Genomic DNA, 103724 nt, shown 5'->3' with positions numbered 1-103724 from the left:
GAGAATTGAAATACGTACGAATTGAGAACCACCTTCCTTGAGATTTGGGGCGGCGCTTAAAAATAAAGATACTGTTTTAAAACGTCCTAGTATTTCATTATTTCCCCATTGACAAATACTTCCCTTATATTTTTGTGGCTATTCCCACTAGTTACCACCAAGTTTTTACCTGTCCTAACTACTGGGATTTCCCCCACATTGTTAATTACCACACCGGGGGTTGATACCTACTGGGATTAGTTTTCCCAGTAGTTACTACCAAAATATTATTGTGATGACCAAAACACTAAAATATATATTCCATTGCATGCTTTAATAAACACAGGTGTCAGTTAGTAAAAGACAAATACTTATGTAACTCCGTATAGACAGATAAAGTCTAAGAAAAAAACTTACCTCAAAACCATACAGAAAAAGGTACGGTGAGCTAGATGGCGATACACCTTTGGGGTAGGTACGCTCAGATAGATGGCGCTAATATTAATATTTGACATTTTAACACATATCAATATCATATCAAGCTGAGAATATTGTCAAAACGGAGGTCACCATGTGTCATTTGTCAAATTGTTTGAATGACACGCCCAGTCGATAAAGCAGGCAGATAAGCAGTATTGTGCAGTAGCTGATAAAGCGCTGAAAGCGCTTGTATAATTTAGTACAAAATAAAGCTAAGAGTTTTGAATGATTCACGGTTATTTTCATTAGACTTATATGCAACTGCGTCGAAATATCGGGAGCTCGACAAAAATCAAAAAGGTAATCACGGTCTATATAAGTCTAATGAAAATAAAGCTAGTTTTTACGCCTAAAACATACAGCAGAAACATCGCTGCAGAAAACTGTTAAATCTGACGATTGTGGACTGTCTGTCCTTTGCATATTGCATATTTGCATTGCACAAGGATGGCGGTAATGACCGAGGACGGTAGTGTCGGCTCAAGTGAAACGAGACCATTGAAGAAATTACAGCAATCTAATGGAAAGAAATCTAGTGCTAATGGCAAAATAAACAATCATGAAAATATATACTCGAAGTCTACTCAGCCCAGTAGTCACGAGGTGAGTAACTGCAATATTTTTCGTGTTTAACCTCGTGCTTGATCGTTTTAGGGAAACTTTTCCTAGTTACTGGGGCGGTGGGGTCCGAGAAGCATGGCAAGTGTGTGGGTCCTCGTGAATTGTAAATGTTACGAATTCTCGTGGCCGATGTCCCGAGCTGGAATGTGCCACTGCGACAGCCACTGGACCATGAAACATTCCATTAACTAGTAGTTTCAATTGAGATCAGTGTATTTTATTTTTATTTAATAGTTCAGATGACGGCAGATATGATGCATGTTCATCTGCTATATATAGAAGTGGTTTTTGTACAATGCTTGATGAAAACATATTACCTAGTTTAGTATAATGAATACTACAGAAACATTATACTGTGCATAATTATGATTTTTACTATGAATTTGTGATTATTTCCTAGTCACCTATTGAATCTGTAAAAGATTTCCATAGTTTTATTTCAGGTATACATGTATAATAACTATTGCGCTCACTGCACGGGTAGCATGGTCGCGCGATAGACGATAAAATATCAGGCCGTCCCTATCGCACTATTAGTAAGTGCGATAGGGACGGCCAGATGTTTTATCATTTATCGCGCGACCATAATTGCCTGCCTGGACACAATATTCATGTATCAAACTAGAGAGTATAAAACTATGCCAGACTTGAGATTGTGCTGTAAGTGTTTTCCTCTATTGTTAACAGTACTCTGATTATTATGACACTTGGCAAGAATGTAAGATATTCATACTTATATTATAAATGGGTAAGTATGTCTGTGTCTGTTTGTTTGTCCGTCTTTCACGGCAAAACAGAGTGACAAATTGACATGATTTTTTTAGTGGAGATAGTTGAAGGGATGGAGAGTGACATAGTTTACTTTTTGTCTCTTTCTAACCCCCTACTTCACTAAAATGAGTGGTGGAAGTTTGTATGAAGCATTCCACAATCTTCGAATCTAATGCGAGCAAAGCCGCAGGCAAAAGCTAGTAGGTGGTAATAATCCTATGTAAGAGAGGATCCCTTTTGAAGATAAGCTTAGCTTTGGATATTATCTGTTTAGTTATATATTTATCATTCCTGCTGTCGACTGTTGCTGGAAGTCAAAATATGTATATAAATGCTGACTATGACTGGTATGTGTAAGCAACAATGACTGACTGGGCTAGATATGTGTCTGTAATTTTTTTCCATACTTCAAAATAGGGTTCCATACCTCAAAATTCGAAAATGGAATTGTTATTTAAATGCATAGTAAAGACTGACCAGAAATACAATATGACTATTGTCAGGAGGGCGCTGTTATTCTGATGTATGCGCTGACAGTTCAGAATAGTATGAAGAATAATATAGTTGTAATGAAACTCCGCAACATGGCGCATAGTCATATTATTTTTGATCAGGCTTTATGAAACGAGTTGCGTTCAAAGATTTTTTTATATTTTGTATAAAACCAGTTGTGTTCCAAGAGCTTTTTGCCTTTCTAGGAAACTCATTGGGTGCAAAACAATAGTTAAGTTCAATTTTTTAGGTAGCTTTAGATGCCCGAAGGACAAGTAGTCTAGAAATACAGTGCACAGCTGACGTTTTATAGTGTACATACTTTTACGCAACAGATTGACCATTCTGTTCTGAATTATTTTTACAAACATTACCAACAGTCTTTCAAACTTGAATTAAAATTATACAACTTGTTTTTATTGATTTCTGTTAACTTTAGGGAGGATTCTTTGCAATTAATTTCTCTATAAAGGGGCTCCACACGGTTTTCATCGATTTTTGATAAGTTTTGATTTGAAACTCCTAAATTTACACTACCCTGGCCATCGGTTCTTCAATTTTATATCTATTCGTAACTGCCATATTTAAAAAAAAACTTATTTTTTAAGGGTCTCGCACACTGATTACCTAATTTATTATTGTATGAAGACGATCAAATTATTTATATTTAATTTAACAAATAGTAATATACCGGGTGGTTCCTGATAATGAACCTAACAACGTGTCGAATTTAACGGAAAACAAAAAGAAACACGGTATATATACACTTTCAAAATCTTCCAAATTCATGACTAATATTCTGTAAATTAATGAAATATTACAGTTAAACTCAAGTCTGCACATGCAGCAAAAATGTACTCTAACGTAATTGCCCCTTTATCCATAACTGTAATCAACTAAGTATGTACTTGAAATGCAGCCGCACACTCCATCGGCAGAGAACAATCGCGCCATAAAGTGCAGGTGCCAATGGCGGGTACTGTCTGGTCTGATTTATAGACAATGGTACCGGTACCAGTACTGTGGTGAATTTGTTTTGCAACAAATTATAATATTATAATTAAATTATAATAAGGCGTAGTTACCCTTCGGGTTGGAAGGTCAGATGGCAGTCGCTTTCATAAAACTAGTGCCTACGCCAAATCTTGGTAGTAGTTTCCAAAGCGGACCCCAGGCTCCCATGAGCCGTGGCGAATGCCGATGCCGGGATAACGCAAGGAGGATGATAATTGTGATAGCATCTCAATAAAAATCATTCTAGTAACTAATAACTAAACTGTGCATTTTTACTTACGTTTACTAAGTTAAATAACCAACTAAATATTCTAAACTAATCAAAGAACTAAATACCACTACAGACTCTACAGATTCTAGATAATTATTCACTATTACAAATCTGCTTTCTTTTATATTTCATAAAATGGTAGCACATGGTACGAACGGCAGTACGAAGTTCCCGCAACAGACATAAACTAACATGGCCCCATGCCTAGTCGTTTACGTGAAAGGGATAGCATATCACATTGTTAACTCGGTAAAGAGGGATGGACGCGCCTCGGCGCCGCTCAGCACAACCATATTGACCAGTATAAATGAACTCCGCGGACAATAAACAATATTCAACAAAATAATTAATTTGACTTAACTGTGGAATGTTGTTCCATCTTTTTTACATGTAGAAGTGTTAGAAGACTTGCCACACCACTTTATGCTGTAAGAGACCATTGTTTGCAACCAAAATTGATTATTTAAGATTTTTTCCCGAGCGGACACGGACACTGTTAGCGGGTCGTATACTTGGGCGCTACTGATCGGTGTCGCACGCGTTCAAACTTTTATAAACCTGATTTGTCGTATGCTTGGTGACCGCGAGTCGCCCTGTAAGGGCCATCTTGTTGTATTGATCTGTGGGTCTGATTGATGTGTACATTTTATTCTGTAATTGGGGCTCTTTCCGCTGTATACAGTCTGTACAAGTGATGTCTACAGCCTTGGTGTCAGATCCATGATACTATTTTTTTAAAGCATTTTTTTTTATTATGGACTGATCGGCGATTGACCCTAGTCACACCTGATGGGAAGTGAAGACAGAGTCTAAGATGGAGCTCACCGATTCAGTAATAGCCTACGACCTATTTACGACCCTAGTCTACAGCATGGCAAATTTTTTTTTTCCAAAGCAACACTGTGGGCCTATTTTTTAGTCTCACGCGTTCGAATTCAGAAAATTGTCACTGAAAATAATTAAATAGGCAAGTCACCGTTTTCAACCGGTATTTTAGTAACAAAATCCCGTATGCGAGATTCAGACGGTGGTGCCACTGGTATTGTCTACCCTTTTTTTTGCCAGGCTGTACTTACACAATAGTTAAGTTTCTCTGCTCTGTTAGGAGCTCCATACTGTAGCGCCACCTATTAAACTACTATCTACTATACCAGCGGTTCTCAAACTTATTTTCCCATGGAACCCTTTTAGAAAGTAAAACATCTGACGGAACCCTTAAATTATTTTTCCCCTCACTAGCTCGGAAACACGTGTTTTGTCCTTAAATACCATTTAAAAAGGGTAAAAACGCATTTTATCCACTAGTGGGTAAAGTAATTTGACCTTGAATAAAATCAAATTAACTGCTTTAAAATTGATAAAAGTAGGTGAATCTAGTAATAAAGATGATTTACCACCTGTGGAACTACTGCAAGCACTGATAAACGCATTTTTTGCGTTGTAGTTTCCTCGCTACAGTGAGGGGAAAAGTTTTGTGTTACACTTGAGTGCAAATGTATTTTACTTCTCGTGTGTTAAAAAACTCGCATGTTCAGGATTCTATTTGTATAACCCCCTTGTATAACAAATAACTATTTTTTTATTGCAATCTTTATTTTAATAAGCAACTAGATTCTAATGTGAGGTATTACATGAAACTGTTTTTTATTTTTTAACAATTGGTGAATATTTGGTTTTATGGAAGAGAGTTGAAGTTGCATATCAGGTACCCAAAATTCACACGTAGCCCCCAGAGAGGCTTTGCGGAGCCCTAGGGGTCCGCGGAGCACACTTTGAGAATGGCTGTACTATACTATCATAACTACCAGTATGATGCCTACAATTTTTTTTTTTCAAAGTTTGTATTGACGTGATACCATGATTTTCAAATAAAGAAATATGTCATTTGTTCTTATAAAAAATAAAAACACGGAAAATATGATAGTGGCCACTTTCAGGCTGCGAAACAGCTCCATCTAGTTTTATGCCGAAAAGGCCCATACATTTCAGGGTACGCTTTTTTGTGTGGGCTTTGTCAGTTCAGTATTAAATCGGTCTTAGTTATAGATAAAAAATAGACCATCTTTAGCTTCTTCTCTTAATACGAAATAATTGTAAGAAATAAGGAAAAGCCTAAAAAACGTTAATAGCTATTTTAGTTTCCAATCATACAGCGTTCAGAAATATATGGTGTGGCTCAATTTCTTCAATTAATTGATCACTAGATATTAGACGCCGCGTGGGCAATCTCGGCAGCCGCTGGAGCTATTCTGCATCTTATGCTATCGCTATAAGATTTAAAATTAGTCATATACTCTAGCTGAATACTGCCTATAGGCTAATGCCAATTAATTTATCTTTACAAGACTCACTTTGATTTGTCTGGGCCAGACAGTTACTTAGCAGTCATGATTAATATTGCTTCTTAGTTTTTATCCTATAGGTAGAAATTGTAGAATCAAAGCCCATTGGAAATTTTCTCTTATTTTATCAACCACCAGCCAGACTCGTTTGTACATCATTTAACGCCAGCAATTCACGTGGCTGTATTTGACAAATTTTAGTGATGCGTCTCTTTCTTTACACACAAAACAAAAGACATGCAATACCAGTATTGTTTTACCTATGTGCATAGCTGGGCAATTACTCGTTAATCCGTTAATTAACGAAGTTAACATTTCGATTAACGGATTATCTTTTAAGTTAACTTTAAAAAATGTTAACGGACTCGTTAACTTCCGTTACATTTGTCCGAGTCCGTTAATCTTTAGTCCAGTAGGGCAGGCGCTATCTGCGCGGCGAAAAACACGCTACTATAAAATGTGAATCGAAGTGAATTTCCTGACTAACACGCTCCCCTGAGATGTTTCAGTGAATTTATTCAAGCCGAAAGCCTAAAACAAGGGCGCGCAAATTCGCTGGCTGGCGTAGCTTTGTCTCAAACTAAATGAACTTCTGGTTTTCGCAGAAGAAGGCGCCACCCATACCGCCCCTGGACTGGAAGAAATTTGGCGACACGGAGGAGTCGTTCGAGCGCTGTTCACTCATCACTGCAGCCCTCACGCAGTTCAGCTTCTTTCTCATCATCTTCTTGAGCTACATAAACCAGTTGCTCTTCCCGCCCAAGGTCGCCACGGAGAGGAATAGAGAGGTATGTCAAGGTAGCACTAATAAGAGATGGGAAACTTATTACAGGATCACAATTATCTTTAGTTACTTTAGTTAGGCACATAAACCAGTTACTCTTTGGTCCAAAGTCGACGCCACAGATAAAATTAAAGAGGTGTATATGCTAACTGCACATAATTTTCTCCTTTGCTACACCTGTTTTTTATATATAGCTATACAGCTATTCTTCCCCAGTAAGAGTAGAGCTGTGTGAGCTGTGTCCAAACTGGAGCATATTAGACACTGAAAAAAATTTAGACTAATGTTCACACCTTATTGCAGCTGTTAAACTTGTATTTGAAACTTAAAATAGACACGACATTGAGGGTTTGATGAGTCAGCAGACCGTTATCAGTCAGCGAGCGATAACTCCAAAACATCAGACGAACGCAACTTACCTACTAACATGCCATAATCCCGTTGGTTCATGTCATCTGTGCATAATACCTACACGCATAATATGATGTATCAATCTTGTCGGAAATCGTTGACGCTAGAATCGGATCGAAACGAAGTCTGACTCTGATGCTCCAATACGGAAGAACGATAAAGAAAACTATAGCTGCGATAGCGATATTATAGTAAGCGTTTGTGCATTTGGCTACGCGTACCCAGAGGAAAGGTGCATTTTTTTCCATGTTACCTAATATTTTTTGCTTAAAAAGCTGTGGCATAGTTTTTCTTGTTAAGTACCCAATAATTAGGAACAAAAAGAATATTAATGATAATGGTATGGCTGTTTGAGCTGTAGGTAGTTATAGCTGAAAGATACGAGTTGTTGACAGGATTGCCGGGGTGTTGAAAGAATATGATAATGTCCTCGTAAACACGGCAGATTAGGCCACTCGTAAATGCAGCAATAATCGTTAACAGACATGGCTTAAATTATCTGGGATGACTTTTTTAACAAGACAATCCTTTTGGAATATCTACCTTAACATCAGAGTAGAAAGTTTACATTTTAGCGTTAGTTTATAAATTACGTCTAGGTATCTCAAATAATATCAAGTCTAATCGTGGAATATTGCCAGTTTATCTACCTTACAGTGTATTTTGTGACTGCCCGTGTTCTAGAAATATTGCGATAAAATGTAGTTTTCGTTGAATTGGCAAATTCCATCCAATATCCTCTTAGTTAGCAACAAAAGTTGAGCAAATCAGACATAGCCTGGCTTTTATCATAATTATGTACATATTTTCTGCTTTCTCAACTAGTATTATTTTACCGTTCATTAAAAAAAGTAAGTTGGTTGTGCACTAGTCCTTCCTATTACTAATATTTTTGTTTTTCGCACTAATTATTCGATATGTTCATTATTCTATCTGTTGGATTCTGTAGTATTTGTTAAGTGCAATTACTCCGACAGAAGTTATACATACTGGTAAAAGCTTAAGTTACCATCTTCGTCATTAACTGTTTGAGTTACCATCTTCGTCATTGAGCTGCCTCAGTAATTTAGTTCGTTCGAAGCCCCATTACCCAGTTTTCGTCGTTGCTGGAAAGTTTACATCTCTGGAGAATCTTATGGAAGTTATGGCTATTCTCAGCCATTGGGGGCTATGGCGTATGAATTTGCCACTAGAGGCGCTGTTGTCGCGTAAGGTCCAAAAACTACTAACTGCTACTGGTTTTGGCGGGCTTCGTGACATAAATTATAATTTATTTAATTTACCTGTTGAAAAGTGATCGCATATATGGATTATTTGTCGACGAATGTGAACGCTTTGAAAGCGGAATTAAGAAAAAGAGGCGCAAAAATATGATGGTAAGTTCTTTATAATTAATAATCTATTGATTTTATTTATTTATTTATAATTAATTAATGAGATTCAAAACTTTGTTTCGGTCCCGATCTTATAAGTCGCCTTTAACTTTGACAGCTATATCTCTGGTCTGGACCTTACTCAACAGAGGCGCCAACTGGTGAGCAAAAACACGATAGTCCCCATTTCGTAACACTATCGCAACAGTAGGTATTTCGGCGCATTGTAGTTGTATGTAGGTATGCCCGCGTATTTGTACTCCGGTAATTGATCTAAACAAGTGAAGTCCATTAGTTGCTGCTAACAACGCCTACCCTTGTCCCGCTTACACAATCGCTTGCGCGGCTGACAGGAGTAAACCACATTACAGTCGACTGCTATGAAAATTCTTCTCTTCGGTGAGTTTTCGGATGAGTCTTTCAGATATTAGTTCAGATGCGATGCCCATAAGGCTAGTTCAGATCGCATCTGAACCTTATGTTATCGGTGCCTTATTCTAGTCTTATAGGAATCTGAACTAGTGCATCCCTTTATTCCCTTTCCTTAAATACTAGGTATGTAGCTATAGGTACTATGTAGTAGTAAACCAGTTAAACCTACGGTCAGTTCAGGGTTACAAATAATGCGATAGGGACGGCCTGATGTTTTATCATATATCGCGCGACCATAATACTTGCCTGCCAGATTTGTCAAAGTATTTTGGTTTAAGCTGCGTCTGCTTAATCTAATCTGTGTAAGAATGTCAGAATTCATGATGTCTATTTAACGCATTTTGCCATTTCAGATTCGCGACGTTCAATTGATATGTTCACTCGCGGCCACCGGCATTTTTCACGGCATAGAATCGCGGAAGCCGCCCCCTAATCTAATAACCTAACCACAATGTAATTTTCTAATAACCTAACCACAATTTTTTTTTCTTTTTTGTAAAAAAAAACTAAATCTAAATCGGTTCATCCGTTCGGGAGCTACGATGCCACAGACCGGCACACACACACACAGACAGACAGACACGTCAAACGTATAACACCCCATCGTTTTGGCTTCGGGAGTTAAAAACTGCAAAAAATAATTAGGCGAACTCACTGGCACAGTATAATAAAGAGTGCTATCGTACAGTATGGCCACTCATGCTCCCCCTGAAAGTGCCGCCCATCCCCTCTCGGTTACCTCACAGTTACCGCCTGTCAAAAATGCGAACAGTCGACCTGTCATATTTCACTCATACAAGCATAGTATGCGTTTACCTACACGAGCTTAGACTGTGTGCTAGGAACGCGCCTCTTTCATATATGGATGGTGATAAGCAATAATGTGTCAACCCACAAAAACTAAAAAAATGAGATTTTAATGCCATGTTATAGCTGGATTTTTAAACTTCTATTTGCAAAAATGACCTTTTCATTTTGAAAATTTTTACTATCCCAAAAGTAAAAAAAACCGGCCAAGTGCGAGTCGGGCTCGCGCACAAAGGGTTCCGTAGCAGCAAATATAATAAACTTATTATGTCAATTTATACACCTGCCAAAATTACAGTTAAATCAACCTATCTCAAAAACTATAAGAGATACTTTGATCAAACCAAAAATCGTTGAAAGAGTTAATTAGCATGCATCACCTCTATTTTTTTTAGAATTTTATACCCCGTAGTTATAAAAATAGAGGGGGGGGGGACATACTTTTTACGACTTTGAGAGCTGATATCTCAAAAACCGTTCACTTTAAGAAAAATGTTTTTTAGAAAACTTTATATCATTTTAAAAGACCTTTCCATTGATACCCCACACGGGTATGTACATCGAAAAAAAAATTTTCACCCCTCAGTTACATGTATGGGGGGCCCCACCCCCAATTCTTTTTTTTACTATTTAGTGTCATAATTTTGTAGCGGTTCATACAACACATATTCCCATCAAATTTCATCACTGTAGTACTTATAGTTTCCGAGTAAATCGGCTGTGACAGACGGACAGACGGACAGACGGACAGACGGACAGACGGACATGACGAAACTATAAGGGTTCCGTTTTTGCCATTTTGGCTACGGAACCCTAAAAAATAGGTTAACACAAATCCTATATCGTGTGTTGCCTGTTTTGCATTAATGTGTCAAGAACCTTAACTTATTATAGTAATTGGCAGAAGACATATTTAAATTACAATAATGTGTTATGAGGGTTGACTCAACGATTTTTTTACACTTGACTCATTCTTGCAAAACGCAAAAAATGACATAGTTACCCACTATGAGACTTGAATGATTATTGCAAAATGATATTTTATTCGTTGTTTTATGCTACGACCCGTGTTATAAAACATAAGTCATTATTGTTAAATTATATTCGGGTCATAAATTGTTCGTTTTTGGTGTAAGTACCATGACACTATATTGTAAAATATAACTGTTCATATTAATTTATGTTTGAATAAGTTATGACTTAGTCCATTAGTATATTTTTGCACATGAATGGTAAATTCAGTACGAAATTGAACATTTTAAGTCATGAATATACATATTCGTTATTATAATTTGCAAACATTTTTTACAAGTACGTGTTTATATAAAAATCTAACTACTATTTTTTTATAATTACTAATTACATTAAGACGTGTTAATGTATGCATAAAAATATTGTTTGATTTTTGAATACTTACTGAATGGTAGTTTATTATTTTGTTAAAGATATTTTATGTTTTGTTCTTGTACAAGTCAAGTCATGAGTTATTCATAATTTAAATGACTTAGTCTATTTCTTAGCGTAAAAAAATTTGTTGTATATTTTAGATAAGTAGTTTGTTTTTTTTTAAAGATGATTATTTGGTTTTTGTAACGATTTTTTGTTGAAAAAGCACAGATAATTTAAATATGTGTCTAGAAATGATCATTACTCTAATAGTTAATTTATAGTATTTTATTCAACAGGCGTTTAAAGGAGGTCAAGAAATATGAGTGGCGTACTTTCCACGAGTATTTTGGAGTCAGTTAAACACCATTGCATACAATACTTTTACAACGACCATGCACTTAGTTTTTAATAGTTTTTTTAAATAATTCTCGCGAAATTCACACTGTTTCCTGTATTGCAAAGGTTTGCACTGTCAGCTCAGCTGCCCAAAGCCTTCCCGCGCACGCACGCAGTATCGTTAATGCAATGCGTTGCCATGATTACAGAACCAAACAATGCGTTTTCAGTTTTTCGATACGCACAATCCTGTAAATGACGAATAACAGTTCGGGAGTAGAAAAATCATTAAAAGGTTTGATTAATAAATAATGTATTGATTCCTACATGACGACCGGTCTGGCGCAGTCGGTAGTGACCCTGCCTGCTACGCCGCGGTCCCGGGTTCGAATCCCGGTAAGGGCATTTATTTGTGTGATGAGCACAGATATTTGTTCCTGAGTCATGGATGTTTTCTATGTATATAAGTATTTATATATTATATATATCGTTGTCTAAGTACCCACAACACAAGCCTTCTTGAGCTTACCGTGGGTCTCAGTCAATCTGTGTAAGAATGTCCTATAATATTTATTATTATTTTATTATTTATACCTAATAACATAAGTGACCATGACTGATATATTACTTAACACTTATAAAGTTAAAAATATGCATAGGTAGAGTATTTTACAATAACAATTTATGTGCTTTAACATGTTTATTTAAGACTCATAGATATTTTTAAACAATTAATATTTGATCGCCAGTGTCCGAGGTGTGTCATTGGTAAAAAACCTAGATATACCTATTTTGTTGCTGGTACAGTCAAGTGTAAAAATATGGGTGCGTACAACTTATCAAAAATATGTCCCATAGCACTTTATGTCGGCGGAATAAGGTCTCGGTACATATTTTTGAGCGGATAAAATCGATACGTATTTTTGCACTTGACTGTATACAAATTGCACAATGAAATTTTCTTTCTGTGCACTTATTTTGCTTGCTCTGAACGCACCTTATCCTCAAAATAACTAGGTATCATTCACGGCCTGCGACCTGCAACAGAAGAATTCTCATATCGATCTCATATTCATATGTGTGGGAATAGCCATACGGCCCATGGCTTTACTTTGTGTTTTTATTCAAGGGTAACGTTGCTGACTGAAGGTGGCAAATAATAGTATTTTAGGGTTCCGTACCAAAAAGGTACAAAAGGAACCCTTATGGCGACGCTCTGTCCGTCTGTCTGTCTGTCTGTCTGTCACATTTCTAAATATCTCGAGAACTACTTACGCTATCGACTTGAAATTTGGAATATTTATGGTGACCCTCTACAATCTGAAAGTATTTTTTTTTAATTTATTAATATTAATTATAGAAAATGGCCAAAATGAATGGGGGGCAAACTTTAAATGACAAGTTACTAGGTCAAGTGGGATATCGTTAGAAAGAGCTCAAACTGTATATATCAAAACTATTTTTTATAATTTTTTTGTTGTGGAAAAAAATCGTTTTATGAAGGAAAATCCCCCCCCCCCCCTTATCTCCGAAGTTTACCAATGAAAATTTATGAAATTTTTACCAAATATGGCTACTATAATAAATATTATAGGAAAAATAAAATCGTACACTTGAAAACTTTTTTTTTAATTTATAAGAAACTTTTCAGATTTTCATTTTGAATTTCACCACCCTTGCGGATGTATTGTACCTGTAATGTTTACAGAATAATAATAAAAGTACCTGCTTTCAAATAGAGGAAAAATGATTAAAATCGGTTCAGGCAATAAATAATTATCCCATAAAAATCATCTTCCATAGTTTACTCAATTTGCCGGTAGATGTCGTTGTACGTTGAGCGCTCATTTCCTACATCGCGTTTTTCCTGATACATTATAATGGGGTCGGGTCAAGATCAGGAGCGTCCTGACGACAATGTTGTAACGTAAACTATTGAATTCGAATTGTCTTGATTTTCTTTGGACGTTGTTTAGTAATAAAATTGTATGTTAAATATTACTTGTTATGTGGGAAATTGAGCCTTGAGTAAATCCCTCCCTTATATGAAGTAACATTTGATGATTCAACTATTGAAAGCTTGTACGGAACCCTCGGTGGGCGAGTCCGACTCGCACTTTTTATTTATTTATTATGATGCAGGAGGCAATCGAGGAGACAGGTCGCATGATGATAAGCAAAACACCAGAAGGGTGGAGGTGTGTTGCCGATATATTTCTAGGGTTCCGTACCAAAAAGGTACAAAAGGAACCCTTATGGTGCCGCTCTGTCCGTCTGTCTGTCTGTCTGTCTTTCAGTCTGACTGTCTGTCTGTCTGTCTGTCCGTCTGTCACATTACTTAATATCTCGAGAACTACTGCTATCGATATGAAATTTGGAATAGTTATGAACATTGTTGACCTCTACAAATTGAAAGTATAATTTTTTAAATTTATTTATATTAAGTACTTATAGAAAATGGCCAACATGAAAGGCCAAACTGTAAATGTCAAGTGACTAGGTCAAGTGGGGTATCGTTAGAAAGAGCTCAGACTGAACATATCAAAACTATTTTTAAAAAGTGCAAAGTTTTTTATTTGTAAGTATATGCCAAACTTTTTTTGTTGTGGAAAGAAATTGTCGCTCTCGTTAAATTCGAAAATTGCGGAATGATCCATACAAACTTTCACCCCCCATTTTGGGGAAGTGGGGGGTCAGAGAGAGACAAAAGTTAGCCTATGTCACTCCCCATCCCTTCAACTATCTGCACTTAAAAATCACGTCAATACACATCGCTCCGTTTTGCCGTGAAAGAAGGACAAACAAACAGACACACACACTTTCCCATTTATAATATTAGTATGGATAATATGAGCTATAGTTTGGTGAAGCTTAATTTTCTTGTAGCGGCTTTGTTATCGCGTTTTGTATTGCGTTCAGTAATATTTTTTTATGAACTATTTGTTTCGTTCGATTATTTTTATACGAAACAATAATGCCATGCTCAATAAAATACACAACTATTGCATGGCAGCGTCGATTGAGGACATCGAGGTTAAATAAAAACAACCGAGTAATATCTTTACTTCGATAAATATCTCTGAAAAACCGGTCTATCTATTCTATCGAAATACAAAAAAGAGCGATCAGTACAATTTAAAAATATAAAGTTTGTTTACATATGTCGCTCCCACACTGTCTTTTATAAATGTTATATCATATAACACGGTGTGACATGGACAGCGCGATGTCTATTGGGCAATTTGGGCATCTACTGTATAAGAAAGGAACCTCGACACGATAAGAAGAAGAAGAATATAAGATTTATAACTGCCCAGTGTGGGAGCACCACTACAGTTGTACAACTTGTACACTATAGACTATGGATACTTTTAAAGGTAGCGCTTTTTTAGCTACGTGAATAACAAGATATTCCAAATAGCTTGTAAGTTGTAACTATGCGTCTTGCTCGTAGTATCGTTTATTACTGCGAGCAAGGTGTACACGAAGTAAGTTACACACACGTTAGCGAATATGTCACAAAAATGTACGAGTACAAGTACCCATTAGTAGCCCAAGCGATACGATTACGATCGAGATCTCATGATTCTAAGTTATTTACTTTACCTGACTTGTAATGACTGGTGGTGCCGAGCTCTCTTTATAAATATTAACCCCCTTATTCATAAACGTACACTAAAGTTATCAAGCCCATAAAGTTCGTTTGTCCCTTTTTATCACACCAATACGTCGGAAAGGGACAAACGAACTTTATCGGCTTGATAACTTTAGTGAACGTTTATGAATAAGGGGGTAAGTACTTACTTACCTATCATAATTTTAAAACCATTCATTACAGGAAACGGCCATAAAGAATGCATATCGTTTTTACGTCTTCGTAGAGAGTTGTCTCTTTCTTGCTTATGTGACGTTATTTGTCTCTTTCCAAAGTTTGGCCGTTTACTGTACCTTTTTGAAGTGACGTGAACAATCTTCAAAACATGTAAAAGATGAAACATATCAAGAATACCTTTCCGATTAAGAACAATCAGTTTGACTCGTCTCGTCATTCACTAACTGTCCTGTCGTGACTCAGGTGCTTATCAGTACCGATAGTGATCGATCCACTGTACACAAATACTATAGTATATCGTTATCTAACGAGTGCACGTGAAGAAGGTAGGTACTTAAAGTTAATATTGATAGTGTTGTATCGCTGTACCTAATGACGACTGAAGCGACTGTCATTGCCCATTGGATACTTCTCTGTAGTACTGGTATATACTCGTAGTAGATGTCAGACCGTATCCACCTTTCGGCTTTGAGGGCTGTGGCAGGTCGCTCTCCGTCGACGACGTCAATCGTCGTCAACTTACTTGTAAGACTTAGAAATTGTTGATGGCCACCTCTTCGCTACCGACCGTTAAGGCCCATTTAGATGGTACGAGAACTCGCATACGAGGTTTATTACATTGCGGTATTTGATCGCTGTGCAAAATTGTATGTAACCTCAACAGCCCGCAATGTAACTAAAATCGCATGCGAGTTCGCACGCCGTCTAAATCAGGCTTTAGTCAACCCCACAAAGCTAATTTAAAATGGCCAAACAAAAACGAAGGGCATTTGAGCTGTAGAATAAAATTAACCGATAATGTTCCGAGCGCAAGCGCCAATCATAGACTCAACATCGATTAAATTGATCAATGAATTGTTCCAATCTTACAATGAATAGAATAGTTGTCGATAGGGTTACACACCCAAGTTTTATTCGTTATTAACTTCCATTTTAATACCACTAGGTCTGTAAGAGCAACAACGAACTCGGTTATTTCATGATAACACGGAATGAAGGAAAATAACAATGCGCTTAGCGCGACGAGATACGGTCATAGATTATCTGATTTAAAATAGGTGTACTTACTAGGTACGTTTATCGACATCGTATAGCACGACCACGCCTTTAAAAATATAAATAGGTAATAGGTTGTAGTTTTTCTAAATACAAATGAGGAGACTCGATGGCATTGTTTTTAATGCGCTAATATGTTGCCCACAACTGATATAATTCCATGAATAATACTGATAAACCAATTCTCGTTATAATATATCAATGAAAGGGGCAATACGGCAGTTTTTATGACTTACCTTATTTAAATACATTTTAAAGTTGTACACTATTTTAAGGTATAGGTAGAATTTGTAATCGATGTGCACGTAGCACGTACACTTTTTTGTAGCTTAAATAATTCGAGTATATGTACATGTTGAAAAAAATCCCATAGTTTATGTGAACTGTATTTGGCATCATTGATAATATTTTTTGTCATTATAAATCGTTAAGGAAGGTATATGCCGCGAGAAAGGATAAAAACTTTTTAACAAAAAATAAAACCGCCTTCAAAAATAAGCGCGTTACAAAACACGGAGAAACTAAAAAGCCAAAAATAATAAACCTTTCAATTCAGATTTCTTATCGTATTGCAATAAGCTAAACATCCAAATTATAAACAAATCAATTATTTTTGTAGTCGGTACCAGACCTGTTCGTCGCCTTGCTATTCCCTGTTTGCCCCACCCAACCATACACAGGCTGGTACCGACTCCAAAAATAATTGATTTGTTTATAATTTGGATGTTTAGCTTATTGCAATACGATAAGAAATCTGAATTGAAAGGTTTATTATTTTTGGCTTTTTAGTTTCTCCGTGTTTTGTAACGCGCTTATTTTTGAAGGCGGTTTTATTTTTTGTTAAAAAGTTTATTTATTTGTTGATTTTTAGTGGTTCCTAGTGATATTATATGTATCAGTCCGAATACATGTACAGTAGTGAAAGAATTATCCTTTAACTCCTAACCATTGAGGAGTTGACCTTCCATCATCAGCTCAGTTGATTTTTAGTGGTTCCTAGTGATATTATATGTATCAGTCCGAATACATGTACAGTAGTGAAAGAATTATCCTTAAACTCCTAACCATTGAGGAGTTGACCTTCCATCATCAGCTCAGCCACATAAAATTATTACCATCAGACGTAAATACTGGTGTACCTTTGAAAAATAGACTAAAAACATTACATGTGCCTATAACATTTGAAGAGTTCCCTCGATTTCTCCAGGATCCCATCATCAGACCCTGACTTGGTGCCAATGGGACCATCTCGGGGTTATACCGGTTCGATCAAAAAAAAAATTTTGAAAATCGGTCCACGATTCTCGGAGATATCGAGTAACATACATACAAAAAAAAAATAAAAAAAAAAAACATTCAGTCGAATTGAGAACCTCCTCCTTTTTTGAAGTCGGTTAAAAATGTAACGCCTCGCGAGAAAATTGCCACGCGAAACATCTTGGTCGGTGGACCGCGCTACAACCAGTAGTGCGGCAGACGCATAATATGTAGAATAAAGCCTACAAGATAAAGTCAGTAATGTGTCTTTTTGACAGGGCTACGCGCCACTATACAACCCTTTCGACCAGTTCTACTCGCGCTACGTGTACCGGCGGGTGCGACACTGCTTCAACCGCCCAGTTTGCTCCACGCCCGAAGCGGAGATCACGCTGAAAGAGCGCGCCACTGACGATTACAACTGGACATTTAGGTAACATCTCTCTCTCTCTGCCTTTTATGTACGGGCTACGTGTAGCTATACAACCTTTTCGACCAGTTCTACTCGCGCTACGTGTACCAGCGGGCGCGGCACTGCTTCAACCTCTCTGTCTCTGCCTTTTATGTGCGAGCTATACAACTGATCAGAAAGTTCTACTCGCGCTACGTGTACAGACGGCTACACTGCTACATAAGAGGGAGCCACTGTCGCCTACCACTGGACCTTCAGGTAACCTCTCCAATAGGCTAGTTTCCTACTAGTCAAATCAGCTTCTTTTTAAGAACTCTCAAAACGATTTGCTAATATGGAATTACGAGTACTATGAAATACTGAGGAGTGACGTCACGGTCAATTCATTTATGCATCTTTCTCTTTGACTTCTGAGTATTAAATAGAAATTATGTTTAAACATAACTACTGTTCATATGTTTCTTCTAATTATGTGGTGCTTATTTCGTGCACTGCATAAAATATGTTATTTTAAGTATAGGAAGCTAGCCTATTGCCTAGCTACACCCAATTTCATTTGGTGTCGGCACTCCTCGTCAAACGTGGTGTAAACAGATCTTCGAAGCATCCTCGTATTTTGTCCTCGTATCTTCGTGTTTATACTAAGGACCTTTCTAATCAAAATCATATGATCCTTCGATCCTCATACTATATTATCAGTATCACAAATGCTTTAACTCACATTTCAGGTTCACTGGCCGCGAGCTGAAATGCGTGAACCTAGGCTCGTACAACTACCTGGGGTACCGCGGCGGCAATGCAGACGTGGAAGCGGCCACTCGCCGCTACGGGATCTCGCTGAGCTCGTCCCGGGCGGAGCTGGGAACCTGCCCTCTACATTCTCAGCTCGAGTCTGAGCTGGCCGAGTTCCTCGGGGTCGAGGTACGTGGGATATTAGTGCCTCTGGAAGTATAGCATTAAGTAGCCTTGATATGCTTCTACTGCTTTTCTTAAAGCTTCCGGTTCATGGCGAGCAGACGCTGGAATAATATTCCGCCTCTCCTCAAGTAACAACAATTTTGTGTTTATGATATAAGTTTCAAAGCCAAACATTTGTCAAGCTGGGAATGTTAAGGACAGCCGCAATTTTCCCGTCAGGTGGCATACAATAGGTACTCTTTATTGCACATCTTATATCAGAAAAAGATAGATACCGTAAGGTTACACAGCAGGAAGGAGAACATGCCCGCATATACATAGTTCATCGAAAAATTTTCTTGTTGCTTGTTTTTAAGACGATACAGGAGGGGTCAATTCTCCATACAAACTCTCTCGACTATTTCCTTCCTGGTTTTTGGCGATAGAGCAATGATTTTTTTCAACACAGATTATTATTATTTTTATCTGTGTCGGACCGTTTTGATTTTTTTGATATTTTTATTTTTGAAGACGCTAGAGCCAATGAAAAATTTCCAAAAACGGTTTATTTTCATTATGGCGCAAAAAAAGGTGTGATACTCAAGATTGGTAATAATTAGCCAAAAAAACTAAACGGTCCGACACAGACTATTCCATTGTTATTCAGATTCTCAAATTTCGTTCCTATTGATTATTAGCCAGAATTATTACCTTTTCATATTTTTCCTTACAAAAAACTTCCATTGTTATTCAGAAAGGAGGAAACAGTCGAGAGCGGAACCTCGATTTTAAAGATTTTTTCGCTATATCTTTTAACTGAGTTGTTCTTAATTGACAATTTTTTTTCGTTACTTCCATTTTAGCATTTTCGCTCCTGTATCGTCTTCACGTCTCCAAATCTTTGTTTTCAGGCAGCAGTGGTGGTAGGCATGGGTTTCGCCACCAACTCTCTCATGCTGCCGGGCTTACTGTCTCCCGGCGCGCTAGTCCTCAGTGACGAGAACAACCACGCGAGTCTCATATTGGGGCTGAGACTGGCTGGCGTCACTGTGAGGGTGTTCCGACACAATGACATGAGGCATCTTGAACAGTTAGCGAGGAAAGCGAGAGCGGAGGGGAAGTGGGAGAAGATTGTTATTGTAAGTGTTTTCTTTGATGATACCGTGATACTACAGAGAGATAAGAAGTATAAGAACAATTACACGATTTTTGTATTAATATTAAGGTTGACAGCAGTTGGCCATTTGCTAGCGGACACCGAAGTCCTGATTCTTTGTCTTATTAGTGTCTAGACTTCGGAGCCAATGCCAATATTCACATTAAACATTGCCTGCTTTATGTACCTAAATACGTGGTAGTCAAAAAGATCTGTTTAGGAACCATTATTAATGTAAAGTTATTATTCCAGGTAGTAGAAGGCGTGTACAGTATGGAGGGCTCCGTAGCAGCGCTGCCAGCCGTGATAGCTCTAAAGAAACGTCTCGGCCTGCAGCTGTACCTCGACGAGGCACACAGTATAGGAGCCACCGGCGCTCGCGGCCGCGGCGCTACTGACGCGTGCGGCGTTGATCCTAAAGACGTTGATGTGCTTATGGGGACGTTTACGAAGAGCTTTAGGGCTGCGGGAGGATATATCGCGGGTAAGTAACTATTTATAATCCATACTAATATTATAAATGGGAAAGTGTTTGTGTCTGTTTGTTTGTCCGTCATTCACGGCAAAACGGAGCAACGAATTGGCGTATTTTTTTTAAGTGGAGATAGTTGAAGGGATGGAGAGGGACATAGGCTACTTTTTGTCTCTTTCTAACGCGAGCGAAGCCGTGGGAAAAAGCTAGTAATTATAATATACTAGTGTGCACAAAATGATGGCAGGACAATACAATACAATCCTTTATTGATAAAATAAAATTGTACACGTCAGACCAGATGTGTCATGTGCACAAAGCGAATACCCACTAAACACACCGATGTTTCTTACATGCCATTTGGATAGATGTTGTCCTGAGATCGCGTATTTTCTGCCTCAGAGCATCTCTCTTAGATTACAAACCTAAACTTGTATATTTTTAACATATTCACTACCAGACCAAAATGGCGCACTATGTCAGAAACCTGTCGTAATTTATCACCGCCCGCTTGTTTTTCTTTTTTTTTCCTAGCCTATAATTATGTCCCACTGCTGGGCAAAAGCCTCCCCTTCTTCCGCCACCCATCACAATTTGCCGCCTGCTCCGGCCAGTCGCTGCAAAATGCGTCGAGGTCATCCCGCCATCTTTTCTTTGGCCTACCTCTAATCCCCGGCTAATCGGTGGTGTCCAGTCGGTAGCCAATTTGGCCTACCAATTTTGTATGGCGAGAAATCGCCCAGCGGGTTCTCCGGCATCTGAGCAAAGTTCACGAGTAGGTACCCACCAGGCAGATTATTGGTTGCGGAAGTGTTAATAACTAGTCCGGTTCTAATGAACCCACGACGACTGGTCTGGCCTAGTGGTTAGTGACCCTGCTTGCAAAGCAGCGATCCCGGGTTGGAATCCTGGTAAGAGCATTTATTTGTGTGATGACCAGAGATATTTGTTCCTGAGTCATAGATGTTTTCTATGTATACACCGTGTTTCACTTAACACTAAAAAGTATTTGTATATTATATATATCGTTGTCTGAGTACGCACAACACAAGCCTTTTTTTTTCATAATTTAAGGAGCTTAGTCGCTGAGCAATTATGGCTCTCCATACGTCCGCGAACATCTACAGTAGCAATAAAATTAGTTAACATACATACATTCTTTGTAAATCTTATATAGTAATTTAGCTTGCTTTGACTCAGGATTGGCCAGCACAAGATTGCAGTATCCAGTGTAAAAAGTTCCACGGCGATGAGAACATAAGCCTTCTTGAGCTTACCGTGGACTGGAGACTCAGTCAATCTGTTTAAGATCGTCCTATAATATTTATTTAATTATTTAATATTTATTATTTGTGTATTCTTTCCATATCTCGGGACCATGGGGTCCCGGACCTTCGGGAGGCGTACGTGGGGCCGAAGCCAATAGCGCAGAGGCCCTTTCGAACAATTTAATCTAAAAGCAAGGGATATTATTTAACTAACCTCCGTGTCCTCATTCCCAGGTTCCCGGCAGCTGGTGAACTGGGTGCGCTTGCACGGGCACGCGCATGCGTACGCGCACAGCATGGCGCCGCCCGTCGTCGCGCAGGTGCTCAGCGCGCTGCGCGACCTGCGCGCGCCGCCCGGCCAGGCCAGGGTGGCCGCGCTCAGCGACAACACCAAATACTTCCGGGAACGGTCAGTATCGCTGTGACTTTACTATATTGTTACTAGCACAGTATGGCGCTAGCGCAGGTGCTCAGCGCGCTGCGCGACCTGCGCGCGCCGCCCGGCCAGGCCAGGGTGGCCGCGCTCAGCGACAACACCAAATACTTCCGGGAACGGTCAGTATCGCTGTGACTTTACTATATTGTTACTAGCACAGTATGGCGCTAGCGCAGGTGCTCAGCGCGCTGCGCGACCTGCGCGCGCCGCCCGGCCAGGCCAGGGTGGCCGCGCTCAGCGACAACACCAAATACTTCCGGGAACGGTCAGTATCGCTGTGACTTTACTATATTGTTACTAGCACAGTATGGCGCTAGCGCAGGTGCTCAGCGCGCTGCGCGACCTGCGCGCGCCGCCCGGCCAGGCCAGGGTGGCCGCGCTCAGCGACAACACCAAATACTTCCGGGAACGGTCAGTATCGCTGTGACTTTACTATATTGTTACTAGCACAGTATGGCGCTAGCGCAGGTGCTCAGCGCGCTGCGCGACCTGCGCGCGCCGCCCGGCCAGGCCAGGGTGGCCGCGCTCAGCGACAACACCAAATACTTCCGGGAACGGTCAGTATCGCTGTGACTTTACTATATTGTTACTAGCACAGTATGGCGCTAGCGCAGGTGCTCAGCGCGCTGCGCGACCTGCGCGCGCCGCCCGGCCAGGCCAGGGTGGCCGCGCTCAGCGACAACACCAAATACTTCCGGGAACGGTCAGTATCGCTGTGACTTTACTATATTGTTACTAGCACAGTATGGCGCTAGCGCAGGTGCTCAGCGCGCTGCGCGACCTGCGCGCGCCGCCCGGCCAGGCCAGGGTGGCCGCGCTCAGCGACAACACCAAATACTTCCGGGAACGGTCAGTATCGCTGTGACTTTACTATATTGTTACTAGCACAGTATGGCGCTAGCGCAGGTGCTCAGCGCGCTGCGCGACCTGCGCGCGCCGCCCGGCCAGGCCAGGGTGGCCGCGCTCAGCGACAACACCAAATACTTCCGGGAACGGTCAGTATCGCTGTGACTTTACTATATTGTTACTAGCACAGTATGGCGCTAGCGCAGGTGCTCAGCGCGCTGCGCGACCTGCGCGCGCCGCCCGGCCAGGCCAGGGTGGCCGCGCTCAGCGACAACACCAAATACTTCCGGGAACGGTCAGTATCGCTGTGACTTTACTATATTGTTACTAGCACAGTATGGCGCTAGCGCAGGTGCTCAGCGCGCTGCGCGACCTGCGCGCGCCGCCCGGCCAGGCCAGGGTGGCCGCGCTCAGCGACAACACCAAATACTTCCGGGAACGGTCAGTATCGCTGTGACTTTACTATATTGTTACTAGCACAGTATGGCGCTAGCGCAGGTGCTCAGCGCGCTGCGCGACCTGCGCGCGCCGCCCGGCCAGGCCAGGGTGGCCGCGCTCAGCGACAACACCAAATACTTCCGGGAACGGTCAGTATCGCTGTGACTTTACTATATTGTTACTAGCACAGTATGGCGCTAGCGCAGGTGCTCAGCGCGCTGCGCGACCTGCGCGCGCCGCCCGGCCAGGCCAGGGTGGCCGCGCTCAGCGACAACACCAAATACTTCCGGGAACGGTCAGTATCGCTGTGACTTTACTATATTGTTACTAGCACAGTATGGCGCTAGCGCAGGTGCTCAGCGCGCTGCGCGACCTGCGCGCGCCGCCCGGCCAGGCCAGGGTGGCCGCGCTCAGCGACAACACCAAATACTTCCGGGAACGGTCAGTATCGCTGTGACTTTACTATATTGTTACTAGCACAGTATGGCGCTAGCGCAGGTGCTCAGCGCGCTGCGCGACCTGCGCGCGCCGCCCGGCCAGGCCAGGGTGGCCGCGCTCAGCGACAACACCAAATACTTCCGGGAACGGTCAGTATCGCTGTGACTTTACTATATTGTTACTAGCACAGTATGGCGCTAGCGCAGGTGCTCAGCGCGCTGCGCGACCTGCGCGCGCCGCCCGGCCAGGCCAGGGTGGCCGCGCTCAGCGACAACACCAAATACTTCCGGGAACGGTCAGTATCGCTGTGACTTTACTATATTGTTACTAGCACAGTATGGCGCTAGCGCAGGTGCTCAGCGCGCTGCGCGACCTGCGCGCGCCGCCCGGCCAGGCCAGGGTGGCCGCGCTCAGCGACAACACCAAATACTTCCGGGAACGGTCAGTATCGCTGTGACTTTACTATATTGTTACTAGCACAGTATGGCGCTAGCGCAGGTGCTCAGCGCGCTGCGCGACCTGCGCGCGCCGCCCGGCCAGGCCAGGGTGGCCGCGCTCAGCGACAACACCAAATACTTCCGGGAACGGTCAGTATCGCTGTGACTTTACTATATTGTTACTAGCACAGTATGGCGCTAGCGCAGGTGCTCAGCGCGCTGCGCGACCTGCGCGCGCCGCCCGGCCAGGCCAGGGTGGCCGCGCTCAGCGACAACACCAAATACTTCCGGGAACGGTACGGACGACCTAATGCTGGAATAATATCCCTCCACCATTAAGATTTCTTGTAACAAAAAGCCTTGTCACCCTCTTGGGATTCGTTGTCAAAGCGGACGCCAGGGCTCCCATGAGCTTCGCCTCGGCCGGGATAATGCAAGGAGGATGATGATAACAAAAAGTCTTGTTAATTTTTTATTTAAAAGTACCCTGTTAAATAAATACATTTCAGAAATACTTTTTATCTTCTGATAAATTCCCGGCGAATATGTCAAAAGATATCAAATAGCAAAAATACACGAATTTGAGAATGACGATAATCTTATTCTTTCTTTTATGACAGGTTACGTGCAATGGGAGTAGTGACGTACGGACACCCGCAGTCGCCCGTGGTCCCCATGATGGTGTACTCGTTCAGCAAGATGGCCGCCTGCGTGGAGCGGCTCACGGCGGCCGGCGTGGCCACCGTCGGCGTCGGCTTCCCCGCCACGCCGCTGCACCAGGCCCGCATACGGTGAGTGGCGTGATTACAGTGGCGTCACAAGTCAGTGTCTGGTGTGACACCGTCAACCTCTACAGGCTCGCAGACTGCGTGTTGTGACTTGTAACGTCACGAGATGGCCGCCTGCGTAAAGCGACTCACGGCGGCTGGCGTCAGGTTCCCCGCCACGCCGTTGTACCAAGCGTATGCGGTGAGTGTTGTGACGTCACTAAATGGTGACACTGGCGTGACACCCGTCAGCCTCTACATGCCCGCAACGCATACGGCAAGCTAGTTTTGTGACGTCAAGAGAGAAGAGTGGTGCTAGCGTAAGGCAAAGGCACCATGTTTCTCACTGTCTATATTTGAAATATGATCCCAGAGTACGTAGCCAAGTTGTAAATCGATCAAGCTCCGCAGCGTATCGTAACTAATCTCTTCCCATATTGATGCGACAGAGCCAGTTGCATTTCGTTCAGCACGGAGTGTTAGCGATTGTGACCGGTCAGACCAAACTATCTTGCAGTACTTATATACATAATAAAATAACAGTTGTTTTCTAAGAACAAATTAAATTTAAAACTTGTATTTTTAAGTAGTAACACTACCATTATGTTATAAACATTAAATAAATGTCATATACAAAGAAAAAGTGACCAAGGCCTCCAGTGTTCCGAGCTGGAATCGAACCACTCGGCCATCGGTGCACGAAGGCAAGGGTCGAAATTTCCAAGTATATGACATTCCCGAAGGTTCAGGCATTCGCCCGGTAAGCGGAGTACGCTGGTTCGATTCCAGCTCGGAAAACTGGAGGCCTTGGTCACTTTTTCTTTGTATATGACATTTATTTAAGAGGCCGTCAATATCAAAAAGTAGAAAATCGTAAAATTGGTAGTTTTCTACGTCCGGTTTTAGTTTCAGTATATACTTATTGATAAGAAAAGCACTTGTTTTAAACAGCGCGTATTCTTATCTACAAAATCAGTAGTTAACATCAAGGAAAAGTTACTCCCTGAATTAATTATGATTTTTTTCCTGACGCTAGTTTAAGAAAACCCGCAAATAGTGCTCACGTCTGAGTGAGCTGAGCTCAATTTTGTATACTTTAGGTTGCTAAAATTGATGTTGTCGCATTACTTATATCCTAAACTAAAAATTCAGTAGTTTACATGTGTGTTATCATGCTACTAAAATACAGTAAATGGAAGTTAAACGACATCAATATTTGTCTAAAAATACTTCGAATCAAATGGCAATTACTTCGAAAACCTTTTAGGCAAACAAAAGGCTTTCTTGGTAATTATAAACTTTAAGTATGTGTATGCAAAATAGTGTGTAATACAAATCAGGAAACACTTCCAATTTTAGATACATACTTACTTAAAGTTGTAACTAAAATGCGGTCGGCCCCTGTCGGCATCTTCATAAATTTGAATATGTACGACCGTGTTTTAGTTTTAAAATAATGTTATTTTATAAGCTAGATAACTGGACTACAGAATTATTACCTTTTCATATTTTTCCTTACAAAGAGAACGAATAAAATCAATGTTGAATATAAACTTTCGTAAATTTTCCATACAAACGTCAAAACTGCGAACAGATTCTATTGAGTCAGACGCCCGATCGGGCTCGTTCGGAGCGGACGTGTCGCCAAATTTGCTCCAATGACATTTGTTTTTGACACTGGAAATCATATACGGATACAAAAAGATTGCCAGTGCTATGAATGTATTCAAAAGTAATAAGGTAAATAAATATCGTCACGTCTAAAAGAGTCTCAGTTTAAAATCGTTTTTTTTTTGTGTTGTTTACTACTTATTATTGTTGAGAAATAAAAAAATATATGTAACTTTAATACAATGATAAGAAATATAGGTATTTTTTGTCTTCTAAACTTCATTAAAATGAAAGAGTTTTAAAATTAATTTTAACTCGTTGGACTTTATTTTCATTATACTGGTCACATTATTTAGTGTGTCAGTGTGTGTAACATTCTCTTTCGCGAAGAGACATTCAGTGTGGCGTAAAAAACTAACAGAACTAATCATTATAATTATATTCTATAAACGATTATTTACGCGAAATTTAGCGAAATTATTAATTGTTGTAAGGCGGGATGGCGTTTGGCGAAGTGAAGAGAAAGCCGAGAGTACGAATCTAGACTTTATTGACAAGGTTACAAGTTAGTGATACCTCACTGAACCTGCATGACCCAGCAAAGGTGGATGCAAGCATGGCTAGGTAGGTTTACTTAGCTAGAAGACACTCGTATGCTTAAGCAAAGGTTAAGGCATAGAGCGTGCAGTAAGCTAGTTCCTACTGTGAGAGTACAACGATACTCGGTCGACGCCGGGGGGTCATGATTCTACGTTGACCAAACGTTAGCGTGTTCTATTTTTTCCACTGGCGCCATCTAGCGGTGACACTGGAACTAATCATCCATAGTGCAGTTGTTGGGTGTATTGCGGTGATGGCGTTACAACTCTCCCCTATGTCCACGCAGGCGTCCCGACAAGTAGGACATAACATAAATAAGTAGCTTCTATGTGTAGTCCAGAACATGGTCTGACACTCAATCTGGTTACTGCAGGCGTAGCTTTCTTGGGAAGCGTTGGTACAGTAGCATCTTATATATTTAACCTAAAGAGAATCAGTCTTCAATGAAGGTAGAGGCGGTCGTCCTATTTCCTACTCAACAGCCGTCCTATGCTGTGACGTCAAGCGATGAGAATGTAGTCGATGGGAAGAGTGCATCATCGAGACCCTCCAAATCACATTCTGCATCATAATCCTGTAGCGAGACTCTTGCGTCTTCATAGAGAGCTTCCAGGATGGGAGAGTAATTCGCCGCCGTTCCTTAGAAAGAGTGTCGAACTTGTAACGCCTCCAGATCGCGTAGTAACAAAAGTCTGATCCTTTAGCTTCGCAGGCTCGCCTTTTCCGCTCATTTAAGTAGGTTGTCTTGCGTAGCGTAGCTTCTAACACGAAGGTCGTAGCACGCCGATGACGTCACGGGCTCCGTAGCTCGATGATGACGTCACGCAGACTAGCCCCACGTTGGGCGCCAATGTAAGGCGGGATGGCGTTTGGCGAAGTGAAGAGAAAGCCGAGAGTACGAATCTAGACTTTATTGACAAGGTTACAAGTTAGTGATACCTCACTGAACCTGCATGACCCAGCAAAGGTGGATGCAAGCATGGCTAGGTAGGTTTACTTAGCTAGAAGACACTCGTATGCTTAAGCAAAGGTTAAGGCATAGAGCGTGCAGTAAGCTAGTTCCTACTGTGAGAGTACAACGATACTCGGTCGACGCCGGGGGGTCATGATTCTACGTTGACCAAACGTTAGCGTGTTCTATTTTTTCCACTGGCGCCATCTAGCGGTGACACTGGAACTAATCATCCATAGTGCAGTTGTTGGGTGTATTGCGGTGATGGCGTTACATTGTAATAATATATTATAATATATAGATAAATCTTATCACAAAATTGTTCTGTATGACTTACCTTCTTACGTTCAATATAATTTTTAAATGGTGTTTGCACACGGGGCACGTAACCTTAGATTCAGACAACTTTAACTAAATTTTGAAAATTATTATTTTAATGAAGAATTCTATATATGGCAACAATTTTACATGTAAACTGACTGTCAACCTCCGTTCATACATAACCTCAACCTTTGTCTCAGTGCATTTATAACGGATGTTGTAATGGCTAAACCGATCAGGAACAGTGAATTATTTTAATTCATTCGGAAAAGGGTTTAACCATTTATAATTAGAATAAACGAAGCACTGTTTTTTACACCAGAGTTGTTTTGATTTTATATGGTGTTTGCACAAATTTATTTTGAAAAATAATCGGAGTCAATTCGTGTGAGATGGTAACACTAAATTGACACTGTCCGCAATCTAAACACGCGGCAGCGTGTCAAGCCAAGTTCAAGTAACCGAACTGGCAGACAACATCGTGTGTAATATTACACGAACTATTTGGAGCCTCTATGGGCGTCCTCACAACAAAAACTATTTCACATAAACGTCTTAAATTTGGCTCTTATATTGATATTTGTGACATACATATTATGTGCCTGTCGTGTTTGTTTCACCGGATGGTCTGATCGGAAGATTAGACCATTTCGTTGGATCTCCTTCTTGTTTATGTCTTATTATTTGTAACGTTTATTTTGTGTGTGTGTTAACGAATAAATTAATTATATTCTATTCTATTACAAAAGTTATAAGAAATGATATTTTATGTCATCAATTGTCATAAAACATTTTGAGGAATGCCATTGAACTTGGCACCCGTTCAGATCTCACTGCTTTTGTCGTTGACGCCAACAACCAAGGCATATATAATATTGAACTTGGCTCATATTTCCCTTTTTTGGTTTTGATGGGATTTTAACGTTACAACTGATCTTCAGTGAAACTAATATAGACCTGTCTTAAGTTCCTCTCACTTAGGTCACTGACCTCTTCCACAAAATTGCGGTAGTGTGCGAAAAGTATGTTGGTGAGTGTGACGTGCGTTAGTGTGTGTAAATGGGGTAATTTGACAGATACTGAATTTTTACCCATCGTGACGGGCTCTTAACAGTTGTTTTGTTCACAGGTTCTGTCTATCAGCGGCTCACACACGAGAGCAACTTGACAAAGCGCTGGCGGCCATCGAAGCGGCGGCCGACGAGCTCGGCCTACGGTACTCGCGCCTTCCGCGCGTGACGCACTAGCTTTACTTTACGCTTACGGCTATAATCATGGTGGGAGCGAGACAGGTGCATGTATGTACGTTGTCCTGCTTGCACACTGGAGCGGCGTGAAAACTGCCTTGGCGTACGAAAGTATGCGAGATTACTCAATAAATTATTTTATTAAGTTGCTTGGTGTATCATTTTATCCTGTTCGGTTCAGGCAGGCAAGCATGGTCGCGCTATAAATGATAAAACATCTGGCCGTCCCTGTCGAACTTACAAATAGAGCGATAGTGGCCTGGTGTTTTATCATTTATCGCGCGACTATACTTGCCTGCCAGCAGTCGGCTACATACACTAATATACAGGGTGTATATATCCGGCTGTGGTCTATTTTGGTAGTGGGTAAGTGAAGGGTAGCTGCAAGTTCCCATGCTGTTACGGGAAATGGAGTTTAGTAGACCTACCCTCGATTTAAAATTAAATAAAATTGGCATTTACAGATTTTAGAAAAAACATGCACGGTGCGGAAAAAAGGTAACTGATGCCAATTGATCGGACTTTAGTATCATGTGACATAAATCGTGACAATTTTTGGTGCTTTTTTGTATTCGAACGTAATTATTATATTATGTTGCTTGGCCAGGGGCGGCTCACTCCGCGATTCTATCGCCGTGCTACAAGTACATGCCGGCGGCCGCGAGTTCGCGGCCTAATCAGGGGTGGCGCGCGTTCGCACTTTCTATTGTTATTTTACGTCGCGAGTTTTTTTATAAGGTTCATATGCGATGTCCGCGTGTGGAATGGCTAACAATGCTAAGTTAAATAGACATTATGAATAAAATATGTACCATAGGATATTCTTACACAGATCTACTATTGATTAAGTCCCAAGAAAAAGTTCAATAAGGGTTGTGATGTTGGAACTTAAACCAAAATACTGTATATATAGGTACCCAGAAAGTACCCGAGACTTAAATATAATAGTATAGAATTTTATCTGAGTAATTAATTCGTTTTAATTCATAGGCAACCCTATCATCCGACGCTGCGCACGTGCGGCTGGTTTCTTAGTAAAAATTTTGTAGGCATTTAAAAAGGCGGCATTTCGTGAACATCAAAGCAGTGGGCCTTCTGTTACAAGTACAGATACTATTATATATTCTGTGGCTTGGCTGCCTGCATTATTTTATTATTTATCAAGTTTTGATTAATAGTATTCTTGGCATTTACTATCAACTGATAATAATGCTTTTACACAAATGAAATTGTCTAACATAAGGTATTGTTTCATAAGGACTAAAGGCAGGATATGGTATCTTGAGAAGGGTTCTTTGAGACAGGTGTAGATACCTAATCAAACATTGTTCAACATGTTGAAGTGATATTTGAGGTAGAAAACATAGATATTTAGTACAATTAAATTGGTACTAATTATGATATTGTAGGCTCCTTTATATGCTACTTCTGCGTTTTATTTATATACTAATTCTACGTATGGCCTTGTTTGATATGTTACTTCTGGTGCCGACGGAACCTTAATAACATATTGATTAATAGTTCAATGTACCTACTTAATACGAATTCCAATAAGTAATATTCATTCCGACTTCAAACCAGACAGAGCAACCGCGTCAAGTGAGGCAAAATGAATAAAAATAAGAATAAACCACGACCAGTAGAGTGCTTGCTTGAGAATTTTATCGAAAAGGAAATCTTAGATGCCCATTGGCCATTATTTATCTTTCAATCCGTGCTCTTGATGCCCCCGTTTTGTGTAAATAAAGGCTATGTAACGCCAATTGACAAAAAAGATTACTTGAAAATACTTCTTGGCGTTTGCTTGCATATCGCAACCAGAGTTTACTACTGCACTTATCTATACGAATCATTCACGGGAATATCCATGAATCAGACAGTGACCTTAATGGCAGTGGCTAATTCTTTTATGTACTGTATTGCTATTATTGTAACTTACTTCGTTAACGTCGTACAGAGTCACAATGCACTGCAAATAATGCTGAAGTTACGCCATGCGTTGATCACTATTAATTTTGATAAACAAAATGTATTAGGAGACTACAAACTGTGGAGTTTCATTTACACCATAGGTGTTACATTGGTTGATATCCTTGTTAGCCTATGCTATGTTCGGATGGATCGTCACGTGCTGTTCTTTTTTTCTAAAATTACCTTTTTGGTTTGTGATATTCATCTAGTTTACCTATACCGAACCTTGTCATTCGGAGCTAGTCTACTAGATTCATGGAATCGCAAGATGATGACGGTCATGAGTCAGACTGTAAATGATACGGGGAAAAAAGAAATGCTATCGATGTTTAATGCATATACGCATATCATTGAAACGTTGGGCCTCTGTAAAAAAGTATATCAATTCACGGTATGTCGTTAGATTTTTAATTATTTTCACCACACCAACTGGTAATAGCTTTCTTTGCTATTCGAAAACAAATAGCAAAATTGCATTTTATCCACAAGGGGCAAAGTAATTTCATACAAATTTTAACTCGATGTCTTAATCTGGCTGTTAGATTTTACCTTTATATGATGATTTTGAATCATAAATATTGAATAAATTGATGGATTCGATTTAGTTTGATGTTTTATAGTCAGTATTTTGTTCGTGTTGGTGTGGTGAAAATTTTTGTGTTTCACTCGGTGGCAAAGTTTGTTTAACCTTCGTGCCTTGATACCCTCGCAACGCTCAAGATTCCACTTTTTGAACCACTCGCTACGCTCGCGGTTCAATATTGGAATCTTTCGCTTGCTCAGGTATCAATATTGGCACGTGCGGTTAAACAACTACTTTGCCCCCTTGTAAAACAAATAACTATTATTTTCAGATATTGTAGGTAAGTCCCCAACGGACTACGATTTTGCAAACAATTTTAATGAATTTGGAGGGCGATGTTTTGTAGCTTGCATTCTTTGAAGTCCTAAAATTTTGATTCGCATATTATAATTACAAAATTTTTTGAATAAAACTATTTTTCACTATCCTTTTCAGCTATTCTATCAGTTAGTCAGTTTTTTTTGCCACGCTATGTACAATGTGGAGATGGAGATATCAAAAGTGAAAATGGGTACTCAGGTAAGTTACTAAGGTGCATTGGGGTAATTTCGAAAGTCACATAAAAATCCATTATATCAAAATTTCTTTTCGAAATTACCCCAATGCATCTCATTGCTATTTTTAATGTTAATGCATTAGGGTAATTTCGAATGACAGAAATGCTCGGGTAATTTCGAAAGGGAATTCTTGATATGATGGAAATAATGGTGATTTTTATGCAACTTTGGAAATTACCCTAATGCACCTTAAATAATTATCTTGTCACCCGTGTTGTAAAGGGTTATCCTTTTTCCTCCCGCGGGTGTCGTAGAAGTCGACCATTTGATTTGATATGCCTCTCCTTGTTTGGAAAAATATCCGGAGTGGCAGAAGTATATGAAATCCATACTAATATTATAAACTGGAAAGTGTGTGTGTCTGTTTGTTTGTCCGTCTTTCACGGCAAAACGGAGCGACGAAATGACGTGATTTTTTAAGTGGAGATAGTTGAAGGGATGGAAAGTGACATAGGCTACTTTTTGTCTCTTTCTAATAACGCGAGCGAAGCCGCGGGCAAAAGCTAGTATGAAATAAACTAATTATTGCATGGTTTATAGCGTGAAATCATCGCTCTACGGCAATGTTTAGCATTGGTGTGGAAACTAAAATGCATTGTGCTTTTGGCGAGCGTTAGTGCGGCCTGCGAGCGTTTCTACAAGAACAAGCGATGTGCCGTAATGGTCTGTGCGCAGGTGACGTACCATGATGACGACGTTTTAACAGAATTTCATACGGGTATGTAATGAACCTACTTACGATGTTATCTTTAGTCTGCTTCTTTATTTATGACGTTATCTGGGTAAAGGGACCTTATTGTCGATGGCGCTTACGGCGTTATGAACGATGTTTGTATACAAGTACGACGCCGCGGGACGTAAGCGCCACCGACAAAAAGGTCCCTTTACCCAAATAACAGCACATTTAATAAGTTTAATTTTCTCAAACATGGTATGAAATATTGATGTTATGTGCCTTATAATTGGCAGCGAAGTATGACGTTGCAGGTGCGGCTAGGACGATTTATCAATCGTCCTATCTCTAATCTCTATATAATCTATCGATAATGGAATTTCATACAAACCTTGCAGGCCAAGGCCGGCAAAGTCCTCTTTTTTAATTTCCAAACACAGATAATTGTGACATAACATCCAGGTATTTAGCCAATTAAAAAAAAACTATAAGGGGCTTTATAGACGTGCCGACTGCAACTGGTACGAGCCCTAGACAATATTTGATTTTGGGTGCGTTTTCATACAAAAAAAATTTTTTTCGTTTTTTTTTGAATTTTTTTTTAACTTTTTGTTTTTTTATAAGCGTATACGGGATATCAAAGGGGAACGAAAATTCGATTATTTTTGCGCTACGACGCACCGTTTAGGAGATACAGCCATCCAAAGTTACTATTTTCAGTAGACTTTATTTATTTCATTTCATACCATGTTTGAGAAAAGCACTATACATACCTCGGCGGGAAATGGGGTTGCCCGCCTCAGACCTATCCGGCCTCGCTTCGCTCGGCCGTCTATATGTCTTCGGCCGGCAACCCCCTTTGTCCCGGCCTCTGTAGTAATGTATTAAACTTCACCTATTCCCCACCATGTCGAAAAGGTATAGCATGCCACCATCGCTAAGCGAAATTGCACGTAAACAGCTGTCAACTTTGTCCTGTCAACTGAAGCCACTGAAGGTGTGTTTTACTTTGGATTTTCCGACTTGGTATCGCGGAAGTCGCGGCGTGTGGGGCAAGAAATGTGCTGACTTCATATCAAGTCAATGGCGACAAAAACGTTAATTTGTGAAAGTATTCTGTATCTATTCTGATATTTACGCCCTCTGGGGCGCCACAAAGCCCTTAAAACATAGCTATCGCTTTCGCTGTAACCCGAGTGGTTTTAGATTGCAGAGGACGCTGGTTCGATTCCATCCTCGGATTACTAGAGTTACTTTTTACATATAATTTCAGTATTTTTAAATATCTCCCAAGCCGAAAATGGCGAATAATAATACGAAGGGCATACTATCGTTTTACAGAAGCGCGAAGAGTTTACAAGAACGTAGTGCGTTACAACAAGGCTGCGTTCAAGCTCTCCGTGTACGATGCTTTCGTGATCGACGCGATGACGCCGCTTCGACTCATACTCGCCGTCGGGACCTACACCGTGGTTTTACTGCAATTTGCTCTGTAAATAGCCTTCATTTCTGTTGGTTCAGATTAAAACGTCCTATTATGTGTTCTTATTTTGACCCCGACAAGAGGCAGCTTAAAGACGACACTAGGGTTACAGAAAATGTTCACGGTTTTCACCACAAAACTAAGTTTTCGGTACGATTCATTGGTCAGGTTGGTGGAAATATATTCGTGGAAAATTAGGACGAGATCGAATTTTACGTGTCTACACGTGCCATTGACTGACCCTTGGCCGTCCATTGTGTAAATACAGTTTATAGGGAGCTGATGGCTTGTAGGTAAAGTAAACATCATATCTAGAGTACCTAATTTATTCGTGATGCTCCAAATTATACGACATACGTATTACGTGGTCTATGTAGCATTTCATGACCGTTATTAACGTAGCTTAGGATTATTTTGCACATTTTTTTGTTTTACGGTTCCCAAAGGCAAAACTGAACTCATAGTTTATTTAGACATGCTGTCTATCTGTTCATTATCTCGCGATCTTCGCGACCATAGGCATTATAGCACTGGGAGATAGGCGTAACGCTCCAAATTCGAGCCCCAGTGTGTCGATTATTCTTAACAAAATATAGCCCGTGCCATAATATTATGTGTATTGATCACGAGTTTGTCTTTACAGAGCGAAGGGCTAAGATGCAAGATAGTGAAGATAGCCACGGGTACAAGGCCTGTACGACAAAACTGAAGTTAAGTTGCTGCGAGTGGCAGATAGCTTATCTGTGCGTACAAATATGAATCTGTGGGGAAGACTAATAGCCCGGAAAGTATGCTACCACATGAAGGGAAAAAAAATAGAGTTTTTGCGATGTGTCATTGTTTATATTTTATAGTTTGTTTAACGTCGTGTGTTTGTAGTTTATGAAAAGGTATTAACATATAGATTAAAAGTGTAATAAAATACAAAATACTTTACAATAAAAAATTTATTGATATAATAATTATTTATTTATAACAATCGAAAGGGGCGCGGGCCCTCAGCTATTCTACGTGACCTTACTCCTTTGTACTTCCTACGACACACATTATTGCCGGTCCCGGAGCCCTAGCCTCATAATAAGCTATACAGATGTAAATTATTCAAAATAAAAAGCTTTTAAAAACGTTCACACATAATTTTGAAAGCAGAGGCCGCCGGGACGATCTTAGCATTATCTTTACCGATACAATTTAGAATATCCTCATAATAGGTAGATTTAAAAGCTAAGGATACCTGTTTTATTTAGCTGCTCGGAAACACTCACGTATCTCACATTTAGGGACTATTTAGAAGATTTATAGAACAGAAGCAAAAAAAATGTAATTATTCTGGTATATAACGTGTCATTTACGATGACGCGTAGATTCGTATAAACAAACCTTTAATTGTATGTTATTCAATCAGAGCACGAGTCATCGTGAATGAAACTATCTTTCAATTTTCGTAGTAAATAATATTGAAAATGAAATCGATGCAATATTTCACAAACAGCTTGATAAAACCAGCTCCCGGCCTAACATGCGTGAAACAGATTCGGTTTATTTCAAGGGACATAGTCTAATATTGTTATTTACCCATAATCAATTGCACACTCTGCCCTTATGCTTAAAAGTTTGGCGAGATAATATTTAGAAATACATACCTCATAGTGGAGGTTTTATATGAGTTGTTAATATTTATACAACTTAAGGCATGAAGAACTTTTAATGAGTTCAGTGATTTAGGCAATATCAGTAAATTTGAATGTTACATTCGTGTGAATTAAAGCAATTCAAAAAAATAAGAAATAGCAAGAACATCGCATGATAGGCCGAGATGTTGTATTAAACAAGCGAAACTCCTAAAGACAGCTTGGAGGTCATGGTCGGTATAAAAATAGAGCCGATAGCTCGCTACAAATACCTTAGCTCGCTATCATACTTAAAAAGGCTTCTAATCGTGTTATATTTTCACTGCAATATGTGGGCGGCAGCTATTGTTGTCCCTCTCTTACTCAAATGTAAGAGAAAGCACCAATAGTTGCCGGCCACATATTGCAATGAAAATACAGCCCATTTAGAAGCCCCTTAACTTCTTGCATTGCCCGCCACTTCATTGTAAACCATAACAACCGCACTATAAGGTCGTTGTAAAGCCCGCGGGTCCTACGCTGAACCATCCTTAATTTTACTGATATAACATTTTAAGTTCACTTTCAATTGAAACACGCACTAAAATAAATATTCATGCTTTATATATCTCGTCTTGTATACAGTTAAATGTTAAAAAGAGATGTACATATTACACAAATCACATATTTAACCATCCATTTCTAAGAGATAACTGCGTGTTTCTCGGCAAGCTATGTAAATATGAGACCTCTAAAACCAAGTCTTCGGTTAGTTCATGATTTTAGTTCAAAATTAATTATTTTAACAAAACTTATAACTCGAACGCGTATATTTATATGTATTTCATAAGTAAATGTCAATAAATAAAGAATATACCCGAGTCTGTCTTTGTTGAAATAACGTATGAATATCGTGAAAATATATAAGTCGCCTTTTAAAGTAAATGTACGTTAGTACACGTCTTACAAGTAAGGTAGCTAATTACTCTCGATTTTAAAACTAATTATAAAGAAACCAACTCGCCGCCATCGACTCTAGTCGATCAACTATCAGTCGTTTGGTTCCTGCCTACGTCAAACATGCCCGGAGACCCTATTCGAATGAAGACCGCGACCACGCACCAATCAGATTGCATTGAGCAGTGAAGCACACATAAAGAACTAGGAGGTGTTATTGCTTCTTTTTTGCTGAATATGTTTTGCTTTTAGTGACAGACATGAGTATCCCTTGTGAGATTTGTTTGAATAGTACTGCCAATGTAATAAAGAGGTTTTATTCGATTTAATATTAACTTTATGAGTCGTTTGGACAGTGAGAAGGATGACACACTATTGACGTCTGTCGTGTCTGAATCCTACTCATGCCATTTATTACCGTTAGAGGTGTTTTTTACAGTAGCAGTGAGTGTAGTAGTATCCTGCAGCTATCAAGTATAAAAGGGTTATTAGAGAAGCGTTATTTGGCTATTGTAGTGATTTCACGATAGTGTTCTCTACCTTTTGTTAGACATCTTCACATCTGCATTGCCTTATGGTACACGGTCCTCGTCTAACCCTAGTTAACCTACGATTCTGATCATTCATAATCTCAACCCCCGCACTCCGGTTACCTAACACCTATTGCAGAAATATCCATTGACTTAAAGTAAAGACGCTAGGAATGAAGACTTTCATACATAGACTCGTTCATTTCTCTATTACACGGGTAATGTTGTAACACCAATATGCCGCTATCCACGTGGACAAAATGGTTTCAGAAGTGATGGTAAGACAATTTATATAATTTCGACTGAACATTCTCGTTAGATGAGCATTGGTAGAACGTTTCAACGCGATTGGTTGATAAGTTTGGATCACGTGCGCGATTGGTCGCATGGACTGCACGATTGACTCGCATTCTTGCACAGCGGAAATTGCTGATACCGCTGTCACTACCACGAATACCACGTCCTTGCGCAGTGTTAAACAACAAGATCCTGCTTAGCGTCTTCAGTTTAGCATTACACTATTTGGTCACTTGAATGTTCCTGCAACTAGCAGTATCGGAGTTTAATTTTACAATCATTGTACGATACAAGTCCAAAGAAATGCGTTACACGTGATTATGTTTCATAATCATAACATGTTTTAAATTTTTAAGAGCGTTCGAATATCACTTACATGTAGCGCAAACCGAGTTACAGTGACGGTAACATGTTATTATTATTGTAAGTACGAGTACACATTGCAATTCATTATACAATCCGAACACTCTTTCACAAGACAGCAATCGTGTTTCCCGCCGAAAACATTTTTATTTACATATTTTATATATTGCACTACAAATGGCACGCATATTGCACATGGTTATATAAAAAAAAGTTAAAGTAACAAGAGGAAATCATATTGTTTCGGCAAACTTGACTGTTTATTACTTAAAATCGTTGCATTTTTTTACGTAAGCATTTCAACTGAGTTTAAACTTGACAAACTAAGCGTTACAAAGCCGAAGACTTGATCGATTTACTCGGAACTTCAATGAATTCGGCGGGACTCCTCACAAGCTACTTAAATCAGGTTTAAATTAAATGATACTAAATATTTGGCAGCCGCGTTACGTCATATTACTTCGGGCTTCGCCCGCCCATTGGAACGATTTACACAATTTCTGAGGCAGGAATAAAGTACTATACGAGTCTTCAATAAGCATATTGATTTTTTTGTCACATTTAGATATAAGTAGTATTTACTGTCAAAATTTACTGTCACCCATAGATGATTTAATCAAAATTAGTTTAGAGACAATCCTAAATATTCATTTGAGTGAGGCCTCCTGGTCTCAAGCATCCCTTCCTATTCGGTTTGGTGGTTTAGGTATTCGCAAAATTACCAGTATCGCTTCCCCAGCCTTTTTGGCATCTACTCATGGCGCGTCAAATCTCATAGGAAATATCTTAAGGGCTTTGCCCACAAACTATGAGATTGCGGGTTTTGAGGATGCCAGAAATGCTTTCAAAATTGCCTGCCCAGGCAAAAACTTTCCAGACAATCCAAAATCACAAAGGAGTTGGGATAATATTTATTGTGATTTAGCTTACAATACTCTTCTAAACAACTTCACAGGTCCAGAACACGCGAGGCTTTTGGCGGTCGGAGCCCGGGAAGCCGGTTACTGGCTACATGCCCATCCCTCACCAAACACTGGTACTTTCTTGGATCCGACCTCCCTTAGACTGGCGATCGGTCTGCGACTTGGGGTTTCGGTGTGTACGCCACACATATGCTCTTGTGGCACGGACGTGGACCGACTGGGACACCATGGATTATCTTGTCAAAAAAGTGCAGGCCGTTTTTCGAGACATGCGTCGCTTAATGACATTATCCGTCGGTCCCTTGCAACCATCAATGTGCCTGCTCTCCTTGAGCCGACTGGCATAATCAGAGATGATGGCAAGAGGCCTGATGGAGTGTCCTTGGTCCCTTGGAGTATGGGACGAATGTTAGTGTGGGATGCTACCTGCGTAGACACATTGGCACCGTCTCACCTCCAACGGACCAAGATAAAAGCGGGCGCAGCGGCAGAAAGTGCCGAAATTTTGAAACGTAATAAATACAAAAGTCTTGGCAAAGAATACCTTTTTGTACCCTTTGGTGTAGAAACTCTAGGTCCATGGGGCCCCAGCGCGAACAAGTTGTTCACAGAAATCGCGAAGCGTCTGGTTGAGGTAACTGGTGACCGAAGAGCTGGCGACTTCCTCGCACAACGTATCAGCATTGCGATACAGCGAGGAAATGTCGCCAGTATCCTTGGTACAATGCCTCAAGGGCCTATTTTAGACATTAGCTAGCTTTTAAGTTTAGTCTTAGTTTCTTATATAATTATGTAAATATGTTCATGTAAATAAAGAGAATTTAATAAGTAGTATATTCGTTTGAGTTGATGTTAGTGAACATTTCGAATCATTTGTTGGGTGACTGTGAATGAGAAGACGCGATCAAAAACAAAATCTGTCTTTGGAGTTATAAACCGCAAACAATAGTCAAAAATTTTGTTTTTTTTTCGGACGGAAGATCTAAGGTCGATGTCAAATAAAAATATGTGAAAATAGTTTTCGACATTGATATCGTAACGAGTCAGTTAGTTCACAATGTTGTATAGTGTGATATCTGCGTTCTCGTATTATGTACAAAAATGTACCAAGGAATAGCATTATAACTTAGAATCACGATTTACTACATCTTCGGGTTTGCTCCGCTATTAATTACAAGATTCACTTGAGTTTGATTACATTTTTATTGTTCCTAGTTAGTCCCATGATCTAGTTAGTCAATATTTATTCGAAGGTTTCGTATCGATTATACAATTGGATGAGCATTCTTAAATCATTGTTATAGTATTGTTGATTAACCTTTTCGCCGTTACTTCAATAAAGTAACAAAGTATCATCAACGCTATGTCAAAAATTGTACTAAAACAAAAAAAATAACATTTGAAATCGTAGCGTGAAAGGTACGAAAAGTACTGACTGCTTATCAGTTAAATAGCGGTGAAAAGGTTAAAATGAGCATTTCTTTTTTTTGCCACTTTTATGAAGTGTGATATTTTTGAAAAAAAAAAGCTATTTCTACTTAGAATTACTAGCTTTTTCAATCCTAGTTGTTAAAAAAATTGTCCCATACGAGTTTTTCTTATTTTCTTACCATTTTCCGTACAACAATGTTGTATGGGGTAGCAAAAGAGGAAAATAACAAAAATGTATGGAAATTCTGGGACACTTTTTGTCTCCCAGTGAGATTGAAAGTACTCGTGATTCTGAGTACAATTGACCTAAAATTGCCAAAAACAATCAACATTTTTTTATTGGCAAAAAAAAAAGAAATGCTCAAATGACGTCTGTTGTTACAACCTTTTGAGGTAATTATATGATAGTTTTTGAGGCAATACCGAGAACAAAAGAGAGTCGGTGGACTTATCTTTAGTCGGTATCAGTCTTGGTTCGGGATGTCGATGCTCGGGGTCGCGTGACTCGTTCGCGGGCGGGCGCGCGCGGGTCGCGCTTTCTAGAAATAAAACACTAGTATTAGTATGTACGAATAAAATGATTTCATTATGAAATAGTTATCAGTTTTACAAAGGGAAAACTTTTTTTAACTGCAAGTGCGAATAAGAAAATAACAAGCGAAAGAGTTCAATATTGAACCACTCGCTATGCTCGCGAAAACTGGTAGTCGGGTAGCGATAACTTTTGAGGTTTCGATAATATTCATGTTGCTTATTTTTTGAATATAGTTTTTAGACTATTGATCAAATATAAAAATAATGTTTTGTGCGTTCCTAGGTACTTGCTTAGCACGAACTTTAGGTATTTCTCTTTTTAAGCAGTGTTCAGTCAAAAAAATATTCGAGAAGAAATTATTTGTATTTGTCTAAAAACAAAGTGGTTGCCGATGTATATATGCATTTTGTGCAATTTTCATCCATGGGTTTAATGATATTCAAAAAAATTCTAATATTGATCCTAAAACCCTTAAAAAAATATTAGAGTCAGTAAGTGAAGCCTTGTACGATTCAGGGCATTAAAATATCTTATTTTTTTAAAAGTGTGCGACATTCATAGATTGCTTATATTTAAAAAAATATTTTGTAATAAAAACCCGTTCAAATCCTCAAAAAAATTTTCATGTTCATAAGTTGACGTCTATATTATTATAATATAATATCGAGTCATCAAATTTAATTTGTGCGGTTTTGATCAATGGGTTTTCAATATTTGACTATATTTCAATAGCAAAGTATTTTAAATTTTCGCGCAGTGTGGCGCGCAACCGATAACCAATCAGGTTGGCGCGTGCCACTGGCGCGACGCCGCGCTGCCTCGCGGCGTAAGTACATACGTCTCGTGCGCAGTCATGCATAATTTAGGGTTGCCAGATGGTCGGGATTTGACGGGATTCTCCCAATTTTTTGCATGTCTTCCCAATTAAAACTAACACATATATATTATTACTGAACTTTATTTTACTCGTATTACATTATTAACGAAAAGACCAATCTGTATATTTCGAAAACACGTGAAGGTATCGCATCGAAAATATGATTTCATTTTACATTTCCCTACGAAATCCTCGTAATTGCGGTAAATTCGCCTTTATTCCAATATGGGGGTAATTTGATCCAGTATCCTATTCATACACCGTGATTATATTTATTATTGTAACTAATAATTTCAGTTTTTCGTTACACAATACAGGGTGTAATTTTTATAACGGGAAGTATTTAAGGAAGTGATTAACTGATCATAGAGCTGATGCAAAACCCAAAAAAGAGTAACGTTTTTTTTCTATATTTTCCTAGATTTCCAATTATAATGCAAATTAAACGCACGGCGGCACAGTAAATGGAGTATAAAATCTTTCGCGATTTCTTTCCCAAATTTAGTTCTGCCAGGCACTATTGTCACAAAATAGACGAGAAACCAGCGTGTGTGTATGTATACACTGTGTTTTTATTGAATTCCGTTAACTTTAAGGAAAGGTTCTTTAGGTCAAAAACAATTATTTATCTATGAATCTATATCTTTATATATGAATTATCTATCGCTTCTTGATCAAATCAGGGAAATATTGCAAAAAGGCCAGGTCAGAAGTACTCGAAACCGACGAGCGTGTATGAGAAACGTTATGAAAGTGTGTGAAGCGAAAGTGGTTTGTCAGGATCGTAGTAAATGGAAATCCGTGATCTCTGCCTACCCCTCTGGGAAACAGGCGTGATTGTATGCATGTATGTATGTATGGTATCTATGAAACCAGCGTCTTAACTTGTACGGTTATCGATCTATTTAAAAAAATAAATTTAATTACTGGACACGTGTGTGACATCCTATAAAATTTCCTAAAGTTAAATCCGTGTGAGAAACAAGAATAAAATAACATTCAACCAGTGTCTAGTAATTGACGTCACATGTCATAATAAATAGTATTCTGAAAGTATAAAGGCCGTACTACACTTTTTTTTTACTACACTAATTGATTCATTAAATTTATTTTTTAATATGTATATTTCGTTTTCTTAGAGAAATTAATTGTAATTCACCTAAGCAAACTTCCCTTAAAGTTAACGGATATCAATAAAAACACATTGTATACCAGGTGGTTCCCGATAATGAACCTAACAACTGCATGTCGAATTTCATGGAAAACGAAAAAAAAAACACGGTGTATGAGTCATACAGTCAAATTAGACTAACTTGGTTGTTGCTTAGAAATAAAGTCATACCGTTGTATAAACTACTTACGTAGGTACCTTAAAGACAATTGACAGATTTTGACAGTTTTGATTCAAAATGTCATTTTGACAGTTTTGGCCCAAAATATCGCTTTGACAGTTTTGACCCAAGATGATGTTTTGACAGAGTTGACCCAAAATGTCAATTTGACAATTTTGAGCACAAATGCCAAGTTGATCGTTTTAACCCAAAATGTAAATTTGACATTTTTGACCCAAAATTTCATTTTTACATTTTTGGACAAAAGTGACATTTTGACATTGTTAACCCAAAGGGCAATATGACCGAATTGACACAATGCAATTTTGACAGTTTTGACCAAAATATCAATTTGACAGTTTTGACAGCAAATGACAATATCATCGTTTTAACCCATAAATACCCAAAGTGTAAAGAGAAGTCATTCCGTTGTCAACACGACAGATTACACATACCATAAAGGCAATTGACAATTTTTGACAGTTTTGATTCAAAATACCATTTTGACAGGTTTGAAATTAGACGTCAATTTGGAAGTTTTGATCGAAAATATATTTTGACAGTTCAACAGATAATCGCCAATTTGATCGTTTTAAAGCAAAATGTTAATTTGACAGTTTTTCCCCTACATTTTATTTTTACATTTTTGACCCAAAGTGACATTTTGACTCTGTTGAGCCAAAATTTCAATATAACAGAATTAACACAATGTCAATTTGACAGTTTTGACTAAAAATGTAAATTTGAAAGTTTTGACGAAAATGTCAATTTTACTTTTTGGACCAAAATGTCAATTTGACAGTTTTGAATTTTTGACCGAAATGTCAATTTGATAGTTTAGAGCAAAATTTAAATTTGACGGTTTTGACCAAAATGTCAATTTGACACTTTTGACAGCAAATGTCAATATGATCGTTTTAACCCAAAATGTAAATTGAAGTCATTCCGTTGTATAAGATATAGTACCTTAATGGCAAATGATAGATTTTGACAGTTTTGATTCAAAATGTCATTTTGACAGGTTTGATCTCAGGCGTTTGACAGTTTTGATCCAAATATATTTTGACAGTTTGGTCCCAAAATTTCATTCTGACAGTTATGACAGCAAATGTCAATAAGATTCGAGCCAAAATGTCAGTTTGATAGTTCTGACTCAAAATTACATTTTGACACTCTTGTCTTGACTCAACATACTTTTTTGACATTTTAGACTCGTAATTCCAGTTTGAAATTTTTTACCCAAAATCACATTTTGACAGATTATATGATCAAAATGACTTTTGACAATTTGTTTGTAATAATTATATAATAAAGTTACTTTTCAGTACAGATGGTGTTTTTTTTTACGCGCTAGCGCGAGAAGTATAAGTAGAGGAAGACTTCGAAGGGCCATCTGTACTGCAAGACGTTGTATGATACACGTGCGAAAAAGGAAATTCATAACTCATGTCAACTTAAGATACTCCCTCCGGTCCTGTTTTAATTTATCGTCCCTCGTTTCGAACTTCCTTTTCTCCGCACTTGTATCGTAAATCGTAATGTCTATTATAAAAATAAAATAATGTACAACAAAAAGCGATATAGCGGGTGGATATGAAAAATGTCATTTTGATATATTTTGACAAATGTCAAAATAAATTATACAGATTTCGATAAATGCTTTTTGCCGGCCGGGACCATAATATTCATACTAATTCGTGTTACGAGTAACAAGGCACGCTAATTTTTAATGGAATTATTTTATGCCTGAAATAATTTATATCTGGGAAACATAAATATTATTTAGTTAAAATGCTACTCTAATACCGAACACAACAGGCTTTAAATTAAATAGCTTCATTTGGGCGCACAGTTTAAATAAACTAGCGTTTTATACGCAACGCGTCGTTTGTCGATTGCCGAGAGAGGTCATTGCCCTTCCCCGCTGCCGCGCTGATACCTACACTACCCGCGCCGCGTGGATTGCGCCCGCTTGACTCGATCGTACGCAAATAAAATTAATATTAATATCGTATTATTTAAGGAGCAATTGATTAAACTTGCACAAATTCATGTATCTTATTTATCATGCCTTTTAAGTTGATGAGATGTGAACTCTAGTAACTCTAATATTTTTTTGCAATGTTAAGAATACATTTTAGCTAAATTATTGCAATTTTAATAAAGCAATTGTTTAAGACAGCACAATATCAGTTTATTGGCATATTTTAAGGAGTCAACGCGACGTTTCTTATTTTTTTAACATGAATATTTTTTTGTATCTGTTTCGCTAGGTATGACATAATACCATATCGCAATTGACAAAATTTGCACAAACTACTTATACATGTTAAAAATATCATTATAAATCCAACACAGTTACATGTTTTATCTCGAATATTTTTTTGAGCAAATTAGGTCAAAACAAAAATTATAACGACAATTTACCAAATTACTGAAAAAGCAACTTAGGTACTTTGCACAAAACGAAATGTAAAATGTATAAATTAACAATGTATCTATTAACGAAAACAGAATCGACTTTAATATTATTTTAACTTAGGGCTCAAAATATAGCCAGCGCCGCAGGACTATGGAATGAACGTTCAGGTTTGAAGGGGGACTCACACTAGCAGCGCGGGCCCCACAGCCGCAGCGAGTAGTCGTCCGAGGCGGAGGCGAGCACGTCGTGGTGCACCGGGTTCCACGCCACGGCGTTCACGCAGCGCGAGTGTCCCGCCACCACTGCCACGGGCTCCTCGCCCGAGATGTGCCAGATGTACACCTGCAAAACGCAATAAATCAATATTGTAAGCAATGGTAGTTTTAAATGTCTAGTGGAAAACTTTTGTCCCGGATTTGTGTCGCTTAACTTCAAACCTGGGTAAATCCATTCTGCTTTAAGGTTGAATATATAAAAAATACAATATGATCTGGAAGATAATCAACCTTATAGCAGAATGGATTTACCCAGTTTTGAAGTTAAGCGACACATTTGTAAGTTCACATTTTTGACACATTTCTTTTGAAGTATGTTGCGATGTGGCTAAGATGTATCGTTTGCCAAATCTAACGATTAATTTCGAAATGGTTGAATCGATTAGGCCCTATGTACAAGGAGGCGTTTAAACAAATATACGATTTCTGTCCACTTACTGAAGTGTCATTTGAATCGAAATGACAGACTCTACCACAGCACTAGTAAAAATAAAAATGAATGATAAAATGACATAGTAAGTAAATCCTGCGTGATAAATTCATATCGTAAAATACTCACTAACGAAGATCCGCAAAAATGTAACATGTGTTAGATTATAAAGTAAGCGAAATATTGTTTTAAAGTACTTGATTTTTTTAAATATTATTACAGGATTTTATTTAAAATTTCATTAGGTTGCGCGCGTTTACATTTTGTGGACGCTGTCATGTGTCAAAAAGAGGTTCTTACAGCTCTGCAATGCAAGAACATGACAGCAGTTCTGTGTAATTTATCAGGTCAGAGAGATTTTATTAGGGTATGCAAACCGGTTAACCGGTTAACCGAAAAACCGGTTAACCGAGACTTTTTGGCCTCGGTTAAAAACCGGTTTTTATAGTCTCTAACCGGTTAATAACCGAAACTATATTTTTTCCCCGAAATGACCAAATTAGGCATAAAAAAGGGCCAAAAGTACGTAATTCTTTAATTTTTTGCAATAATAAAGATTTGTTTATTACTTTCCTTGACAACATGAAACACCTGCACTAAATTTCTTAAAGAAGTCATGATTTTATAATCTAACTAACCGTGAAGATTAAAAATTTGTCCAAATTCACTCGAATATACATTTTATACAATAGAGTCCGGTTAGTATTACGACTCCGCATATACCTAACGTCGAATCGCTTACAACGACGTAAGCGTAGGTATTTGTTTGGTTCTAATGTGACTTCGGTTTTAACGACCAGGCTTTTTTACGACGTAATCTTACCCAAAATCCGTTTCCGACAACGTTTGTACTACTAAATTAAGGAAACAAAGTTATTTCCGCCCCAAACACGGTCCTCTGTTTTACCTACAACAAGTAGCAAGATGAGATTGAGGCCATGTAACTTTTTGGAGCATTGGTTTTAATAATTTTAACAATTTTTCGCCTCGGGTCTCATCTTACAGGTATAAGCTAAATAGAACCCACTTTTTATTTTCAGATTGTGTATAAACGAGCTATACTTACATACATACATGTATATTTTTTGTAGGTATAAAAATTCAATTGTCATTAGACTTATATTGACCGTGACTACCTGATTACCTTTTTGGTAGCACGGAAAACTCCGTGATCATGATGCATGCAACTGCGTCGAAATATCAGGAGCTCGATAAAAATCAATATTCCGGTCAATATAAGTCTAATAAAAATAACCGTGAATCATTCAAAACTCTTTTCGGTTGTCATATTAATTAGGTAAATCGAGGTTCGAGGAATGAGACTATTTATTATTACGAATTATGATAGTGATTTGCCGGTGATGCGCACGCACGCATACTAAGTAAAATGACTTATTCTAGCCAAACAAGTCACAATAAAATAAAGTATCATAATACCCTGTAAATAAACCTATTTTCATTGATTTTTTTAGTTAATAGTGATGTAGGTATTAATTTAAATAAAAAATAAATAAATTGGTTTTGTACGACGTCCGGTTAGTACGACGTTATATCAGCGGTCCCTTCGTTATAACCGGACTCTACTGTATATTTAAAATTATATTTTTAAAATAAAGTAAAAAGGGAGATCTTGGTTTTCTTACGTCAATTGTTTGTATACTAGTGGCTCTGGGAGCTGTGGACCTTCACGGCATGCTTACTTAGAAAACACAAAACTGAAAAATATTTAGTTCTTAAAGTGATTATCACGACAGTTTTGAGCGCCATATACGCTATAGGCACTCAACTCACATTCAAGCCATTTATGGCAATTTCCGCCTTTTACAAAATTTTCAAAAAGTGGATTAAAATGATCTTTATCGTGCAAGTAATACCTGCTACGATCATCAACATCAGAATTTTTGAAGGTAATAGTAAAATTATTGCTTAGTAAGGTCATTTACTAAAAATACGCAAAACCGGTTAATAACCGGTTAACCGGTTTTGAAGGAAAAGTTTCGGTTATTAACCGGTTTTTAAAGTTAACCGGTTTTTGCATACCCTAGATTTTATACGAGAACCACGACCATCGACTGATTTCGCTGCCAGCAAGGAACTTGCGTAGACACTAGATTATCGAAAGCGACTGCAGTCTGATGTTCCAACCTATTCGGTAAACCGGGCCCAATTGGAATCAATCCGGTTTCCTCACGGAGTTTTCCTTCACCGAAAAGCGACTGGCTCATACTACATTTTGACCATACGTTCTGAATAACTCATTGAAACGAGCCGGGATTTGAAAGTAGCACGTTCTTCTAACAGTTCAGCCACGACATTGGTCTAAGCGCGACAGCGGTGAGCGGCAGCCATACGTGCGAATTAAAAGTCCCATCGCTGTGTCTCGCTCCAATATATGGCCGCCGCTCACCGCTGTCGCGCTTAGACCAATGTCGTGGCTGAGCCGTAAGCCTGTTGGCACACTCGTCCTCTAAGCCTACCTTCCTGCTCCGATGCCTCGTGTGAGGCCAGAGTGCACGTTCAAATTGGGCGTGCAGAGGGGTGGGGTGTCAAACAATAGGCGAGACGACTAAAAAAACTAATTAGTCCGTCAATTAGATTATCAAAGAATTTTAGACACGTATTTTTTCTTTTTTCTCAAAAACGAAAAATGACGACGGTACAGTGCGTTGAAGTTTCGCGTGACGTCACGCCTAGGTACAATTTTTACTTAGAAGTGACGTCACAAGCCCCCACTCCGGAACTTTGATGCTCTATATCTTTGTATTTTTTTCAGCGAAAAATATGTGTTCAGTAGTTTTGGACGATCTAACTGACGGACTAAACAGAATGCCATTTTTTTATGTAGTCGTCATCCCTATTGGGTCAAAGGGTATTTTATAAAATGGACTACATCCTCGGAATCATACAAGTCAAGGTCACACAAGTGTCCCGAGTGACGCTCCGCCGAGCACTCCGCCCGAGCGTGCAATCAGCGGCAGTGCGAGACTGACCTTGTTGTCCTCGCTGCCGCTGGCCACGAAGTCCTGGCGCGCGCCGCCGAAGCACGCGTGGATGGTGAAGTGGCCCTGCGACAGCCCGCGGAACCGACGCACGAGCGCGCGGGCGCCTGCACACACACGAATAAAACGTCAAATAAATCCAACAATATTATGTCAAGATTTTTTTTTGCCTGTAAGTCATTCTTCAGACCCATACATTTTACTACTATTAAATTGCATCTTATTGAAATTAGGTTGTTACTCATGTTTTATGCGCTGCTGAGTAGATGTCATAAATGGTCTAAACTGTTCACATGAGTCGTTGATCGCTAAGGACACTGTCCGTGGCCGGCCGTACAAACTGTACAAAGCCATAGCAGAGTATTTTAGAATAAATGAAACAACGACCCTGTAAACCAGGGAGGTTGGGGTGCAGCGCGCGCACTGGCCATGTGCGCGGCGGCCGCTTATCGGCATTCTTTTGTTTTAAAAAGGTTCGTTGTGAAAATATTTCTCTCAGCGTTTTGTGCTGATTTGTTTAGTTTTCGTGTTGTTAAATAGGTGTTTTTAACCCCCGACGCAAAAACGACGGGGTGTTATAAGTTTGACGTGTCTGTCTGTCTGTCTGTGTGTGTGTGTCTGTCTGTGGCATCGTAGCTCCTGAACGGATGAACCGATTTCGATTTAGTTTTATTTGAAAGCTGTGTTAGTCGGGAGTGTTCTTAGCCATGTTTCATGAAAATCGGTCCACTAGGTCGCGGTCGGGAGTTTTTTCAAAATTTTAATTTTGTAGTTAGGTTATAGTTTGTAAATCTGCGTAAATATATATTGTGAAATGTGCCTGACGTGTGACTCGTAAATAGACTGTATATAGAACTTTCGTGTACATTTTTTGCTTCACCCGCGGTCCGAACTATTACAGACCCGGTGTCCTATTTTTTTATTTATTTGCGATCTCCAAATATGTCTGATCTGAAAAAAAAAGCGTGTTACAAAACACGGAGAAACTAAAAAGCCAAAAATAATAAACCTTCGAATTCAGATTTCTTATCGGATTGCAATAATCTAAACATCCAAATTATAAACAAATCAATTATTTTTGTAGTCGGTGCCAGACCTGTTCGTCGCCTTGCTATTTCCTGTTTGCCCCACCCAACCATACGCAGGCTGGCCCCGACTCCAAAAATAATTGATTTGTTTATAATTTGGATGTTTAGATTATTGCAATCCGATAAGAAATCTGAATTCGAAGGTTTATTATTTTTGGCTTTTAGTTTCTCCGTGTTTTGTAACACGCTTTTTTTGAAGGCGGTTTTATTTTTTGTTAAAAAGTTAATTTATTTGTTGATTTTTAGTGGTTCCTAGTGATATTATATGTATCAGTCCGAATATGTGTACAGTAGTGAAAGAATTATCCTTTAACTCCTAACCGTTGAGGAGTTGACCTTCCATCATCAGCTCAGCCACATAAAATTATTACCATCAGGCGTAAATACTGGTGTACCTTTGAAAAATACACTAAGAACATTACATGTGCCTATAACATTTGAAGAGTTCCCTCAATTTCTCCATGATCCCATCATCAGACCCCGACTTGGTGCCAATGGGACCATCTCGGGGTTATACCCGTTCGATCAAAAAAAAAATTTTGAAAATCGGTCCACGATCCTCGGAGATATCGAGTAACATACATACAAAAAAAAAAAAACATTCAGTCGAATTGAGAACCTCCTCCTTTTTTGAAGTCGGTTAAAAATGCTGTAGTAAAACGACAGCTCCACTGTGCGACATGTGACCGCATCTTCAAGAACAAGTTTAGATTTGCGAACTAATCAGAGCATTCCATTATCCGGACAATAATTCTTGATGAAGTCGCCTTTGTCGTTTACGACAAGGAGTAGTAGTAGATAGTACACTGAGAGAAATTTGCATTGTGAATTTAACAAGTCCGACTTGTTGCGGTTTATCCGTTTGAATCAGCCAAACGTATGTTTAAAACAATATGTATCAGGTTGTTTTTATAAAATCGACTTGTTGATTCAAATATATTGCCGATTCAAATGACAAGTAGCTTGTTTGAACCAAAGAGCACGTAGGCGCTATTTTAACCAAAAAACTTGTTGAACGAACATGAAAACTGGTTGTATTTTCTCTCAGTGTAGTAGAACAAGGAGAACAATGGACACTCACGAATGTCCCAGAGATGCACGCCCTGGTTGGCCACGTTGAGCAACATCAGGGAGTCCGCTGCGTCCACACAAAGCGCCATCACCGCGTGCTCTTCTTGGATTCTGTATAAATTATAAACAAACAAAATTAGACTTCTTATAAAAGAGTTTGGCATAACAAGAGGACGCCACTGGATGGACGCCTCTTAAATGTTTTGAGCTTCAGCGCGATGCTCATCGCTCTTTCGGTCAATGTGAACGCCCAAAAGTATCTAAACTAAGTGTTTCCAAACTACGGCCCGCTTTAAAATAAAAAATATGTTCATAGGTCGCCTGAGAAAAGCGAGCAGACCTATGGCCGTCGTCGCAGCTGTCATTCAAAAAATTTGTAAAAGTTTGGAGTCCGCAGGGTGTAGTGGACAAACACACACATGCGCTGGTTTATGCGACAAATCGAGTGTACATCTGCCCCTCGTTGACGCATGTATTGCTAGTCATGCTCGATGTGACGAAGCACAGAACTTAATTTAGATTGGAAACAAATTCATATATTTCATGTGTGACAAATCAAACTGTCCTTCCTGTAATTTTAAATATGACCTTGATCTGTCGAATATCACGTAACGAGGCATTTTTTATGTTTTGGTTGACTTCCTCTGAAAGTTTACTCAGTAAAGAGCATGTATTGCTAGTTCATGCTGCTTGATCTATGGTATATATGATGTGACGAAGTCTAACGGCCCAGCCACGACATTGGTCTAAGCGCGACAGCGGTGAACGGCAGCCATACGTGCGAATGAAAAGTCCCATCGCTGTGTCTCGCTCCAATGTATGGCCGTAAGGTCTGAGTGGACGCTCGGTCAGGGGGCGTGCAGCGGGACGGACTCCCCCGCGTGCAAGCTATGCAGCGTCGACTCAGGACACTTGAATGAGCTTCAATTGTTTTGACATGGACGCCGCACGCCCCGCCTCGCTGCTCGCCCAATATGGGTTCACAGGTTGGTCTGAACAGACCTAGTTCAGCAGCGGCTACACATGCTAACATCTAAGGCGTGGGACTCACAGGTTGCAGTCGGTGAGGTCGGTGAAGTCGTAGTGCCGCACGCGGTGGTGCGTGTCGGCGGCCAGCACGCCGCGCCCGTCGCTGCGCGTGGCCAGAGCGTTTACTCGCACGCCGTCCCAGCTGTTTAGCAGCTGGCCCTGTAAAATTACACGCATTATTATAGTCTGTGAAGACGGTTTCGTCATATGATAAAGCGAAAAAAAAATGTTAGCGCTATTTTGATCATCCTATAAAACATTTCAATTTTGCGCCTTTTAGTGACATACTTTATGGCCGGCTATAACTTTACTTTTACTGCTGTAATCATTGTCTGGACTTCCACCAGTCCACCACAATACTTTGTTGAACTGCATAATTAATTACATACAGCCCAATATATGATATTCTATGATTTCTATGAGTTATGATAACATTAAACGTTATGCGTAACATTTAATGTCGTAGTCAAAAATTTGGAAAAAGTTAAGCCACGCCGGGACTCAAACGTCTGACCAATGACCATCCTACTTTGTAAACCGAGCGGCCACTCTTGAGCTACCGATATAGTTTTCTAGCTGACTGACATTGACAAACCAGTTAAAATTGTTTGGTACAATCGGCCTCTAAAAAGTGGTGTTACCTCCTTGCTGCAGTGGTAGAACTGGCCCCTCGCGCCGCCGCACACGAACTTGTCGGAGCCCGCGTGCCACGCCACGGCGGTCAGCGAGTCCTCTTGCGAGTGCGACATTTTGGTCGCTAGCGTCTCTGTCTGTAAACACCATGGACCTTCAATAGGGACTGAGCTCACACTTTTTTTGGCATACTAAATTGAACTTTATCACCGATGTAGAAAGGCGTTCTTGTCAGACTTGCAAAAGTGTAAAGCCACATGTTAACGGTCAAAGTTGGGGCTGGTGTCCCTCTCGCACGTGTGACCAGTGTTAAAGAGATTACTATAGTAGTAGTAATTGTATATTTTAAAACCTTAAATTATGTTAATTTTACCTTATAACGAAAATATTGAAATCCCATCCTGTTTTCTTGGTTGCCCTGAAAATGACAGTGATGACTAATACAAATGATTCGGACAGTGGCATATGCTGAGTGGCATCCTTTTTGGTGACTTTAGTTTAAGATGTATATAGATTAAGGCTATTGTTGGTTTACTTGTATATTTTCACCAAATAAACGTTTTCTATTCTATTCTAAATATGCGAATGTTAGGATGCGCAACGGTTTCGCTACGTGAGGTACTAAGAAATGGCATTTTTAAAAATACGTTGAACGCTCACGGCGAGATCATTGCGCACTCACGGTGAACTCGCTGCTGGGCCCACGCGTCGCCTTCAACTCACTGTGACAGGGCACTTACGGAATAAACAAAATCGAAACCTAAAAAATATAGCTGAAATAGGAACATAACGGTTACTGTAGGCCTAGCACATGATGGCCGCGGGAGTATGTCGCCGCGAGATAGATGCCACGTCTTCTTCTAACTGTATTAATGACATAAGGACGGGTAGTCTATCTCGCGGCGACATACTCCCGCGGCCATCATGTGCTAGGCCTACTGGAGATGACGCGATGAGTTGCCAATGAACATTCAAACATATTGCATTAATGTTACCTCCATATTCCATATCCACAAGTCTGGACAGTCCTCGGGTCCGGCCGCGATGAGCCACTTCCCGTCCGGGCTCCAGGCCAGGTATGACACGCCGTACGAGTGACCTTCCAACGACTTTCTGCAACCACAAATGTATACTGATTACCGATTATGCCGCTTGTGAGAGTGTACTTTGAAATAAAAATTATAAGACTGACGAGCAGATACATATTATGGCACAATGTGAAGTAAACTATATGTGTGTAACACATTAACCAAAAATGGTGGCTCTTGATAGTCTTTACCTACTTTACACCTTACCTTTACCTACTTTAGATACCTTTCTACCATACAATGAAAGTTTCGTTCATTTTATTCAGACCAGCTTTAGTCAAATTACTTATACAGGATGTAAATATTTTCGATACAAAAGGAAACTATTTGAAATCGAGGAGTCTCCTACGACCGTTTTCGAGTAGCAGCACGGGATCAGGCAGGCAAGCAAGGTCGCGTGATAAATGATGTAATGTAACATTAGGCCGTCCATTTCGCACTATTTGTAAGTGCGATCGGGACGCACCGATGCCATAAAGTTTATCGTACTATTGTGCTACGGCCGGCTTTGAGTTTGTTGGGACAAAAATGTTCTATGTTGACCTGAAGGCGAGACGGCGTGCTTGTGGGTCGTAGTCCCAGATCATGACAGTGTTGTCTTTGGAGCCCGAGGCGAGCTTGCTGCCGTCGGGGGACCACTTGCAATACCACACCTCGTCGCAGTGCTCGTTTAGAACCTGCATGAATAAGATAAGTTTATTTGTTATCATATCAAACTATTTTAGAGACGAAAGAGACTTACAATAATTATAATGATGCCATATTTTGGTAGGACATGACAGTCTTCTATTTTCACGGCGATAATTAATTCTGGAATAATCTGAGTATTCTGATCTATACCTTTAATTTAACGATTGTTTGTCATAGAAGTTGTTGGACATGTAGATTTTCTGCTTTTCAAAGGTATTTGTTCATTGTATTAAATCAATTATGAAACCTTGTAATGCTCTTGGCTATTTAGGCTAGAATCACTAAAATAATTTAATTAAATTTGAGAAGGATGGCCCTGTACCGTCATGTCCACCAACTAGTATAACGTCCTCCCACAGTGCACCGTTAATTTTAGCGCTTTTTGACTACGCAGACCAATTATTTACTTCCTTAGGATGCTGTACGAGCCCGTGTTCGTGAGAAACTCAGATGTAGAGTTCATACAGTAAGCGCTACCTCATCTTTCACTCAAAATGGTCATAATGGTTGTCGACTTGCGGAAAATGCCCAAAATAAGTAACTAAGAAGCTAGTGTGGGGACTCCCTAAAGAGGATTTTTGATATTGTCGTGAAGTTTAAGGAATAGTCACGCTCTCCGGAGCCAGCTATGGGTCTCACGGATGGATGGTTTGTTGAAAACCAACTTTGGTTTCGCAAGACACATCAGAGCGTTCCATGCTTTAATTGAATAACCGTTGGAAGAGTTGCCATCACCGATGGAAGGATGGAAGATGGTGTAACGGCACGGTACCTGCAGTGGGTGTATGGGGAAGGAGTCGGGCGAGCAGTGGTGGTCCTGCAGCAGGCTGAAGGGGATGCAGTCGGGCGGCGGCCGCGGCGCGGCGTGGAAGCGGCAGCGGGCCACCTAGGGACGCAACAAAATATATTGTAATCAAGTCATTTTCCACATGAAAGGTAGTATAACTAACTTCCAACTCATTTGATAAAGCGCTGGAGTATTGATTGAAACGTTGTGATTGAAGTATATATGGGTGAGCATGGCAGGAATTATTCCACTTTAAAACTTCAAGCTATTTCAAGCTTTGCTTGCAATTGTTTCTGTTCCTTAAAAGTAAAATAAACAAAATCCTTTACTATAGACCCTGGGTCCACTGGGCACAAAAAAAGGGGATATTTTCACATATAAAAAATGTTACACCGGCGGCGGCACGGCTTGCACGCGCTGCAGCACGCGCGCTCTGCTGTCCGGCCTGCGCCCGGCCACCTACAGACGAGGAGGTAGACATACCTGGGCCTGAGCAGCCTGCGCCAGCAGCGCCCGCAGCCGGTGCGGCGGCATCATCAGCGCCGGCGGCAGCACGGCTTGCACGCGCTGCAGCACGCGCGCTCTGCTGTCCGACCTGCGCCCGGCCACCTGCAGGCGAGGAGGTAGACATACCTGGGCCTGAGCAGCCTGCGCCAGCAGCGCCCGCAGCCGGTGCGGCGGCATCATCAGCGCCGGCGGCAGCACGGCTTGCACGCGCTGCAGCACGCGCGCTCTGCTGTCCGCTCTGCGCCCGGCCACCTGCAGGCGAGGAGGTAGACATACCTGGGCCTGAGCAGCCTGCGCCAGCAGCGCCCGCAGCCGGTGCGGCGGCATCATCAGCGCCGGCGGCAGCACGGCTTGCACGCGCTGCAGCACGCGCGCTCTGCTGTCCGGCCTGCGCCCGGCCACCTGCAGGCGAGGAGGTAGACATACCTGGGCCTGAGCAGCCTGCGCCAGCAGCGCCCGCAGCCGGTGCGGCGGCATCATCAGCGCCGGCGGCAGCACGGCTTGCACGCGCTGCAGCACGCGCGCTCTGCTGTCCGACCTGCGCCCGGCCACCTGCAGGCGAGGAGGTAGACATACCTGGGCCTGAGCAGCCTGCGCCATCAGCGCCCGCAGCCGGTGCGGCGGCATCATCAGCGCCGGCGGCAGCACGGCTTGCACGCGCTGCAGCACGCGCGCTCTGCTGTCCGGCCTGCGCCCGGCCACCTACAGACGAGGAGGTAGACATACCTGGGCCTGAGCAGCCTGCGCCAGCAGCGCCCGCAGCCGGTGCGGCGGCATCATCAGCGCCGGCGGCAGCACGGCTTGCACGCGCTGCAGCACGCGCGCTCTGCTGTCCGCTCTGCGCCCGGCCACCTGCAGGCGAGGAGGTAGACATACCTGGGCCTGAGCAGCCTGCGCCAGCAGCGCCCGCAGCCGGTGCGGCGGCATCATCAGCGCCGGCGGCAGCACGGCTTGCACGCGCTGCAGCACGCGCGCTCTGCTGTCCGCTCTGCGCCCGGCCACCTGCAGGCGAGGAGGTAGACATACCTGGGCCTGAGCAGCCTGCGCCAGCAGCGCCCGCAGCCGGTGCGGCGGCATCATCAGCGCCGGCGGCAGCACGGCTTGCACGCGCTGCAGCACGCGCGCTCTGCTGTCCGACCTGCGCCCGGCCACCTGCAGGCGAGGAGGTAGACATACCTGGGCCTGAGCAGCCTGCGCCAGCAGCGCCCGCAGCCGGTGCGGCGGCATCATCAGCGCCGGCGGCAGCACGGCTTGCACGCGCTGCAGCACGCGCGCTCTGCTGTCCGCTCTGCGCCCGGCCACCTGCAGGCGAGGAGGTAGACATACCTGGGCCTGAGCAGCCTGCGCCAGCAGCGCCCGCAGCCGGTGCGGCGGCATCATCAGCGCCGGCGGCAGCACGGCTTGCACGCGCTGCAGCACGCGCGCTCTGCTGTCCGCGCCTGCGCCTGGCCATCTAGAAATTAAGCAAGGCTCAGTAAATGTTTCAATCGGGTATTTTGATACATTGATTGCAAGGTGGATCTTCAAATTCACTATCGAGACCAGGCAAGCATGGTCGCGCTATAAATGATAAAACTTCAGGCCGTCCCTATCGCACTTACAAATAGTGCGATAGGTACGGACTGTTATTGTATCATACCGAATATGGTACTGCAAAATTCGAAAGCCCGCAAAATCCATCTTTCCAATTTCTAAAACGTTCGTAACTTATCGTCCAAATTCTGAGCATAGGCCTCTCTTCCAGTGCTTCCACGCCTCATCTAGAAGTGTGAATTGCGGGCCAATCTTCCGAATGTTGTCCACCTAACAAACCATCGTAAGCCAGTAAAGCCAGGAGCTCAGGTTGCTTGAGGTTCATCGCACCAAAAAGCTACACGCGTCTTGAAGATGCCTACGTTCCTGAAGTGTCTACCTACCTAGCGCGGGCATGCAGCTCAGCAGGGTCTGCTCACATCATGAGCGCCGAGAGGCGGTGCACGCGCGCCGTGTCGTGCCCGAGTGGGTTAAGTTCGTGAGCGTGTCATATCCAGTATCCCACCTAGCGCGGGCATGCAGCTCGGCAGGGTCTGCACACATCATGAGCGCCGACAGACGGTGCACGCGCGCCGTGTCGTGCCCGAGTGGGTTAAGCTCGTGAGCGTGTCATATCCAGTATACCCACCTAGCGCGGGCATGCAGCTCGGCAGGGTCTGCACACATCATGAGCGCCGACAGACGGTGCACGCGCGCCGTGTCGTGCCCGAGTGGGTTAAGCTCGTGAGTGTGTCATATCCAGTATACCCACCTAGCGCGGGCATGCAGCTCGGCAGGGTCTGCACACATCATGAGCGCCGAGAGGCGGTGCACGCGCGCCGTGTCGTGCCCGAGTGGGTTAAGCTCGTGAGTGTGTCATATCCAGTATACCCACCTAGCGCGGGCATGCAGCTCGGCAGGGTCTGCACACATCATGAGCGCCGACAGACGGTGCACGCGCGCCGTGTCGTGCCCGAGTGGGTTAAGCTCGTGAGTGTGTCATATCCAGTATACCCACCTAGCGCGGGCATGCAGCTCGGCAGGGTCTGCACACATCATGAGCGCCGACAGGCGGTGTACGCGCGCCGTGTCGTGCCCGAGAGGGGTAAGTTCGTTCCGGAGCACGTGCAGCGCGTCGAGCGCGCGCCCGGCCTCCAGGTGCTCGAGGTACTTCTGCTCGAGGACCACGAACTTCATCTCCTGGAGACAAAACATTATTTGTAAAATAAACATATTAATTTTCTTCTACTTTTATCCTATGACCAGTGGTCGGTCAATTGGGCGTCTCCTGTTTGACGTTTTCAAATAATAAACCTTAGTTGTTAGAAATGATGCCAAGAGTCCAACCAATGCCCATGACTTACGCAATTAAAAACTTGAAATACAATTCATTCAATAATATACAACATGAATACTGAATAGGGACATTTTCACAGGCTCGCAGTTTATCAGTTTATATTGAATAGTCAAATAATAAACACAGTGGCAAGAGCTAATAGAACCTCACTAAAAGTCTTATAAATAGTGTACCTATTATAAATTAAGTCACAGTAGCTTGCTCTGCAGGAGAGCGCGCGCGCAGTTCGTGGTCGGCCTTGCCCCAGTCGTCTGTACATCCTACTGCAATACTGGTGACAGTAACTCACCGCGAGTGAGTGCGGATCCAACTGCTCGCCCTGCAGCAGAGCGTGGAGCGCGCGCAGCTCGTGGTCGGCTTTGCCCCAGTCGCCGGCCAGCACGTGCGCCCGGAACGTGGCGGCCGCTGGGTGCTCCAGGTGTAGCCCCGACTCCTCCATTACTAGGGCTGCACTGCGTCTGTATAACACAAATCATTATTATGGTTGATAAAAATCGATGACGCAAGAACAGAACAGATATATTTCTGCTCATCGCATAAATAAATGATAATGTCACTTGGGATTAGACCCTAGTACCGTCAGCTTCACAGGCAGATTCACTGACTACTGTGCCAGACTGGACAACAAAATCTGGTCAGTAAAGAAGTTGCACAGTAATTTTCGAGTGGGTCATGTCAGCAACTTTAATTTAGAGGAGTAATCTAGTTTACTTACATAAGTATATCTATTAAATTTATACAAAATATATTTTTTTCTACTAAATATTTTCTTAAGAACCACCTCAGTTCAATATTATAAGTAACATAGAGCCTAAGCCCCTTATTCATAAACATACTCTAAAGTTATCAAGCCGATAAAGTTCGTTTGTCCTTTTCTATTACGCCAATACGTCGGAAATCACGATTAATTTAGTTGAGTAACTTACAGTACAGAGCTTAAAGAACTGCCTGGACACAGCTATACTACGTTTTTTATCATTAGAAACAAGATGTGTCCTATTATAGGAAAAACCTGAAAGTCTAGGAAAACTAGTTAAATTGCTGAAGCAATAATACATTTTCCTTTTTAGGGTTCCGTAGTCAACTAGGAACCCTTATAGTTTTTTCATCTTCCATAATGACTTAATTGGGTACTAATTGCATATTTCTAATAAACATAATTGGGTACTAATTATATATTTATAATAAGCATCTTTAATTTATCTGCCTTCACTTTTTGTGTCACATTTGCTTCGAAGTCCATGTCTACAATATTGCTGTAATAAATATAATTTGTTTCCTTTTTTTGTATCAGCAGTATATCTCATACTCATACTACTATTTAGAAGCAGTTCCTACTAGTAGAATGCATATAAGGACAAATAATAGATTACCCATGCATTTAATTCAATTGACTTAATTGGCTGCTGACTGGCTGTATAGTTATGGACCAGTAAGCAAAATAGACATATTTAAATATAACACAAACTTAGTATTGGTGTGTTCTGTTAAATTCAGTTCCTTATGACCCATTACGGCCCAGCCACGACATTGGTCTAAGCGCGGCAGCGGTATGCAGCCATACCATGAAAAGTACCATCGCTGTGTTGCGATTTATAGACCGATGTCGTGGCTGAACCGTTACTTGCATGAGCATCACTTTTGTGCCAGCGTTAAACATATACATATGGTACCTTAGTAGCTAAGTATAAGAACCAGGCGCAATAGCTGAAGTTATCACCTAATTACATAAAATTATTCATAATTGACACACAATGTTAATGTTAGATAAGACAACAAAAAAATTTGTAATACCATTAGGAATGAAGAAGATTAAAATCAGATATTCAAAAAATATTAAAAGAAAAAGTTCTTCAGACCTAAGTTGAGATACTTGTGATATTAATGGAATCATTTTAATATGTTCACAATTATTTTGTGTATTATATGGTAATTCTGTAGAACTGTCTTTAATTCTATAATATTACCATAGTACTGTCACTAGCAATAACAGGTTACTCTTCGAAGGTTGCAAAAATATGTCACACATTCTTATGATTTTACATAAAGTCCATGTCATAATATATTATTGCAGCACTCATTCTGTAACATATTTTTGCTAGTGATTGTACCATAAAATAAAATATTGTATTTGATTTATATCTACAATCAAAAATATAGTTGTAAGAGAATGATGAAATTGTAATACTAATTTTACATAGCCTTTACACATTACTTGATTTATCATTAGAATGCCCAGTGTTGTTTACTCTTGCAAGGCCATGAATTGCAAACCTTGACCTCAAATACCTATTGAAAAACAGATAATCAGAATAATCTATATGAGAAAGAGCAATATTCAAGGCAGAGATAAATACTTACAATAATGTCAATTATTAGAAAAGTGTAATCAATATCTTAGCCAAATATGCTTTTGATTGGCAAACAAAAGATCAGTGACCTGGCACCCATATATTTTATGATAGATATAATAAGCTTATGAAAACATGATTACCATGTTTTTATTCTGTAAAACTTTACCTCCTTATATTACAATTAGGACAGTAACAACCAACAAAAAAACTGTGGTATGCATAATTAACATACCTAACAGGAAATAGCAAAATAAATAGGCATGTTGTTTTGATGCTCAAGGCTGTGCAAAATAGAAACATTATATCTTATCAGATATCTATGACTTGCAAAATAAATCATTTATTACTTGAAAGTTTCAGATCTCAACAGGTTAGGTAAAAATATAACCAATGAAACTTTCAGAAACAAAGAATTTTCAAGACAAAGACAACCTAACAATGACCTGGCAAAATGTTATTGTTGCAAAAGATTTGTTAGCTGAAGTATTATCTGTTGTCAGTCAAAGTTGACATAAAAATTGGGTGACAATGAGTTTTTTGGTCAAGGGTATTCAGTTGCTGGCATTACCTTACCGAAATGTCTCACACACTTTGATTAAACTGTCTTATTGGATTGAAAATATGATGTTCTAAGCTATCTGTATGGTCTGCTGTTATGTAAAATTTGCTAGATTTAAAGTTATCCAGTAGTTACGCAGTTCTGCATGGCATACATGTTACCGACATGTATGGTAAACTATGAATTAACTTAATTGCTCCTTAACTATAAAAGGTATTAACGAAGAAGGTAATAATGGGTCTGAGGGACGGTGTAAACATAGCGAAGAATATAAGATGATGAGTACTCACTCGAGGCCAATAGAGAGCAGGTGCTGGCCTATGAGGCGAACAATTTCTTGATCAGTCTGGGCCATGCGCGGGCCAGGCGCTGGCGGGGCGCCGTTGCGGTCAGCGTCGCCATTGACGTGGGCCGCTTGGCCGTTGGCCGTGGGCTGCTGCATGGCGGGCGCTGGCGGCGACAGCCTGCGGGACCGCTTGCGCGGCGGCCGGTGCCCGGCGCCCTCGTCGCCCGAGTCAGTGGAGGCCAGGCTGGCGGAGCGAGAGCGCCGCGCTGCCCCGAGCGCCGAGCTCAGTCCCGCGCGCGCCGCATCGGCCCGTGCTGGCGCTGCTGACCGCCCGACGCCCCGGCGACGCTCGCGCTCTGACGTCACGACAGTCCACTACGCACCACCCGCGCTCAATGGACCATCTCCCTTTGTTCGTCACGGTGAGCTGTGCCTCTAGATTGTTCCCTTGTTATGCCCTTTGTCTGCGATGCGAAATTGGAGTAGCGATCTTAAAACTCTTTCTCGTTACGAAACTCTTGAAACGCGAGTGCAGTTCGAAGCGTACACAAAAATCAGCTGAAAATGAAACGACAGCTGTCTTTCTTCGCTGAGTACAACATCGCCCTTCTCTCCGTTTCGAACGACGTTCGTGTCTCACCGAGGCGTTCGGACGCGCATCGGGCGCAATCGTGTCGTAATGTAATGACCTCAAAAATAAAATTATCATGTCACAGAAAAATGGCGCAAGCTAGGACTATTTCTAGTTGCACTTTTAATATTTTACTTATTTAAATGAATCAAGAAACTCATTATTTTTGACTTAACTTAAATAAAAAAAGGTATAAAAATAAACGAGAAAAAAAAAATTAAAAGGTTAATGAATAAAGTGCACAGCGAAATGTTGAATATATTATTTTACTGAAAACCTTCTCCTTCTTCTCTTCTTTTTATCTTGAAACCAGTTGAATGTTGAATACTCTAAAATTATAAAGTTTATTGTAAAGAATACATTATTTTGATTTAGTATTGTTTATTTATTGAATATTGAAATTTAAGTATTTCTTGTTTTCAACTTCTTGTGCGTAGAATGGAATGGTACTGGAGGCATTTATAAAGTATGTTATTACTTTTACACATATTTAATCAAATATTATTTATTTATTTAACTCTATATGTCCAAACACCTTTTCCTTGGGTTAACTTATTATTATTGTAGTAAAATAATGTCAGTATTTATTAGTAATTTCACCCTCTTACCTATTTCAATAACGTCGTAATATATTTACGACAGTTGACAAACTTTTAACATTCTCCTTAAACACTAAAAAAACCGAGACAATGCCAAAGCTGTCAAAATAAATTTATAAAAATCTTGTAAATAGAAAATGAAGTTATTTATTTTAACTTTTCTACTCTATTTCTTTATATCCCCTTCCAATTTGCAACTTCTCATCAATGTCAGAAATCAGGTTATGATATACCTTTGTCCGTATTTGAGTTTTGTACTTATTAATCTTGTGAATTTCAGCATATAACATCGATAATTTTTTACAACATTCTTGTAATATTATTTCCTACTTGGTTTTTCCTTTAGGGATGTTACTTGAGACTATTTACTGTGATATTTTCGGCTGATTTTGTGATATGTTTAATATCTGTTTTAATGTAAATTAAAACAGATATTAAGCTGGTGGTATGTGGGCGGTCGTATCGACCTTTAACCGGGAGTATGTTGCAGGGCGGAGATGTGGTACAGGAGAGCATCACAGCCAACGTGTCAGACGACACGGTGACGCTGGAGTTCCTGCGGATGGACGGCGTCTTCGTCTCGCAGCTCGTCGACTTCGCTAATGTCAGTTTATTCTTACTATGGCTTCCTGGAAAACTTCTGAATATATGTTTTAGCTTTTATGTATTAACTGTAAATTTCACGCTAAACTTACAAACATTGTAACTCGTCAAAGTTTTGAGATCAAGTTTTTTTTTTTACATATGTTAAATTAAAATATTTCATAGCTTAACACATTCAGTGCCAGTTGCGTTCGCTTTTTGCTACACACGGTTTTCCCTGTGCTATCAGCTGTGTTGAGTTAAGCATACAAGCAGAACAACTCATAAAAATAGAGACTACAAGTAAAGATTAAAATTAATGACCTGAATACTTTTCTAGGAAGTGGAGGCTATGAAGGTGGTGATCCCAGCAGAAGAGGAGCTGGGGCAGACTGGTACACAGACCTTGTGCTTCCTGACACATGCTGCTCAGGCAGACTTCATTGCTCCTGATGCCATGGCCAAGCTGAGACAGGTATTATACTCATTTTATAGTTTACTGGTAACACTGGTACTGTAAAGACATTAAATGTAAGCTTTGAATGAAGATGGTGCCCACAGAAGAGGAGCTGAGACACACGTCACAAGGCCTTATTCTTCCTGACAGGGGCCCAACCAAGTATTAGAAAAGCAGATTTATTACAATTATTTTTAACCCATCCCCCTTGTTAGCAAAAGTACCGACAACCGGTCTGGCTCAGTCGGTAGTGACCCTGCCTGCTGAGCTGCGGTCCTGGGTTCGAATCCCGGTAGGGCATTTATTTGTGTGATGAGCACAGATATTTGTTCCTGAGTCATGGATGTTTTCTATGTATATAAGTATGTATTTATCTATTTAAGTATTTATATGTCGCTTAGCACCCATTGTACAAGCTTTGCTTAGTTTGGGGCTAAGTTGATTTGTGTAAGGTGTCCCCCAATATTTATTTATTTATTTAACCCATTCAGGGCCAGCAACTCAGCCTATGAGTCATGGTGGAACAGTTCCGCAGGGCCGATGACTCGCATGTGAGTCCTGAATAAATTCTGATTTAAACATAAACAAAACGTAATATAACGTAATAATGTAAGTATAGTTTGAGCTAACAACCATTTTCATAAGGTAATAATGAAAAAAACATTCTAAACATGTTTTTTTTTTAGTGAAATGGGGTCGAGAATATTCAAGTTTGGTTTACTATAAGTGTAATATAGTCAATATTCTGAAATTCGAGATACATACGTGTTCCAAGCAAATGGATGAATCCACATTTCAAAAATATTAATAATATATATATGCCTGAAGTTATAGACCCGACTCAAGGTATGGGTCACCGTGGCCTGGCGCTACATGTAAAATCTACACATATTTTCATAGCACGCAAAAATAAACTTTATTGCATTGTTTTAAAGCTTATTTCATGACGAAATTCGTTGCAAATTGTACCATTTTACAACGGATAACTGTTTGGATGGCAGCAAGCAACATTTCTAAGAACCAAACTTATTACCATGCTATATTTTTTGTTTCATTACAAAAACAGGGCGGCTTAAACAGTCACAAACTAAATAGTAATTATTGTATTATCATAAAAGTGTGTGACAAATATTTACAAGACAAGTTTTTTTCTAAACATTTGCGTGGTGTTTATAACAGTTTTTAAGTGCTCTATTGTTTCTATTATAATGACGTTTACCAAAACAAAGATCATGACAGGCCACATGTAAGATTATCGGTGACACTTGGCCAATAAACAAAGAATGCACCTGAGCGGCGGCGGATTAAGCGGTCGTCTCATCTTTCACGTGGTATTTTTGACAAAAACTCAAGAAATTAAATATTAGGATGTATTTTAGAGTAATATGGGAAATTCTATTTAGTCATGATTTATTCGTTGGCGACTTTATACTCGTCGCAGTGCTCTTCAGTGATTTCGTATTTTGTGATTTTTGTGACCTTGGCTATGGATGACTAGAAATATACATAATCATGCGCTAAGTTGCGGAATTTCATTATAAATATTTTTTAAATACTTTTCTGAACCGTATTATTAATTAATTATATGAGAATAACAGCATCCTCTTGACAATCATATATTTCTGGTCAGACTATAAAATGTTAATTCTTACAAATAGCAACAAATTAGTAAATACATTTATTTTGAATATGAACAGAAAACAGTTGGTTCGTAAAAATGTTGCATAAGATTGTTCAACTGGCCGGATTCATAAGCGGCAATTTATTTTGCGTTCGCGCCAGGCCAGAGACCCATGAGCTGAGTCACGCGTTTTAGCTAAAAACGGTTTGTATGGTGGCCCGGCGTGATGTGTACGCTCGACAGTCCTTGGCCATGAATGGGTTAGTAAAACTCTTACTCGCCTTCACCATGCTTACAAAAAACTTTTTTCTGTGTAAATAATAATCATACATCGGGGTTTTGGGAGCGGGAATAAATTCGTGTATTTATAACTCTGTTTATAGTAACTTGAATTACTGAAATATAGATTAAACTATGTATCTGGCTCCAAATGTACCTAGAAATGTTATAGTAATGACTGTTGTTCATCGTTTTCACCCTTTTTGGGCTAGTGAAAATCATTCCCGCTCCCAAAACTCCGATGTATGATAATAATGTATTGTTTTTTCACGCGTAGACAATGTGTGGGTTCCAATTTGTTAAAAAAAGTCAATAACTATGGATGATGTGGACACTGCGACGACTTCACAATAATTAAAGTATGCCATCAAAACATCGCAGCCTTAGAAAATAAAACGCTACGACTGGAAGTGCTATTAGAAAACGAAATGAAGTGTGACATTCTTGCAATCTCTGAGCATTGGTTATCAACGGATAAATTAAGATGTATGAATATTGACGGTTACAAACTCGCATCCAGTTATTGTAGGAATGTCACTGCGCACGGCGGATCTTGTATATTTACGCGTGATAATATTAAATGTCTTGAGAACAGTGACTTAGTTCAGTTATCGATGGAGAGGTATTGTGAAATATCGGCAATAGATTTACTTGATTTTGACGTAACGATAATTTGCATATACCGAACAAATTTAATTAGCAATAATGAGTTTTTGGTACATCTAGAACGGTTGCTCAACAAGATAACTGAGGCCCAGCTCAATTGTGTAATTGTAGGTGATATGAATATTAACTGCTTAGGCGAACCGAACGCGGACATAAACAGATGGTCCGATTTACTAACTACCCATGGTATGATGAATAAAGTCGACTTTCCCACTCGCGTGACGGCTACTACGTCGACCTGCCTTGACCACCTGTATTCGAACCTAGCTATAGATTTCGTTAGCGTTGATCCCGTCATTACCAATTTGAGTGATCATCTCGCTGTTATGGGAGTACTGCGACTGCGAGATAATCGCTCAAATAAAGTCACCCACTTGTATACGCGAAATTTCACAGTGCAAAACCAACAACACTTTTCTGCCGCTATTGAGAGCGTTGATTGGAGTCTAATATTTACAAAATATAGCGACGCCAGTAGCCTTGCAACTTCACTTATAAATATAATTTCTAATAAGTTCGACATATGTTTCCCGCTGAGAAAAAAAGTAGTTAGAGATAAAAATAGCCCAACCTGGATAAATAATGATATTAAATTATTTAAATCCTTTCTATTTGAGATGATAGAATTAGGAAAACGGCACTCGAGTAATGACAGTATTTGTAAATTTATAACTGACATCAAAATTAAATTTGACATGTTAATAAGGAAGGAAAAATCCAATTACTACAGTAACTTAATAAAAACTGGCAACAATACACCAAAAATACTGTGGAATGTCGTGAACAGGGAGAGAGGCAAAAATAACTGCCCTCGACTGGACGTGACAGAGGTGATTGTAAACACCGATGGGTCACTGTTTGCTAGTAAAAAGGATGCTGTGAACGCACTGAACTGTAGATTCCACAGCGCTGCGGCGGCGTGCGGCGCGCCGCGCGCCGACGGCCCCTGCGCCCTGCGCCAGCTACGCGCCGCGCTGCCGCCTACGGATCAATCTCTTAGGCTACTGCCATTCAGCGCGGATGAGGTCTATCACTTGATAACATCACTCATCCCTCCTAAAGCCTCAATGGACATTTACGGGATAAACATGAAGTTACTGAGGGCTGCACCGATCCCTTTAGCCTATGCCATGGCCGAGTTATTCAATCGCTGTATAAAAGAGGGCATCTACCCTAAACCACTAAAAATCAGCAAAATAGCGCCAATATTTAAAGGCAAGGGTAAAAATGCGGATATGGATGCATACAGACCCGTCTCAATTATCCCTGCGCTGTCAAAGGTATTTGAGAACGGTCTAAGTCGTCGCCTGATGAATTTCCTGGAGTCGACGAGTGTCCTATCTGACAGACAACACGCTTATCGTACGGGCCACTCCACAACCTCATTGACCCGTGATGTAGTCCGACGCATAGTTGGCGCCAGGGAAAGAAAACACGAGGTTGCTGTATTATGCTGCGACCTGTCCCGGGCTTTGACGTCGCAGACCACGCAGTCCTCACCAGCAAGCTAAGGCACTATGGGATCGATGGCCCCACACTCTCCTTGTTTAAGAGCCTTCTCCAATTTAGATCTCAAATTGTTGTCGGAGATAGTGGAAAGGCTAGATCAGACCCACTTGAAACCACTATGGGTGTAGCTCAAGGTTCATCGGTCTCAAACATATTATTCTCATTGTTGCTAAACGACCTGCCGCATGCAATAGAGGCTGCTGAAATCCTCATGTACGCGGATGATGTTGCTGCAATTGTCACGGCGCAATCGGTGGACACCATCGAAGAGAAACTGAATGAGGCCGCGGGCCAGCTTGCACAGTGGTTCAATGCCAATGGTCTGGCGCTGAACCTCAAAAAAACGCACTACCTGGTTTTCAATCTGTCTGGTCGCAGCACGAGGCCACTTGCTGTATCTGTGAACGGAACTGCTTTAGACCAGTTAAGTAGTACCGGTTTCTTAGGCTTTGAAATCGACACCTGTCTAAAGTGGGACCATCATATTAACAGACTCAGCGGACGAATCGGCAGCGCGTGTTTTGCGTTAGGACAGGTGACCAGGTTAGTGTCGGATGAGGCTGCGCGCTCGTGTTATTTTGCCACTGTGCACTCCCTGATCCAGTACGGTGCGGAGCTCTGGGGACGCTGTGCCGGGTGGGAAAGGGTGTTTCGTCTCCAGAAGCGTGCGGTCCGGATATTAGCCCGGGTACCGCAAAACACTCCTGCACGATCATACTTCAAAAACTGGGAATACTAACTTTACCTGCAGTGGTAATCTTGCAAGTGGCTATGTATGTGAGGACAAATCTCGCATCCTACAAAACGCGAAGCATGGTACATACTTATAACACACGATACGCCCACAAGCTAGTCGGCGTGGACCGCAGAATGGCTAAGTCGGCCAAGCTCACTCATATCATGGGGCCCACCGTCTACAACAACCTGCCCGACAGCGTCACCGGCGCCCAGAGCTTGGACGGCTTTAAATCTCGCCTCAAACGTTGGCTTGTTGAGCACTCCTTCTACGATTATGAAGAGTTCCTAAATATACACAAAAATAATGTATAATTGATCTCATTATTTATTTTGCTGCTACGACACATTTAATGTTTAATTTAATGTGTTTTTTTTGTCTCTTTTATAACGTGTAAATAACCTTTATGAATAAATGACTTATGACTTATGATGGATTGATGGATGATGGATGGCATAATCATCATCTAGAACCCTCTATGTCAAAAATACGCAAAGCAGAGACAGGATGCCCTGTAGCATGTAAAAAAATTAAGAATTAATTTCTGTGCTGATTTGTGAATTTACAAAAAAAATGCCCCTTAATTTCCCAATATAAAATTGACTTAAAACTATTGGCTAAACATATAGAAAATTGTTGACTTCTGTATGTCAGCATGATCATTTATTTTTACGTATTTAACATTTAAAAAAAAACTTTGTTCCCAGAAAAATCCAGGCACAGTCAGAGTAGCAGAGGAAGTCCGAGGCTGGAGGCAGACCACAGCAACAGCTTCAGGCGCACGTGCTGTGGCGTTGCTGTCCGCGCCGGCTGCTCGGCACTGCACACAGGCCAAGGACAAGGTCTACCTCCGTCAGGCTGATCTGGCGCGCTGGGCGCCCAGACCTGGTGAGTTGGGACAGACTGAAGGCTACTGCTGTGTACAACTGAGTGATGACAATTTCTGCTCTAGGCTGGCCAGGTACACTGAGACTTAGGAAGTTTATATATGTGGAGATAGACTAAAGGTAACTTAGTTTATCCAGTTTCATTAATTAAAATTTTGAAAAAACCCCCGACTGCGACATAGTAGACCGATTTTCATGAAACATGGCTAAGAACACTCCCGACTAACTCAGCTTTCAGACAAAAAAAAACTAAATCTAAATCGGTTCATCCGTTCGGGAGCTATGATGCCACAGACAGACAGACACGTCAAACTTATAACACCCTGTCGTTTTTGCGTCGGGGGTTAAAAAAAAACGACAATAACCTATAAAAAATTAAAATTTTGAAAAACCCCCGACCGCGACCTTCATGAACTATGGCTAAGAACACTCCCAAATAACTCAGCTTTCAGACAAAAAAAACTAAATCTAAATCGGTTCATCCGTTCGGGAGCTACGATCCACAGACAGACAGACAGACACGTCAAACTTATAACACCCCGTCGTTTTTGCGTCGGGGGTTAAAAACATTGGCTTTACAGTAATTGACAGGTGTTTTTCTAACCTAATAAAGGGGGTGGACAGTAGGACACACACAAAAAAGTACCCATCTACAAGGGTCACATTGGAGGTGTTACGAATTGTGTGATAAGTGTGAAATTGGCAGATTCAGTACCTTCTATAGATATTAATGTTTTGTTTTTGTTTTCATGTCATTATTAACTTGCGTAAATCTTGAGACACATTATAAAAAAAAATGATATTTTATTTTATTACATAGATACAGGATGGATGTATTTTCAGGTCTAGATCAATCGTCGTACAGTAGTCTAGTGACGCCGTTTCCGGAGCGCGCCCTGGACGCGGACGGGGCTGCGCTGCCGCCGTGTGTGAGCGAGACGGACAGGGGGAAAGAGTGCATCTGTCACATGGAGGTACATACCAACTCATTATTAGTATGCAAGGGCCAAAAACATGTTATTGTATGTGGAGATTTTAATGTTAACTTGCTCGAGTCATCTAGTAATACTGTTAAAATGTTCTGTTTGTTTAAATCATTTAATTTATTTAATTTATTTCTTGAACCTACCGGGTAGGTGTGACTAGTGCAACATGCCTAGATAATATTTTTTGTAACTGTGAATGTATAGATAAGAAATTATTTAACTGTTTTCATTCCGATCACAGCGGCCAAAGGGCAGCTTTCTTAAACGTTATTCATGATACTCCACAAACAATAACATATAGACCCATTACTGGATCTCGCTTGGAATCATTCAAAAATGAAATTCTACATAGTTTGTCTATAATACCATTTTCGCATTATGACTGTAATCATTTGTATCAAGATGTTTTCAATGTAATTCTTAATCAATTTAATAACAATTTCAAAGTGAAATCTATTAGTGGGTCAAAAGTTAAAACAAAGTTTAGTGAATGGGCTACTGTAGGTATTCACAAAAGTAGAAAAAGACTTTATGAACTTTATGGTGAGAGAGAGCTGAACAAGAATTCAGAATTCCTGGACTATGTAAGAAACTACTCAAGAATCTTCAAGAAAGTGTGTTTAACTGCCAAGAAAAACTTTATTAGTTCTAAATTGAAAGTGTCGGACAACAAAGTGAAAACAACTTGGAGTATTATAAATAAAGAAGCTGGTAAATGTAAATCACGCGATTGTCAAGTCAACATTGTATCAGATAATCAACAAATAGTGTCGAACAGCGATGTTGCCTCGGCATTCGAAGATTATTTCTCAAATATAGCCGTTAACACCACAAAATGTTTACATTCTTCTGCGGCTCAAGCCCATTCATTACTTTGTGCTAATGTTAAGAAATGTAATAATTCATTTGAATTTAGTCAAGTAGACTCTGTAAATATTGTTAAAACATTCAAGTCACTCAATTTAAAGAAAACGGAAGACTTATGGGGAACATCAGTTAAAGTAATTAGTCATGTCATAGATATAATAGCACCTTACTTGGCCGTAATATATAATATTTCAATTTCACAAGGCACCTTTCCAGATCTTATGAAATGTAGCAAAGTCATACCGCTTTTTAAATCGGGTGATTCGAGTGATATAACCAATTTCCGTCCCATATCAATACTTCCTGTACTAAGTAAAGTCTTTGAGAAGCTAATGTTAAATGATCTACTGGTTCGGTTTCACAAGGGGCCGTTCCACGACCGATGCTGCTTCGGTACTCATTAAACATATATATAATTTTTGGGAAAATTCTTGTGATGCAATTGGCATATTTTGTGATCTTTCAAAAGCCTTTGATTGTGTGGATCATGGAACGCTCATTTTGAAATTAGAACACTATGGTTTGTCTATAAATGCCCTAAACTTTATGTCTTCTTACCTTAGCAATAGAACACAAACAGTAGTTGTTAACAAAACTCGCTCTAGCGGGACTGTAGTCCAATTAGGAGTGCCACAAGGCTCAATTTTAGGTCCATTCCTGTTTTTGGTTTATATAAATGATTTGCCATGTATAGTGAAAAACTTTTGTGAAATAGTACTTTTTGCTGATGATACATCACTGCTTTTTAATGTTGACCGAAAATCTACGGATTACAATGTAATTAATAGCACGTTAGCTGATGTACTGCAGTGGTTTACTGTCAACAATTTACTTCTTAATTCTAAGAAAACCAAATGTATTCGATTTTCTCTGCCGAATGTTAAACCAATCGATACAAAAATACTTTTGAATGATGAATGCTTAGAGATGGTAGATACAACACTGTTTCTTGGTTTAACATTGGACAAAAATCTACAATGGAGTCCTCATATAAAGAAACTAGCAAGCAAATTAAGTTCAGCCGCATACGCCGTTAGGAGAATCAGGCAACTGACTAATGTTGAGACAGCTCGCCTAGTGTATCATAGTTATTTTCACAGTGTAATGTCATACGGTATTCTGGTTTGGGGCAAAGCAGCTGACATACAGACTATCTTTGTATTACAAAAGAGAGCCATTCGTTCTATTTACAACTTAGGAACACGTGAATCAGTAAGAGAACTCTTCAAAGAAATTAATATCTTAACTGTAGCTTCCCAATACATTTATGATAGTATAATTTATGTTGTTAAGAATTTAGACTGTTTCACTAAGAATTCTGATATCCATAATTATAACACTAGAAACAAAAATAAGCTTGCCATAAAGAAGTTTCGTGTCCGTAAAGTACAGAAGTCATTTGTTGGGCAATGCATTCATTTTTATAATAAGTTACCTGACACTGCTTTGAGATTACCCCTCCCAGCTCTTAAGAACTACTTAAAAAAATCATTGATGTTAAAGGCTTATTACAGAGTCGAGGACTATTTGACAGACAAACATGCATGGCCCGAACCAGAAACTACAAAAAACTAATAGCAATTAAAATAATTGTATTATGTATAGAGGACACAGTTCAGATAAGAAAGCACATCAAATATTTTATATTTTATGTTGTGTAGGTAAATTACATATTTAATGATATTGAGATTCATATTATCTTTTTCTTCTATGACAATTTGATATGTTTTCTCTGAAGAAGAACGACGTATTATTAAGCAATAATATAATTTATTGAAATTGATTTCCATAGAGTACCTAGTCTGTTCATATTCTTTGATGAATACTTTTGCATGTTAAATTGTATGTTGTTATTTAATGCATGTTAATTATAAGATGTAATGTTTTGAAAAGAAGTTGCCCGCCGAGTTTCTTGCCGGTCCCATAGTGGATACCCCCCTCCCAACTGAGGGGGGACTGAAATCTTCTCGAGGCTGAGGCGTAGGGTTAGAGCCGGCGTAGCTTTATTTGACGTTCATATGCGCATTGTAATATGCCTACTTGAAAAATAAATATTTCATTTTCATTTTCATTTCATTTTCATTTATATCATGTAGAAGAGCTTCTGTCGCTCAGGGCCGGGTGCTCTACCCTAGATCCGGCCCAGCTGTGTAATATTTTGACACTTTTGGCTATGCAATAAACTAATATCGTCACTACTTTAAAAAAAACTTGTATCTCCGTCTGTCAATGAAAATAAAATTGTAGTAAGTATGTATGGAATGCATATAGACTTACTGCGTTTTAACTTTGAGGAGCAGCGTGAGATACGAGATTTTTTAAAAGTAGTGACGATATACTCTGTCAAACAAGTCTTTCCTCTCAGTAAATAAGAACAAAGAAAACTATATGCATCCCTTTCTTTAGGGTGCTAGAGAAAAGGATACCTATAGTTTTCTTTGTTTTTATTTACTGACAAGACTTGTTTGACAGAGTTTAGATAGGTATGACGTAGGTTCATTTTCAGATGCCAGAAGGGCAAGAATTTCATTATCTGTGATTAATTATCAATGAGCGTGCAATGAATTGAAGGATAAAGCCACATCTTTCTTTATTTGCTGTTGTGGAATGCACCATATGCCCATGAGCTTTGAGAATCTCTGCTGCCAGCAACTACTATTTTTCTGTCTCATGACTCTCATTCCAAACGTAATAATACATGTTTTCTTTTAGGTCTGTGTTAATTGGTATCCTTGTGGTCTTAAGTACTGCAAAGGCAAGCCACAAGGAGGTTTAAGCTATCGCTGCGGCATCAAAACCTGCCACCGCTGTTACCGCTACCATTTCTATGTGCAGGTATGTATTTAAAGGAGTATTATGTACATATTGTACAAACTAATATCTGAACTATCTAAAAACAACCCTCGTAAACATTTTCTGAGCAACAGTGGTCAAAACATGGAACAAATACCAGAAGACGTGATCTGAATGTCAACCAGTTTAAGAACCGACAACATTGAGGTATATGTACTACGTACTAGAGGCGACGTTGCTAAGAGAATTTTTACACAACGCACTGCGGTCCACTGGACCGCAACGTTGTCAGTCCTTACCGGGTCCTTGCGGTGCAGTGACGTGCCGTGATGCATTTACTTTCCACGTGAAAAATGCCTTCTTGTGTGTTTAAAAATTGTACTAATCACTCGAGGAAATCAAATAAAAGCCAAGGTGTGACATTTCATCGGTAAATTAAACAAAAAACTCGTCTATAATATTTTAAGATTGAATATTCTACAAACTCGCGAGCGGGCGCGACACTGCCGCCATTTTGGTGACGCAATCATAGACTATAAAAAGTTAACCGCGCAGATGTGCCATTTACACTGTTCCTACTACATATGTAATGTGTTTCATCTCTAATATTTCTATTTGGAAAATTAATAAGTAACTACTTACTATTTCAATAATTATGTTACTAAAATATTTAAAAAAATATATTTTTTTAATATATATAGTTAATAGTTTTTGAGTAAAATTGTATTTTTAGCACGCTCACTTTTTGCAGTTTTCTTCGGCCTGGTCATGAAAAAATGGAACAATTTATACGCTTTGTCCAAAAAAATCGTGCTGAGGAAACTTGGTTACCAACTGACCACACATATATATGTTCATTGTGTATTTTAAAGAAGAAGATAAATACAGCACATTTATTTTGTATTGTTTAAGTTGTAAATAAATAAATAAGTTTGACTAGAATATCCGTATTTAACTATAATGTAAAATTCCCGTTAGGCAGAATATAATAATGTGTCACATCTGGTGGTAGACCTACTCTACGCGTAAATAACCGCTCCCCGCACCCCGCGCATTTGTCAGCATGTGCAGTGTTTTTGCTTGGCAACGTCGCCTCTAGTACGTAGTACATATACCTCAATGACCGACAAGATAACTATTTAATGAATTTAAAGAATAAATCTCGGCAAAAAAATGGAAGTGGTCAAATATTAGACATAATTACGATGATTGTTCATTGGATAGGTTATTGTCAAGAATGTCTTTAAAGAAACGTAACTTTTAACACAAATTGATCGGTACCATATCGCAATGACAATCTAACTTACTTAAAGGTTGAACACGCCAAAAATGGGGCACACTTAAATGTTCATTATAAAAAAGATATAATAAATAAATAAAAGATGTTTGATTTAAATATGAGCAAATTTAATGTATTTTACATGCAAACCATAATTAGTCAAGGTTTCTCGACGAATAAGCCATGGATCGTACTTTTCTTCGAACACAAAGAAAAGAAAGAATAGTTGGATACATGCAACTATCAGTTGTTACAACTGCCTGCCTGGTTAATAAATAATAATAATAATATATGTGTGCAAATGGTAGAGTTAAAGCAATATAGTTTGTCTTCACCATATTGATCTTACTGTCAATTTTCTCTGTTTCAGTTCCGGCACAACTGTTACAACTACACGTGACCCTACGCCCCGCCTCCGCGCCAAACGTATCTAGTCGCTTCTACAATTATTCTTAGCTCTATTTTTATAATCTCAGTTTTGTAATGTGAATATTTACTTGTAAATATTTTGCTAAGACTCTGTATTTTTTGTGATAAGCAAAAATGAATGACGGTCTTTTTTATTTTTATAAGTGTTTTATTTATATTATTCTAATTACTAAACTAGTGATTATCAACAACAAATGCACTTAGGGCCAGTTGCATCAACCACATTTGACACACATCATCGTCACGCAGCAGATGTCTATGGAACTTCCCATACAATAAAATTTAATGAACGCTTTAACAGTGACAGACGGTTTGATGCAACCAGCCCTTAGATTCCATATGACACCCTTATGTACAGTTAGCAAATTTACACACATACATACATTGTTATGCAGGAGTGCTAAGCTAATAGTTTTGCTAGCTTTTGTTTATTGTTGTATTAAACTTTAAATCCAGGTAAAATCTTTTACATATACCCTCTACTTGGATGCAGGAATGCATTTATTGTTGATAATTAAGGGTTCCTTTATTACTTTTTTGGTACAGAACCGTAGAAATAAAATTTGATAGGGCATCAGTGGCATCCAGGGAAGGGTTCATGTCTGTTCTTGCGAAGCACAAATTGAATTTTCCTCTCCATATCTTCGTTGTAGATAGCTTTGCACTTTTCATGATTGATGCGTCGTCTCGTCTAAAACAAATTAAATAAGAATGTACATGAGAGTAGAATGTAGTAATATAAAATGGAAGTTTTAAACACGAGGACTCGTAAACAAAACTATACCTGGAAAGGTTTTTCATAATATCTTGTTAGCCTGTACTGCTCTAAGATTCCTTCTTTGCCAAGGATTCTGTTAACCAACCTGCAAGCATCGTCTACGTTGTTGTTCTTTACAAATACCGTCCTGGCAATAAACGACGGATGTCTGTTAGCCAACAGCCTTAAGGTTAATTGCATTTTTATGATGTAAAATAAATATTTTAATATATTAAATAGGTTTTAGAGGTTATGTTATCGAAATCCACTTTGACTAGGCTTGTGTCGTTCACGAACTATGAACTGTTAGGAATAAAATCCCATCAATGACCGAAATGAACTGAATCTTTCCGTGGTCTGAGAATCGGTCTTTGCTCATTTAGTTCAGTATAGGATCGGCGAGCGCGAGCGGTTTGGATCGAGAACGAATGTGTGACTGCGCCGACCGAGAGCGAGAGCTACTTAGCAGAGCAACAAAAAAAGTCAAGTTTTCATATTAAACTTCGGTTACTTACAACCTTTCGGCCCGGAATGTTACTATCTGTGGACTATTTGTATAATTTTGACACTATTCGGTCCCATTCGTTCTGATCTTTCCGACCGCAGTGGTCGCTGGTCTGGCTGAACTAAATGAGCAAAAGACCTAAAAGAGCGAACTAGTTCATGGGAGCGATTGAACGAGATCGGAGCGCTCCGATCAACGAACGAAACGGCACAAGCCTAACTTTGACGTCTTTGACACCTTTGAGACGTTTTGCGCTAACCTTTTACACAGGGCACCTTTGTAAAGCTGTGCACATATCAAGGTGAAAAAACGCTTTAGCGATTTCCTTTTCCGTCCCAAGTGCGCGAAGTTTATAAACGTTGCACACAGTTGACACTGTTTTGTCAACAATAAAAACAAACAACATTGTCATATTATTATTTTGTATTACAGGATTAATCATATTAGATAATTACTATTTTACCGAGGACCATGGCTAATGAAAGCGAAATTGTGGTAATGTCGACCTCATCAAGGATGTCGGATGCGTCTCCGTCGCTAGCAGTGCGTCAGCGGTGGCGCAACGTACCCTTGCACGAGCGCTGCACCATGCCCGATATGATAGTGCTGAAGAACGCTTTTCAAGAGGCATACCTGCACAGATTGCTCCCAAATCAATTTAGGGACCTTTTGAGGATCCAATTTAACTTGGAATACGATGACGAAGAGTTCAATATATTGTTTCTGAAGGTTTACTTCAAATCTTATTATTTACTCGTATTAAAAGGTCAATTATATTTTTGCTGTAATGCTTATGGCCGCTTTCGTGTAGGTCAGGAATAAAGTTTACACATGCCTGTATTTGTCCGAATGAACTATATTTAATTTGAAAAACTGATTTAGATAAATACGAACCGCAACGGCGAGATGGAGTGGGACGAGCTGGTGTCGCACCTGCTGCTGGGCTACTTCACCAACGACCCTGAGAACCAGCGTGCGTCGCTGCAGCTGGCCATCATGGGGCGTCCCACCATCATGCGCTCTCAACACCGCCATCCTATATCAAGATATGCTTCTGTCCTGATGTTGCAAAGGTTACCACCAATATGTTCTGCACCATTGTATACAAATAGAGGCGACGATTCACCCCACTGCGGTCCATGGATCACAGTCGGGGCGATCCACGTGAATAATGCGTTCTTGTGTGCTTAAAAATTGTTCTAATCAGAAAAAATCAAATAAAAGTCAAGGTGTGACATTTCATCGCAGCGGACTGCCGCCATTTTGGTGACGCAATCATAGACTAGAAAAAGTTAACCGCGCAGATGTGCCATTTACATTGTTCCTACTATCCCGTATCCAATATAGTTTTCTTTTTTTCTGTCCTGTGCTGAGGAAACAACGCTTCACGAAACGCTTACGAATCGTAACTAAATGTAAAATTCCCATTAGGCAGAATATAATAATGTGTCACATCTGATGGTAGACCTACTCTATGCGTAAATGGCCGCTCCCCCCACCCCGCGCATTTGTCAGCATGTGCAGTGTTTTCGCTTGGCAACGTCGCCTCTAGTACGTAGTACATATACCTCAATGTTCTGCACTGATAAATGACGATTCACTATCACGGGGCGATCATGAGCTCGCAGCACCGCTATCCCGTATCCAATATATTTTTCTGTCCTGTGCACAAACGCTTCACGAAACGCTTACGAATCGTCAAGCACGTATATATAGAAAGTCTAAGGGGGGGGTCCGGGTCATGAACTCAACCGGATAAAAAGAGGTCTCGAACATTTAATTAATAATGATGCAAAAAAAAAGACACTACTTCGTTATAAAACTATATTTAATCGTTTTCTTCTTAAAATTAGTTGATTGACAATATCATTAGCGTCTATTATCACGGCAGCTATTTCCCTATGGATAGACATAAGGGCTGGCCCCGTGAGGCGCTCTTGTCCCGTCCTATTACGCAAAAATGTTTTTAACCTATTTAAGGTTAAAAAAGAAATTTGGATCACACTGGTCGATGGCCCCAATAGCAGGTCTAGGTTTTTTTTCAGGCTCCAGGGTTGACCAATGACTCGGAGATAACTCGGATATCAAATGTTCCAAGAAAGGATAATATATAGGTTTGGCGACCAGTTGTACGAGGTGCCACTAGTTCACCGCCAGGGGGCCGATTTTTGAGTCTCACTTTCACTAAAATACCGGTTGAAAACGGCAATTCACCAATTGCCTATTATTTTCAGTGACAATTTTCTGAATTCGAACGCCGTGAGACTCAAAAATCGGCCCCCTGGGCATAAATTTTCGGCGCCCTTGGGAAGAAGATTCACTACGTAGGAAAAAAAATCGCGAGCGTAGCGAGCGCGAAATTTTTTTCATACTAGTGCCGTAATTTGAAGATTAACGCAATACACAATTTATGGATTTCATCAGACAGAGTGCGAAAGGGACAAATGGTTGAACTTTCGTAGTCGCACCCTGGTATAGTTACGTGTGGCTGAACGTGGATATCATTGTACATAAAATAACAAACAAAATGGGGCACTATAGTGGCCAAGTCAGGAAAGCAGATTCGGAATTTGTCCTTACTAAAAGAGCAGATAATTATAAATAGTAAGCGCGATTTTTTTTCCTATTGACTCGATTAATTAAGACAACCCGCCAGCGGCGAATCCGCGAACTTTCAAGCTTTTATCGTCTGCACTCTGCAGAGCTGCGGTCTTTGACATATTTTGGGGTATTTTTACTTCACAGGGCGCCTAATGTTCATCACTATTATTTTTATAATAATGCTTAAGAGTTATAATTAAGAGATTAACTGCGGACTCGATCGTCACCGTCGGGACGCCCATTTCGGTATTTTGCCACTAAGTGATCTGAGTGCTTTGAAATTCGCTCACCATCTGCTGCGACTCACAAAATTGCGCCTCCCTGAGACGTTTTGCGTCTTTGGCTTTATGAGGAACTTCGCTTTGGACTATCGGGTAGACTCATATTTTGAAGCGTTTAGGTGGCGAATCTCGGCTACGATTTTTCCACACTGATGTTGCAAATGTTTTCCACCAATACATTCTGACGTAACATTTAACCACGACATACTTATGTCACGAAGGTTACCATCGATAGGTATCCTTCTAAACTCACTAATCACTATCCACTAAATAATATTGGATCGATCCACTATCATGTGCTCGCAGCACCGCTATCACATTATAGGAGTGCTGTCCAACAATATTATTATACTAGAGGGACCTGTCGGCTTATTCACTTATTGTTATCATAACATAGTACAACAATTATTATTTGTGACTGTGTTTGCAGGATCGCAGCATGAGTCCAATGCAGGGCTCATATATCACGGCGAGCCGCGATGGTCAACTCAACTGGTGGACACTGAACATGGCGATGCTTCGTACCGCTTATTCATCTAGTCGTCAGTACACACTTATAAATATTCTTTATTTCATACGCAGTAAAACGCCGATAACTATCCTTAAAAGTGGTTAATGGTTATACTGTGCCAACCGTTGACTTCACTAATAACTATAATTAGCACCTACTAGTCGATTGACAATGGTAATAATGGTAAATATGTCTGCCAGCTGTCCTGAAAGTGCGCACTACGTGGGTGACAGACTGCGTGTGCCTTCCGGACGTGAACATGCTGGTGACCAGCTCGACGGAGCGCGACCTGCGCTTCTACGACATCACGGCGAAGACCTTCACGCTCAAGATTGTGATCACTAGCTGGGAGTACATGGCTAGTATTTCACAATTTTCACAGGATGATTTAATCTTTTTCTGTTACATATTGTTATTGAGAGCCTGTAATGTCCCACCTACTGAGCAAAGACCTCTCCGCGCTTCTTTCATTCCTCCCGGTGTTGAGCAGTACTTGGCTATTCTTTCAAAAAGGAGTCTAGCTCGTATCGCCATCGCATACGTGGTCTGCCACGACCGCGTTTGGCCTGGGATGCCACTGTGTAATATAATTGCTGAAAACCGCACCACTAATGACAGACAGACTGCACGAATCCTCAGGCCACAAAATATGAAATAGGTGAGTATTCTGGACAAAATTCTGACGATTTTGGTGTACGTTCTATCTTTTGTTTACACAAAGTTCTCGTTTTAGATTAAACAGTGGTCACTCTTTCTCTTTTATAGATATGCACAATGTACTACTACTTTCAAAAGGACATAAACGAGAACTGCATCTTGATTCTTGGAGACGTTGGAGGATATGTGCGGGTTCTGCAGTTCTCTCCAATCGAGCGAGGACCATTCCGGAATGAAGCTGGAAAACCGTTGCAGACGGTGCGACATATTGACCTACAACGTAAGGTATGATAAAAATATAGCAATTTTAGATATTTTATTAAAATATTACCTACACTAATAAAAAAACTTGAACTTGACACGAAGATCTGTAGGTATTCGGAACTCTCTGACGCTCCAAATCCGACTTCAAGAACCACTGTCCCACACTAGCATCTTTTGAGCGACTTCGTCTTCGAACGTTGTTGCGTCGAGCAGGAACCATAGAGAAGACAAGACTCCGATGATCGGAAACTCTAGTCGCCCGAAAAGACCACTGTTGTTGTAGGTAATACCTAACTTTCTTTTAAAGAGGGGAAATGCATTACGCGCATACCACCCAGGCCCGGGGATGGGCCTGGGATGGTTATGATGGACTCCCTAGGCAGATGAAACCTGGTTTACCCACTAAAACCCCTCTATAGCCGCCGCCGTGATATACGGCGAGGTCCCAGGCATCCCGAACTACTCGTCCGCAACCAGGTAACACCTACCTACTATAAGGAATGAGCGAGCCGAAGTCCTTCAATTTATTTTGAATCTACATAAGTAGTTTGATCAAGAACGTTATCTATCCTGCCTAGATTTTTTGTTATTAAATGTTTGTTTACTTCACCAGCGTGCGTTACCAGAATTGCGACTGATTGAAAAAGCTCGAGTCCACACAGATTGGGTGCGACAAGTTTCGTACTACTCGCCGTTGCACTGCCTCGTTTCCTGCGCCACATGCCCCGATGCGCTGCTTATGTGCGATCTGCAGGGCTCCAAAACACACAATATGTTCCACGTCGATAAGGTACTAATCTAATCTAAATATGCTGAGCTGAATCACTTTTGCTACCTACGTAAGTCCTAAGACTTTTTTAAAAATGTGCTTGCTTTGCTACCCTCAAAACCTTGAGTCAATAAAATACCCCTTTATATAACCCTTCAGGTGGCGGAGCTACAAGTTGCATAGGGGATAAGTGGCACGGTCGTTTTATAAAACATTCCGTTAAGTGGCAGGCGCCGGGAGCCGGACTCTGGGAAAAACAAGCCGATAAGTGGCAGGGACCGGCTCCCGGACCCCGTGCGACGATATACCTAAATATATAAATAAAACCGTCTAAAACTGTATCTAGCTTCCTCACACTTGCACGAACCATTCGTCACTAAACAAGGACGGCATTCAGTAAAGGTCCAACACCCTCAACTTCAAAACAGCTTGAAATATGACCCAATTTGATTGGACCAACCGCCTGCCATATTTGAGACACGTGTTTAAAAACCGTCTTTTTTGCAAAAATTGTACTGTAATATGTTAAAAAAAGGGATATAAGTGTAAATAAATGTATATTTAAGTCCCTGAATTACTTTTTTATACAATTTACTGTTTGTTTTCCTAAATAAAGTTACTTTAATACATGGAAGTGGAAAACGTAGCCACCTGATATTTGATCGAGTCTAGCAAAATTCACATAAATGGAATGTATTTTTTTGCTATGGAATGATTTTAGCCGTTTCATAATGAATCCAGTGATATATGGTTTATGCACAACATCCCTACACTTTTTGAGAAATTATAATTTTTGTAATACAAGTGACATTCGCGATGACCACCCGTGAGGGCCCCGCCACTCAAGGGTAAACTTTTTCTGTCATTTTATCGGTATCCTTGCCACTCAACAGCTTTTTATTTCAAGTCCGGCTCCCGGTTACCTGCCACTTTACGTGCGGTCGGCTCCCGGATTTCGCCACCTGAAGGGATAAATGAAATAAAATACCCCTTTCGAAAAATTAGGTTCAAGCTCACTTAGGTCCGGCTGATGAAAGTTCGCTCTTGTTAATAACGCTGTCCATATGCGTGAAAGAATTTATTGACTACCTAATTGCCCAGACCCCTGCCGACCGCGAGACGTCTAAAGACTTTGAAGTGACATCATCGGTTAATTTTTAGGGGATCCAATGCTTCGCGTTTGACGAGGAAACCCATGTACTAGTGACAGGCGGTCCAGACTGCACGGTTCGCGTGTGGAGCCCCTTCGTTCCTGCTGCTCCGAACTTGGTCCTCCAGGGTCACCACGCGGGCATAATTTCCCTCGTACTGCAGAACGGTGGACAGACCATCTATTCGCTGTCAAGAGACAGGGTTATCAAGGTCTGGGATGTTCAAGGGCAGAATTGTGTTCAGGTAAAAGATTGCAAGTATTTTCCTGGCTCTACTAATAAAGGCCTGCTTGAATGTTTGACCCGCCTGCGATGACAAGCAGTTAGGATAGGTACTTAGAATACATGTGGTCTTGTCATTTACAGACGTATATAGATGTGCCTTCTGAAATCGGCGAGCGTACCCCAATTTCAGCCGTCTACAACCCAGCTACACGAGAATTCATTCTGGCAGCCATCAAGATTGCAATTCTGGTATTGGATGAGCAACTGAACACTAACCATACGGATGGCTTTACGCATTCGAGGGCTATTTCGAAGATACTCTACAATCCTCTGTTTAAAGTGATCATCACATGTGGGTTGGACAGCATCATCATCAACTGGAACCCGTTAACTGGTGAGAATTTGTATTTACCTTATCACCTTTTACTTACTTAAGTCAATCGTGGCGTAATTAATATATGATACGAGTGTTTTATGAAAGGTAAACGCAATGTGATGATGAGGGACGCGCATACCCGGCAACTCCATGGCGAGCAGATCCCGGTGGAAATCACTGCCGCCTGCTTCGACCCAGGTTACCAGCTGCTGTGTACTGGCGCAAGAGATGGTTCGCTTAAGGTTAAAAAATGTATTTATTCGTACAGATGTAATTAATTATATTAAATTCAATAACCCTATTACGTACCCTTCTATGACATCTTCGTATTGTATTACAGACCAAGGACATTCGTAGACCCATTGTGAGATAGCAGATGCGATTTAAAACATACATTTTCTTTGTTTCGCACTTCATTCCCGACCAACAGCATATATGTACTATTTAAAGTTTAAAATTTCTAAACATTACAGACTTGGAATTTTAATTCTGGCCTCTGTCTGCGAACCTTGATGATTGAATACAATTGTGAAGTTACCGGTGTGTTCTGGGTTGAAGGGCGGTAAGTTAAGCACTACTGCCGTAAAATGTTCCATATGACCATTATCAATGGATGAAATAATCTTTTACTTACAGCATTATGGCAGTTGGGTGGAATCGACACGTGACAGAGTTCGAGGACACCGGCACAGCCACGACAGGCAAATCGTGGGAGACTCGGCATAGTGACGATGTCCTGGCCGCGGCGGCGCGTATGCCGTTTTGTCTTGCTACCAGTTCCTACAACTCCGAGATGATACTGTGGAAGTTGGAGACCGGTCAGCCGTACAGGTGAGAGGATATAGGAAAGACGTTATTGTTTCCAGGGTCTTGGATTTACTAATCAGTCAAGCGCCAAATAATCAAACTCGTCATCAGTCAAGATGGTCAATCATCGGTAAGTTAGATAAAAGCCATCAAATGGCGACCTATTAAACCTAGCATTGTCAAGAGTTGGTCAAGAGGATGTTCATTAGGTTAATCTATTGCCTACTTTATAGAAAGCTGATGAAGGAAGAAATTCTAGTTAGTAGCTCAAATTTAAGTGATATAGGTAAAATCGGTTTCTGGTGCCGTCTCAGTTAGCTGTCGGTTCGGTACCGTTATATATACCGTTATGGATACCGTTGTGGATGTGAAGGAGGAATATTAGTAGGTTTTTATTGTGATTACGAAATCTTCCTTGCAGAATGTTCTCGTGCACGGAGCCAATGCTGCGCATCAAGATGCAATTCAACAAGCGCGACTTAAGCCGCGCCGCTAGTCCTGGTGCGGCTGCCAAACGGCATTCTTCGTCCGCGCACAGACCCAGGTATTCCTTACTTACCTATGTAGATAGCATTTAGGCTTGGACCCAAAGCTCCTGCAGTGAAGTTGCCGGTAGAAATATTTTTCAGGTAGCGCCAACATAGCTTGCGCTGTCCCTGTGTATTGTGTAAAAACATTGTTTTTTTTTTTGGAATTTTCTGAACTGGGAGCTAGAGCTTAATGTTGCAAAAATTCGCGGAACAAAATAAATAGGTACAGGGAGAATCTATGACACAATCGCCATCTATGTGTGCAAACCTTTACAGTTTCTAACCCCATACCGTGATTGGTTCGTGAACCAATTATGTGGTAAAAAGTTTTGGTAATGCAGCAGTATGAGTGGTCGCGGCGTGGACACGGCGGCGGTGGTGCAGAAAGCTTCGCGGGCGGTGTGTATCTACTGTCTCGCTCCCGCAGCGGGCACAGGCTATGCGCCATCTCACGAACCAAGGAGACGAACACTAGATTTGGTTGAATGTTGTTTTGCTATTGCAGCAGTATGAGTGGGCGCGGCGTGGACACGGCGGCGGCGGTCCAGAAGGCTCGCGCGCGGCGTGTATCTACTGTCTCGCTCCCGCAGCGGGCGCAGGCTATGCGCCATCTCGCCGTGCACGCCATGGTCTTCCTGGAGACGAGGCCTATGCATATGCGCGTTGGTTAGTAAAAATGATTCAATTCAATCATATTTGTCTCGCATCTCGACTCTGCGTTGCGTCTCGCCCCATTGGCTGTCCATACGTTTGCTTCGTCACGGCAGTAATTTCAGGTGTCCGAAAGTTAGATGTAGTGAAGATCTGCTTTACAGACTAGAGTACACAGCTATAGTGCTAGTCCATTTCACCATCCATAACATTATATCCTCGTTTGTATTTATCAATATCGTCATCTTTAATACAGTTATGGTAAGACAGCTCTTCCGTTTTCCACGCTGGTTATTTTTCTTTGTTAGCTGATCGGTTCCTCATAAAATTTTTCGCCACCAAAGAGATTTACGTATCTTTATCTATGGCTAAGCATATCGAAATATTACAATCCTTTTTTATAGCATCACTAATGTTGTCCGTCGAAAACGGCATGGTGCAAGCGTGGTCCGACCATTCAGCCGGCGGGTTCCAGGGCTCCTTCCAAGCCGTGCACACAGCTGGCGACTACGTCTCGGCGCTGGCAACGGACACGAAGAACAACTACCTCTTCACTGGCACCACTGTGGGATACATCAAGACTTGGCTTATGACGAACTATCTTGTTAATAAGGAGGTTAGTACCAAGCCTGGAGAAGAACTGTCAGAACTGTGTCATTTTATGCGTAGTATCTGACACGCGAGGCAAAAGGGAGATAAAATACTTAATGCCGTTGGATTATTATGTACCTACCGTCAGATCTTGTCAGATGCAGAGAGGTGATCCCTCCTGCAAACAAATTACTATTACTTCAATCTATCTATACAATATATTCTGAGGAAATCCGTAGTGATACCATCATCTGGTAGGCTCTATATCTGCTCAATGCTGAGTCTATTATTGCAAAGGTGAGTTCTGGAGGCTATGTCGTAAGCCTCTGGTCTGGCATCTTAGGTTTTAAAGGATACTAAGTACTAGTTTTTCTTTCATTTCATACAGGACGACTTTGTTTCCCTCCCAGGTACACATCAACATGCCAGCTCTTCGCCTCGAGTTCCCGTTTTTGTGGCGCGATCGCATCGAGGGTCGAGCCAAGCGCTGCGTGCGCGATCAGCCCTTGCCCTTACTGCTGAACAGCTATAAAGGCCATGTGCGTTGCGTGACTTCTCTCGCGTATATCGACGAGTACAAGCTACTTCTCAGGTACTCTGCGCAGGCTAAAGCTTTACGAATACCATATCACTTTAACAGACCCCACATTAGCGTATCCCAAGTATCAGCGTCATTATTAGTCAACTTTATAGCTGCTTCTCGACGCAACTTTGGCGTGGGAGCAATGCAGTTTTTCCATAGCTCTGACTACTAAAGAAATCGACGCTCCAAAGAAGCGCGGGGATCTAGGCCAATCTGCGATATTAAACTTTATGTTTAAGCCGTTATACTCAGTATCAGGCGTGCTTTAGGAGTTTTTGACGTTCAATGGGTTAAATATAATCTCTCCATGCAGTGGCAGTTCAGACTACAGTGTTCGAGTATGGCGTCTTTCTGGCGAGTACTTGCAGACCCTGGGCTCTTTTCATCCTTGGAACTTGGATGTAACGTCTGTGCCACCTGATGTCAAGAAGGTCGCCAGCTTTACCACTATGAAGGTGAACTTTCGTATCCTCAATTTATTGATACTGAATAGATTTAGCTTTTAACAAAAAACCATCATTCATTTGATTATCTTACTGTAACTCGCACTCGCAGTACATTATGATACAAGTGCCGAAAAGAGGAAATTAGAACAGCGATCTATCAACCAGTGGCTACAAATTAAAACACGTTTGAAGGGAGTGTTTTAAATCGGCACGAGTTACGAATTCCTCTTCGCACATGTTTTACAGTAGTACTACGTTTTACAGTAAGTAAAGTGCATAATATATGGCCATGTCCATTTTTGACATTAGTTGCGTCAGCGCCATGAGCTCATTACCTAAGTAGTGCGGTAATATAGCGCCATATATGTAGAAAAACTACGTTTACGAACTTAAATAATGTTTTATTACAAATTGTTAAATGGCGCAGTCGGTAGGAGCGAGTACTCTTAATACCATAATCCAGATATGTATGTACTATGTAGGTACCGTTACTAATTATAAAACTGGAAGGTATATTTTAGTAAGAAACTTTTAACTCTTTCGTGCACAGGTGTTCCGCGGCGGATACGTGTCGCGTTACGTACCCGGTCAGATCGAGATCGACAAATTGCGCGACATCACGGAGCGCGAGTTGCGCTCGGGGACCTTCGGCGCGCCGTGCGAGGACCCGCTGCTCGGGCACCACTTCAAGCTGCCGCGCCGTCCCGAGACACAGGCACCGATTGTACTCGATGATTCTCTGCAGACGGTGAGTTATAAAACTGAGGATCTTAATGTGGAGTTCGCTTTTTTCGAGATTGATAAATTACGCAAAGGCACGTTCGGCGCGCCGTGAGAAGAATCGCTGCTCGGCCATCACTTCAAACTGTCGCACCGTTCAGACATGTAAACACCGATTGTGTTGAATGACTTTCGGGTAGATAGTAAGTTATAAAACTGAGTATGAGGCGGGCATACCTTCTCAAGCTAGGAACATATTACGCGGACGTCCGCCGCCTCCGTCGAGCGACCGCGGACGCGGATCTAGACAATGAATATACACTTAACCATGCCAACTATCGATCGTCGGTCATGGACGTGGCCTTGAGCGCGCGGACGTCCGATCGAAATCTGGCTCGCTGGATGTTTTGGTCAGCCAAAGCCACGTCCCGAAGACCGTGCACACTGATCGGTCGCGGTCGCGCGACCGCGGACGTCCGCGTAGTATGTTCCTAGCTTCACACCGGGTAAATGCTAGCCCGATCTATTTATCATTTTGTGTTCGTTTTACGTGTGAAAGGCAGGTTAAATGTAAGTACTTACTCCTATTTTCTTTTTCTAGATTCCGCTATACGCACATCTCCGCATGGCATCCACCACCCCGATACGTCGACCACGCACGCCGGAGCTGGTGCGCGCAACACGCCTGCGCCGAGCCGCCCTCGCCGGCAAGAAGGCGCATTTCGGCTCCGCGTCTAATATGGAGCCTACGCCTCAGAGCGCGCAGAGGTTGAGCACGGAAAAGCGCTCTGAGAAGTCTGAGACTTGAAGATTTATGTATGATCTAGACTTATTTTGATGCGTGAACTCGCATGCGATTTTAGTTACATTGCGGATTGCTGAGACTACATACAATTAATACTTGTACTATTATATATTCTGTGCCCTTACACGGCCCGCGTACTAAGTTTTAGGTTAATAGCCGGCGAACGGAGGGATGTAAAAGCGCCTTATTGTAGTTACTGTGACTTCTCCGAGAATATAATTTAACTCGAAGTTGGATGTCGTGTCCGACTCGTTTTACAACGTAACAATACAACTTGGACAAGGTCAAGTTCATGGACTTTTTTCAGAATTATACAATAAATGCGAAACAAGCTTGACATCATTATTCTTTTAACAGCTCAAAAAAGGCTAAAGATTTTAATAACAAAAATGATAAATGGATGTCGTGAAATCTAAAATATAACGTTATTCTGTATTGCTATTCAGGTTTAATATTTTAGACCGATGTTGTGAGTTTATATAAATATAAAATATGTTAATCATGTAATTCTATGAACTATATACGTTTGATGTGCGCTTATTACCTGCCTTGTGTTTAATTTCCAAACCCTACCTAACCTTAGACAACTCACATTAGCCAGCTTGACGAAAATTGCACTTCGGCTCCACCGGAAAATACGATACCTATGCAGAACTAAAAACATAAAACTGCATTAAAGCAAAGTATTTACTTCCAAGTCGGCGGTATTGCGACTTACTACCTATAACGCCCAGAATTTAACGTTAAGCAATCTTGATAACCGTCTGAAACATATCTTTGAAACTTTAACTGGATGAGATCCCTGAAACAAGTTCGCCTAGTTAAAATATTGAGTGTTTTCCTCGCTTTTAGTACTCATTATCATTATATGTTATGTATAAACATGATGTTAAAAATACAGCCAAGTTTTACATAAATCCTACTTCATTAAATAGATGACAAGGCATTGTTTATAAGTAATTTTTCCCCTCACTAGCTCGGAAACACGTGTTTTGTCCTTTAATACCAGCGGGTAAAAACGCATTTTATCCACTAGTGGGTAAAGTAATTTGACCTTGAATAAAGTCAAATTAACTGCTTTAAAATTGATAAAAGTAGGTGAATCTAGTAATAAAGATGATTTTCCCCTCACTAGCTCGGAAACACGTATTTTGTCCTTTAATACCAGCGGGTAAAAACGCATTTTATCCACTAGTGGGTAAAGTAATTTGACCTTGAATAAAGTCAAATTAACTGCTTTAAAATTGATAAAAGTAGGTGAATCTAGTAATAAAGATGATTTACCACCTGTGGAACTACTGGAAGCAGTGATAAACGCATTTTTTGCGATGTATACATAGTTTCCTCGCTATAGTGAGGGGAAAAGTTTTGTGTTACACTCGGGTGCAAATGTATTTTACTTCTCGTGTGTTAAAAAACTCGCAAGTTCAGGATTCTATTCACGAACCACTCGCTTCGCTCGTGGTTCAACTATAGAATCCTTTCACTTGCTCGTTTTTCAATTCCACACTCGGCGTTAAAATACAACTTTGCCCCCTTGTATAACAAATAACTATTATCACCTGTGGAACTACTGAAAGCAGTGATAAACGCATTTTTTGCGTTGTAGTTTCCTCGCTATAGTGAGGGGAAAAGTTTTGTGTTACACTCGGGTGCAAATGTATTTTACTTCTCGTGTGTTTAAAAACTCGCAAGTTCAGGATTCTATTCTCGAACCACTCGCTTCGCTCGTGGTTCAACTATAGAATCCTTTCACTTGCTCTTTTTTCAATTCCACACTCGGCGTTAAAATACAACTTTGCCCCCTTGTATAACAAATAACTATTACGTAGAATTTATAGAAAAGAACTGCGTATAAGCTACAAAATGAATGTAATAATGACATGACGTAGCTGCCTCAACGTAGGGTTGATAGGTCAATGAACGCCAAGGGCAGGGTGGCTTTCCGGCGTTCAATGATTCAGGTAATGAACTTACCGATTTCCCTCAAATTGAATTAATTATTAGCGTTATTATGTTTAACTCGTTTGAGGTGCACAAATAGGCAGTCGATTGTAGAGCAGTACAAAATTGACTAATATCGTTTTCGTAGTTTTTCTTATGTTTTGCATTTAATAACACGTCTATTCATTTACTTCAAATAATTGAGACGAGGCCATAATTATTGCGCTTTATTCATCAGAAAGTAGTTTTCTATTTAGATCAATACATACAAAACATACGACTAAAAGCCGCTCAAAAGGGCAATCTACAATTCAGACGCTCACATAGTTCGCAAAAAATCGTATCGATTTCCTCGTCCCTTGTTATGATGCAGTTAATTGCAGTTCATAAATAAGTTGGCGTGCGCTGGAACTAATATTTCCAAGGCAACGTGAGGGGGACGCCAGTGCGACTGCGCCAGCGGAACTCGGGGAGCAATGAACTCTAGGGGTGACATCGTTTCACCCTCCTAGCAAATCTGGTGGCTTAAAACTGGGTGTTCCAATTTTGTTTAAACAGAGCCCTCGCCTGCTACTGATTCGTTTCTACGCGAGGGTTATTGTTTATTCACCTAGATTTAAAACAAGTTGGGAGCTTTTTAAATCTTTTATGTTTAAACAAAATCAATGATTTCTATTTGCCATTGTATGTCACGTCTTATGATAATACAAATACATTTAATATCATAGTCGGTGTAGGTAAAAATAAAACATTTTTTATATTATTGCTAATGTCAATATTTTAATGTCTATATATTACCTACATCAGATTACATTCGTTGACATTATTCCAAAATTAAATGTAAGCAAGTCCACATGTTTGTATTTCCTCATACATTTATCGGCGATTTGTACTTTGTCTTAAATAACTCTAGAACTACATCCTAGGCCAAAACCTTACGATACCCAAACCTGCCCGAGGTAGGGCCGCCGAGACTGTCGCGCCTGGCGCCGCAGTCTCGGCAGCTCTCAGAACAAAAATAATAAACAAAATTGTTAATGTGGTTAAATATACATAAGACGCCTAAAAAAACGAAATGTTAGTAGTTAAATTAAATTAATCTAAACACAAACAAAAAACTAAAACACAAAATATGAATGGAGAACAAAACTTTAAATGGGTCAGGTGTAATGGCAGCGGTATGAATTTAGTGAAGTTATGATTGGAGGATTCCGTACCAGTGACGTAGGAGTAGCAGCTCAGTTCGAGAGTCATTTACTGGAAGTGTGGAGAGGCCAACCAAGGGTCTAGCCGAAGCAAACACCGAAAGCTTAGATGGTCATAAACTGGGTTAGAACACGGAATTTGTCCCTAGACTGTTTCATAAAGCATGGGAGAACCCAAATTCATTTAATTATTACTGTAATTGAAACTATAAAGAGAAATTCGCATAGTCCCGATGATTTCGGCGACGCGAATTAATCTCACGACCAAGTATTTAAGGTACGGAACCCTATTATTATGAGCAATATTTCTATAATCCATTGCTCCTTCATCCAAGCCAGGGACGACACAATATACATTAAATTACAATTAAGTAATAAATGAATGCCCTAACTATTAAAACGCGTGACAATTTTAAATTATCCAGCTGCCCAGTCGAGAACAAAATTTTTAAGCGTTGTCGTAATCTTACTAAATACCTAGCCTATTTCAGTGCCAGCCAGAAAAGGCGACTTATTTTGTTTTCGACGGTACTACTTGGACAAATTTAAACAAGTTAATTAATATCTATGAAATCAACGTATGAAACATTGAATTTTTTTTTCACTGCAAAGAAATGAAGAGGTACATTTAACCTGACTAGTTCCAAACACATTTGCATTTCGCTGTGTTATATGAAGTTCCGGAGCCGCCCGCTGGCTTCCACGAGGACCAAAGACGGCGAGGTGTGCGCGTCGGTGGTCCGGCGTGGAAGTTGCCGAGCTCGGCCCGTGTTATAATACAAACTTACGTTAACCAAACACCACACCAACATAATTTGAACTCAAAATCCTAAGCAACTACATTTAAGTTTAAATTAGAGAACACAGTTTATTTAAACTCTAAATATAATAATTTATGTTGCGCAAAATTATAGCTGACTAGTTCCGTGTAGTTAAGTACTTTAAATAAATAATTATATACCTTAATGAAACATTTATACTTATGTGAATAAGAAATTAAAGAAAATACTTATTCCAAATGCATTCATTATCCTTTCTAGACGATTTATTTAAGAAATTCTCACCTCTTTAGTTGTTTTATGTTACCTGATATGCATTTATGTTATCTATGAGTAATTAACTATGAAGTTACGGAATCTACTAGACACGAATGGGAACGACACAAATCTTGCGATAGGTAGGTACATCTTTACTCAGTTTACAGAAAACTTACACTAAGTAATATTCAATACATTAATATTATAACATCAAATGAAATCTATTACATTTCTATTATGATTACGATAATAAATTATGTTTATAATGAAATATAAAATTACTTAAGTAAATGTAATAATAAATAGTATGTATTAATGATTATTTAATTAAATGAATTAGAGAGACAATATCATAATTCATGTTGATGCCTGAATTTTGTGCGAGTTCAAAGGTAGCAAATGGGTACAATCTTGGAGTATTGCTTAAATATTCACTAAACCTACTGTAGGTCTCAGCAGGAGCTGGCGCCCTACCGCCCATCTGCCCCTTCCAACTGCAGCTTGAGCCAGGCATTGCCTCTAGCGTATCAGAGAAGAGTTTGTCAAGTCGACATTCACTACAAATATGTGCGCACAAGTCTGATACATATATTAGACACATACAAAATTTAGTTCAATAAAATGTTGATCAATAATTACAGAGTTATGTCATGGTCCTTCATCTTCATAATTTCGATTGAGATTACTTTTTAAGATAGTCAATAATAACCCAAATCAAATCTTAAATAATATCTATCCACAAAACGCCTAAATGGAATTTAGTAGAGTTACACATATGAATATACTGTAAGAGGGTATAATAAATATATGTTTGAATAATAATATCAGTAAAACTATTTTTCAAATGATTTTGTGCATTTGAGTCTAGCTCAAAATCAAACAATCAACCTTCATTATAATACATTATTTAGCGTCCTTGTCAATGAGAGATGAGGGTTCTTATTTGTAAAACTTTCGGAAACATGTACATATTTAATGGAAGAAGTAGAATGCTATTATACACTCTAGTACTGTGAATTCTCTTACTTCAAAGATGTGTACATTACTTTATCAGTCATAGTTGTATGTAATTATTAATATACTTTGACATCTTTGGTAGTCCACAAAATAAACCATAGTAAAGATAAAACAGTATTATTTTTATTGCAGCTATTTTAGTTTTCATAGACATTTGTAGGTAAGTAAATATAATTGCACCTGGCATTTTCATATATATAAATAATAAACTTTAATTTACTTTTACTTATAGTAAAAAGTTTCATATTGCACTGTCAATCCGTAAAATATTATTGCAAGAATTGAGAAAATTCTGCTAGCATATTGGTTCCAGTATCATGTAAATAATATCACTAGAACTTGTATAATGTAATCCATACAAGTTTATAAAACATCTAGTACATGCACTTGTTTAGCCTGGTTTGCAACTTGGCTTAACACACTTCTGTGCATGTTTTACCATAACTAATGTAATATGCAAATTGGGTTTAGAGCAGATGTAAAAAATCCGTTATTATAGTTTAGGCAGGTAACATTCATAGGTATCTATGAATATGATTTTATTGGAGTCACCAAATTGGGCCCAGGATAAAATTCAACAAGGGCCAAATATAGTGACTTCTGAATGTATAAGTATTGCTTGGTAACATGAGGGTCAAAAATGTCTATTTCTATTGGTGTTCCATCCTTGTTGGCAAAGAAGGAAAGTATTTGATTGGGGACTTAACTACCCATGAAGTTTATACACATACAGGGTTACAAAATTTCCTGATTACCTCAGTAGACTATATTTAATTTACCACTTGGACATCATAACTGACACAGTGTTACATCTAGCACTGCCTAGCTTACATTAAGAAGTTTAAATATGAATTTTAGTGATACATTTAACATTAAAATTGCTTGAGATAGAACCATTAGTCTACATCAGTTACCTGATTGGATCAAGAGTGAGTGTCCGTCAGCAGAAATAACTATGATATAAAATGGATATCTTATTAGAAAGGTAAAAGAAATATGGGAGAAATACAGTCTCACTGTTGTATGAATGAAGAAAATAAGTATTAAAAAAGTGATGTTATGTATAGAACCTTCCCTGAATGTGAGATTGTGAACTACTTCCTAGGCAATTGACAATTTGACATTATGTCAAAAACTTGTGTATTTTAAATATTACTGTAAACAGGCCACAAGAAGATAGTCACTTAAAGGAAGGTCCATATTTTGTACTTGTTATTCACACTGACTTAAAAAAATTCTCATGTCACACTGTTACCTATGTCATACTAAAATTAATCAATCTCTTGTGATGTCCATGACAGTAATGATCAACATTTTTGTATTAGCTACAATTTATTGACTAGACTTTGCAGAGCTTAAGATTTACTCTTATTCGTTTTGAAGCTGACCTGGAGCACCTGGCCATTCAATGAGTAGCCGTTGAGAGACTGGATGGCCACCACTGCTTCATCATAGTTGGTCATGGTCACAAATCCATAACCTTTGCATTTGTTGGTAGTGGGATCTCTTATAATTTTAACACTCTGGACGGCACCAAACGGGCCAAAGAGCTGCCACAGGATGCTTTCCTCTGTGTCAGCTCCAATATTGTACACGAAAATGCACCAACCTGAGCCTCCTAGAGCATTACCTTGAATCAGGGGGTCGGCTAGGGGAGAAAATCTCTGCAAACCTTTGTTGATGGCCAAGAGAGCCTTGCCCGCAGGACCGACGAAACGGCGTGTGGAAGTCGGTGCCAGGTATGCGGCCAGTGGAGCGAGGGCTTTGTTCTGGTTGCTGGGGTTGTTGGCGCACTTGACAGTCATGGGGCCCGTTCCACCAGGGGGCACGGTGCCATTGAGCTCGCGGATGGCAGCCTCGGCCTCGCAGCGCTGGTCGTAACGGATGAAGGCGACGCCACGCGAGGGCCCCTGGATGGTCTCGCCGTCGCCGCCGCCCTGCAGGAGGTGGCCCACGTTTACGTTCTCATGCAAGATGCGCGAACTGATGATGGAGCCGTAAGGCCCAAATAGCTTTTCTAGCTCCTGCTGCGTCATGTGCTTGGGCAAACCGGACACATACAGGTTAGCGCCTTTGATAGCGTCAGAGCTCGGCCGCGCGTACGACACTTTGATGATCTTGTTCTGTAATCTCAACCCGTTCAGTGTGTTGACCGCCTTCTCTGCATCCTCCGCCTTGTGGTAGTTGACGAAGGCGTATCCAAGACTTTGCCCGTTCAGGATGTGGTCGGGGAATACGGTCACTTTGTCTCTTATCAACTTGCAACTTTCTACTTCGCCGACGCTCGAGAACAGTGACCGGATCTCCTCCTGTGTCATCGTCTGTGGCAAGTAGTTCACTATTAGGTTGGTCTTCGACTCATTATTGCTCGGTTGCACCTTGCTACCATTTTGCGTGGGTTGATTCGCGTTAACGGTGTCAAGTGAATTTGCCATCATTTTTACTAAAGTATTTTTACAGATTTCCGGGGACACGGTCCAGTCGCTGGACTAAAAAGTTAGTTAAATACGAACTAGATCATAGATTCTTCACTAGTATTGTTAACACCACTTCGCGTTGGTTGAAAGCGTATGCAAGGAAAGAAAATCAATAAGATGCTGTCCACATTCGTACTTATCTTGCGTTCGGTGTTACGGCACCGACACCGACTCCGTTGAATCAAAATATAACCAGAAACACAAATTAACGTTAGTTTATTAGATCTTACGGAGAATACGAAAGCAAAGTGAAAAGGAAATCAACCAAAAATCTATGCGACGTGCGACCTATTCTCGTAAATTCATTTCTTTCACTTCACTTTCTTTTTAAAAGGTTGCCACATTAACAATTATCTTTCCACAATCTACCACATCAACATAGTTTCGATTCGTCGGGCGAAAACGCGTTGAGAGGGAGCCACTTTCTATGAAGAATTCTTATTAGCTTCCAACAAGTAACAAGATTATTTGAAATTGTTCTACAATTTTAAAATATATCAAACCATATTTATTACAATGATTTCCAATGACAGTGTGCAAACACTTACGCTATAACTTGACAATGAACAAAAAAATTGTCTAAGTATTTTAATTCACACATACATAAAATTTGATTGTGCTTCATTATTTGTTTCATTTTTATGTGAGGCTTTTTTTATCTTAACTACATGAATCATTATTAAAGATGTCGAATGAATTTAATAATAGGGTTTTTGGGGTAAATGAATTACCCTGAATTATAATTAATTTTATACGCTGGCAACATTGTCCATTGTCGCCAACATTACGTATAGGTTATCAAGGTGACAACATATAGAAGTTAATTCGATAGCGTTTACAAAGATTGCTAAGTGATTGGCTTCCAAACAAGTCAGTTGTATAGCTAGCTGCTAACACATTATCGTCCCGCACCAAGGTCATTCACATACTGTCCTGTAATGTAAGTGAGTTTTCACATTATCCGATCCGATATCGGATGTCGGACCGATATCCCATACATTACAGGCGCAATCTTGGATTTTTTCCATTGAAATCCTTCCGACATCCGATATCGGATCGGATACTGAAAACGGACTAGAGTTATTATGATTTTGATTTTCTTATTCTCACTTACGTGAAAAAAATCGAGGCCGTTTGGTAGCTATAAACAGTCAATCATTTCTTGGCACTAACAGAAGGCGGCTAATTTGCAAAATGTAGTGCTCTTCGGCCAGTTGACTTCATGAAACGCATGCCTTGACGTTGGCGGAATCACCGACGAGCCACAACACTTAAAAAATGATTGAAAATGTAGGGACAAAGGTTTAATTCCCACAGAAAAGTAGAATGTCGCGTCTTTCTTAGTGCCATGATTTGGTTGACCGTCTATAGTGTCTATACTTTAGTTTGGTAGTTACTTACCAGTAATTTAATTTACTTCAGCCCAAGGATTATTTATATGTATGTATAGGATTTACAATCTTCATAGTCTTCATACTAAGAATCGTACCTCAATTTTTTAGCGCCACCTATTAAATACTATCATAACTACACTGATGATGCCATGTCCCTGTATTATATCGTCCTTGCTTATTATTCGCTAGTATTTTATCATGCATTAGGCCCCAAGTTTTACAATGTTCATTGGTGCAGTCAGATACTTACTTTACTAGATATAATAATCATTGTATGTAGGTATAAACCGCGTTTTTAACAAGAGTGGCAAGAGTTTGACTCATGTTTGACTGCATTGATGCTTCCAACATGCGCGGATCCAGGGGGGGTCATGGGGGTCATGACCTCCCCCCTGGAGCCTAGGTTGGCCATACAAATAGACTACGTAACCCCCCCCTGGAGCACAGTATAAGGATAAATCAGTAGTTAATCTCCGGCAGCGGCGACGCGGTCGTTACTACTGCGCAAGGTCACGCAGGGTTGTACCTGTGCTACTGTCCTACTCGTAGTAACTGTGTATGGCGCTATGCTAGTACCAACGCTCTTTCTACCTTTTTATCTAATAAAGATTCAAGTACGTGTTTGTTTCTTAAATACTGACGAAATCGTATTTACATAAAATGTTTGAATAGATGTTTGCACAATATTTAAGTAAGTACCAAACTTTCGAGTATGATAGATCGCAGCATCTACCTAAATGTCGTTACAGATAAATCCTTATTGATTTTAATGTGTCATTCTAGCTTTAAATCTCACTTTTACGCCATTTACGTAAGCAATAATGTACCTAACACTGCAAAAAATATAACAACCACTTACTTTTCTGGGTGTCTAGGAATTCTAAAGAACATTCTGACATTTCCGCATTTTGAGAACTGTTCTCCATACACCCATAAACACTACAGTAACGAAAATATGTCTTCGGTGCTGACGTCATTTTCTCCCGAACTCAACACGTCAACACAGCGCGCGAACGCGGCCCCGACTATCCAGCCCAATACTTACCAGTTTCGCATGTATTCGGTGCATATGGAGAGTAGTTTTCGACACACCGCGCGGAGTGAAGTTTGTTAGAAGAGTTATTACTGCTTTATACTGTGCCTGGAGCCTGGGCCTTTACCACGTGACCCCCCCCCCTGGGCACGAAGCTGGATCCGCGCTTGGCTTCCAGCGCCTACAACTTTTATTTTTTAGTAGTGTTCTATGCTAATGTTTTTGCTGTGTTTACAGGTTAGGGTAACGTAAGTTTTGTTATATAGCGCGCAACGCGACATTCATTTTATTTCAATTCATACACACCGATAGACATTCATTTTCATTATAATTACCCATCCATGATTCCACGATGCCTAATTTTTTCCGCTTTTTTATGCCGGCAAGCTAGTTTGGGAGACTATTTAATTAGTGTATTGTGTAAGGCCTGATTTAGACAGCGTGCGAACTCGCATGCGATTTTGATTTTTGACAGCCGTCAATACCGCAATGTAATAAAACTCGTATGCGAGTTCTCGATCCGTCTAAATGGGCCCTTGGTTTTCAATTGGTTTTCGAGATATTGAAAATGTCATGGTTTTCGATTGCACTTTTTTGATTTTTTATAAAGTAAACGGCCGATACCATCGCAAAAATCGTCCCATTTACATTAAGTTATATCATATATAATTATTAAGCTAATGAGAATTCCTATCACCTCTTTTCGTTTTGGCGTTGGTCAAAGAGAATAATTATAATCATGGCGTTGGTTCACCCAGTAGAGATGAGAGGAGACTTCGAGCACAGTATAATAAAGAATACTATCGTAAGAGTGCTTCGAGTCCGGCATGAGTCCGGCGGAAGAACATAAGTAAAGTCAGATAGTACTCTTTATTATACTGTGGTAAAGTTCTTGTATCAAAAGTATTGAATTTGGAATGCTGAATGAAGTTACCTTAGCAACCAAAGAATCTATCAATGGTTGATCAAATCTATCATCAGTTTAGTTGATTGTCAAAGATTGTAAAAAGTGTACACAAATAATCTGTTAGTTTAGTTGATTCTCAAAGGATGTAAAAACTGTAGGTACCTACACGAATATTTTCAGTGATGTATTTCAATTGATATTGTGTTGTGATATTCTGTGTGTGTCTGAATTTGTATTAGTGCTTGCTGAAATTGAACTTCTATCCGACGCGCGAGTCGCGCGACGCTGAAATAAAGCGCTCGTAAGTAAAATTCATCACTTAAAGTTATCAAAAGGGAGGTGCTAATTAATATTCGGTACCCATAACGGCTGAATTGAAGTCATGGGAAACTCAAACACTTATCTGCATCAAAAATGTTGGTAGCTCCACTTCTTAAGTAGTTTTGGGCTTCTACTCAAAGTCGTCGTACGTCGAAAGTAGGTAAATCCATACTAATATTATAAATTGGAAAGTGTGTGTGTCTGTTTGTTTGTCCGTCTTTCACGGCAAAACGGAGCGACGAATTGACGTGATTTTTTAGGTGGAGATAGTTGAAGGGATGGAGAGTGACATAAGCTACTTTTTGTCTCTTTCTAACGCGAGCGAAGCCGCGGGCAAAAGCTAGTAGGTCTATATACCTTGGTCTCCAATAGGTACTTAACTACTTTACTAAAACCGGCTAAAGCCCTTATCATACTGGATTTGTAAGTCGCTCTAGTGTGTGTGTGTGTGATGGGATCATCCTGTTACATCACAGGATCGACTTATAACGTGTAATACAGTTTGGAACAAAATCTCAGGTAATTAAACACTCAGAGCATAAAATACTATGCTTTATGTGGGTTGCGACGACCTTGCGACAGGCTAAGGGACTACACACATGCGACGCACGTCAAGACGCGGAACGGACACCAGCGCCGCGCCACCCGAGTGTAATTTAAAAACGTTTCGTCAGACGTTTTTCAAATTACACTCAAGCGACGCGGCGCAGGCGTCCGCTCCACGCCCCACGTCCCTCGCGGCCCGTGTGTATTTTACGCCTTATTCAATACAAATTGCCCGGCATGTCCAATCTACCTATCATTTCCTATATCTGTGGGTAAACACATGATGAGTGTGCACAGAGAGATCGATCCATAACTAATCCATTAACCTATTCATAACTTTTAATTCAATTCAGAAAACGGTTATTAGGTTATGTTATGCCACACATTCGTACTATCGTTATGTTTATGTAGCTGATGACTCTTCCGGAACAAAGCGGCCGTTCTCGGTGCGTTCGGTGCACGCGTACTCGTTTACCACGAGGATGCTCAATTGCTCACAGTGAAGACGTTTATTCTAAAGTGATGACAAAAGCTAGGTAAAGCAGGTTTCTCTTGTAGCTGATGAGTTGTCGGGGAAGATAGGATGAAGCGAGCCATCTGAGTGCGTTGGTTGCATTGCATATACACGCGGTGTAGAGAGATATATATGTAGATATCTTACGGTGACGGTGACTAAAGCTAAATAAATCTGCACGTTTCTCGCGTAGTCGTCGACTTGTCTGGGATATAGTGAGTCATAAAAGTGCGTTCGTTGCCCGCGGTTTCATCAAGCGGGTGTTCAACTGTTCACTTCACAGACAACATCTTAGAGTGACGGGAGAAAAATATAGGAATATAATAAAGATGAATAGGTAGGTACTATACATTCGTCATGATCCGACAAATCGTCTGGAATGAAGAGAGATTTTAGAAAAGTGGTGCCATTTAGGGACCTAAAGACCTTCGAGCCCCTAAAACTGGCGTCTACCCCATCGACAAAAGCCAGGCTCATAGGTATGTTGTGATGATGATAGTTTTGTCAGGCTGAGATAGTGATTAATTTTATTTGTATAAATAATAAAATAAAAACTAAAAGTAAATAATCTAAAAATTTTATACAAACCTAGAACAATACCTAATAACTAATAACAATAAAAACA

The 103724-nt window shown here is 40.2% G+C and overlaps 6 protein-coding genes across 6 annotated transcripts; 3 read left to right on the top strand and 3 right to left on the bottom strand.

Moving 5' to 3' along the window:
- The first annotated feature begins 901 nt into the window (after positions 1-901).
- LOC125233787 (serine palmitoyltransferase 2) lies at positions 902-30094 on the top strand. The gene is made up of 9 exons (XM_048139890.1): positions 902-1062; positions 6576-6758; positions 17926-18080; positions 18788-18980; positions 19868-20095; positions 20365-20596; positions 22087-22261; positions 25068-25238; positions 29828-30094. Exons 1-9 carry the CDS (start codon positions 907-909, stop codon positions 29943-29945), a joined length of 1611 nt encoding a protein of 536 aa, XP_047995847.1. The 5' UTR covers positions 902-906; the 3' UTR covers positions 29946-30094.
- Positions 30095-41567: 11473 nt separating this feature from the next.
- Positions 41568-64033, bottom strand: LOC125225642 (WD repeat-containing protein 26). The gene is made up of 13 exons (XM_048129455.1): positions 63158-64033; positions 60244-60412; positions 59616-59797; positions 58412-58538; positions 56564-56677; positions 55645-55778; positions 55009-55126; positions 54022-54150; positions 53403-53539; positions 52362-52462; positions 50184-50299; positions 46674-46830; positions 41568-41862 (listed from the first exon to the last, which is right to left on the bottom strand). Exons 1-12 carry the CDS (start codon positions 63307-63309, stop codon positions 46675-46677), a joined length of 1635 nt encoding a protein of 544 aa, XP_047985412.1. The 5' UTR covers positions 63310-64033; the 3' UTR covers positions 41568-41862; position 46674.
- A 424-nt stretch (positions 64034-64457) lies between these two features.
- LOC125225651 (out at first protein) lies at positions 64458-77544 on the top strand. Its single transcript, XM_048129467.1, has 7 exons — positions 64458-64604; positions 64874-64987; positions 65306-65440; positions 70941-71121; positions 71964-72094; positions 75686-75808; positions 77416-77544. The coding sequence occupies exons 1-7, from the start codon at positions 64521-64523 to the stop codon at positions 77443-77445; spliced, it is 798 nt and encodes a 265-aa protein (XP_047985424.1). The 5' UTR covers positions 64458-64520; the 3' UTR covers positions 77446-77544.
- Positions 77545-78023: 479 nt separating this feature from the next.
- On the bottom strand, positions 78024-78500 carry LOC125225660 (28S ribosomal protein S21, mitochondrial). Its single transcript, XM_048129477.1, has 2 exons — positions 78259-78500; positions 78024-78165 (listed from the first exon to the last, which is right to left on the bottom strand). Exons 1-2 carry the CDS (start codon positions 78430-78432, stop codon positions 78049-78051), a joined length of 291 nt encoding a protein of 96 aa, XP_047985434.1. The 5' UTR covers positions 78433-78500; the 3' UTR covers positions 78024-78048.
- A 683-nt stretch (positions 78501-79183) lies between these two features.
- Positions 79184-91233, top strand: LOC125227761 (WD repeat-containing protein on Y chromosome-like). Its single transcript, XM_048132079.1, is given in 19 exon segments — positions 79184-79465; positions 79619-79781; positions 79784-79809; positions 82049-82160; positions 82330-82487; positions 82895-83071; positions 83664-83840; positions 84981-85214; positions 85337-85589; positions 85677-85813; positions 86045-86133; positions 86208-86402; positions 86800-86922; positions 87414-87574; positions 87964-88175; positions 88561-88742; positions 89047-89188; positions 89730-89927; positions 90501-91233. Coding segments are annotated over 19 exon segments (3204 nt in total). The 5' UTR covers positions 79184-79207; the 3' UTR covers positions 90708-91233.
- A 2166-nt stretch (positions 91234-93399) lies between these two features.
- Positions 93400-98690, bottom strand: LOC125226738 (ELAV-like protein 1). The gene has a single exon (XM_048130826.1). It carries the CDS (start codon positions 98343-98345, stop codon positions 97263-97265), a length of 1083 nt encoding a protein of 360 aa, XP_047986783.1. The 5' UTR covers positions 98346-98690; the 3' UTR covers positions 93400-97262.
- Positions 98691-103724: the final 5034 nt, after the last annotated feature.

Source organism: Leguminivora glycinivorella, chromosome 1, assembly GCF_023078275.1.
Source record: "Leguminivora glycinivorella isolate SPB_JAAS2020 chromosome 1, LegGlyc_1.1, whole genome shotgun sequence".
In the NCBI taxonomy this organism is placed as follows: domain Eukaryota; kingdom Metazoa; phylum Arthropoda; class Insecta; order Lepidoptera; family Tortricidae; genus Leguminivora; species Leguminivora glycinivorella.
Note: the sequence above shows the minus strand (reverse complement) of the source record. Positions and strands in the feature narration are given on the sequence as shown.

Excerpts from the sequence above, each read along its gene's own strand:
- LOC125233787 (XM_048139890.1), top strand. The coding sequence starts at position 907 with ATGGCGGTAATGACCGAGGACGGTAGTGTCGGCTCAAGTGAAACGAGA. Across the intron at positions 18,981-19,867 it reads CCGAGTTCCTCGGGGTCGAG|GCAGCAGTGGTGGTAGGCAT; the intron begins GTACGTGGGATA and ends CTTTGTTTTCAG. Across the intron at positions 20,096-20,364 it reads AGTGGGAGAAGATTGTTATT|GTAGTAGAAGGCGTGTACAG; the intron begins GTAAGTGTTTTC and ends TTATTATTCCAG.
- LOC125225642 (XM_048129455.1), bottom strand. The coding sequence starts at position 63,309 with ATGCAGCAGCCCACGGCCAACGGCCAAGCGGCCCACGTCAATGGCGAC. Across the intron at positions 58,539-59,615 it reads GAGCTGCATGCCCGCGCTAG|ATGGCCAGGCGCAGGCGCGG; the intron begins GTGGGTATACTG and ends CTTAATTTCTAG. Across the intron at positions 54,151-55,008 it reads TGTGGATATGGAATATGGAG|ACAGAGACGCTAGCGACCAA; the intron begins GTAACATTAATG and ends TGGTGTTTACAG.
- LOC125225651 (XM_048129467.1), top strand. The coding sequence starts at position 64,521 with ATGAAGTTATTTATTTTAACTTTTCTACTCTATTTCTTTATATCCCCT. Across the intron at positions 64,605-64,873 it reads TCATCAATGTCAGAAATCAG|GGCGGAGATGTGGTACAGGA; the intron begins GTTATGATATAC and ends AGTATGTTGCAG. Across the intron at positions 75,809-77,415 it reads GCTACCATTTCTATGTGCAG|TTCCGGCACAACTGTTACAA; the intron begins GTATGTATTTAA and ends TCTCTGTTTCAG.
- LOC125225660 (XM_048129477.1), bottom strand. The coding sequence starts at position 78,432 with ATGCAATTAACCTTAAGGCTGTTGGCTAACAGACATCCGTCGTTTATT. Across the intron at positions 78,166-78,258 it reads ATTATGAAAAACCTTTCCAG|ACGAGACGACGCATCAATCA; the intron begins GTATAGTTTTGT and ends AATTTGTTTTAG.
- LOC125226738 (XM_048130826.1), bottom strand. The coding sequence starts at position 98,345 with ATGATGGCAAATTCACTTGACACCGTTAACGCGAATCAACCCACGCAA.